Source organism: Eschrichtius robustus, chromosome 7 (genome assembly GCF_028021215.1).
Source record: "Eschrichtius robustus isolate mEscRob2 chromosome 7, mEscRob2.pri, whole genome shotgun sequence".
NCBI lineage: Eukaryota > Metazoa > Chordata > Mammalia > Artiodactyla > Eschrichtiidae > Eschrichtius > Eschrichtius robustus.
In genome coordinates, this window is record NC_090830.1 from 45,666,783 (window position 1) to 45,810,961 (window position 144,179).

Consider the following 144,179-nt stretch of genomic DNA (forward strand, 5'->3'; position numbering starts at 1 on the left):
TGAACCTGGAGATTTGGGACCCATGGGATGGGTACCACGCAGTATTACTTTAAAGCGTCTGCGTTTGCTCACCGAACCTCACCAAACCCCTCAGCCCCAAGAGTGTCCACCCTTATGTCTCAATCAGCTGCGGGTCTAGATATGGTCAATCCAGGTGGCATCACAGCGCCTGAACGAATTTTGTAAGAATTTCTCTCCCTTTCACTGTCTTTGTTTCAAGGGTTTTTAAAATTAATTGAGTTTTATAATGGGGTTTAGCTGCTTTTCACTGCTGTGTTTATGCAGCTTTACACCCACTTGACTCACTTACAGAGAGATATCAATACATAGGTTTTAAGATTCTTACTAGTCAGATATACTCTTGGGCGGTGAATAGGGGGTTTTGAGTCCAGTTCCCTGAGCAAGGAGTAGGTCTTGTCTATTACGTATTGGGTTTATGGAACGGTATCTGAGCTAATTTGAAACCCTTGTTTTATGCATCACCCCACCTCACCTTTCCCGTTAGGCAGCCATAGTGTGTTTTCTAACCGTGTGACTCTGTTCTGTTTTGTAATTCAGTTCAAGGGTAGCGGGTTTTACATTCCCTCTATAGGTGATAACTTATGATAAGTGTCTTTTTCTGTGTGACTTATTGCACTTAGAATCGTCGTACCTAAATCCACTCATCATGCTGCTACTAGCCTTATGACGTTGATTTCATGGCTGAGTGATATTCCATTGTACATAAGGACCACAACTTCTTTATCCATTTTTCTCTTTCCTGGGATATTTAAGGTGTAACGAAGTGGAGGTTCTTGTCAACAGAGCAGCCCTAAACTTTGGGGTGCTTGTGTCTTGCTGATTTTTAGTTTTCCCAATTTATACGCCCATGAGTGGAAGTGCCCTATGCTCTCTAAGCTGAATTTTGTAAATGTTTCAGGACACACCGTACACTTCTCCAGAGTGGCTGTTGGCAATTTACATCCCGCCCATCAGCGTAGCAAGGCTCCCGTTTCTCCGTGGCCTGTCCTGCATTTCTGGTTTTGACACTTTACTCAGCATGGCCCTTTTGACCGATGGGAAGCGAGACTTCTTTGTAGCGCTGATTTGCCTTTCCAGGTTGCTTGGTTGGCCAAAAAGGGCGTATGCGTTTTTTCCTGAATATATTCAGGAAAAAACGCATACGCCCTTTTTGGCCAAGGGCATCATTGTCGAGGTTTTGCCGCTTTTCCTGTGCTTTAAAGGCGATTCGAATCTGCCTCCTGAAATCTGTTTCCTGCAATTCTGCCTTGCTTTCAAATCCTCTTTGTTGCCTTCCCTCAATATATTTGTAGACGAGAGTTATCATTTATAAGTCTGCAGGTTTGTGAATTGCAGTGCCCCCGAGCTCCATTTTTCAACTCGCTCTCTTGGGAGCTGGCCGCAAAAGCGCAGGATTGCTTTAGGCCCTATTCTGCTTCCGGGCGGCAGACTGAGCCTGTGGTTAATTCTTCTTCCTGATGGGAAAATAGAGTGACCTGTGCCTGTCCCAACACCTAGAGCTAGTCTCTCATTGGTTCCCCGTCTTCCCGTTCACCCTCAGTTCAAATTGCCACCTGTATGGAACAGGAGGTTAAAGGTGCTGATTCTCCAAGGAGGGAGATTGCTAGTAAAGCGGCTGGAATGGCGAACCCGAGCACAAGGAGACGAGAAATGAGGTGCGTTTTAGAAACCTTTCCCAATCACTCGGTGGACCGTCTTCTGGGTTTCTCATGCATGTTTTCGATGTAGGAAGATGCCCTTGAACCTGGAGATTTGGGACCCATGGGATGGGTACCACGCAGTATTACTTTAAAGCGTCTGCGTTTGCTCACCGAACCTCACCAAACCCCTCAGCCCCAAGAGTGTCCACCCTTATGTCTCAATCAGCTGCGGGTCTAGATATGGTCAATCCAGGTGGCATCACAGCGCCTGAACGAATTTTGTAAGAATTTCTCTCCCTTTCACTGTCTTTGTTTCACGGGTTTTTAAAATTAATTGAGTTTTATAATGGGGTTTAGCTGCTTTTCACTGCTGTGTTTATGCAGCTTTACACCCACTTGACTCACTTACAGAGAGATATCAATACATAGGTTTTAAGATTCTTACTAGTCAGATATAATCTTGGGCGGTGAATAGGGGGTGTTGAGTCCAGTTCCCTGAGCAAGGAGTAGGTCTTGTCTATTACGTATTGGGTTTATGGAACGGTATCTGAGCTAATTTGAAACCCTTTTTTTATGCATCACCCCACCTCACCTTTCCCGTTAGGCAGCCATAGTGTGTTTTCTAACCGTGTGAATCTGTTCTGTTTTGTAATTCAGTTCAAGGGTAGCGGTTTTTACATTCCCTCTATAGGTGATAACTTATGATAAGTGTCTTTTTCTGTGTGACTTATTGCACTTAGAATCGTCGTACCTAAATCCACTCATCATGCTGCTACTAGCCTTATGACGTTGATTTCATGGCTGAGTGATATTCCATTGTACATAAGGACCACAACTTCTTTATCCATTTTTCTCTTTCCTGGGATATTTAAGGTGTAACGAAGTGGAGGTTCTTGTCAACAGAGCAGCCCTAAACTTTGGGGTGCTTGTGTCTTGCTGATTTTTAGTTTTCCCAATTTATACGCCCATGAGTGGAAGTGCCCTATGCTCTCTAAGCTGAGTTTTGTAAATGTTTCAGGACACACCGTACACTTCTCCAGAGTGGCTGTTGGCAATTTACATCCCGCCCATCAGCGTAGCAAGGCTCCCGTTTCTCCGTGGCCTGTCCTGCATTTCTGGTTTTGACACTTTACTCAGCATGGCCCTTTTGACCGATGGGAAGCGAGACTTCTTTGTAGCGCTGATTTGCCTTTCCAGGTTGCTTGGTTGGCCAAAAAGGGCGTATGCGTTTTTTCCTGAATATATTCAGGAAAAAACGCATACGCCCTTTTTGGCCAAGGGCATCATTGTCGAGGTTTTGCCGCTTTTCCTGTGCTTTAAAGGCGATTCGAATCTGCCACCTGAAATCTGTTTCCTGCAATTCTGCCTTGCTTTCAAATCCTCTTTGTTGCCTTCCCTCAATATATTTGTAGACGAGAGTTATCATTTATAAGTCTGCAGGTTTGTGAATTGCAGTGCCCCCGAGCTCCATTTTTCAACTCGCTCTCTTGGGAGCTGGCCGCAAAAGCGCAGGATTGCTTTAGGCCCTATTCTGCTTCCGGGCGGCAGACTGAGCCTGTGGTTAATTCTTCTTCCTGATGGGAAAATAGAGTGACCTGTGCCTGTCCCAACACCTAGAGCTAGTCTCTCATTGGTTCCCCGTCTTCCCGTTCACCCTCAGTTCAAATTGCCACCTGTATGGAACAGGAGGTTAAAGGTGCTGATTCTCCAAGGAGGGAGATTGCTAGTAAAGCGGCTGGAATGGCGAACCCGAGCACAAGGAGACGAGAAATGAGGTGCGTTTTAGAAACCTTTCCCTATCACTCGGTGGACCGTCTTCTGGGTTTCTCATGCATGTTTTCGATGTAGGAAGATGCCCTTGAACCTGGAGATTTGGGACCCATGGGATGGGTACCACGCAGTATTACTTTAAAGCGTCTGCGTTTGCTCACCGAACCTCACCAAACCCCTCAGCCCCAAGAGTGTCCACCCTTATGTCTCAATCAGCTGCGGGTCTAGATATGGTCAATCCAGGTGGCATCACAGCGCCTGAACGAATTTTGTAAGAATTTCTCTCCCTTTCACTGTCTTTGTTTCACGGGTTTTTAAAATTAATTGAGTTTTATAATGGGGTTTAGCTGCTTTTCACTGCTGTGTTTATGCAGCTTTACACCCACTTGACTCACTTACAGAGAGATATCAATACATAGGTTTTAAGATTCTTACTAGTCAGATATAATCTTGGGCGGTGAATAGGGGGTGTTGAGTCCAGTTCCCTGAGGAAGGAGTAGGTCTTGTCTATTACGTATTGGGTTTATGGAACGGTATCTGAGCTAATTTGAAACCCTTGTTTTATGCATCACCCCACCTCACCTTTCCCGTTAGGCAGCCATAGTGTGTTTTCTAACCGTGTGAATCTGTTCTGTTTTGTAATTCAGTTCAAGGGCAGCGGTTTTTACATTCCCTCTATAGGTGATATCTTATGATAAGTGTCTTTTTCTGTGTGACTTATTTGACTTAGAATCGTCGTACCTAAATCCACTCATCATGCTGCTACTAGCCTTAGGACGTTGATTTCATGGCTGAGTGATATTCCATTGTACATAAGGACCACAACTTCTTTATTCATTTTTCTCTTTCCTGGGATATTTAAGGTGTAACGAAGTGGAGGTTCTTGTCAACAGAGCAGCCCTAAACTTTGGGGTGCTTGTGTCTTGCTGATTTTTAGTTTTCCCAATTTATACGCCCATGAGTGGAAGTGCCCTATGCTCTCTAAGCTGAGTTTTGTAAATGTTTCAGGACACACCGTACACTTCTCCAGAGTGGCTGTTGGCAATTTACATCCCGCCCATCTGCGTAGCAAGGCTCCCGTTTCTCCGTGGCCTGTCCTGCATTTCTGGTTTTGACACTTTACTCAGCATGGCCCTTTTGACCGATGGGAAGCGAGACTTCTTTGTAGCGCTGATTTGCCTTTCCAGGTTGCTTGGTTGGCCAAAAAGGGCGTATGCGTTTTTTCCTGAATATATTCAGGAAAAAACGCATACGCCCTTTTTGGCCAAGGGCATCATTGTCGAGGTTTTGCCGCTTTTCCTGTGCTTTAAAGGCGATTCGAATCTGCCTCCTGAAACCTGTTTCCTGCAATTCTGCCTTGCTTTCAAATCCTCTTTGTTGCCTTCCCTCAATATATTTGTAGACGAGAGTTATCATTTATAAGTCTGCAGGTTTGTGAATTGCAGTGCCCCCGAGCTCCATTTTTCAACTCGCTCTCTTGGGAGCTGGCCGCAAAAGCGCAGGATTGCTTTAGGCCCTATTCTGCTTCCGGGCGGCAGACTGAGCCTGTGGTTAATTCTTCTTCCTGATGGGAAAATAGAGTGACCTGTGCCTGTCCCAACACCTAGAGCTAGTCTCTCATTGGTTCCCCGTCTTCCCGTTCACCCTCAGTTCAAATTGCCACCTGTATGGAACAGGAGGTTAAAGGTGCTGATTCTCCAAGGAGGGAGATTGCTAGTAAAGCGGCTGGAATGGCGAACCCGAGCACAAGGAGACGAGAAATGAGGTGCGTTTTAGAAACCTTTCCCAATCACTCGGTGGACCGTCTTCTGGGTTTCTCATGCATGTTTTCGATGTAGGAAGATGCCCTTGAACCTGGAGATTTGGGACCCATGGGATGGGTACCACGCAGTATTACTTTAAAGCGTCTGCGTTTGCTCACCGAACCTCACCAAACCCCTCAGCCCCAAGAGTGTCCACCCTTATGTCTCAATCAGCTGCGGGTCTAGATATGGTCAATCCAGGTGGCATCACAGCGCCTGAACGAATTTTGTAAGAATTTCTCTCCCTTTCACTGTCTTTGTTTCACGGGTTTTTAAAATTAATTGAGTTTTATAATGGGGTTTAGCTGCTTTTCACTGCTGTGTTTATGCAGCTTTACACCCACTTGACTCTCTTACAGAGAGATATCAATACATAAGTTTTAAGATTCTTACTAGTCAGATATATTCTTGGGCGGTGAATAGGGGGTGTTGAGTCCAGTTCCCTGAGCAAGGAGTAGGTCTTGTCTATTACATATTGGGTTTATGGAACGGTATCTGAGCTAATTTGAAACCCTTGTTTTATGCATCACCCCACCTCACCTTTCCCGTTAGGCAGCCATAGTGTGTTTTCTAACCGTGTGACTCTGTTCTGTTTTGTAATTCAGTTCAAGGGCAGCGGTTTTTACATTCCCTCTATAGGTGATATCTTATGATAAGTGCCTTTTTCTGTGTGACTTATCTGACTTAGAATAGTCGTACCTAAATCCACTCATCATGCTGCTACTAGCCTTATGACGTTGATTTCATGGCTGAGTGATATTCCATTGTACATAAGGACCACAACTTCTTTATCCATTTTTCTCTTTCCTGGGATATTTAAGGTGTAACGAAGTGGAGGTTCTTGTCAACAGAGCAGCCCTAAAATTTGGGGTGCTTGTGTCTTGCTGATTTTTAGTTTTCCCAATTTATACGCCCATGAGTGAAAGTGCCCTATGCTCTCTAAGCTGAGTTTTGTAAATGTTTCAGGACACACCGTACACTTCTCCAGAGTGGCTGTTGGCAATTTACATCCCGCCCATCAGCGTAGCAAGGCTCCCGTTTCTCCGTGGCCTGTCCTGCATTTCTGGTTTTGACACTTTACTCAGCATGGCCCTTTTGACCGATGGGAAGCGAGACTTCTTTGTAGCGCTGATTTGCCTTTCCAGGTTGCTTGGTTGGCCAAAAAGGGCGTATGCGTTTTTTCCTGAATATATTCAGGAAAAAACGCATACGCCCTTTTTGGCCAAGGGCATCATTGTCGAGGTTTTGCCGCTTTTCCTGTGCTTTAAAGGCGATTCGAATCTGCCTCCTGAAATCTGTTTCCTGCAATTCTGCCTTGCTTTCAAATCCTCTTTGTTGCCTTCCCTCAATATATTTGTAGACGAGAGTTATCATTTATAAGTCTGCAGGTTTGTGAATTGCAGTGCCCCCGAGCTCCATTTTTCAACTCGCTCTCTTGGGAGCTGGCCGCAAAAGCGCAGGATTGCTTTAGGCCCTATTCTGCTTCCGGGCGGCAGACTGAGCCTGTGGTTAATTCTTCTTCCTGATGGGAAAATAGAGAGACCTGTGCCTGTCCCAACACCTAGAGCTAGTCTCTCATTGGTTCCCCGTCTTCCCGTTCACCCTCAGTTCAAATTGCCACCTGTATGGAACAGGAGGTTAAAGGTGCTGATTCTCCAAGGAGGGAGATTGCTAGTAAAGCGGCTGGAATGGCGAACCCGAGCACAAGGAGACGAGAAATGAGGTGCGTTTTAGAAACCTTTCCCAATCACTCGGTGGACCGTCTTCTGGGTTTCTCATGCATGTTTTCGATGTAGGAAGATGCCCTTGAACCTGGAGATTTGGGACCCATGGGATGGGTACCACGCAGTATTACTTTAAAGCGTCTGCGTTTGCTCACCGAACCTCACCAAACCCCTCAGCCCCAAGAGTGTCCACCCTTATGACTCAATCAGCTGCGGGTCTAGATATGGTCAATCCAGGTGGCATCACAGCGCCTGAACGAATTTTGTAAGAATTTCTCTCCCTTTCACTGTCTTTGTTTCAAGGGTTTTTAAAATTAATTGAGTTTTATAATGGGGTTTAGCTGCTTTTCACTGCTGTGTTTATGCAGCTTTACACCCACTTGACTCACTTACAGAGAGATATCAATACATAGGTTTTAAGATTCTTACTAGTCAGATATAATCTTGGGCGGTGAATAGGGGGTGTTGAGTCCAGTTCCCTGAGCAAGGAGTAGGTCTTGTCTATTACGTATTGGGTTTATGGAACGGTATCTGAGCTAATTTGAAACCCTTGTTTTATGCATCACCCCACCTCACCTTTCCCGTTAGGCAGCCATAGTGTGTTTTCTAACCGTGTGAATCTGTTCTGTTTTGTAATTCAGTTCAAGGGTAGCGGTTTTTACATTCCCTCTATAGGTGATAACTTATGATAAGTGTCTTTTTCTGTGTGACTTATTGCACTTAGAATCGTCGTACCTAAATCCACTCATCATGCTGCTACTAGCCTTATGACGTTGATTTCATGGCTGAGTGATATTCCATTGTACATAAGGACCACAACTTCTTTATCCATTTTTCTCTTTCCTGGGATATTTAAGGTGTAACGAAGTGGAGGTTCTTGTCAACAGAGCAGCCCTAAACTTTGGGGTGCTTGTGTCTTGCTGATTTTTAGTTTTCCCAATTTATACGCCCATGAGTGGAAGTGCCCTATGCTCTCTAAGCTGAGTTTTGTAAATGTTTCAGGACACACCGTACACTTCTCCAGAGTGGCTGTTGGCAATTTACATCCCGCCCATCAGCGTAGCAAGGCTCCCGTTTCTCCGTGGCCTGTCCTGCATTTCTGGTTTTGACACTTTACTCAGCATGGCCCTTTTGACCGATGGGAAGCGAGACTTCTTTGTAGCGCTGATTTGCCTTTCCAGGTTGCTTGGTTGGCCAAAAAGGGCGTATGCGTTTTTTCCTGAATATATTCAGGAAAAAACGCATACGCCCTTTTTGGCCAAGGGCATCATTGTCGAGGTGTTGCCGCTTTTCCTGTGCTTTAAAGGCGATTCGAATCTGCCTCCTGAAACCTGTTTCCTGCAATTCTGCCTTGCTTTCAAATCCTCTTTGTTGCCTTCCCTCAATATATTTGTAGACGAGAGTTATCATTTATAAGTCTGCAGGTTTGTGAATTGCAGTGCCCCCGAGCTCCATTTTTCAACTCGCTCTCTTGGGAGCTGGCCGCAAAAGCGCAGGATTGCTTTAGGCCCTATTCTGCTTCCGGGCGGCAGACTGAGCCTGTGGTTAATTCTTCTTCCTGATGGGAAAATAGAGAGACCTGTGCCTGTCCCAACACCTAGAGCTAGTCTCTCATTGGTTCCCCGTCTTCCCGTTCACCCTCAGTTCAAATTGCCACCTGTATGGAACAGGAGGTTAAAGGTGCTGATTCTCCAAGGAGGGAGATTGCTAGTAAAGCGGCTGGAATGGCGAACCCGAGCACAAGGAGACGAGAAATGAGGTGCGTTTTAGAAACCTTTCCCAATCACTCGGTGGACCGTCTTCTGGGTTTCTCATGCATGTTTTCGATGTAGGAAGATGCCCTTGAACCTGGAGATTTGGGACCCATGGGATGGGTACCACGCAGTATTACTTTAAAGCGTCTGCGTTTGCTCACCGAACCTCACCAAACCCCTCAGCCCCAAGAGTGTCCACCCTTATGACTCAATCAGCTGCGGGTCTAGATATGGTCAATCCAGGTGGCATCACAGCGCCTGAACGAATTTTGTTAGAATTTCTCTCCCTTTCACTGTCTTTGTTTCAAGGGTTTTTAAAATTAATTGAGTTTTATAATGGGGTTTAGCTGCTTTTCACTGCTGTGTTTATGCAGCTTTACACCCACTTGACTCACTTACAGAGAGATATCAATACATAGGTTTTAAGATTCTTACTAGTCAGATATAATCTTGGGTGGTGAATAGGGGGTGTTGAGTCCAGTTCCCTGAGCAAGGAGTAGGTCTTGTCTATTACGTATTGGGTTTATGGAACGGTATCTGAGCTAATTTGAAACCCTTGTTTTATGCATCACCCCAACTCACCTTTCCCGTTAGGCAGCCATAGTGTGTTTTCTAACCGTGTGAATCTGTTCTGTTTTGTAATTCAGTTCAAGGGTAGCGGTTTTTACATTCCCTCTATAGGTGATAACTTATGATAAGTGTCTTTTTCTGTGTGACTTATTGCACTTAGAATCGTCGTACCTAAATCCACTCATCATGCTGCTACTAGCCTTATGACGTTGATTTCATGGCTGAGTGATATTCCATTGTACATAAGGACCACAACTTCTTTATCCATTTTTCTCTTTCCTGGGATATTTAAGGTGTAACGAAGTGGAGGTTCTTGTCAACAGAGCAGCCCTAAACTTTGGGGTGCTTGTGTCTTGCTGATTTTTAGTTTTCCCAATTTATACGCCCATGAGTGGAAGTGCCCTATGCTCTCTAAGCTGAGTTTTGTAAATGTTTCAGGACACACCGTACACTTCTCCAGAGTGGCTGTTGGCAATTTACATCCCGCCCATCAGCGTAGCAAGGCTCCCGTTTCTCCGTGGCCTGTCCTGCATTTCTGGTTTTGACACTTTACTCAGCATGGCCCTTTTGACCGATGGGAAGCGAGACTTCTTTGTAGCGCTGATTTGCCTTTCCAGGTTGCTTGGTTGGCCAAAAAGGGCGTATGCGTTTTTTCCTGAATATATTCAGGAAAAAACGCATACGCCCTTTTTGGCCAAGGGCATCATTGTCGAGGTTTTGCCGCTTTTCCTGTGCTTTAAAGGCGATTCGAATCTGCCTCCTGAAATCTGTTTCCTGCAATTCTGCCTTGCTTTCAAATCCTCTTTGTTGCCTTCCCTCAATATATTTGTAGACGAGAGTTATCATTTATAAGTCTGCAGGTTTGTGAATTGCAGTGCCCCCGAGCTCCATTTTTCAACTCGCTCTCTTGGGAGCTGGCCGCAAAAGCGCAGGATTGCTTTAGGCCCTATTCTGCTTCCGGGCGGCAGACTGAGCCTGTGGTTAATTCTTCTTCCTGATGGGAAAATAGAGTGACCTGTGCCTGTCCCAACACCTAGAGCTAGTCTCTCATTGGTTCCCCGTCTTCCCGTTCACCCTCAGTTCAAATTGCCACCTGTATGGAACAGGAGGTTAAAGGTGCTGATTCTCCAAGGAGGGAGATTGCTAGTAAAGCGGCTGGAATGGCGAACCCGAGCACAAGGAGACGAGAAATGAGGTGCGTTTTAGAAACCTTTCCCAATCACTCGGTGGACCGTCTTCTGGGTTTCTCATGCATGTTTTCGATGTAGGAAGATGCCCTTGAACCTGGAGATTTGGGACCCATGGGATGGGTACCACGCAGTATTACTTTAAAGCGTCTGCGTTTGCTCACCGAACCTCACCAAACCCCTCAGCCCCAAGAGTGTCCACCCTTATGTCTCAATCAGCTGCGGGTCTAGATATGGTCAATCCAGGTGGCATCACAGCGCCTGAACGAATTTTGTAAGAATTTCTCTCCCTTTCACTGTCTTTGTTTCAAGGGTTTTTAAAATTAATTGAGTTTTATAATGGGGTTTAGCTGCTTTTCACTGCTGTGTTTATGCAGCTTTACACCCACTTGACTCACTTACAGAGAGATATCAATACATAGGTTTTAAGATTCTTACTAGTCAGATATAATCTTGGGCGGTGAATAGGGGGTGTTGAGTCCAGTTCCCTGAGCAAGGAGTAGGTCTTGTCTATTACGTATTGGGTTTATGGAACGGTATCTGAGCTAATTTGAAACCCTTGTTTTATGCATCACCCCAACTCACCTTTCCCGTTAGGCAGCCATAGTGTGTTTTCTAACCGTGTGAATCTGTTCTGTTTTGTAATTCAGTTCAAGGGTAGCGGTTTTTACATTCCCTCTATAGGTGATAACTTATGATAAGTGTCTTTTTCTGTGTGACTTATTGCACTTAGAATCGTCGTACCTAAATCCACTCATCATGCTGCTACTAGCCTTATGACGTTGATTTCATGGCTGAGTGATATTCCATTGTACATAAGGACCACAACTTCTTTATCCATTTTTCTCTTTCCTGGGATATTTAAGGTGTAACGAAGTGGAGGTTCTTGTCAACAGAGCAGCCCTAAACTTTGGGGTGCTTGTGTCTTGCTGATTTTTAGTTTTCCCAATTTATACGCCCATGAGTGGAAGTGCCCTATGCTCTCTAAGCTGAGTTTTGTAAATGTTTCAGGACACACCGTACACTTCTCCAGAGTGGCTGTTGGCAATTTACATCCCGCCCATCAGCGTAGCAAGGCTCCCGTTTCTCCGTGGCCTGTCCTGCATTTCTGGTTTTGACACTTTACACAGCATGGCCCTTTTGACCGATGGGAAGCGAGACTTCTTTGTAGCGCTGATTTGCCTTTCCAGGTTGCTTGGTTGGCCAAAAAGGGCGTATGCGTTTTTTCCTGAATATATTCAGGAAAAAACGCATACGCCCTTTTTGGCCAAGGGCATCATTGTCGAGGTTTTGCCGCTTTTCCTGTGCTTTAAAGGCGATTCGAATCTGCCTCCTGAAATCTGTTTCCTGCAATTCTGCCTTGCTTTCAAATCCTCTTTGTTGCCTTCCCTCAATATATTTGTAGACGAGAGTTATCATTTATAAGTCTGCAGGTTTGTGAATTGCAGTGCCCCCGAGCTCCATTTTTCAACTCGCTCTCTTGGGAGCTGGCCGCAAAAGCGCAGGATTGCTTTAGGCCCTATTCTGCTTCCGGGCGGCAGACTGAGCCTGTGGTTAATTCTTCTTCCTGATGGGAAAATAGAGTGACCTGTGCCTGTCCCAACACCTAGAGCTAGTCTCTCATTGGTTCCCCGTCTTCCCGTTCACCCTCAGTTCAAATTGCCACCTGTATGGAACAGGAGGTTAAAGGTGCTGATTCTCCAAGGAGGGAGATTGCTAGTAAAGCGGCTGGAATGGCGAACCCGAGCACAAGGAGACGAGAAATGAGGTGCGTTTTAGAAACCTTTCCCAATCACTCGGTGGACCGTCTTCTGGGTTTCTCATGCATGTTTTCGATGTAGGAAGATGCCCTTGAACCTGGAGATTTGGGACCCATGGGATGGGTACCACGCAGTATTACTTTAAAGCGTCTGCGTTTGCTCACCGAACCTCACCAAACCCCTCAGCCCCAAGAGTGTCCACCCTTATGTCTCAATCAGCTGCGGGTCTAGATATGGTCAATCCAGGTGGCATCACAGCGCCTGAACGAATTTTGTAAGAATTTCTCTCCCTTTCACTGTCTTTGTTTCAAGGGTTTTTAAAATTAATTGAGTTTTATAATGGGGTTTAGCTGCTTTTCACTGCTGTGTTTATGCAGCTTTACACCCACTTGACTCACTTACAGAGAGATATCAATACATAGGTTTTAAGATTCTTACTAGTCAGATATACTCTTGGGCGGTGAATAGGGGGTGTTGAGTCCAGTTCCCTGAGCAAGGAGTAGGTCTTGTCTATTACGTATTGGGTTTATGGAACGGTATCTGAGCTAATTTGAAACCCTTGTTTTATGCATCACCCCACCTCACCTTTCCCGTTAGGCAGCCATAGTGTGTTTTCTAACCGTGTGAATCTGTTCTGTTTTGTAATTCAGTTCAAGGGTAGCGGTTTTTACATTCCCTCTATAGGTGATAACTTATGATAAGTGTCTTTTTCTGTGTGACTTATTTGACTTAGAATCGTCGTACCTAAATCCACTCATCATGCTGCTACTAGCCTTATGACGTTGATTTCATGGCTGAGTGATATTCCATTGTACATAAGGACCACAACTTCTTTATCCATTTTTCTCTTTCCTGGGATATTTAAGGTGTAACGAAGTGGAGGTTCTTGTCAACAGAGCAGCCCTAAACTTTGGGGTGCTTGTGTCTTGCTGATTTTTAGTTTTCCCAATTTATACGCCCATGAGTGGAAGTGCCCTATGCTCTCTAAGCTGAGTTTTGTAAATGTTTCAGGACACACCGTACACTTCTCCAGAGTGGCTGTTGGCAATTTACATCCCGCCCATCAGCGTAGCAAGGCTCCCGTTTCTCCGTGGCCTGTCCTGCATTTCTGGTTTTGACACTTTACTCAGCATGGCCCTTTTGACCGATGGGAAGCGAGACTTCTTTGTAGCGCTGATTTGCCTTTCCAGGTTGCTTGGTTGGCCAAAAAGGGCGTATGCGTTTTTTCCTGAATATATTCAGGAAAAAACGCATACGCCCTTTTTGGCCAAGGGCATCATTGTCGAGGTTTTGCCGCTTTTCCTGTGCTTTAAAGGCGATTCGAATCTGCCTCCTGAAATCTGTTTCCTGCAATTCTGCCTTGCTTTCAAATCCTCTTTGTTGCCTTCCCTCAATATATTTGTAGACGAGAGTTATCATTTATAAGTCTGCAGGTTTGTGAATTGCAGTGCCCCCGAGCTCCATTTTTCAACTCGCTCTCTTGGGAGCTGGCCGCAAAAGCGCAGGATTGCTTTAGGCCCTATTCTGCTTCCGGGCGGCAGACTGAGCCTGTGGTTAATTCTTCTTCCTGATGGGAAAATAGAGTGACCTGTGCCTGTCCCAACACCTAGAGCTAGTCTCTCATTGGTTCCCCGTCTTCCCGTTCACCCTCAGTTCAAATTGCCACCTGTATGGAACAGGAGGTTAAAGGTGCTGATTCTCCAAGGAGGGAGATTGCTAGTAAAGCGGCTGGAATGGCGAACCCGAGCACAAGGAGACGAGAAATGAGGTGCGTTTTAGAAACCTTTCCCAATCACTCGGTGGACCGTCTTCTGGGTTTCTCATGCATGTTTTCGATGTAGGAAGATGCCCTTGAACCTGGAGATTTGGGACCCATGGGATGGGTACCACGCAGTATTACTTTAAAGCGTCTGCGTTTGCTCACCGAACCTCACCAAACCCCTCAGCCCCAAGAGTGTCCACCCTTATGTCTCAATCAGCTGCGGGTCTAGATATGGTCAATCCAGGTGGCATCACAGCGCCTGAACGAATTTTGTAAGAATTTCTCTCCCTTTCACTGTCTTTGTTTCACGGGTTTTTAAAATTAATTGAGTTTTATAATGGGGTTTAGCTGCTTTTCACTGCTGTGTTTATGCAGCTTTACACCCACTTGACTCACTTACAGAGAGATATCAATACATAGGTTTTAAGATTCTTACTAGTCAGATATAATCTTGGGCGGTGAATAGGGGGTGTTGAGTCCAGTTCCCTGAGCAAGGAGTAGGTCTTGTCTATTACGTATTGGGTTTATGGAACGGTATCTGAGCTAATTTGAAACCCTTGTTTTATGCATCACCCCACCTCACCTTTCCCGTTAGGCAGCCATAGTGTGTTTTCTAACCGTGTGAATCTGTTCTGTTTTGTAATTCAGTTCAAGGGTAGCGGTTTTTACATTCCCTCTATAGGTGATAACTTATGATAAGTGTCTTTTTCTGTGTGACTTATTGCACTTAGAATCGTCGTACCTAAATCCACTCATCATGCTGCTACTAGCCTTATGACGTTGATTTCATGGCTGAGTGATATTCCATTGTACATAAGGACCACAACTTCTTTATCCATTTTTCTCTTTCCTGGGATATTTAAGGTGTAACGAAGTGGAGGTTCTTGTCAACAGAGCAGCCCTAAACTTTGGGGTGCTTGTGTCTTGCTGATTTTTAGTTTTCCCAATTTATACGCCCATGAGTGGAAGTGCCCTATGCTCTCTAAGCTGAGTTTTGTAAATGTTTCAGGACACACCGTACACTTCTCCAGAGTGGCTGTTGGCAATTTACATCCCGCCCATCAGCGTAGCAAGGCTCCCGTTTCTCCGTGGCCTGTCCTGCATTTCTGGTTTTGACACTTTACTCAGCATGGCCCTTTTGACCGATGGGAAGCGAGACTTCTTTGTAGCGCTGATTTGCCTTTCCAGGTTGCTTGGTTGGCCAAAAAGGGCGTATGCGTTTTTTCCTGAATATATTCAGGAAAAAACGCATACGCCCTTTTTGGCCAAGGGCATCATTGTCGAGGTTTTGCCGCTTTTCCTGTGCTTTAAAGGCGATTCGAATCTGCCTCCTGAAATCTGTTTCCTGCAATTCTGCCTTGCTTTCAAATCCTCTTTGTTGCCTTCCCTCAATATATTTGTAGACGAGAGTTATCATTTATAAGTCTGCAGGTTTGTGAATTGCAGTGCCCCCGAGCTCCATTTTTCAACTCGCTCTCTTGGGAGCTGGCCGCAAAAGCGCAGGATTGCTTTAGGCCCTATTCTGCTTCCGGGCGGCAGACTGAGCCTGTGGTTAATTCTTCTTCCTGATGGGAAAATAGAGTGACCTGTGCCTGTCCCAACACCTAGAGCTAGTCTCTCATTGGTTCCCCGTCTTCCCGTTCACCCTCAGTTCAAATTGCCACCTGTATGGAACAGGAGGTTAAAGGTGCTGATTCTCCAAGGAGGGAGATTGCTAGTAAAGCGGCTGGAATGGCGAACCCGAGCACAAGGAGACGAGAAATGAGGTGCGTTTTAGAAACCTTTCCCAATCACTCGGTGGACCGTCTTCTGGGTTTCTCATGCATGTTTTCGATGTAGGAAGATGCCCTTGAACCTGGAGATTTGGGACCCATGGGATGGGTACCACGCAGTATTACTTTAAAGCGTCTGCGTTTGCTCACCGAACCTCACCAAACCCCTCAGCCCCAAGAGTGTCCACCCTTATGTCTCAATCAGCTGCGGGTCTAGATATGGTCAATCCAGGTGGCATCACAGCGCCTGAACGAATTTTGTAAGAATTTCTCTCCCTTTCACTGTCTTTGTTTCACGGGTTTTTAAAATTAATTGAGTTTTATAATGGGGTTTAGCTGCTTTTCACTGCTGTGTTTATGCAGCTTTACACCCACTTGACTCACTTACAGAGAGATATCAATACATAGGTTTTAAGATTCTTACTAGTCAGATATAATCTTGGGCGGTGAATAGGGGGTGTTGAGTCCAGTTCCCTGAGCAAGGAGTAGGTCTTGTCTATTACGTATTGGGTTTATGGAACGGTATCTGAGCTAATTTGAAACCCTTGTTTTATGCATCACCCCACCTCACCTTTCCCGTTAGGCAGCCATAGTGTGTTTTCTAACCGTGTGAATCTGTTCTGTTTTGTAATTCAGTTCAAGGGCAGCGGTTTTTACATTCCCTCTATAGGTGATATCTTATGATAAGTGTCTTTTTCTGTGTGACTTATTTGACTTAGAATCGTCGTACCTAAATCCACTCATCATGCTGCTACTAGCCTTAGGACGTTGATTTCATGGCTGAGTGATATTCCATTGTACATAAGGACCACAACTTCTTTATTCATTTTTATCTTTCCTGGGATATTTAAGGTGTAACGAAGTGGAGGTTCTTGTCAACAGAGCAGCCCTAATCTTTGGGGTGCTTCTGTCTTGCTGATTTTTAGTTTTCCCAATTTATACGCCCATGAGTGGAAGTGCCCTATGCTCTCTAAGCTGAGTTTTGTAAATGTTTCAGGACACACCGTACACTTCTCCAGAGTGGCTGTTGGCAATTTACATCCCGCCCATCAGCGTAGCAAGGCTCCCGTTTCTCCGTGGCCTGTCCTGCATTTCTGGTTTTGACACTTTACTCAGCATGGCCCTTTTGACCGATGGGAAGCGAGACTTCTTTGTAGCGCTGATTTGCCTTTCCAGGTTGCTTGGTTGGCCAAAAAGGGCGTATGCGTTTTTTCCTGAATATATTCAGGAAAAAACGCATAAGCCCTTTTTGGCCAAGGGCATCATTGTCGAGGTTTTGCCGCTTTTCCTGTGCTTTAAAGGCGATTCGAATCTGCCTCCTGAAATCTGTTTCCTGCAATTCTGCCTTGCTTTCAAATCCTCTTTGTTGCCTTCCCTCAATATATTTGTAGACGAGAGTTATCATTTATAAGTCTGCAGGTTTGTGAATTGCAGTGCCCCCGAGCTCCATTTTTCAACTCGCTCTCTTGGGAGCTGGCCGCAAAAGCGCAGGATTGCTTTAGGCCCTATTCTGCTTCCGGGCGGCAGACTGAGCCTGTGGTTAATTCTTCTTCCTGATGGGAAAATAGAGTGACCTGTGCCTGTCCCAACACCTAGAGCTAGTCTCTCATTGGTTCCCCGTCTTCCCGTTCACCCTCAGTTCAAATTGCCACCTGTATGGAACAGGAGGTTAAAGGTGCTGATTCTCCAAGGAGGGAGATTGCTAGTAAAGCGGCTGGAATGGCGAACCCGAGCACAAGGAGACGAGAAATGAGGTGCGTTTTAGAAACCTTTCCCAATCACTCGGTGGACCGTCTTCTGGGTTTCTCATGCATGTTTTCGATGTAGGAAGATGCCCTTGAACCTGGAGATTTGGGACCCATGGGATGGGTACCACGCAGTATTACTTTAAAGCGTCTGCGTTTGCTCACCGAACCTCACCAAACCCCTCAGCCCCAAGAGTGTCCACCCTTATGTCTCAATCAGCTGCGGGTCTAGATATGGTCAATCCAGGTGGCATCACAGCGCCTGAACGAATTTTGTAAGAATTTCTCTCCCTTTCACTGTCTTTGTTTCACGGGTTTTTAAAATTAATTGAGTTTTATAATGGGGTTCAGCTGCTTTTCACTGCTGTGTTTATGCAGCTTTACACCCACTTGACTCACTTACAGAGAGATATCAATACATAGGTTTTAAGATTCTTACTAGTCAGATATAATCTTGGGCGGTGAATAGGGGGTGTTGAGTCCAGTTCCCTGAGCAAGGAGTAGGTCTTGTCTATTACGTATTGGGTTTATGGAACGGTATCTGAGCTAATTTAAAACCCTTGTTTTATGCATCACCCCACCTCACCTTTCCCGTTAGCCAGCCATAGTGTGTTTTCTAACCGTGTGAATCTGTTCTGTTTTGTAATTCAGTTCAAGGGCAGCGGTTTTTACATTCCCTCTATAGGTGATATCTTATGATAAGTGTCTTTTTCTGTGTGACTTATTTGAGTTAGAATCGTCGTACCTAAATCCACTCATCATGCTGCTACTAGCCTTATGACGTTGATTTCATGGCTGAGTGATATTCCATTGTACATAAGGACCACAACTTCTTTATCCATTTTTCTCTTTCCTGGGATATTTAAGGTGTAACGAAGTGGAGGTTCTTGTCAACAGAGCAGCCCTAAACTTTGGGGTGCTTGTGTCTTGCTGATTTTTAGTTTTCCCAATTTATACGCCCATGAGTGGAAGTGCCCTATGCTCTCTAAGCTGAGTTTTGTAAATGTTTCAGGACACACCGTACACTTCTCCAGAGTGGCTGTTGGCAATTTACATCCCGCCCATCAGCGTAGCAAGGCTCCCGTTTCTCCGTGGCCTGTCCTGCATTTCTGGTTTTGACACTTTACTCAGCATGGCCCTTTTGACCGATGGGAAGCGAGACTTCTTTGTAGCGCTGATTTGCCTTTCCAGGTTGCTTGGTTGGCCAAAAAGGGCGTATGCGTTTTTTCCTGAATATATTCAGGAAAAAACGCATACGCCCTTTTTGGCCAAGGGCATCATTGTCGAGGTTTTGCCGCTTTTCCTGTGCTTTAAAGGCGATTCCAATCTGCCTCCTGAAACCTGTTTCCTGCAATTCTGCCTTGCTTTCAAATCCTCTTTGTTGCCTTCCCTCAATATATTTGTAGACGAGAGTTATCATTTATAAGTCTGCAGGTTTGTGAATTGCAGTGCCCCCGAGCTCCATTTTTCAACTCGCTCTCTTGGGAGCTGGCCGCAAAAGCGCAGGATTGCTTTAGGCCCTATTCTGCTTCCGGGCGGCAGACTGAGCCTGTGGTTAATTCTTCTTCCTGATGGGAAAATAGAGTGACCTGTGCCTGTCCCAACACCTAGAGCTAGTCTCTCATTGGTTCCCCGTCTTCCCGTTCACCCTCAGTTCAAATTGCCACCTGTATGGAACAGGAGGTTAAAGGTGCTGATTCTCCAAGGAGGGAGATTGCTAGTAAAGCGGCTGGAATGGCGAACCCGAGCACAAGGAGACGAGAAATGAGGTGCGTTTTAGAAACCTTTCCCAATCACTCGGTGGACCGTCTTCTGGGTTTCTCATGCATGTTTTCGATGTAGGAAGATGCCCTTGAACCTGGAGATTTGGGACCCATGGGATGGGTACCACGCAGTATTACTTTAAAGCGTCTGCGTTTGCTCACCGAACCTCACCAAACCCCTCAGCCCCAAGAGTGTCCACCCTTATGTCTCAATCAGCTGCGGGTCTAGATATGGTCAATCCAGGTGGCATCACAGCGCCTGAACGAATTTTGTAAGAATTTCTCTCCCTTTCACTGTCTTTGTTTCACGGGTTTTTAAAATTAATTGAGTTTTATAATGGGGTTTAGCTGCTTTTCACTGCTGTGTTTATGCAGCTTTACACCCACTTGACTCACTTACAGAGAGATATCAATACATAAGTTTTAAGATTCTTACTAGTCAGATATATTCTTGGGCGGTGAATAGGGGGTGTTGAGTCCAGTTCCCTGAGCAAGGAGTAGGTCTTGTCTATTACATATTGGGTTTATGGAACGGTATCTGAGCTAATTTGAAACCCTTGTTTTATGCATCACCCCACCTCACCTTTCCCGTTAGGCAGCCATAGTGTGTTTTCTAACCGTGTGACTCTGTTCTGTTTTGTAATTCAGTTCAAGGGCAGCGGTTTTTACATTCCCTCTATAGGTGATATCTTATGATAAGTGCCTTTTTCTGTGTGACTTATCTGACTTAGAATAGTCGTACCTAAATCCACTCATCATGCTGCTACTAGCCTTATGACGTTGATTTCATGGCTGAGTGATATTCCATTGTACATAAGGACCACAACTTCTTTATCCATTTTTCTCTTTCCTGGGATATTTAAGGTGTAACGAAGTGGAGGTTCTTGTCAACAGAGCAGCCCTAAACTTTGGGGTGCTTGTGTCTTGCTGATTTTTAGTTTTCCCAATTTATACGCCCATGAGTGGAAGTGCCCTATGCTCTCTAAGCTGAGTTTTGTAAATGTTTCAGGACACACCGTACACTTCTCCAGAGTGGCTGTTGGCAATTTACATCCCGCCCATCAGCGTAGCAAGGCTCCCGTTTCTCCGTGGCCTGTCCTGCATTTCTGGTTTTGACACTTTACTCAGCATGGCCCTTTTGACCGATGGGAAGCGAGACTTCTTTGTAGCGCTGATTTGCCTTTCCAGGTTGCTTGGTTGGCCAAAAAGGGCGTATGCGTTTTTTCCTGAATATATTCAGGAAAAAACGCATACGCCCTTTTTGGCCAAGGGCATCATTGTCGAGGTTTTGCCGCTTTTCCTGTGCTTTAAAGGCGATTCGAATCTGCCTCCTGAAATCTGTTTCCTGCAATTCTGCCTTGCTTTCAAATCCTCTTTGTTGCCTTCCCTCAATATATTTGTAGACGAGAGTTATCATTTATAAGTCTGCAGGTTTGTGAATTGCAGTGCCCCCGAGCTCCATTTTTCAACTCGCTCTCTTGGGAGCTGGCCGCAAAAGCGCAGGATTGCTTTAGGCCCTATTCTGCTTCCGGGCGGCAGACTGAGCCTGTGGTTAATTCTTCTTCCTGATGGGAAAATAGAGTGACCTGTGCCTGTCCCAACACCTAGAGCTAGTCTCTCATTGGTTCCCCGTCTTCCCGTTCACCCTCAGTTCAAATTGCCACCTGTATGGAACAGGAGGTTAAAGGTGCTGATTCTCCAAGGAGGGAGATTGCTAGTAAAGCGGCTGGAATGGCGAACCCGAGCACAAGGAGACGAGAAATGAGGTGCGTTTTAGAAACCTTTCCCAATCACTCGGTGGACCGTCTTCTGGGTTTCTCATGCATGTTTTCGATGTAGGAAGATGCCCTTGAACCTGGAGATTTGGGACCCATGGGATGGGTACCACGCAGTATTACTTTAAAGCGTCTGCGTTTGCTCACCGAACCTCACCAAACCCCTCAGCCCCAAGAGTGTCCACCCTTATGTCTCAATCAGCTGCGGGTCTAGATATGGTCAATCCAGGTGGCATCACAGCGCCTGAACGAATTTTGTAAGAATTTCTCTCCCTTTCACTGTCTTTGTTTCACGGGTTTTTAAAATTAATTGAGTTTTATAATGGGGTTTAGCTGCTTTTCACTGCTGTGTTTATGCAGCTTTACACCCACTTGACTCACTTACAGAGAGATATCAATACATAGGTTTTAAGATTCTTACTAGTCAGATATAATCTTGGGCGGTGAATAGGGGGTGTTGAGTCCAGTTCCCTGAGCAAGGAGTAGGTCTTGTCTATTACGTATTGGGTTTATGGAACGGTATCTGAGCTAATTTGAAACCCTTGTTTTATGCATCACCCCACCTCACCTTTCCCGTTAGGCAGCCATAGTGTGTTTTCTAACCGTGTGAATCTGTTCTGTTTTGTAATTCAGTTCAAGGGCAGCGGTTTTTACATTCCCTCTATAGGTGATATCTTATGATAAGTGTCTTTTTCTGTGTGACTTATTTGAGTTAGAATCGTCGTACCTAAATCCACTCATCATGCTGCTACTAGCCTTATGACGTTGATTTCATGGCTGAGTGATATTCCATTGTACATAAGGACCACAACTTCTTTATCCATTTTTCTCTTTCCTGGGATATTTAAGGTGTAACGAAGTGGAGGTTCTTGTCAACAGAGCAGCCCTAAACTTTGGGGTGCTTGTGTCTTGCTGATTTTTAGTTTTCCCAATTTATACGCCCATGAGTGGAAGTGCCCTATGCTCTCTAAGCTGAGTTTTGTAAATGTTTCAGGACACACCGTACACTTCTCCAGAGTGGCTGTTGGCAATTTACATCCCGCCCATCAGCGTAGCAAGGCTCCCGTTTCTCCGTGGCCTGTCCTGCATTTCTGGTTTTGACACTTTACTCAGCATGGCCCTTTTGACCGATGGGAAGCGAGACTTCTTTGTAGCGCTGATTTGCCTTTCCAGGTTGCTTGGTTGGCCAAAAAGGGCGTATGCGTTTTTTCCTGAATATATTCAGGAAAAAACGCATACGCCCTTTTTGGCCAAGGGCATCATTGTCGAGGTTTTGCCGCTTTTCCTGTGCTTTAAAGGCGATTCCAATCTGCCTCCTGAAACCTGTTTCCTGCAATTCTGCCTTGCTTTCAAATCCTCTTTGTTGCCTTCCCTCAATATATTTGTAGACGAGAGTTATCATTTATAAGTCTGCAGGTTTGTGAATTGCAGTGCCCCCGAGCTCCATTTTTCAACTCGCTCTCTTGGGAGCTGGCCGCAAAAGCGCAGGATTGCTTTAGGCCCTATTCTGCTTCCGGGCGGCAGACTGAGCCTGTGGTTAATTCTTCTTCCTGATGGGAAAATAGAGTGACCTGTGCCTGTCCCAACACCTAGAGCTAGTCTCTCATTGGTTCCCCGTCTTCCCGTTCACCCTCAGTTCAAATTGCCACCTGTATGGAACAGGAGGTTAAAGGTGCTGATTCTCCAAGGAGGGAGATTGCTAGTAAAGCGGCTGGAATGGCGAACCCGAGCACAAGGAGACGAGAAATGAGGTGCGTTTTAGAAACCTTTCCCAATCACTCGGTGGACCGTCTTCTGGGTTTCTCATGCATGTTTTCGATGTAGGAAGATGCCCTTGAACCTGGAGATTTGGGACCCATGGGATGGGTACCACGCAGTATTACTTTAAAGCGTCTGCGTTTGCTCACCGAACCTCACCAAACCCCTCAGCCCCAAGACTGTCCACCCTTATGTCTCAATCAGCTGCGGGTCTAGATATGGTCAATCCAGGTGGCATCACAGCGCCTGAACGAATTTTGTAAGAATTTCTCTCCCTTTCACTGTCTTTGTTTCACGGGTTTTTAAAATTAATTGAGTTTTATAATGGGGTTTAGCTGCTTTTCACTGCTGTGTTTATGCAGCTTTACACCCACTTGACTCACTTACAGAGAGATATCAATACATAGGTTTTAAGATTCTTAATAGTCAGATATAATCTTGGGCGGTGAATAGGGGGTGTTGAGTCCAGTTCCCTGAGCAAGGAGTAGGTCTTGTCTATTACGTATTGGGTTTATGGAACGGTATCTGAGCTAATTTAAAACCCTTGTTTTATGCATCACCCCACCTCACCTTTCCCGTTAGCCAGCCATAGTGTGTTTTCTAACCGTGTGAATCTGTTCTGTTTTGTAATTCAGTTCAAGGGCAGCGGTTTTTACATTCCCTCTATAGGTGATATCTTATGATAAGTGTCTTTTTCTGTGTGACTTATTTGAGTTAGAATCGTCGTACCTAAATCCACTCATCATGCTGCTACTAGCCTTATGACGTTGATTTCATGGCTGAGTGATATTCCATTGTACATAAGGACCACAACTTCTTTATCCATTTTTCTCTTTCCTGGGATATTTAAGGTGTAACGAAGTGGAGGTTCTTGTCAACAGAGCAGCCCTAAACTTTGGGGTGCTTGTGTCTTGCTGATTTTTAGTTTTCCCAATTTATACGCCCATGAGTGGAAGTGCCCTATGCTCTCTAAGCTGAGTTTTGTAAATGTTTCAGGACACACCGTACACTTCTCCAGAGTGGCTGTTGGCAATTTACATCCCGCCCATCAGCGTAGCAAGGCTCCCGTTTCTCCGTGGCCTGTCCTGCATTTCTGGTTTTGACACTTTACTCAGCATGGCCCTTTTGACCGATGGGAAGCGAGACTTCTTTGTAGCGCTGATTTGCCTTTCCAGGTTGCTTGGTTGGCCAAAAAGGGCGTATGCGTTTTTTCCTGAATATATTCAGGAAAAAACGCATACGCCCTTTTTGGCCAAGGGCATCATTGTCGAGGTTTTGCCGCTTTTCCTGTGCTTTAAAGGCGATTCCAATCTGCCTCCTGAAACCTGTTTCCTGCAATTCTGCCTTGCTTTCAAATCCTCTTTGTTGCCTTCCCTCAATATATTTGTAGACGAGAGTTATCATTTATAAGTCTGCAGGTTTGTGAATTGCAGTGCCCCCGAGCTCCATTTTTCAACTCGCTCTCTTGGGAGCTGGCCGCAAAAGCGCAGGATTGCTTTAGGCCCTATTCTGCTTCCGGGCGGCAGACTGAGCCTGTGGTTAATTCTTCTTCCTGATGGGAAAATAGAGTGACCTGTGCCTGTCCCAACACCTAGAGCTAGTCTCTCATTGGTTCCCCGTCTTCCCGTTCACCCTCAGTTCAAATTGCCACCTGTATGGAACAGGAGGTTAAAGGTGCTGATTCTCCAAGGAGGGAGATTGCTAGTAAAGCGGCTGGAATGGCGAACCCGAGCACAAGGAGACGAGAAATGAGGTGCGTTTTAGAAACCTTTCCCAATCACTCGGTGGACCGTCTTCTGGGTTTCTCATGCATGTTTTCGATGTAGGAAGATGCCCTTGAACCTGGAGATTTGGGACCCATGGGATGGGTACCACGCAGTATTACTTTAAAGCGTCTGCGTTTGCTCACCGAACCTCACCAAACCCCTCAGCCCCAAGAGTGTCCACCCTTATGTCTCAATCAGCTGCGGGTCTAGATATGGTCAATCCAGGTGGCATCACAGCGCCTGAACGAATTTTGTAAGAATTTCTCTCCCTTTCACTGTCTTTGTTTCACGGGTTTTTAAAATTAATTGAGTTTTATAATGGGGTTTAGCTGCTTTTCACTGCTGTGTTTATGCAGCTTTACACCCACTTGACTCACTTACAGAGAGATATCAATACATAAGTTTTAAGATTCTTACTAGTCAGATATATTCTTGGGCGGTGAATAGGGGGTGTTGAGTCCAGTTCCCTGAGCAAGGAGTAGGTCTTGTCTATTACATATTGGGTTTATGGAACGGTATCTGAGCTAATTTGAAACCCTTGTTTTATGCATCACCCCACCTCACCTTTCCCGTTAGGCAGCCATAGTGTGTTTTCTAACCGTGTGACTCTGTTCTGTTTTGTAATTCAGTTCAAGGGCAGCGGTTTTTACATTCCCTCTATAGGTGATATCTTATGATAAGTGCCTTTTTCTGTGTGACTTATCTGACTTAGAATAGTCGTACCTAAATCCACTCATCATGCTGCTACTAGCCTTATGACGTTGATTTCATGGCTGAGTGATATTCCATTGTACATAAGGACCACAACTTCTTTATCCATTTTTCTCTTTCCTGGGATATTTAAGGTGTAACGAAGTGGAGGTTCTTGTCAACAGAGCAGCCCTAAACTTTGGGGTGCTTGTGTCTTGCTGATTTTTAGTTTTCCCAATTTATACGCCCATGAGTGGAAGTGCCCTATGCTCTCTAAGCTGAGTTTTGTAAATGTTTCAGGACACACCGTACACTTCTCCAGAGTGGCTGTTGGCAATTTACATCCCGCCCATCAGCGTAGCAAGGCTCCCGTTTCTCCGTGGCCTGTCCTGCATTTCTGGTTTTGACACTTTACTCAGCATGGCCCTTTTGACCGATGGGAAGCGAGACTTCTTTGTAGCGCTGATTTGCCTTTCCAGGTTGCTTGGTTGGCCAAAAAGGGCGTATGCGTTTTTTCCTGAATATATTCAGGAAAAAACGCATACGCCCTTTTTGGCCAAGGGCATCATTGTCGAGGTTTTGCCGCTTTTCCTGTGCTTTAAAGGCGATTCGAATCTGCCTCCTGAAATCTGTTTCCTGCAATTCTGCCTTGCTTTCAAATCCTCTTTGTTGCCTTCCCTCAATATATTTGTAGACGAGAGTTATCATTTATAAGTCTGCAGGTTTGTGAATTGCAGTGCCCCCGAGCTCCATTTTTCAACTCGCTCTCTTGGGAGCTGGCCGCAAAAGCGCAGGATTGCTTTAGGCCCTATTCTGCTTCCGGGCGGCAGACTGAGCCTGTGGTTAATTCTTCTTCCTGATGGGAAAATAGAGTGACCTGTGCCTGTCCCAACACCTAGAGCTAGTCTCTCATTGGTTCCCCGTCTTCCCGTTCACCCTCAGTTCAAATTGCCACCTGTATGGAACAGGAGGTTAAAGGTGCTGATTCTCCAAGGAGGGAGATTGCTAGTAAAGCGGCTGGAATGGCGAACCCGAGCACAAGGAGACGAGAAATGAGGTGCGTTTTAGAAACCTTTCCCAATCACTCGGTGGACCGTCTTCTGGGTTTCTCATGCATGTTTTCGATGTAGGAAGATGCCCTTGAACCTGGAGATTTGGGACCCATGGGATGGGTACCACGCAGTATTACTTTAAAGCGTCTGCGTTTGCTCACCGAACCTCACCAAACCCCTCAGCCCCAAGAGTGTCCACCCTTATGTCTCAATCAGCTGCGGGTCTAGATATGGTCAATCCAGGTGGCATCACAGCGCCTGAACGAATTTTGTAAGAATTTCTCTCCCTTTCACTGTCTTTGTTTCACGGGTTTTTAAAATTAATTGAGTTTTATAATGGGGTTTAGCTGCTTTTCACTGCTGTGTTTATGCAGCTTTACACCCACTTGACTCACTTACAGAGAGATATCAATACATAGGTTTTAAGATTCTTACTAGTCAGATATAATCTTGGGCGGTGAATAGGGGGTGTTGAGTCCAGTTCCCTGAGCAAGGAGTAGGTCTTGTCTATTACGTATTGGGTTTATGGAACGGTATCTGAGCTAATTTGAAACCCTTGTTTTATGCATCACCCCACCTCACCTTTCCCGTTAGGCAGCCATAGTGTGTTTTCTAACCGTGTGAATCTGTTCTGTTTTGTAATTCAGTTCAAGGGCAGCGGTTTTTACATTCCCTCTATAGGTGATATCTTATGATAAGTGTCTTTTTCTGTGTGACTTATTTGAGTTAGAATCGTCGTACCTAAATCCACTCATCATGCTGCTACTAGCCTTATGACGTTGATTTCATGGCTGAGTGATATTCCATTGTACATAAGGACCACAACTTCTTTATCCATTTTTCTCTTTCCTGGGATATTTAAGGTGTAACGAAGTGGAGGTTCTTGTCAACAGAGCAGCCCTAAACTTTGGGGTGCTTGTGTCTTGCTGATTTTTAGTTTTCCCAATTTATACGCCCATGAGTGGAAGTGCCCTATGCTCTCTAAGCTGAGTTTTGTAAATGTTTCAGGACACACCGTACACTTCTCCAGAGTGGCTGTTGGCAATTTACATCCCGCCCATCAGCGTAGCAAGGCTCCCGTTTCTCCGTGGCCTGTCCTGCATTTCTGGTTTTGACACTTTACTCAGCATGGCCCTTTTGACCGATGGGAAGCGAGACTTCTTTGTAGCGCTGATTTGCCTTTCCAGGTTGCTTGGTTGGCCAAAAAGGGCGTATGCGTTTTTTCCTGAATATATTCAGGAAAAAACGCATACGCCCTTTTTGGCCAAGGGCATCATTGTCGAGGTTTTGCCGCTTTTCCTGTGCTTTAAAGGCGATTCCAATCTGCCTCCTGAAACCTGTTTCCTGCAATTCTGCCTTGCTTTCAAATCCTCTTTGTTGCCTTCCCTCAATATATTTGTAGACGAGAGTTATCATTTATAAGTCTGCAGGTTTGTGAATTGCAGTGCCCCCGAGCTCCATTTTTCAACTCGCTCTCTTGGGAGCTGGCCGCAAAAGCGCAGGATTGCTTTAGGCCCTATTCTGCTTCCGGGCGGCAGACTGAGCCTGTGGTTAATTCTTCTTCCTGATGGGAAAATAGAGTGACCTGTGCCTGTCCCAACACCTAGAGCTAGTCTCTCATTGGTTCCCCGTCTTCCCGTTCACCCTCAGTTCAAATTGCCACCTGTATGGAACAGGAGGTTAAAGGTGCTGATTCTCCAAGGAGGGAGATTGCTAGTAAAGCGGCTGGAATGGCGAACCCGAGCACAAGGAGACGAGAAATGAGGTGCGTTTTAGAAACCTTTCCCAATCACTCGGTGGACCGTCTTCTGGGTTTCTCATGCATGTTTTCGATGTAGGAAGATGCCCTTGAACCTGGAGATTTGGGACCCATGGGATGGGTACCACGCAGTATTACTTTAAAGCGTCTGCGTTTGCTCACCGAACCTCACCAAACCCCTCAGCCCCAAGAGTGTCCACCCTTATGTCTCAATCAGCTGCGGGTCTAGATATGGTCAATCCAGGTGGCATCACAGCGCCTGAACGAATTTTGTAAGAATTTCTCTCCCTTTCACTGTCTTTGTTTCACGGGTTTTTAAAATTAATTGAGTTTTATAATGGGGTTTAGCTGCTTTTCACTGCTGTGTTTATGCAGCTTTACACCCACTTGACTCACTTACAGAGAGATATCAATACATAAGTTTTAAGATTCTTACTAGTCAGATATATTCTTGGGCGGTGAATAGGGGGTGTTGAGTCCAGTTCCCTGAGCAAGGAGTAGGTCTTGTCTATTACATATTGGGTTTATGGAACGGTATCTGAGCTAATTTGAAACCCTTGTTTTATGCATCACCCCACCTCACCTTTCCCGTTAGGCAGCCATAGTGTGTTTTCTAACCGTGTGACTCTGTTCTGTTTTGTAATTCAGTTCAAGGGCAGCGGTTTTTACATTCCCTCTATAGGTGATATCTTATGATAAGTGCCTTTTTCTGTGTGACTTATCTGACTTAGAATAGTCGTACCTAAATCCACTCATCATGCTGCTACTAGCCTTATGACGTTGATTTCATGGCTGAGTGATATTCCATTGTACATAAGGACCACAACTTCTTTATCCATTTTTCTCTTTCCTGGGATATTTAAGGTGTAACGAAGTGGAGGTTCTTGTCAACAGAGCAGCCCTAAACTTTGGGGTGCTTGTGTCTTGCTGATTTTTAGTTTTCCCAATTTATACGCCCATGAGTGGAAGTGCCCTATGCTCTCTAAGCTGAGTTTTGTAAATGTTTCAGGACACACCGTACACTTCTCCAGAGTGGCTGTTGGCAATTTACATCCCGCCCATCAGCGTAGCAAGGCTCCCGTTTCTCCGTGGCCTGTCCTGCATTTCTGGTTTTGACACTTTACTCAGCATGGCCCTTTTGACCGATGGGAAGCGAGACTTCTTTGTAGCGCTGATTTGCCTTTCCAGGTTGCTTGGTTGGCCAAAAAGGGCGTATGCGTTTTTTCCTGAATATATTCAGGAAAAAACGCATACGCCCTTTTTGGCCAAGGGCATCATTGTCGAGGTTTTGCCGCTTTTCCTGTGCTTTAAAGGCGATTCGAATCTGCCTCCTGAAATCTGTTTCCTGCAATTCTGCCTTGCTTTCAAATCCTCTTTGTTGCCTTCCCTCAATATATTTGTAGACGAGAGTTATCATTTATAAGTCTGCAGGTTTGTGAATTGCAGTGCCCCCGAGCTCCATTTTTCAACTCGCTCTCTTGGGAGCTGGCCGCAAAAGCGCAGGATTGCTTTAGGCCCTATTCTGCTTCCGGGCGGCAGACTGAGCCTGTGGTTAATTCTTCTTCCTGATGGGAAAATAGAGAGACCTGTGCCTGTCCCAACACCTAGAGCTAGTCTCTCATTGGTTCCCCGTCTTCCCGTTCACCCTCAGTTCAAATTGCCACCTGTATGGAACAGGAGGTTAAAGGTGCTGATTCTCCAAGGAGGGAGATTGCTAGTAAAGCGGCTGGAATGGCGAACCCGAGCACAAGGAGACGAGAAATGAGGTGCGTTTTAGAAACCTTTCCCAATCACTCGGTGGACCGTCTTCTGGGTTTCTCATGCATGTTTTCGATGTAGGAAGATGCCCTTGAACCTGGAGATTTGGGACCCATGGGATGGGTACCACGCAGTATTACTTTAAAGCGTCTGCGTTTGCTCACCGAACCTCACCAAACCCCTCAGCCCCAAGAGTGTCCACCCTTATGACTCAATCAGCTGCGGGTCTAGATATGGTCAATCCAGGTGGCATCACAGCGCCTGAACGAATTTTGTAAAAATTTCTCTCCCTTTCACTGTCTTTGTTTCACGGGTTTTTAAAATTAATTGAGTTTTATAATGGGGTTTAGCTGCTTTTCACTGCTGTGTTTATGGAGCTTTACACCCACTTGACTCACTTACAGAGAGATATCAATACATAGGTTTTAAGATTCTTACTAGTCAGATATAATCTTGGGCGGTGAATAGGGGGTGTTGAGTCCAGTTCCCTGAGCAAGGAGTAGGTCTTGTCTATTACGTATTGGGTTTATGGAACGGTATCTGAGCTAATTTGAAACCCTTGTTTTATGCATCACCCCACCTCACCTTTCCCGTTAGGCAGCCATAGTGTGTTTTCTAACCGTGTGAATCTGTTCTGTTTTGTAATTCAGTTCAAGGGCAGCGGTTTTTACATTCCCTCTATAGGTGATATCTTATGATAAGTGTCTTTTTCTGTGTGACTTATTTGACTTAGAATCGTCGTACCTAAATCCACTCATCATGCTGCTACTAGCCTTAGGACGTTGATTTCATGGCTGAGTGATATTCCATTGTACATAAGGACCACAACTTCTTTATTCATTTTTCTCTTTCCTGGGATATTTAAGGTGTAACGAAGTGGAGGTTCTTGTCAACAGAGCAGCCCTAAACTTTGGGGTGCTTGTGTCTTGCTGATTTTTAGTTTTCCCAATTTATACGCCCATGAGTGGAAGTGCCCTATGCTCTCTAAGCTGAGTTTTGTAAATGTTTCAGGACACACCGTACACTTCTCCAGAGTGGTTGTTGGCAATTTACATCCCGCCCATCAGCGTAGCAAGGCTCCCGTTTCTCCGTGGCCTGTCCTGCATTTCTGGTTTTGACACTTTACTCAGCATGGCCCTTTTGACCGATGGGAAGCGAGACTTCTTTGTAGCGCTGATTTGCCTTTCCAGGTTGCTTGGTTGGCCAAAAAGGGCGTATGCGTTTTTTCCTGAATATATTCAGGAAAAAACGCATACGCCCTTTTTGGCCAAGGGCATCATTGTCGAGGTTTTGCCGCTTTTCCTGTGCTTTAAAGGCGATTCGAATCTGCCTCCTGAAATCTGTTTCCTGCAATTCTGCCTTGCTTTCAAATCCTCTTTGTTGCCTTCCCTCAATATATTTGTAGACGAGAGTTATCATTTATAAGTCTGCAGGTTTGTGAATTGCAGTGCCCCTGAGCTCCATTTTTCAACTCGCTCTCTTGGGAGCTGGCCGCAAAAGCGCAGGATTGCTTTAGGCCCTATTCTGCTTCCGGGCGGCAGACTGATCCTGTGGTTAATTCTTCTTCCTGATGGGAAAATAGAGTGACCTGTGCCTGTCCCAACACCTAGAGCTAGTCTCTCATTGGTTCCCCGTCTTCCCGTTCACCCTCAGTTCAAATTGCCACCTGTATGGAACAGGAGGTTAAAGGTGCTGATTCTCCAAGGAGGGAGATTGCTAGTAAAGCGGCTGGAATGGCGAACCCGAGCACAAGGAGACGAGAAATGAGGTGCGTTTTAGAAACCTTTCCCAATCACTCGGTGGACCGTCTTCTGGGTTTCTCATGCATGTTTTCGATGTAGGAAGATGCCCTTGAACCTGGAGATTTGGGACCCATGGGATGGGTACCACGCAGTATTACTTTAAAGCGTCTGCGTTTGCTCACCGAACCTCACCAAACCCCTCAGCCCCAAGAGTGTCCACCCTTATGTCTCAATCAGCTGCGGGTCTAGATATGGTCAATCCAGGTGGCATCACAGCGCCTGAACGAATTTTGTAAGAATTTCTCTCCCTTTCACTGTCTTTGTTTCACGGGTTTTTAAAATTAATTGAGTTTTATAATGGGGTTTAGCTGCTTTTCACTGCTGTGTTTATGCAGCTTTACACCCACTTGACTCACTTACAGAGAGATATCAATACATAGGTTTTAAGATTCTTACTAGTCAGATATACTCTTGGGCGGTGAATAGGGGGTGTTGAGTCCAGTTCCCTGAGCAAGGAGTAGGTCTTGTCTATTACGTATTGGGTTTATGGAACGGTATCTGAGCTAATTTGAAACCCTTGTTTTATGCATCACCCCACCTCACCTTTCCCGTTAGGCAGCCATAGTGTGTTTTCTAACCGTGTGACTCTGTTCTGTTTTGTAATTCAGTTCAAGGGTAGCGGGTTTTACATTCCCTCTATAGGTGATAACTTATGATAAGTGTCTTTTTCTGTGTGACTTATTGCACTTAGAATCGTCGTACCTAAATCCACTCATCATGCTGCTACTAGCCTTATGACGTTGATTTCATGGCTGAGTGATATTCCATTGTACATAAGGACCACAACTTCTTTATCCATTTTTCTCTTTCCTGGGATATTTAAGGTGTAACGAAGTGGAGGTTCTTGTCAACAGAGCAGCCCTAAACTTTGGGGTGCTTGTGTCTTGCTGATTTTTAGTTTTCCCAATTTATACGCCCATGAGTGGAAGTGCCCTATGCTCTCTAAGCTGAGTTTTGTAAATGTTTCAGGACACACCGTACACTTCTCCAGAGTGGCTGTTGGCAATTTACATCCCGCCCATCAGCGTAGCAAGGCTCCCGTTTCTCCGTGGCCTGTCCTGCATTTCTGGTTTTGACACTTTACTCAGCATGGCCCTTTTGACCGATGGGAAGCGAGACTTCTTTGTAGCGCTGATTTGCCTTTCCAGGTTGCTTGGTTGGCCAAAAAGGGCGTATGCGTTTTTTCCTGAATATATTCAGGAAAAAACGCATACGCCCTTTTTGGCCAAGGGCATCATTGTCGAGGTTTTGCCGCTTTTCCTGTGCTTTAAAGGCGATTCGAATCTGCCTCCTGAAATCTGTTTCCTGCAATTCTGCCTTGCTTTCAAATCCTCTTTGTTGCCTTCCCTCAATATATTTGTAGACGAGAGTTATCATTTATAAGTCTGCAGGTTTGTGAATTGCAGTGCCCCCGAGCTCCATTTTTCAACTCGCTCTCTTGGGAGCTGGCCGCAAAAGCGCAGGATTGCTTTAGGCCCTATTCTGCTTCCGGGCGGCAGACTGAGCCTGTGGTTAATTCTTCTTCCTGATGGGAAAATAGAGTGACCTGTGCCTGTCCCAACACCTAGAGCTAGTCTCTCATTGGTTCCCCGTCTTCCCGTTCACCCTCAGTTCAAATTGCCACCTGTATGGAACAGGAGGTTAAAGGTGCTGATTCTCCAAGGAGGGAGATTGCTAGTAAAGCGGCTGGAATGGCGAACCCGAGCACAAGGAGACGAGAAATGAGGTGCGTTTTAGAAACCTTTCCCAATCACTCGGTGGACCGTCTTCTGGGTTTCTCATGCATGTTTTCGATGTAGGAAGATGCCCTTGAACCTGGAGATTTGGGACCCATGGGATGGGTACCACGCAGTATTACTTTAAAGCGTCTGCGTTTGCTCACCGAACCTCACCAAACCCCTCAGCCCCAAGAGTGTCCACCCTTATGTCTCAATCAGCTGCGGGTCTAGATATGGTCAATCCAGGTGGCATCACAGCGCCTGAACGAATTTTGTAAGAATTTCTCTCCCTTTCACTGTCTTTGTTTCACGGGTTTTTAAAATTAATTGAGTTTTATAATGGGGTTTAGCTGCTTTTCACTGCTGTGTTTATGCAGCTTTACACCCACTTGACTCACTTACAGAGAGATATCAATACATAGGTTTTAAGATTCTTACTAGTCAGATATAATCTTGGGCGGTGAATAGGGGGTGTTGAGTCCAGTTCCCTGAGCAAGGAGTAGGTCTTGTCTATTACGTATTGGGTTTATGGAACGGTATCTGAGCTAATTTGAAACCCTTTTTTTATGCATCACCCCACCTCACCTTTCCCGTTAGCCAGTCATAGTGTGTTTTCTAACCGTGTGAATCTGTTCTGTTTTGTAATTCAGTTCAAGGGTAGCGGTTTTTACATTCCCTCTATAGGTGATAACTTATGATAAGTGTCTTTTTCTGTGTGACTTATTGCACTTAGAATCGTCGTACCTAAATCCACTCATCATGCTGCTACTAGCCTTATGACGTTGATTTCATGGCTGAGTGATATTCCATTGTACATAAGGACCACAACTTCTTTATCCATTTTTCTCTTTCCTGGGATATTTAAGGTGTAACGAAGTGGAGGTTCTTGTCAACAGAGCAGCCCTAAACTTTGGGGTGCTTGTGTCTTGCTGATTTTTAGTTTTCCCAATTTATACGCCCATGAGTGGAAGTGCCCTATGCTCTCTAAGCTGAGTTTTGTAAATGTTTCAGGACACACCGTACACTTCTCCAGAGTGGCTGTTGGCAATTTACATCCCGCCCATCAGCGTAGCAAGGCTCCCGTTTCTCCGTGGCCTGTCCTGCATTTCTGGTTTTGACACTTTACTCAGCATGGCCCTTTTGACCGATGGGAAGCGAGACTTCTTTGTAGCGCTGATTTGCCTTTCCAGGTTGCTTGGTTGGCCAAAAAGGGCGTATGCGTTTTTTCCTGAATATATTCAGGAAAAAACGCATACGCCCTTTTTGGCCAAGGGCATCATTGTCGAGGTTTTGCCGCTTTTCCTGTGCTTTAAAGGCGATTCGAATCTGCCTCCTGAAATCTGTTTCCTGCAATTCTGCCTTGCTTTCAAATCCTCTTTGTTGCCTTCCCTCAATATATTTGTAGACGAGAGTTATCATTTATAAGTCTGCAGGTTTGTGAATTGCAGTGCCCCCGAGCTCCATTTTTCAACTCGCTCTCTTGGGAGCTGGCCGCAAAAGCGCAGGATTGCTTTAGGCCCTATTCTGCTTCCGGGCGGCAGACTGAGCCTGTGGTTAATTCTTCTTCCTGATGGGAAAATAGAGTGACCTGTGCCTGTCCCAACACCTAGAGCTAGTCTCTCATTGGTTCCCCGTCTTCCCGTTCACCCTCAGTTCAAATTGCCACCTGTATGGAACAGGAGGTTAAAGGTGCTGATTCTCCAAGGAGGGAGATTGCTAGTAAAGCGGCTGGAATGGCGAACCCGAGCACAAGGAGACGAGAAATGAGGTGCGTTTTAGAAACCTTTCCCAATCACTCGGTGGACCGTCTTCTGGGTTTCTCATGCATGTTTTCGATGTAGGAAGATGCCCTTGAACCTGGAGATTTGGGACCCATGGGATGGGTACCACGCAGTATTACTTTAAAGCGTCTGCGTTTGCTCACCGAACCTCACCAAACCCCTCAGCCCCAAGAGTGTCCACCCTTATGTCTCAATCAGCTGCGGGTCTAGATATGGTCAATCCAGGTGGCATCACAGCGCCTGAACGAATTTTGTAAGAATTTCTCTCCCTTTCACTGTCTTTGTTTCACGGGTTTTTAAAATTAATTGAGTTTTATAATGGGGTTTAGCTGCTTTTCACTGCTGTGTTTATGCAGCTTTACACCCACTTGACTCACTTACAGAGAGATATCAATACATAGGTTTTAAGATTCTTACTAGTCAGATATAATCTTGGGCGGTGAATAGGGGGTGTTGAGTCCAGTTCCCTGAGCAAGGAGTAGGTCTTGTCTATTACGTATTGGGTTTATGGAACGGTATCTGAGCTAATTTGAAACCCTTGTTTTATGCATCACCCCACCTCACCTTTCCCGTTAGGCAGCCATAGTGTGTTTTCTAACCGTGTGAATCTGTTCTGTTTTGTAATTCAGTTCAAGGGCAGCGGTTTTTACATTCCCTCTATAGGTGATATCTTATGATAAGTGTCTTTTTCTGTGTGACTTATTTGACTTAGAATCGTCGTACCTAAATCCACTCATCATGCTGCTACTAGCCTTAGGACGTTGATTTCATGGCTGAGTGATATTCCATTGTACATAAGGACCACAACTTCTTTATTCATTTTTCTCTTTCCTGGGATATTTAAGGTGTAACGAAGTGGAGGTTCTTGTCAACAGAGCAGCCCTAAACTTTGGGGTGCTTGTGTCTTGCTGATTTTTAGTTTTCCCAATTTATACGCCCATGAGTGGAAGTGCCCTATGCTCTCTAAGCTGAGTTTTGTAAATGTTTCAGGACACACCGTACACTTCTCCAGAGTGGCTGTTGGCAATTTACATCCCGCCCATCAGCGTAGCAAGGCTCCCGTTTCTCCGTGGCCTGTCCTGCATTTCTGGTTTTGACACTTTACTCAGCATGGCCCTTTTGACCGATGGGAAGCGAGACTTCTTTGTAGCGCTGATTTGCCTTTCCAGGTTGCTTGGTGGGCCAAAAAGGGCGTATGCGTTTTTTCCTGAATATATTCAGGAAAAAACGCATACGCCCTTTTTGGCCAAGGGCATCATTGTCGAGGTTTTGCCGCTTTTCCTGTGCTTTAAAGGCGATTCGAATCTGCCTCCTGAAACCTGTTTCCTGCAATTCTGCCTTGCTTTCAAATCCTCTTTGTTGCCTTCCCTCAATATATTTGTAGACGAGAGTTATCATTTATAAGTCTGCAGGTTTGTGAATTGCAGTGCCCCCGAGCTCCATTTTTCAACTCGCTCTCTTGGGAGCTGGCCGCAAAAGCGCAGGATTGCTTTAGGCCCTATTCTGCTTCCGGGCGGCAGACTGAGCCTGTGGTTAATTCTTCTTCCTGATGGGAAAATAGAGTGACCTGTGCCTGTCCCAACACCTAGAGCTAGTCTCTCATTGGTTCCCCGTCTTCCCGTTCACCCTCAGTTCAAATTGCCACCTGTATGGAACAGGAGGTTAAAGGTGCTGATTCTCCAAGGAGGAAGATTGCTAGTAAAGCGGCTGGAATGGCGAACCCGAGCACAAGGAGACGAGAAATGAGGTGCGTTTTAGAAACCTTTCCCAATCACTCGGTGGACCGTCTTCTGGGTTTCTCATGCATGTTTTCGATGTAGGAAGATGCCCTTGAACCTGGAGATTTGGGACCCATGGGATGGGTACCACGCAGTATTACTTTAAAGCGTCTGCGTTTGCTCACCGAACCTCACCAAACCCCTCAGCCCCAAGAGTGTCCACCCTTAAGTCTCAATCAGCTGCGGGTCTAGATATGGTCAATCCAGGTGGCATCACAGCGCCTGAACGAATTTTGTAAGAATTTCTCTCCCTTTCACTGTCTTTGTTTCACGGGTTTTTAAAATTAATTGAGTTTTATAATGGGGTTTAGCTGCTTTTCACTGCTGTGTTTATGCAGCTTTACACCCACTTGACTCACTTACAGAGAGATATCAATACATAGGTTTTAAGATTCTTACTAGTCAGATATATTCTTGGGCGGTGAATAGGGGGTGTTGAGTCCAGTTCCCTGAGCAAGGAGTAGGTCTTGTCTATTACATATTGGGTTTATGGAACGGTATCTGAGCTAATTTGAAACCCTTGTTTTATGCATCACCCCACCTCACCTTTCCCGTTAGGCAGCCATAGTGTGTTTTCTAACCGTGTGAATCTGTTCTGTTTTGTAATTCAGTTCAAGGGCAGCGGTTTTTACATTCCCTCTATAGGTGATATCTTATGATAAGTGTCTTTTTCTGTGTGACTTATTTGAGTTAGAATCGTCGTACCTAAATCCACTCATCATGCTGCTACTAGCCTTATGACGTTGATTTCATGGCTGAGTGATATTCCATTGTACATAAGGACCACAACTTCTTTATCCATTTTTCTCTTTCCTGGGATATTTAAGGTGTAACGAAGTGGAGGTTCTTGTCAACAGAGCAGCCCTAATCTTTGGGGTGCTTCTGTCTTGCTGATTTTTAGTTTTCCCAATTTATACGCCCATGAGTGGAAGTGCCCTATGCTCTCTAAGCTGAGTTTTGTAAATGTTTCAGGACACACCGTACACTTCTCCAGAGTGGCTGTTGGCAATTTACATCCCGCCCATCAGCGTAGCAAGGCTCCCGTTTCTCCGTGGCCTGTCCTGCATTTCTGGTTTTGACACTTTACTCAGCATGGCCCTTTTGACCGATGGGAAGCGAGACTTCTTTGTAGTGCTGATTTGCCTTTCCAGGTTGCTTGGTTGGCCAAAAAGGGCGTATGCGTTTTTTCCTGAATATATTCAGGAAAAAACGCATACGCCCTTTTTGGCCAAGGGCATCATTGTCGAGGTTTTGCCGCTTTTCCTGTGCTTTAAAGGCGATTCGAATCTGCCTCCTGAAATCTGTTTCCTGCAATTCTGCCTTGCTTTCAAATCCTCTTTGTTGCCTTCCCTCAATATATTTGTAGACGAGAGTTATCATTTATAAGTCTGCAGGTTTGTGAATTGCAGTGCCCCCGAGCTCCATTTTTCAACTCGCTCTCTTGGGAGCTGGCCGCAAAAGCGCAGGATTGCTTTAGGCCCTATTCTGCTTCCGGGCGGCAGACTGAGCCTGTGGTTAATTCTTCTTCCTGATGGGAAAATAGAGTGACCTGTGCCTGTCCCAACACCTAGAGCTAGTCTCTCATTGGTTCCCCGTCTTCCCGTTCACCCTCAGTTCAAATTGCCACCTGTATGGAACAGGAGGTTAAAGGTGCTGATTCTCCAAGGAGGGAGATTGCTAGTAAAGCGGCTGGAATGGCGAACCCGAGCACAAGGAGACGAGAAATGAGGTGCGTTTTAGAAACCTTTCCCAATCACTCGGTGGACCGTCTTCTGGGTTTCTCATGCATGTTTTCGATGTAGGAAGATGCCCTTGAACCTGGAGATTTGGGACCCATGGGATGGGTACCACGCAGTATTACTTTAAAGCGTCTGCGTTTGCTCACCGAACCTCACCAAACCCCTCAGCCCCAAGAGTGTCCACCCTTATGTCTCAATCAGCTGCGGGTCTAGATATGGTCAATCCAGGTGGCATCACAGCGCCTGAACGAATTTTGTAAGAATTTCTCTCCCTTTCACTGTCTTTGTTTCAAGGGTTTTTAAAATTAATTGAGTTTTATAATGGGGTTTAGCTGCTTTTCACTGCTGTGTTTATGCAGCTTTACACCCACTTGACTCACTTACAGAGAGATATCAATACATAGGTTTTAAGATTCTTACTAGTCAGATATACTCTTGGGCGGTGAATAGGGGGTGTTGAGTCCAGTTCCCTGAGCAAGGAGTAGGTCTTGTCTATTACGTATTGGGTTTATGGAACGGTATCTGAGCTAATTTGAAACCCTTGTTTTATGCATCACCCCACCTCACCTTTCCCGTTAGGCAGCCATAGTGTGTTTTCTAACCGTGTGAATCTGTTCTGTTTTGTAATTCAGTTCAAGGGTAGCGGTTTTTACATTCCCTCTATAGGTGATAACTTATGATAAGTGTCTTTTTCTGTGTGACTTATTGCACTTAGAATCGTCGTACCTAAATCCACTCATCATGCTGCTACTAGCCTTATGACGTTGATTTCATGGCTGAGTGATATTCCATTGTACATAAGGACCACAACTTCTTTATCCATTTTTCTCTTTCCTGGGATATTTAAGGTGTAACGAAGTGGAGGTTCTTGTCAACAGAGCAGCCCTAAACTTTGGGGTGCTTGTGTCTTGCTGATTTTTAGTTTTCCCAATTTATACGCCCATGAGTGGAAGTGCCCTATGCTCTCTAAGCTGAGTTTTGTAAATGTTTCAGGACACACCGTACACTTCTCCAGAGTGGCTGTTGGCAATTTACATCCCGCCCATCAGCGTAGCAAGGCTCCCGTTTCTCCGTGGCCTGTCCTGCATTTCTGGTTTTGACACTTTACTCAGCATGGCCCTTTTGACCGATGGGAAGCGAGACTTCTTTGTAGCGCTGATTTGCCTTTCCAGGTTGCTTGGTTGGCCAAAAAGGGCGTATGCGTTTTTTCCTGAATATATTCAGGAAAAAACGCATACGCCCTTTTTGGCCAAGGGCATCATTGTCGAGGTTTTGCCGCTTTTCCTGTGCTTTAAAGGCGATTCGAATCTGCCTCCTGAAATCTGTTTCCTGCAATTCTGCCTTGCTTTCAAATCCTCTTTGTTGCCTTCCCTCAATATATTTGTAGACGAGAGTTATCATTTATAAGTCTGCAGGTTTGTGAATTGCAGTGCCCCCGAGCTCCATTTTTCAACTCGCTCTCTTGGGAGCTGGCCGCAAAAGCGCAGGATTGCTTTAGGCCCTATTCTGCTTCCGGGCGGCAGACTGAGCCTGTGGTTAATTCTTCTTCCTGATGGGAAAATAGAGTGACCTGTGCCTGTCCCAACACCTAGAGCTAGTCTCTCATTGGTTCCCCGTCTTCCCGTTCACCCTCAGTTCAAATTGCCACCTGTATGGAACAGGAGGTTAAAGGTGCTGATTCTCCAAGGAGGGAGATTGCTAGTAAAGCGGCTGGAATGGCGAACCCGAGCACAAGGAGACGAGAAATGAGGTGCGTTTTAGAAACCTTTCCCAATCACTCGGTGGACCGTCTTCTGGGTTTCTCATGCATGTTTTCGATGTAGGAAGATGCCCTTGAACCTGGAGATTTGGGACCCATGGGATGGGTACCACGCAGTATTACTTTAAAGCGTCTGCGTTTGCTCACCGAACCTCACCAAACCCCTCAGCCCCAAGAGTGTCCACCCTTATGTCTCAATCAGCTGCGGGTCTAGATATGGTCAATCCAGGTGGCATCACAGCGCCTGAACGAATTTTGTAAGAATTTCTCTCCCTTTCACTGTCTTTGTTTCACGGGTTTTTAAAATTAATTGAGTTTTATAATGGGGTTTAGCTGCTTTTCACTGCTGTGTTTATGCAGCTTTACACCCACTTGACTCACTTACAGAGAGATATCAATACATAGGTTTTAAGATTCTTACTAGTCAGATATAATCTTGGGCGGTGAATAGGGGGTGTTGAGTCCAGTTCCCTGAGCAAGGAGTAGGTCTTGTCTATTACGTATTGGGTTTATGGAACGGTATCTGAGCTAATTTGAAACCCTTGTTTTATGCATCACCCCACCTCACCTTTCCCGTTAGGCAGCCATAGTGTGTTTTCTAACCGTGTGAATCTGTTCTGTTTTGTAATTCAGTTCAAGGGTAGCGGTTTTTACATTCCCTCTATAGGTGATAACTTATGATAAGTGTCTTTTTCTGTGTGACTTATTGCACTTAGAATCGTCGTACCTAAATCCACTCATCATGCTGCTACTAGCCTTATGACGTTGATTTCATGGCTGAGTGATATTCCATTGTACATAAGGACCACAACTTCTTTATCCATTTTTCTCTTTCCTGGGATATTTAAGGTGTAAGGAAGTGGAGGTTCTTGTCAACAGAGCAGCCCTAAACTTTGGGGTGCTTGTGTCTTGCTGATTTTTAGTTTTCCCAATTTATACGCCCATGAGTGGAAGTGCCCTATGCTCTCTAAGCTGAGTTTTGTAAATGTTTCAGGACACACCGTACACTTCTCCAGAGTGGCTGTTGGCAATTTACATCCCGCCCATCAGCGTAGCAAGGCTCCCGTTTCTCCGTGGCCTGTCCTGCATTTCTGGTTTTGACACTTTACTCAGCATGGCCCTTTTGACCGATGGGAAGCGAGACTTCTTTGTAGCGCTGATTTGCCTTTCCAGGTTGCTTGGTTGGCCAAAAAGGGCGTATGCGTTTTTTCCTGAATATATTCAGGAAAAAACGCATACGCCCTTTTTGGCCAAGGGCATCATTGTCGAGGTTTTGCCGCTTTTCCTGTGCTTTAAAGGCGATTCGAATCTGCCTCCTGAAATCTGTTTCCTGCAATTCTGCCTTGCTTTCAAATCCTCTTTGTTGCCTTCCCTCAATATATTTGTAGACGAGAGTTATCATTTATAAGTCTGCAGGTTTGTGAATTGCAGTGCCCCCGAGCTCCATTTTTCAACTCGCTCTCTTGGGAGCTGGCCGCAAAAGCGCAGGATTGCTTTAGGCCCTATTCTGCTTCCGGGCGGCAGACTGAGCCTGTGGTTAATTCTTCTTCCTGATGGGAAAATAGAGTGACCTGTGCCTGTCCCAACACCTAGAGCTAGTCTCTCATTGGTTCCCCGTCTTCCCGTTCACCCTCAGTTCAAATTGCCACCTGTATGGAACAGGAGGTTAAAGGTGCTGATTCTCCAAGGAGGGAGATTGCTAGTAAAGCGGCTGGAATGGCGAACCCGAGCACAAGGAGACGAGAAATGAGGTGCGTTTTAGAAACCTTTCCCAATCACTCGGTGGACCGTCTTCTGGGTTTCTCATGCATGTTTTCGATGTAGGAAGATGCCCTTGAACCTGGAGATTTGGGACCCATGGGATGGGTACCACGCAGTATTACTTTAAAGCGTCTGCGTTTGCTCACCGAACCTCACCAAACCCCTCAGCCCCAAGAGTGTCCACCCTTATGTCTCAATCAGCTGCGGGTCTAGATATGGTCAATCCAGGTGGCATCACAGCGCCTGAACGAATTTTGTAAGAATTTCTCTCCCTTTCACTGTCTTTGTTTCACGGGTTTTTAAAATTAATTGAGTTTTATAATGGGGTTTAGCTGCTTTTCACTGCTGTGTTTATGCAGCTTTACACCCACTTGACTCACTTACAGAGAGATATCAATACATAAGTTTTAAGATTCTTACTAGTCAGATATATTCTTGGGCGGTGAATAGGGGGTGTTGAGTCCAGTTCCCTGAGCAAGGAGTAGGTCTTGTCTATTACATATTGGGTTTATGGAACGGTATCTGAGCTAATTTGAAACCCTTGTTTTATGCATCACCCCACCTCACCTTTCCCGTTAGGCAGCCATAGTGTGTTTTCTAACCGTGTGACTCTGTTCTGTTTTGTAATTCAGTTCAAGGGCAGCGGTTTTTACATTCCCTCTATAGGTGATATCTTATGATAAGTGCCTTTTTCTGTGTGACTTATCTGACTTAGAATAGTCGTACCTAAATCCACTCATCATGCTGCTACTAGCCTTATGACGTTGATTTCATGGCTGAGTGATATTCCATTGTACATAAGGACCACAACTTCTTTATCCATTTTTCTCTTTCCTGGGATATTTAAGGTGTAACGAAGTGGAGGTTCTTGTCAACAGAGCAGCCCTAAACTTTGGGGTGCTTGTGTCTTGCTGATTTTTAGTTTTCCCAATTTATACGCCCATGAGTGAAAGTGCCCTATGCTCTCTAAGCTGAGTTTTGTAAATGTTTCAGGACACACCGTACACTTCTCCAGAGTGGCTGTTGGCAATTTACATCCCGCCCATCAGCGTAGCAAGGCTCCCGTTTCTCCGTGGCCTGTCCTGCATTTCTGGTTTTGACACTTTACTCAGCATGGCCCTTTTGACCGATGGGAAGCGAGACTTCTTTGTAGCGCTGATTTGCCTTTCCAGGTTGCTTGGTTGGCCAAAAAGGGCGTATGCGTTTTTTCCTGAATATATTCAGGAAAAAACGCATACGCCCTTTTTGGCCAAGGGCATCATTGTCGAGGTTTTGCCGCTTTTCCTGTGCTTTAAAGGCGATTCGAATCTGCCTCCTGAAATCTGTTTCCTGCAATTCTGCCTTGCTTTCAAATCCTCTTTGTTGCCTTCCCTCAATATATTTGTAGACGAGAGTTATCATTTATAAGTCTGCAGGTTTGTGAATTGCAGTGCCCCCGAGCTCCATTTTTCAACTCGCTCTCTTGGGAGCTGGCCGCAAAAGCGCAGGATTGCTTTAGGCCCTATTCTGCTTCCGGGCGGCAGACTGAGCCTGTGGTTAATTCTTCTTCCTGATGGGAAAATAGAGTGACCTGTGCCTGTCCCAACACCTAGAGCTAGTCTCTCATTGGTTCCCCGTCTTCCCGTTCACCCTCAGTTCAAATTGCCACCTGTATGGAACAGGAGGTTAAAGGTGCTGATTCTCCAAGGAGGGAGATTGCTAGTAAAGCGGCTGGAATGGCGAACCCGAGCACAAGGAGACGAGAAATGAGGTGCGTTTTAGAAACCTTTCCCAATCACTCGGTGGACCGTCTTCTGGGTTTCTCATGCATGTTTTCGATGTAGGAAGATGCCCTTGAACCTGGAGATTTGGGACCCATGGGATGGGTACCACGCAGTATTACTTTAAAGCGTCTGCGTTTGCTCACCGAACCTCACCAAACCCCTCAGCCCCAAGAGTGTCCACCCTTATGTCTCAATCAGCTGCGGGTCTAGATATGGTCAATCCAGGTGGCATCACAGCGCCTGAACGAATTTTGTAAGAATTTATCTCCCTTTCACTGTCTTTGTTTCACGGGTTTTTAAAATTAATTGAGTTTTATAATGGGGTTTAGCTGCTTTTCACTGCTGTGTTTATGCAGCTTTACACCCACTTGACTCACTTACAGAGAGATATCAATACATAAGTTTTAAGATTCTTACTAGTCAGATATATTCTTGGGCGGTGAATAGGGGGTGTTGAGTCCAGTTCCCTGAGCAAGGAGTAGGTCTTGTCTATTACATATTGGGTTTATGGAACGGTATCTGAGCTAATTTGAAACCCTTGTTTTATGCATCACCCCAACTCACCTTTCCCGTTAGGCAGCCATAGTGTGTTTTCTAACCGTGTGACTCTGTTCTGTTTTGTAATTCAGTTCAAGGGCAGCGGTTTTTACATTCCCTCTATAGGTGATATCTTATGATAAGTGCCTTTTTCTGTGTGACTTATCTGACTTAGAATCGTCGTACCTAAATCCACTCATCATGCTGCTACTAGCCTTATGACGTTGATTTCATGGCTGAGTGATATTCCATTGTACATAAGGACCACAACTTCTTTATCCATTTTTCTCTTTCCTGGGATATTTAAGGTGTAACGAAGTGGAGGTTCTTGTCAACAGAGCAGCCCTAAACTTTGGGGTGCTTGTGTCTTGCTGATTTTTAGTTTTCCCAATTTATACGCCCATGAGTGAAAGTGCCCTATGCTCTCTAAGCTGAGTTTTGTAAATGTTTCAGGACACACCGTACACTTCTCCAGAGTGGCTGTTGGCAATTTACATCCCGCCCATCAGCGTAGCAAGGCTCCCGTTTCTCCGTGGCCTGTCCTGCATTTCTGGTTTTGACACTTTACTCAGCATGGCCCTTTTGACCGATGGGAAGCGAGACTTCTTTGTAGCGCTGATTTGCCTTTCCAGGTTGCTTGGTTGGCCAAAAAGGGCGTATGCGTTTTTTCCTGAATATATTCAGGAAAAAACGCATACGCCCTTTTTGGCCAAGGGCATCATTGTCGAGGTTTTGCCGCTTTTCCTGTGCTTTAAAGGCGATTCGAATCTGCCTCCTGAAATCTGTTTCCTGCAATTCTGCCTTGCTTTCAAATCCTCTTTGTTGCCTTCCCTCAATATATTTGTAGACGAGAGTTATCATTTATAAGTCTGCAGGTTTGTGAATTGCAGTGCCCCCGAGCTCCATTTTTCAACTCGCTCTCTTGGGAGCTGGCCGCAAAAGCGCAGGATTGCTTTAGGCCCTATTCTGCTTCCGGGCGGCAGACTGAGCCTGTGGTTAATTCTTCTTCCTGATGGGAAAATAGAGTGACCTGTGCCTGTCCCAACACCTAGAGCTAGTCTCTCATTGGTTCCCCGTCTTCCCGTTCACCCTCAGTTCAAATTGCCACCTGTATGGAACAGGAGGTTAAAGGTGCTGATTCTCCAAGGAGGGAGATTGCTAGTAAAGCGGCTGGAATGGCGAACCCGAGCACAAGGAGACGAGAAATGAGGTGCGTTTTAGAAACCTTTCCCAATCACTCGGTGGACCGTCTTCTGGGTTTCTCATGCATGTTTTCGATGTAGGAAGATGCCCTTGAACCTGGAGATTTGGGACCCATGGGATGGGTACCACGCAGTATTACTTTAAAGCGTCTGCGTTTGCTCACCGAACCTCACCAAACCCCTCAGCCCCAAGAGTGTCCACCCTTATGTCTCAATCAGCTGCGGGTCTAGATATGGTCAATCCAGGTGGCATCACAGCGCCTGAACGAATTTTGTAAGAATTTCTCTCCCTTTCACTGTCTTTGTTTCACGGGTTTTTAAAATTAATTGAGTTTTATAATGGGGTTTAGCTGCTTTTCACTGCTGTGTTTATGCAGCTTTACACCCACTTGACTCACTTACAGAGAGATATCAATACATAGGTTTTAAGATTCTTACTAGTCAGATATAATCTTGGGCGGTGAATAGGGGGTGTTGAGTCCAGTTCCCTGAGCAAGGAGTAGGTCTTGTCTATTACGTATTGGGTTTATGGAACGGTATCTGAGCTAATTTGAAACCCTTGTTTTATGCATCACCCCACCTCACCTTTCCCGTTAGGCAGCCATAGTGTGTTTTCTAACCGTGTGAATCTGTTCTGTTTTGTAATTCAGTTCAAGGGTAGCGGTTTTTACATTCCCTCTATAGGTGATAACTTATGATAAGTGTCTTTTTCTGTGTGACTTATTGCACTTAGAATCGTCGTACCTAAATCCACTCATCATGCTGCTACTAGCCTTATGACGTTGATTTCATGGCTGAGTGATATTCCGTTGTACATAAGGACCACAACTTCTTTATCCATTTTTCTCTTTCCTGGGATATTTAAGGTGTAAGGAAGTGGAGGTTCTTGTCAACAGAGCAGCCCTAAACTTTGGGGTGCTTGTGTCTTGCTGATTTTTAGTTTTCCCAATTTATACGCCCATGAGTGGAAGTGCCCTATGCTCTCTAAGCTGAGTTTTGTAAATGTTTCAGGACACACCGTACACTTCTCCAGAGTGGCTGTTGGCAATTTACATCCCGCCCATCAGCGTAGCAAGGCTCCCGTTTCTCCGTGGCCTGTCCTGCATTTCTGGTTTTGACACTTTACTCAGCATGGCCCTTTTGACCGATGGGAAGCGAGACTTCTTTGTAGCGCTGATTTGCCTTTCCAGGTTGCTTGGTTGGCCAAAAAGGGCGTATGCGTTTTTTCCTGAATATATTCAGGAAAAAACGCATACGCCCTTTTTGGCCAAGGGCATCATTGTCGAGGTTTTGCCGCTTTTCCTGTGCTTTAAAGGCGATTCGAATCTGCCTCCTGAAATCTGTTTCCTGCAATTCTGCCTTGCTTTCAAATCCTCTTTGTTGCCTTCCCTCAATATATTTGTAGACGAGAGTTATCATTTATAAGTCTGCAGGTTTGTGAATTGCAGTGCCCCCGAGCTCCATTTTTCAACTCGCTCTCTTGGGAGCTGGCCGCAAAAGCGCAGGATTGCTTTAGGCCCTATTCTGCTTCCGGGCGGCAGACTGAGCCTGTGGTTAATTCTTCTTCCTGATGGGAAAATAGAGTGACCTGTGCCTGTCCCAACACCTAGAGCTAGTCTCTCATTGGTTCCCTGTCTTCCAGTTCACCCTCAGTTCAAATTGCCACCTGTATGGAACAGGAGGTTAAAGGTGCTGATTCTCCAAGGAGGGAGATTGCTAGTAAAGCGGCTGGAATGGCGAACCCGAGCACAAGGAGACGAGAAATGAGGTGCGTTTTAGAAACCTTTCCCAATCACTCGGTGGACCGTCTTCTGGGTTTCTCATGCATGTTTTCGATGTAGGAAGATGCCCTTGAACCTGGAGATTTGGGACCCATGGGATGGGTACCACGCAGTATTACTTTAAAGCGTCTGCGTTTGCTCACCGAACCTCACCAAACCCCTCAGCCCCAAGAGTGTCCACCCTTATGTCTCAATCAGCTGCGGGTCTAGATATGGTCAATCCAGGTGGCATCACAGCGCCTGAACGAATTTTGTAAGAATTTCTCTCCCTTTCACTGTCTTTGTTTCACGGGTTTTTAAAATTAATTGAGTTTTATAATGGGGTTTAGCTGCTTTTCACTGCTGTGTTTATGCAGCTTTACACCCACTTGACTCACTTACAGAGAGATATCAATACATAAGTTTTAAGATTCTTACTAGTCAGATATATTCTTGGGCGGTGAATAGGGGGTGTTGAGTCCAGTTCCCTGAGCAAGGAGTAGGTCTTGTCTATTACATATTGGGTTTATGGAACGGTATCTGAGCTAATTTGAAACCCTTGTTTTATGCATCACCCCACCTCACCTTTCCCGTTAGGCAGCCATAGTGTGTTTTCTAACCGTGTGACTCTGTTCTGTTTTGTAATTCAGTTCAAGGGCAGCGGTTTTTACATTCCCTCTATAGGTGATATCTTATGATAAGTGCCTTTTTCTGTGTGATTTATCTGACTTAGAATAGTCGTACCTAAATCCACTCATCATGCTGCTACTAGCCTTATGACGTTGATTTCATGGCTGAGTGATATTCCATTGTACATAAGGACCACAACTTCTTTATCCATTTTTCTCTTTCCTGGGATATTTAAGGTGTAACGAAGTGGAGGTTCTTGTCAACAGAGCAGCCCTAATCTTTGGGGTGCTTGTGTCTTGCTGATTTTTAGTTTTCCCAATTTATACGCCCATGAGTGAAAGTGCCCTATGCTCTCTAAGCTGAGTTTTGTAAATGTTTCAGGACACACCGTACACTTCTCCAGAGTGGCTGTTGGCAATTTACATCCCGCCCATCAGCGTAGCAAGGCTCCCGTTTCTCCGTGGCCTGTCCTGCATTTCTGGTTTTGACACTTTACTCAGCATGGCCCTTTTGACCGATGGGAAGCGAGACTTCTTTGTAGCGCTGATTTGCCTTTCCAGGTTGCTTGGTTGGCCAAAAAGGGCGTATGCGTTTTTTCCTGAATATATTCAGGAAAAAACGCATACGCCCTTTTTGGCCAAGGGCATCATTGTCGAGGTTTTGCCGCTTTTCCTGTGCTTTAAAGGCGATTCGAATCTGCCTCCTGAAATCTGTTTCCTGCAATTCTGCCTTGCTTTCAAATCCTCTTTGTTGCCTTCCCTCAATATATTTGTAGACGAGAGTTATCATTTATAAGTCTGCAGGTTTGTGAATTGCAGTGCCCCCGAGCTCCATTTTTCAACTCGCTCTCTTGGGAGCTGGCCGCAAAAGCGCAGGATTGCTTTAGGCCCTATTCTGCTTCCGGGCGGCAGACTGAGCCTGTGGTTAATTCTTCTTCCTGATGGGAAAATAGAGTGACCTGTGCCTGTCCCAACACCTAGAGCTAGTCTCTCATTGGTTCCCCGTCTTCCCGTTCACCCTCAGTTCAAATTGCCACCTGTATGGAACAGGAGGTTAAAGGTGCTGATTCTCCAAGGAGGGAGATTGCTAGTAAAGCGGCTGGAATGGCGAACCCGAGCACAAGGAGACGAGAAATGAGGTGCGTTTTAGAAACCTTTCCCAATCACTCGGTGGACCGTCTTCTGGGTTTCTCATGCATGTTTTCGATGTAGGAAGATGCCCTTGAACCTGGAGATTTGGGACCCATGGGATGGGTACCACGCAGTATTACTTTAAAGCGTCTGCGTTTGCTCACCGAACCTCACCAAACCCCTCAGCCCCAAGAGTGTCCACCCTTATGTCTCAATCAGCTGCGGGTCTAGATATGGTCAATCCAGGTGGCATCACAGCGCCTGAACGAATTTTGTAAGAATTTATCTCCCTTTCACTGTCTTTGTTTCACGGGTTTTTAAAATTAATTGAGTTTTATAATGGGGTTTAGCTGCTTTTCACTGCTGTGTTTATGCAGCTTTACACCCACTTGACTCACTTACAGAGAGATATCAATACATAGGTTTTAAGATTCTTACTAGTCAGATATACTCTTGGGCGGTGAATAGGGGGTGTTGAGTCCAGTTCCCTGAGCAAGGAGTAGGTCTTGTCTATTACGTATTGGGTTTATGGAACGGTATCTGAGCTAATTTGAAACCCTTGTTTTATGCATCACCCCACCTCACCTTTCCCGTTAGGCAGCCATAGTGTGTTTTCTAACCGTGTGAATCTGTTCTGTTTTGTAATTCAGTTCAAGGGTAGCGGTTTTTACATTCCCTCTATAGGTGATAACTTATGATAAGTGTCTTTTTCTGTGTGACTTATTGCACTTAGAATCGTCGTACCTAAATCCACTCATCATGCTGCTACTAGCCTTATGACGTTGATTTCATGGCTGAGTGATATTCCATTGTACATAAGGACCACAACTTCTTTATCCATTTTTCTCTTTCCTGGGATATTTAAGGTGTAACGAAGTGGAGGTTCTTGTCAACAGAGCAGCCCTAAACTTTGGGGTGCTTGTGTCTTGCTGATTTTTAGTTTTCCCAATTTATACGCCCATGAGTGGAAGTGCCCTATGCTCTCTAAGCTGAGTTTTGTAAATGTTTCAGGACACACCGTACACTTCTCCAGAGTGGCTGTTGGCAATTTACATCCCGCCCATCAGCGTAGCAAGGCTCCCGTTTCTCCGTGGCCTGTCCTGCATTTCTGGTTTTGACACTTTACTCAGCATGGCCCTTTTGACCGATGGGAAGCGAGACTTCTTTGTAGCGCTGATTTGCCTTTCCAGGTTGCTTGGTTGGCCAAAAAGGGCGTATGCGTTTTTTCCTGAATATATTCAGGAAAAAACGCATACGCCCTTTTTGGCCAAGGGCATCATTGTCGAGGTTTTGCCGCTTTTCCTGTGCTTTAAAGGCGATTCGAATCTGCCTCCTGAAATCTGTTTCCTGCAATTCTGCCTTGCTTTCAAATCCTCTTTGTTGCCTTCCCTCAATATATTTGTAGACGAGAGTTATCATTTATAAGTCTGCAGGTTTGTGAATTGCAGTGCCCCCGAGCTCCATTTTTCAACTCGCTCTCTTGGGAGCTGGCCGCAAAAGCGCAGGATTGCTTTAGGCCCTATTCTGCTTCCGGGCGGCAGACTGAGCCTGTGGTTAATTCTTCTTCCTGATGGGAAAATAGAGTGACCTGTGCCTGTCCCAACACCTAGAGCTAGTCTCTCATTGGTTCCCCGTCTTCCCGTTCACCCTCAGTTCAAATTGCCACCTGTATGGAACAGGAGGTTAAAGGTGCTGATTCTCCAAGGAGGGAGATTGCTAGTAAAGCGGCTGGAATGGCGAACCCGAGCACAAGGAGACGAGAAATGAGGTGCGTTTTAGAAACCTTTCCCAATCACTCGGTGGACCGTCTTCTGGGTTTCTCATGCATGTTTTCGATGTAGGAAGATGCCCTTGAACCTGGAGATTTGGGACCCATGGGATGGGTACCACGCAGTATTACTTTAAAGCGTCTGCGTTTGCTCACCGAACCTCACCAAACCCCTCAGCCCCAAGAGTGTCCACCCTTATGTCTCAATCAGCTGCGGGTCTAGATATGGTCAATCCAGGTGGCATCACAGCGCCTGAACGAATTTTGTAAGAATTTCTCTCCCTTTCACTGTCTTTGTTTCAAGGGTTTTTAAAATTAATTGAGTTTTATAATGGGGTTTAGCTGCTTTTCACTGCTGTGTTTATGCAGCTTTACACCCACTTGACTCACTTACAGAGAGATATCAATACATAGGTTTTAAGATTCTTACTAGTCAGATATACTCTTGGGCGGTGAATAGGGGGTGTTGAGTCCAGTTCCCTGAGCAAGGAGTAGGTCTTGTCTATTACGTATTGGGTTTATGGAACGGTATCTGAGCTAATTTGAAACCCTTGTTTTATGCATCACCCCACCTCACCTTTCCCGTTAGGCAGCCATAGTGTGTTTTCTAACCGTGTGAATCTGTTCTGTTTTGTAATTCAGTTCAAGGGTAGCGGTTTTTACATTCCCTCTATAGGTGATAACTTATGATAAGTGTCTTTTTCTGTGTGACTTATTGCACTTAGAATCGTCGTAACTAAATCCACTCCTCATGCTGCTACTAGCCTTATGACGTTGATTTCATGGCTGAGTGATATTCCATTGTACATAAGGACCACAACTTCTTTATCCATTTTTCTCTTTCCTGGGATATTTAAGGTGTAACGAAGTGGAGGTTCTTGTCAACAGAGCAGCCCTAAACTTTGGGGTGCTTGTGTCTTGCTGATTTTTAGTTTTCCCAATTTATACGCCCATGAGTGGAAGTGCCCTATGCTCTCTAAGCTGAATTTTGTAAATGTTTCAGGACACACCGTACACTTCTCCAGAGTGGCTGTTGGCAATTTACATCCCGCCCATCAGCGTAGCAAGGCTCCCGTTTCTCCGTGGCCTGTCCTGCATTTCTGGTTTTGACACTTTACTCAGCATGGCCCTTTTGACCGATGGGAAGCGAGACTTCTTTGTAGCGCTGATTTGCCTTTCCAGGTTGCTTGGTTGGCCAAAAAGGGCGTATGCGTTTTTTCCTGAATATATTCAGGAAAAAACGCATACGCCCTTTTTGGCCAAGGGCATCATTGTCGAGGTTTTGCTGCTTTTCCTGTGCTTTAAAGGCGATTCGAATCTGCCTCCTGAAATCTGTTTCCTGCAATTCTGCCTTGCTTTCAAATCCTCTTTGTTGCCTTCCCTCAATATATTTGTAGACGAGAGTTATCATTTATAAGTCTGCAGGTTTGTGAATTGCAGTGCCCCCGAGCTCCATTTTTCAACTCGCTCTCTTGGGAGCTGGCCGCAAAAGCGCAGGATTGCTTTAGGCCCTATTCTGCTTCCGGGCGGCAGACTGAGCCTGTGGTTAATTCTTCTTCCTGATGGGAAAATAGAGTGACCTGTGCCTGTCCCAACACCTAGAGCTAGTCTCTCATTGGTTCCCCGTCTTCCCGTTCACCCTCAGTTCAAATTGCCACCTGTATGGAACAGGAGGTTAAAGGTGCTGATTCTCCAAGGAGGGAGATTGCTAGTAAAGCGGCTGGAATGGCGAACCCGAGCACAAGGAGACGAGAAATGAGGTGCGTTTTAGAAACCTTTCCCAATCACTCGGTGGACCGTCTTCTGGGTTTCTCATGCATGTTTTCGATGTAGGAAGATGCCCTTGAACCTGGAGATTTGGGACCCATGGGATGGGTACCACGCAGTATTACTTTGAAGCGTCTGCGTTTGCTCACCGAACCTCACCAAACCCCTCAGCCCCAAGAGTGTCCACCCTTATGTCTCAATCAGCTGCGGGTCTAGATATGGTCAATCCAGGTGGTATCACAGCGCCTGAACGAATTTTGTAAGAATTTATCTCCCTTTCACTGTCTTTGTTTCACGGGTTTTTAAAATTAATTGAGTTTTATAATGGGGTTTAGCTGCTTTTCACTGCTGTGTTTATGCAGCTTTACACCCACTTGACTCACTTACAGAGAGATATCAATACATAGGTTTTAAGATTCTTACTAGTCAGATATAATCTTGGGCGGTGAATAGGGGGTGTTGAGTCCAGTTCCCTGAGCAAGGAGTAGGTCTTCTCTATTACGTATTGTGTTTATGGAACGGTATCTGAGCTAATTTGAAACCCTTGTTTTATGCATCACCCCACCTCACCTTTCCCGTTAGGCAGCCATAGTGTGTTTTCTAACCGTGTGAATCTGTTCTGTTTTGTAATTCAGTTCAAGGGTAGCGGTTTTTACATTCCTCTATAGGTGATAACTTATGATAAGTGTCTTTTTCTGTGTGACTTATTGCACTTAGAATCGTCGTACCTAAATCCACTCATCATGCTGCTACTAGCCTTATGACGTTGATTTCATGGCTGAGTGATATTCCATTGTACATAAGGACCACAACTTCTTTATCCATTTTTCTCTTTCCTGGGATATTTAAGGTGTAAGGAAGTGGAGGTTCTTGTCAACAGAGCAGCCCTAAACTTTGGGGTGCTTGTGTCTTGCTGATTTTTAGTTTTCCCAATTTATACGCCCATGAGTGGAAGTGCCCTATGCTCTCTAAGCTGAGTTTTGTAAATGTTTCAGGACACACCGTACACTTCTCCAGAGTGGCTGTTGGCAATTTACATCCCGCCCATCAGCGTAGCAAGGCTCCCGTTTCTCCGTGGCCTGTCCTGCATTTCTGGTTTTGACACTTTACTCAGCATGGCCCTTTTGACCGATGGGAAGCGAGACTTCTTTGTAGCGCTGATTTGCCTTTCCAGGTTGCTTGGTTGGCCAAAAAGGGCGTATGCGTTTTTTCCTGAATATATTCAGGAAAAAACGCATACGCCCTTTTTGGCCAAGGGCATCATTGTCGAGGTTTTGCCGCTTTTCCTGTGCTTTAAAGGCGATTCGAATCTGCCTCCTGAAATCTGTTTCCTGCAATTCTGCCTTGCTTTCAAATCCTCTTTGTTGCCTTCCCTCAATATATTTGTAGACGAGAGTTATCATTTATAAGTCTGCAGGTTTGTGAATTGCAGTGCCCCCGAGCTCCATTTTTCAACTCGCTCTCTTGGGAGCTGGCCGCAAAAGCGCAGGATTGCTTTAGGCCCTATTCTGCTTCCGGGCGGCAGACTGAGCCTGTGGTTAATTCTTCTTCCTGATGGGAAAATAGAGTGACCTGTGCCTGTCCCAACACCTAGAGCTAGTCTCTCATTGGTTCCCCGTCTTCCCGTTCACCCTCAGTTCAAATTGCCACCTGTATGGAACAGGAGGTTAAAGGTGCTGATTCTCCAAGGAGGGAGATTGCTAGTAAAGCGGCTGGAATGGCGAACCCGAGCACAAGGAGACGAGAAATGAGGTGCGTTTTAGAAACCTTTCCCAATCACTCGGTGGACCGTCTTCTGGGTTTCTCATGCATGTTTTCGATGTAGGAAGATGCCCTTGAACCTGGAGATTTGGGACCCATGGGATGGGTACCACGCAGTATTACTTTAAAGCGTCTGCGTTTGCTCACCGAACCTCACCAAACCCCTCAGCCCCAAGAGTGTCCACCCTTATGTCTCAATCAGTTGCGGGTCTAGATATGGTCAATCCAGGTGGCATCACAGCGCCTGAACGAATTTTGTAAGAATTTCTCTCCCTTTCACTGTCTTTGTTTCACGGGTTTTTAAAATTAATTGAGTTTTATAATGGGGTTTAGCTGCTTTTCACTGCTGTGTTTATGCAGCTTTACACCCACTTGACTCACTTACAGAGAGATATCAATACATAGGTTTTAAGATTCTTACTAGTCAGATATAATCTTGGGCGGTGAATAGGGGGTGTTGAGTCCAGTTCCCTGAGCAAGGAGTAGGTCTTGTCTATTACGTATTGGGTTTATGGAACGGTATCTGAGCTAATTTGAAACCCTTGTTTTATGCATCACCCCACCTCACCTTTCCCGTTAGGCAGCCATAGTGTGTTTTCTAACCGTGTGAATCTGTTCTGTTTTGTAATTCAGTTCAAGGGTAGCGGTTTTTACATTCCCTCTATAGGTGATAACTTATGATAAGTGTCTTTTTCTGTGTGACTTATTGCACTTAGAATCGTCGTACCTAAATCCACTCATCATGCTGCTACTAGCCTTATGACGTTGATTTCATGGCTGAGTGATATTCCATTGTACATAAGGACCACAACTTCTTTATCCATTTTTCTCTTTCCTGGGATATTTAAGGTGTAACGAAGTGGAGGTTCTTGTCAACAGAGCAGCCCTAAACTTTGGGGTGCTTGTGTCTTGCTGATTTTTAGTTTTCCCAATTTATACGCCCATGAGTGGAAGTGCCCTATGCTCTCTAAGCTGAGTTTTGTAAATGTTTCAGGACACACCGTACACTTCTCCAGAGTGGCTGTTGGCAATTTACATCCCGCCCATCAGCGTAGCAAGGCTCCCGTTTCTCCGTGGCCTGTCCTGCATTTCTGGTTTTGACACTTTACTCAGCATGGCCCTTTTGACCGATGGGAAGCGAGACTTCTTTGTAGCGCTGATTTGCCTTTCCAGGTTGCTTGGTTGGCCAAAAAGGGCGTATGCGTTTTTTCCTGAATATATTCAGGAAAAAACGCATACGCCCTTTTTGGCCAAGGGCATCATTGTCGAGGTTTTGCCGCTTTTCCTGTGCTTTAAAGGCGATTCGAATCTGCCTCCTGAAATCTGTTTCCTGCAATTCTGCCTTGCTTTCAAATCCTCTTTGTTGCCTTCCCTCAATATATTTGTAGACGAGAGTTATCATTTATAAGTCTGCAGGTTTGTGAATTGCAGTGCCCCCGAGCTCCATTTTTCAACTCGCTCTCTTGGGAGCTGGCCGCAAAAGCGCAGGATTGCTTTAGGCCCTATTCTGCTTCCGGGCGGCAGACTGAGCCTGTGGTTAATTCTTCTTCCTGATGGGAAAATAGAGTGACCTGTGCCTGTCCCAACACCTAGAGCTAGTCTCTCATTGGTTCCCCGTCTTCCCGTTCACCCTCAGTTCAAATTGCCACCTGTATGGAACAGGAGGTTAAAGGTGCTGATTCTCCAAGGAGGGAGATTGCTAGTAAAGCGGCTGGAATGGCGAACCCGAGCACAAGGAGACGAGAAATGAGGTGCGTTTTAGAAACCTTTCCCAATCACTCGGTGGACCGTCTTCTGGGTTTCTCATGCATGTTTTCGATGTAGGAAGATGCCCTTGAACCTGGAGATTTGGGACCCATGGGATGGGTACCACGCAGTATTACTTTAAAGCGTCTGCGTTTGCTCACCGAACCTCACCAAACCCCTCAGCCCCAAGAGTGTCCACCCTTATGTCTCAATCAGCTGCGGGTCTAGATATGGTCAATCCAGGTGGCATCACAGCGCCTGAACGAATTTTGTAAGAATTTCTCTCCCTTTCACTGTCTTTGTTTCACGGGTTTTTAAAATTAATTGAGTTTTATAATGGGGTTTAGCTGCTTTTCACTGCTGTGTTTATGCAGCTTTACACCCACTTGACTCACTTACAGAGAGATATCAATACATAGGTTTTAAGATTCTTAATAGTCAGATATAATCTTGGGCGGTGAATAGGGGGTGTTGAGTCCAGTTCCCTGAGCAAGGAGTAGGTCTTGTCTATTACATATTGGGTTTATGGAACGGTATCTGAGCTAATTTGAAACCCTTGTTTTATGCATCACCCCACCTCACCTTTCCCGTTAGGCAGCCATAGTGTGTTTTCTAACCGTGTGACTCTGTTCTGTTTTGTAATTCAGTTCAAGGGTAGCGGTTTTTACATTCCCTCTATAGGTGATAACTTATGATAAGTGTCTTTTTCTGTGTGACTTATTGCACTTAGAATCGTCGTACCTAAATCCACTCATCATGCTGCTACTAGCCTTATGACGTTGATTTCATGGCTGAGTGATATTCCATTGTACATAAGGACCACAACTTCTTTATCCATTTTTCTCTTTCCTGGGATATTTAAGGTGTAACGAAGTGGAGGTTCTTGTCAACAGAGCAGCCCTAAACTTTGGGGTGCTTGTGTCTTGCTGATTTTTAGTTTTCCCAATTTATACGCCCATGAGTGGAAGTGCCCTATGCTCTCTAAGCTGAGTTTTGTAAATGTTTCAGGACACACCGTACACTTCTCCAGAGTGGCTGTTGGCAATTTACATCCCGCCCATCAGCGTAGCAAGGCTCCCGTTTCTCCGTGGCCTGTCCTGCATTTCTGGTTTTGACACTTTATTCAGCATGGCCCTTTTGACCGATGGGAAGCGAGACTTCTTTGTAGCGCTGATTTGCCTTTCCAGGTTGCTTGGTTGGCCAAAAAGGGCGTATGCGTTTTTTCCTGAATATATTCAGGAAAAAACGCATACGCCCTTTTTGGCCAAGGGCATCATTGTCGAGGTTTTGCTACTTTCCCTGTGCTTTAAAGGCGATTCGAATATTCCTCCTGAAATCTGTTTCCTGCAATTCTGCCTTGCTTTCAAATCCTCTTTGTTGCCTTCCCTCAATATATTTGTAGACGAGAGTTATCATTTATAAGTCTGCAGGTTTGTGAATTGCAGTGCCCCTGAGCTCCATTTTTCAACTCGCTCTCTTGGGAGCTGGCCGCAAAAGCGCAGGATTGCTTTAGGCCCTATTCTGCTTCCGGGCGGCAGACTGAGCCTGTGGTTAATTCTTCTTCCTGATGGGAAAATAGAGTGACCTGTGCCTGTCCCAACACCTAGAGCTAGTCTCTCATTGGTTCCCTGTCTTCCCGTTCACCCTCAGTTCAAATTGCCACCTGTATGGAACAGGAGGTTAAAGGTGCTGATTCTCCAAGGAGGGAGATTGCTAGTAAAGCGGCTGGAATGGCGAACCCGAGCACAAGGAGACGAGAAATGAGGTGCGTTTTAGAAACCTTTCCCAATCACACGGTGGACCGTCTTCTGGGTTTCTCATGCATGTTTTCGATGTAGGAAGATGCCCTTGAACCTGAAGATTTGGGACCCATGGGACGGGTACCATGCAGTATTACTTTAAAGCGTCTGCGTTTGCTCACCGAACCTCACCAAACCCCTCAGCCCCAAGAGTGTCCACCCTTATGTCTCAATCAGTTGCGGGTCTAGATATGGTCAATCCAGGTGGCATCACAGCGCCTGAACGAATTTTGTAAGAATTTATCTCCCTTTCACTGTCTTTGTTTCACGGGTTTTTAAAATTAATTGAGTTTTATAATGGGGTTTAGCTGCTTTTCACTGCTGTGTTTATGCAGCTTTACACCCACTTGACTCACTTACAGAGAGATATCAATACATAGGTTTTAAGATTCTTACTAGTCAGATATAATCTTGGGCGGTGAATAGGGGGTGTTGAGTCCAGTTCCCTGAGCAAGGAGTAGGTCTTGTCTATTACGTATTGGGTTTATGGAACGGTATCTGAGCTAATTTGAAACCCTTGTTTTATGCATCACCCCACCTCACCTTTCCCGTTAGCCAGCCATAGTGTGTTTTCTAACCGTGTGAATCTGTTCTGTTTTGTAATTCAGTTCAAGGGTAGCGGTTTTTACATTCCCTCTATAGGTGATAACTTATGATAAGTGTCTTTTTCTGTGTGACTTATTGCACTTAGAATCGTCGTACCTAAATCCACTCATCATGCTGCTACTAGCCTTATGACGTTGATTTCATGGCTGAGTGATATTCCATTGTACATAAGGACCACAACTTCTTTATCCATTTTTCTCTTTCCTGGGATATTTAAGGTGTAACGAAGTGGAGGTTCTTGTCAACAGAGCAGCCCTAAACTTTGGGGTGCTTGTGTCTTGCTGATTTTTAGTTTTCCCAATTTATACGCCCATGAGTGGAAGTGCCCTATGCTCTCTAAGCTGAGTTTTGTAAATGTTTCAGGACACACCGTACACTTCTCCAGAGTGGCTGTTGGCAATTTACATCCCGCCCATCAGCGTAGCAAGGCTCCCGTTTCTCCGTGGCCTGTCCTGCATTTCTGGTTTTGACACTTTACTCAGCATGGCCCTTTTGACCGATGGGAAGCGAGACTTCTTTGTAGCGCTGATTTGCCTTTCCAGGTTGCTTGGTTGGCCAAAAAGGGCGTATGCGTTTTTTCCTGAATATATTCAGGAAAAAACGCATACGCCCTTTTTGGCCAAGGGCATCATTGTCGAGGTTTTGCCGCTTTTCCTGTGCTTTAAAGGCGATTCGAATCTGCCTCCTGAAATCTGTTTCCTGCAATTCTGCCTTGCTTTCAAATCCTCTTTGTTGCCTTCCCTCAATATATTTGTAGACGAGAGTTATCATTTATAAGTCTGCAGGTTTGTGAATTGCAGTGCCCCCGAGCTCCATTTTTCAACTCGCTCTCTTGGGAGCTGGCCGCAAAAGCGCAGGATTGCTTTAGGCCCTATTCTGCTTCCGGGCGGCAGACTGAGCCTGTGGTTAATTCTTCTTCCTGATGGGAAAATAGAGTGACCTGTGCCTGTCCCAACACCTAGAGCTAGTCTCTCATTGGTTCCCTGTCTTCCCGTTCACCCTCAGTTCAAATTGCCACCTGTATGGAACAGGAGGTTAAAGGTGCTGATTCTCCAAGGAGGGAGATTGCTAGTAAAGCGGCTGGAATGGCGAACCCGAGCACAAGGAGACGAGAAATGAGGTGCGTTTTAGAAACCTTTCCCAATCACACGGTGGACCGTCTTCTGGGTTTCTCATGCATGTTTTCGATGTAGGAAGATGCCCTTGAACCTGAAGATTTGGGACCCATGGGACGGGTACCATGCAGTATTACTTTAAAGCGTCTGCGTTTGCTCACCGAACCTCACCAAACCCCTCAGCCCCAAGAGTGTCCACCCTTATGTCTCAATCAGTTGCGGGTCTAGATATGGTCAATCCAGGTGGCATCACAGCGCCTGAACGAATTTTGTAAGAATTTATCTCCCTTTCACTGTCTTTGTTTCACGGGTTTTTAAAATTAATTGAGTTTTATAATGGGGTTTAGCTGCTTTTCACTGCTGTGTTTATGCAGCTTTACACCCACTTGACTCACTTACAGAGAGATATCAATACATAGGTTTTAAGATTCTTACTAGTCAGATATAATCTTGGGCGGTGAATAGGGGGTGTTGAGTCCAGTTCCCTGAGCAAGGAGTAGGTCTTGTCTATTACGTATTGGGTTTATGGAACGGTATCTGAGCTAATTTGAAACCCTTGTTTTATGCATCACGCCACCTCACCTTTCCCGTTAAGCAGCCATAGTGTGTTTTCTAACCGTGTGAATCTGTTCTGTTTTGTAATTCAGTTCAAGGGTAGCGGTTTTTACATTCCCTCTATAGGTGATAACTTATGATAAGTGTCTTTTTCTGTGTGACTTATTGCACTTAGAATCGTCGTACCTAAATCCACTCATCATGCTGCTACTAGCCTTATGACGTTGATTTCATGGCTGAGTGATATTCCATTGTACATAAGGACCACAACTTCTTTATCCATTTTTCTCTTTCCTGGGATATTTAAGGTGTAACGAAGTGGAGGTTCTTGTCAACAGAGCAACCCTAAACTTTGGGGTGCTTGTGTCTTGCTGATTTTTAGTTTTCCCAATTTATACGCCCATGAGTGGAAGTGCCCTATGCTCTCTAAGCTGAGTTTTGTAAATGTTTCAGGACACACCGTACACTTCTCCAGAGTGGCTGTTGGCAATTTACATCCCGCCCATCAGCGTAGCAAGGCTCCCGTTTCTCCGTGGCCTGTCCTGCATTTCTGGTTTTGACACTTTATTCAGCATGGCCCTTTTGACCGATGGGAAGCGAGACTTCTTTGTAGCGCTGATTTGCATTTCCAGGTTGCTTGGTTGGCCAAAAAGGGCGTATGCGTTTTTTCCTGAATATATTCAGGAAAAAACGCATACGCCCTTTTTGGCCAAGGGCATCATTGTCGAGGTTTTGCTACTTTCCCTGTGCTTTAAAGGCGATTCGAATATTCCTCCTGAAATCTGTTTCCTGCAATTCTGCCTTGCTTTCAAATCCTCTTTGTTGCCTTCCCTCAATATATTTGTAGACGAGAGTTATCATTTATAAGTCTGCAGGTTTGTGAATTGCAGTGCCCCTGAGCTCCATTTTTCAACTCGCTCTCTTGGGAGCTGGCCGCAAAAGCGCAGGATTGCTTTAGGCCCTATTCTGCTTCCGGGCGGCAGACTGAGCCTGTGGTTAATTCTTCTTCCTGATGGGAAAATAGAGTGACCTGTGCCTGTCCCAACACCTAGAGCTAGTCTCTCATTGGTTCCCTGTCTTCCCGTTCACCCTCAGTTCAAATTGCCACCTGTATGGAACAGGAGGTTAAAGGTGCTGATTCTCCAAGGAGGGAGATTGCTAGTAAAGCGGCTGGAATGGCGAACCCGAGCACAAGGAGACGAGAAATGAGGTGCGTTTTAGAAACCTTTCCCAATCACACGGTGGACCGTCTTCTGGGTTTCTCATGCATGTTTTCGATGTAGGAAGATGCCCTTGAACCTGGAGATTTGGGACCCATGGGACGGGTACCATGCAGTATTACTTTAAAGCGTCTGCGTTTGCTCACCGAACCTCACCAAACCCCTCAGCCCCAAGAGTGTCCACCCTTATGTCTCAATCAGTTGCGGGTCTAGATATGGTCAATCCAGGTGGCATCACAGCGCCTGAACGAATTTTGTAAGAATTTCTCTCCCTTTCACTGTCTTTGTTTCACGGGTTTTTAAAATTAATTGAGTTTTATAATGGGGTTTAGCTGCTTTTCACTGCTGTGTTTATGCAGCTTTACACCCACTTGACTCACTTACAGAGAGATATCAATACATAGGTTTTAAGATTCTTACTAGTCAGATATAATCTTGGGCGGTGAATAGGGGGTGTTGAGTCCAGTTCCCTGAGCAAGGAGTAGGTCTTGTCTATTACGTATTGGGTTTATGGAACGGTATCTGAGCTAATTTGAAACCCTTGTTTTATGCATCACCCCACCTCACCTTTCCCGTTAGGCAGCCATAGTGTGTTTTCTAACCGTGTGAATCTGTTCTGTTTTGTAATTCAGTTCAAGGGTAGCGGTTTTTACATTCCCTCTATAGGTGATAACTTATGATAAGTGTCTTTTTCTGTGTGACTTATTGCACTTAGAATCGTCGTACCTAAATCCACTCATCATGCTGCTACTAGCCTTATGACGTTGATTTCATGGCTGAGTGATATTCCATTGTACATAAGGACCACAACTTCTTTATCCATTTTTCTCTTTCCTGGGATATTTAAGGTGTAACGAAGTGGAGGTTCTTGTCAACAGAGCAGCCCTAAACTTTGGGGTGCTTGTGTCTTGCTGATTTTTAGTTTTCCCAATTTATACGCCCATGAGTGGAAGTGCCCTATGCTCTCTAAGCTGAGTTTTGTAAATGTTTCAGGACACACCGTACACTTCTCCAGAGTGGCTGTTGGCAATTTACATCCCGCCCATCAGCGTAGCAAGGCTCCCGTTTCTCCGTGGCCTGTCCTGCATTTCTGGTTTTGACACTTTACTCAGCATGGCCCTTTTGACCGATGGGAAGCGAGACTTCTTTGTAGCGCTGATTTGCCTTTCCAGGTTGCTTGGTTGGCCAAAAAGGGCGTATGCGTTTTTTCCTGAATATATTCAGGAAAAAACGCATACGCCCTTTTTGGCCAAGGGCATCATTGTCGAGGTTTTGTCGCTTTTCCTGTGCTTTAAAGGCGATTCGAATCTGCCTCCTGAAATCTGTTTCCTGCAATTCTGCCTTGCTTTCAAATCCTCTTTGTTGCCTTCCCTCAATATATTTGTAGACGAGAGTTATCATTTATAAGTCTGCAGGTTTGTGAATTGCAGTGCCCCCGAGCTCCATTTTTCAACTCGCTCTCTTGGGAGCTGGCCGCAAAAGCGCAGGATTGCTTTAGGCCCTATTCTGCTTCCGGGCGGCAGACTGAGCCTGTGGTTAATTCTTCTTCCTGATGGGAAAATAGAGTGACCTGTGCCTGTCCCAACACCTAGAGCTAGTCTCTCATTGGTTCCCCGTCTTCCCGTTCACCCTCAGTTCAAATTGCCACCTGTATGGAACAGGAGGTTAAAGGTGCTGATTCTCCAAGGAGGGAGATTGCTAGTAAAGCGGCTGGAATGGCGAACCCGAGCACAAGGAGACGAGAAATGAGGTGCGTTTTAGAAACCTTTCCCAATCACTCGGTGGACCGTCTTCTGGGTTTCTCATGCATGTTTTCGATGTAGGAAGATGCCCTTGAACCTGGAGATTTGGGACCCATGGGATGGGTACCACGCAGTATTACTTTAAAGCGTCTGCGTTTGCTCACCGAACCTCACCAAACCCCTCAGCCCCAAGAGTGTCCACCCTTATGTCTCAATCAGCTGCGGGTCTAGATATGGTCAATCCAGGTGGCATCACAGCGCCTGAACGAATTTTGTAAGAATTTCTCTCCCTTTCACTGTCTTTGTTTCACGGGTTTTTAAAATTAATTGAGTTTTATAATGGGGTTTAGCTGCTTTTCACTGCTGTGTTTATGCAGCTTTACACCCACTTGACTCACTTACAGAGAGATATCAATACATAGGTTTTAAGATTCTTTCTAGTCAGATATAATCTTGGGCGGTGAATAGGGGGTGTTGAGTCCAGTTCCCTGAGCAAGGAGTAGGTCTTGTCTATTACGTATTGGGTTTATGGAACGGTATCTGAGCTAATTTGAAACCCTTGTTTTATGCATCACCCCACCTCACCTTTCCCGTTAGGCAGCCATAGTGTGTTTTCTAACCGTGTGAATCTGTTCTGTTTTGTAATTCAGTTCAAGGGTAGCGGTTTTTACATTCCCTCTATAGGTGATAACTTATGATAAGTGTCTTTTTCTGTGTGACTTATTGCACTTAGAATCGTCGTACCTAAATCCACTCATCATGCTGCTACTAGCCTTATGACGTTGATTTCATGGCTGAGTGATATTCCATTGTACATAAGGACCACAACTTCTTTATCCATTTTTCTCTTTCCTGGGATATTTAAGGTGTAACGAAGTGGAGGTTCTTGTCAACAGAGCAGCCCTAAACTTTGGGGTGCTTGTGTCTTGCTGATTTTTAGTTTTCCCAATTTATACGCCCATGAGTGGAAGTGCCCTATGCTCTCTAAGCTGAGTTTTGTAAATGTTTCAGGACACACCGTACACTTCTCCAGAGTGGCTGTTGGCAATTTACATCCCGCCCATCAGCGTAGCAAGGCTCCCGTTTCTCCGTGGCCTGTCCTGCATTTCTGGTTTTGACACTTTATTCAGCATGGCCCTTTTGACCGATGGGAAGCGAGACTTCTTTGTAGCGCTGATTTGCCTTTCCAGGTTGCTTGGTTGGCCAAAAAGGGCGTATGCGTTTTTTCCTGAATATATTCAGGAAAAAACGCATACGCCCTTTTTGGCCAAGGGCATCATTGTCGAGGTTTTGCCGCTTTTCCTGTGCTTTAAAGGCGATTCGAATATTCCTCCTGAAATCTGTTTCCTGCAATTCTGCCTTGCTTTCAAATCCTCTTTGTTGCCTTCCCTCAATATATTTGTAGACGAGAGTTATCATTTATAAGTCTGCAGGTTTGTGAATTGCAGTGCCCCCGAGCTCCATTTTTCAACTCGTTCTCTTGGGAGCTGGCCGCAAAAGCGCAGGATTGCTTTAGGCCCTATTCTGCTTCCGGGCGGCAGACTGAGCCTGTGGTTAATTCTTCTTCCTGATGGGAAAATAGAGTGACCTGTGCCTGTCCCAACACCTAGAGCTAGTCTCTCATTGGTTCCCCGTCTTCCCGTTCACCCTCAGTTCAAATTGCCACCTGTATGGAACAGGAGGTTAAAGGTGCTGATTCTCCAAGGAGGGAGATTGCTAGTAAAGCGGCTGGAATGGCGAACCCGAGCACAAGGAGACGAGAAATGAGGTGCGTTTTAGAAACCTTTCCCAATCACTCGGTGGACCGTCTTCTGGGTTTCTCATGCATGTTTTCGATGTAGGAAGATGCCCTTGAACCTGGAGATTTGGGACCCATGGGATGGGTACCACGCAGTATTACTTTAAAGCGTCTGCGTTTGCTCACCGAACCTCACCAAACCCCTCAGCCCCAAGAGTGTCCACCCTTATGTCTCAATCAGCTGCGGGTCTAGATATGGTCAATCCAGGTGGCATCACAGCGCCTGAACGAATTTTGTAAGAATTTATCTCCCTTTCACTGTCTTTGTTTCACGGGTTTTTAAAATTAATTGAGTTTTATAATGGGGTTTAGCTGCTTTTCACTGCTGTGTTTATGCAGCTTTACACCCACTTGATTCACTTACAGAGAGATATCAATACATAGGTTTTAAGATTCTTACTAGTCAGATATAATCTTGGGCGGTGAATAGGGGGTGTTGAGTCCAGTTCCCTGAGCAAGGAGTAGGTCTTGTCTATTACGTATTGGGTTTATGGAACGGTATCTGAGCTAATTTGAAACCCTTGTTTTATGCATCACCCCACCTCACCTTTCCCGTTAGGCAGCCATAGTGTGTTTTCTAACCGTGTGAATCTGTTCTGTTTTGTAATTCAGTTCAAGGGTAGCGGTTTTTACATTCCCTCTATAGGTGATAACTTATGATAAGTGTCTTTTTCTGTGTGACTTATTGCACTTAGAATCGTCGTACCTAAATCCACTCATCATGCTGCTACTAGCCTTATGACGTTGATTTCATGGCTGAGTGATATTCCATTGTACATAAGGACCACAACTTCTTTATCCATTTTTCTCTTTCCTGGGATATTTAAGGTGTAACGAAGTGGAGGTTCTTGTCAACAGAGCAGCCCTAAACTTTGGGGTGCTTGTGTCTTGCTGATTTTTAGTTTTCCCAATTTATACGCCCATGAGTGGAAGTGCCCTATGCTCTCTAAGCTGAGTTTTGTAAATGTTTCAGGACACACCGTACACTTCTCCAGAGTGGCTGTTGGCAATTTACATCCCGCCCATCAGCGTAGCAAGGCTCCCGTTTCTCCGTGGCCTGTCCTGCATTTCTGGTTTTGACACTTTATTCAGCATGGCCCTTTTGACCGATGGGAAGCGAGACTTCTTTGTAGCGCTGATTTGCCTTTCCAGGTTGCTTGGTTGGCCAAAAAGGGCGTATGCGTTTTTTCCTGAATATATTCAGGAAAAAACGCATACGCCCTTTTTGGCCAAGGGCATCATTGTCGAGGTTTTGCCACTTTTCCTGTGCTTTAAAGGCGATTCGAATATTCCTCCTGAAATCTGTTTCCTGCAATTCTGCCTTGCTTTCAAATCCTCTTTGTTGCCTTCCCTCAATATATTTGTAGACGAGAGTTATCATTTATAAGTCTGCAGGTTTGTGAATTGCAGTGCCCCTGAGCTCCATTTTTCAACTCGCTCTCTTGGGAGCTGGCCGCAAAAGCGCAGGATTGCTTTAGGCCCTATTCTGCTTCCGGGCGGCAGACTGAGCCTGTGGTTAATTCTTCTTCCTGATGGGAACATAGAGTGACCTGTGCCTGTCCCAACACCTAGAGCTAGTCTCTCATTGGTTCCCTGTCTTCCCGTTCACCCTCAGTTCAAATTGCCACCTGTATGGTACAGGAGGTTAAAGGTGCTGATTCTCCAAGGAGGGAGATTGCTAGTAAAGCGGCTGGAATGGCGAACCCGAGCACAAGGAGACGAGAAATGAGGTGCGTTTTAGAAACCTTTCCCAATCACACGGTGGACCGTCTTCTGGGTTTCTCATGCATGTTTTCGATGTAGGAAGATGCCCTTGAACCTGGAGATTTGGGACCCATGGGACGGGTACCATGCAGTATTACTTTAAAGCGTCTGCGTTTGCTCACCGAACCTCACCAAACCCCTCAGCCCCAAGAGTGTCCACCCTTATGTCTCAATCAGTTGCGGGTCTAGATATGGTCAATCCAGGTGGCATCACAGCGCCTGAACGAATTTTGTAAGAATTTCTCTCCCTTTCACTGTCTTTGTTTCACGGGTTTTTAAAATTAATTGAGTTTTATAATGGGGTTTAGCTGCTTTTCACTGCTGTGTTTATGCAGCTTTACACCCACTTGACTCACTTACAGAGAGATATCAATACATAGGTTTTAAGATTCTTACTAGTCAGATATAATCTTGGGCGGTGAATAGGGGGTGTTGAGTCCAGTTCCCTGAGCAAGGAGTAGGTCTTGTCTATTACGTATTGGGTTTATGGAACGGTATCTGAGCTAATTTGAAACCCTTGTTTTATGCATCACCCCACCTCACCTTTCCCGTTAGGCAGCCATAGTGTGTTTTCTAACCGTGTGAATCTGTTCTGTTTTGTAATTCAGTTCAAGGGTAGCGGTTTTTACATTCCCTCTATAGGTGATAACTTATGATAAGTGTCTTTTTCTGTGTGACTTATTGCACTTAGAATCGTCGTACCTAAATCCACTCATCATGCTGCTACTAGCCTTATGACGTTGATTTCATGGCTGAGTGATATTCCATTGTACATAAGGACCACAACTTCTTTATCCATTTTTCTCTTTCCTGGGATATTTAAGGTGTAACGAAGTGGAGGTTCTTGTCAACAGAGCAGCCCTAAACTTTGGGGTGCTTGTGTCTTGCTGATTTTTAGTTTTCCCAATTTATACGCCCATGAGTGGAAGTGCCCTATGCTCTCTAAGCTGAGTTTTGTAAATGTTTCAGGACACACCGTACACTTCTCCAGAGTGGCTGTTGGCAATTTACATCCCGCCCATCAGCGTAGCAAGGCTCCCGTTTCTCCGTGGCCTGTCCTGCATTTCTGGTTTTGACACTTTACTCAGCATGGCCCTTTTGACCGATGGGAAGCGAGACTTCTTTGTAGCGCTGATTTGCCTTTCCAGGTTGCTTGGTTGGCCAAAAAGGGCGTATGCGTTTTTTCCTGAATATATTCAGGAAAAAACGCATACGCCCTTTTTGGCCAAGGGCATCATTGTCGAGGTTTTGTCGCTTTTCCTGTGCTTTAAAGGCGATTCGAATCTGCCTCCTGAAATCTGTTTCCTGCAATTCTGCCTTGCTTTCAAATCCTCTTTGTTGCCTTCCCTCAATATATTTGTAGACGAGAGTTATCATTTATAAGTCTGCAGGTTTGTGAATTGCAGTGCCCCCGAGCTCCATTTTTCAACTCGCTCTCTTGGGAGCTGGCCGCAAAAGCGCAGGATTGCTTTAGGCCCTATTCTGCTTCCGGGCGGCAGACTGAGCCTGTGGTTAATTCTTCTTCCTGATGGGAAAATAGAGTGACCTGTGCCTGTCCCAACACCTAGAGCTAGTCTCTCATTGGTTCCCCGTCTTCCCGTTCACCCTCAGTTCAAATTGCCACCTGTATGGAACAGGAGGTTAAAGGTGCTGATTCTCCAAGGAGGGAGATTGCTAGTAAAGCGGCTGGAATGGCGAACCCGAGCACAAGGAGACGAGAAATGAGGTGCGTTTTAGAAACCTTTCCCAATCACTCGGTGGACCGTCTTCTGGGTTTCTCATGCATGTTTTCGATGTAGGAAGATGCCCTTGAACCTGGAGATTTGGGACCCATGGGATGGGTACCACGCAGTATTACTTTAAAGCGTCTGCGTTTGCTCACCGAACCTCACCAAACCCCTCAGCCCCAAGAGTGTCCACCCTTATGTCTCAATCAGCTGCGGGTCTAGATATGGTCAATCCAGGTGGCATCACAGCGCCTGAACGAATTTTGTAAGAATTTCTCTCCCTTTCACTGTCTTTGTTTCACGGGTTTTTAAAATTAATTGAGTTTTATAATGGGGTTTAGCTGCTTTTCACTGCTGTGTTTATGCAGCTTTACACCCACTTGACTCACTTACAGAGAGATATCAATACATAGGTTTTAAGATTCTTACTAGTCAGATATAATCTTGGGCGGTGAATAGGGGGTGTTGAGTCCAGTTCCCTGAGCAAGGAGTAGGTCTTGTCTATTACGTATTGGGTTTATGGAACGGTATCTGAGCTAATTTGAAACCCTTGTTTTATGCATCACCCCACCTCACCTTTCCCGTTAGGCAGCCATAGTGTGTTTTCTAACCGTGTGAATCTGTTCTGTTTTGTAATTCAGTTCAAGGGTAGCGGTTTTTACATTCCCTCTATAGGTGATAACTTATGATAAGTGTCTTTTTCTGTGTGACTTATTGCACTTAGAATCGTCGTACCTAAATCCACTCATCATGCTGCTACTAGCCTTATGACGTTGATTTCATGGCTGAGTGATATTCCATTGTACATAAGGACCACAACTTCTTTATCCATTTTTCTCTTTCCTGGGATATTTAAGGTGTAACGAAGTGGAGGTTCTTGTCAACAGAGCAGCCCTAAACTTTGGGGTGCTTGTGTCTTGCTGATTTTTAGTTTTCCCAATTTATACGCCCATGAGTGGAAGTGCCCTATGCTCTCTAAGCTGAGTTTTGTAAATGTTTCAGGACACACCGTACACTTCTCCAGAGTGGCTGTTGGCAATTTACATCCCGCCCATCAGCGTAGCAAGGCTCCCGTTTCTCCGTGGCCTGTCCTGCATTTCTGGTTTTGACACTTTATTCAGCATGGCCCTTTTGACCGATGGGAAGCGAGACTTCTTTGTAGCGCTGATTTGCCTTTCCAGGTTGCTTGGTTGGCCAAAAAGGGCGTATGCGTTTTTTCCTGAATATATTCAGGAAAAAACGCATACGCCCTTTTTGGCCAAGGGCATCATTGTCGAGGTTTTGCCGCTTTTCCTGTGCTTTAAAGGCGATTCGAATATTCCTCCTGAAATCTGTTTCCTGCAATTCTGCCTTGCTTTCAAATCCTCTTTGTTGCCTTCCCTCAATATATTTGTAGACGAGAGTTATCATTTATAAGTCTGCAGGTTTGTGAATTGCAGTGGCCCTGAGCTCCATTTTTCAACTCGCTCTCTTGGGAGCTGGCCGCAAAAGCGCAGGATTGCTTTAGGCCCTATTCTGCTTCCGGGCGGCAGACTGAGCCTGTGGTTAATTCTTCTTCCTGATGGGAAAATAGAGTGACCTGTGCCTGTCCCAACACCTAGAGCTAGTCTCTCATTGGTTCCCTGTCTTCCCGTTCACCCTCAGTTCAAATTGCCACCTGTATGGAACAGGAGGTTAAAGGTGCTGATTCTCCAAGGAGGGAGATTGCTAGTAAAGCGGCTGGAATGGCGAACCCGAGCACAAGGAGACGAGAAATGAGGTGCGTTTTAGAAACCTTTCCCAATCACACGGTGGACCGTCTTCTGGGTTTCTCATGCATGTTTTCGATGTAGGAAGATGCCCTTGAACCTGGAGATTTGGGACCCATGGGACGGGTACCATGCAGTATTACTTTAAAGCGTCTGCGTTTGCTCACCGAACCTCACCAAACCCCTCAGCCCCAAGAGTGTCCACCCTTATGTCTCAATCAGTTGCGGGTCTAGATATGGTCAATCCAGGTGGCATCACAGCGCCTGAACGAATTTTGTAAGAATTTCTCTCCCTTTCACTGTCTTTGTTTCACGGGTTTTTAAAATTAATTGAGTTTTATAATGGGGTTTAGCTGCTTTTCACTGCTGTGTTTATGCAGCTTTACACCCACTTGACTCACTTACAGAGAGATATCAATACATAGGTTTTAAGATTCTTACTAGTCAGATATAATCTTGGGCGGTGAATAGGGGGTGTTGAGTCCAGTTCCCTGAGCAAGGAGTAGGTCTTGTCTATTACGTATTGGGTTTATGGAACGGTATCTGAGCTAATTTGAAACCCTTGTTTTATGCATCACCCCACCTCACCTTTCCCGTTAGGCAGCCATAGTGTGTTTTCTAACCGTGTGAATCTGTTCTGTTTTGTAATTCAGTTCAAGGGTAGCGGTTTTTACATTCCCTCTATAGGTGATAACTTATGATAAGTGTCTTTTTCTGTGTGACTTATTGCACTTAGAATCGTCGTACCTAAATCCACTCATCATGCTGCTACTAGCCTTATGACGTTGATTTCATGGCTGAGTGATATTCCATTGTACATAAGGACCACAACTTCTTTATCCATTTTTCTCTTTCCTGGGATATTTAAGGTGTAACGAAGTGGAGGTTCTTGTCAACAGAGCAGCCCTAAACTTTGGGGTGCTTGCGTCTTGCTGATTTTTAGTTTTCCCAATTTATACGCCCATGAGTGGAAGTGCCCTATGCTCTCTAAGCTGAGTTTTGTAAATGTTTCAGGACACACCGTACACTTCTCCAGAGTGGCTGTTGGCAATTTACATCCCGCCCATCAGCGTAGCAAGGCTCCCGTTTCTCCGTGGCCTGTCCTGCATTTCTGGTTTTGACACTTTACTCAGCATGGCCCTTTTGACCGATGGGAAGCGAGACTTCTTTGTAGCGCTGATTTGCCTTTCCAGGTTGCTTGGTTGGCCAAAAAGGGCGTATGCGTTTTTTCCTGAATATATTCAGGAAAAAACGCATACGCCCTTTTTGGCCAAGGGCATCATTGTCGAGGTTTTGCCGCTTTTCCTGTGCTTTAAAGGCGATTCGAATCTGCCTCCTGAAATCTGTTTCCTGCAATTCTGCCTTGCTTTCAAATCCTCTTTGTTGCCTTCCCTCAATATATTTGTAGACGAGAGTTATCATTTATAAGTCTGCAGGTTTGTGAATTGCAGTGCCCCCGAGCTCCATTTTTCAACTCGCTCTCTTGGGAGCTGGCCGCAAAAGCGCAGGATTGCTTTAGGCCCTATTCTGCTTCCGGGCGGCAGACTGAGCCTGTGGTTAATTCTTCTTCCTGATGGGAAAATAGAGTGACCTGTGCCTGTCCCAACACCTAGAGCTAGTCTCTCATTGGTTCCCCGTCTTCCCGTTCACCCTCAGTTCAAATTGCCACCTGTATGGAACAGGAGGTTAAAGGTGCTGATTCTCCAAGGAGGGAGATTGCTAGTAAAGCGGCTGGAATGGCGAACCCGAGCACAAGGAGACGAGAAATGAGGTGCGTTTTAGAAACCTTTCCCAATCACTCGGTGGACCGTCTTCTGGGTTTCTCATGCATGTTTTCGATGTAGGAAGATGCCCTTGAACCTGGAGATTTGGGACCCATGGGATGGGTACCACGCAGTATTACTTTAAAGCGTCTGCGTTTGCTCACCGAACCTCACCAAACCCCTCAGCCCCAAGAGTGTCCACCCTTATGTCTCAATCAGCTGCGGGTCTAGATATGGTCAATCCAGGTGGCATCACAGCGCCTGAACGAATTTTGTAAGAATTTCTCTCCCTTTCACTGTCTTTGTTTCACGGGTTTTTAAAATTAATTGAGTTTTATAATGGGGTTTAGCTGCTTTTCACTGCTGTGTTTATGCAGCTTTACACCCACTTGACTCACTTACAGAGAGATATCAATACATAGGTTTTAAGATTCTTACTAGTCAGATATAATCTTGGGCGGTGAATAGGGGGTGTTGAGTCCAGTTCCCTGAGCAAGGAGTAGGTCTTGTCTATTACGTATTGGGTTTATGGAACGGTATCTGAGCTAATTTGAAACCCTTGTTTTATGCATCACCCCACCTCACCTTTCCCGTTAGGCAGCCATAGTGTGTTTTCTAACCGTGTGAATCTGTTCTGTTTTGTAATTCAGTTCAAGGGTAGCGGTTTTTACATTCCCTCTATAGGTGATAACTTATGATAAGTGTCTTTTTCTGTGTGACTTATTGCACTTAGAATCGTCGTACCTAAATCCACTCATCATGCTGCTACTAGCCTTATGACGTTGATTTCATGGCTGAGTGATATTCCATTGTACATAAGGACCACAACTTCTTTATCCATTTTTCTCTTTCCTGGGATATTTAAGGTGTAACGAAGTGGAGGTTCTTGTCAACAGAGCAGCCCTAAACTTTGGGGTGCTTGTGTCTTGCTGATTTTTAGTTTTCCCAATTTATACGCCCATGAGTGGAAGTGCCCTATGCTCTCTAAGCTGAGTTTTGTAAATGTTTCAGGACACACCGTACACTTCTCCAGAGTGGCTGTTGGCAATTTACATCCCGCCCATCAGCGTAGCAAGGCTCCCGTTTCTCCGTGGCCTGTCCTGCATTTCTGGTTTTGACACTTTACTCAGCATGGCCCTTTTGACCGATGGGAAGCGAGACTTCTTTGTAGCGCTGATTTGCCTTTCCAGGTTGCTTGGTTGGCCAAAAAGGGCGTATGCGTTTTTTCCTGAATATATTCAGGAAAAAACGCATACGCCCTTTTTGGCCAAGGGCATCATTGTCGAGGTTTTGCCGCTTTTCCTGTGCTTTAAAGGCGATTCGAATCTGCCTCCTGAAATCTGTTTCCTGCAATTCTGCCTTGCTTTCAAATCCTCTTTGTTGCCTTCCCTCAATATATTTGTAGACGAGAGTTATCATTTATAAGTCTGCAGGTTTGTGAATTGCAGTGCCCCCGAGCTCCATTTTTCAACTCGTTCTCTTGGGAGCTGGCCGCAAAAGCGCAGGATTGCTTTAGGCCCTATTCTGCTTCCGGGCGGCAGACTGAGCCTGTGGTTAATTCTTCTTCCTGATGGGAAAATAGAGTGACCTGTGCCTGTCCCAACACCTAGAGCTAGTCTCTCATTGGTTCCCCGTCTTCCCGTTCACCCTCAGTTCAAATTGCCACCTGTATGGAACAGGAGGTTAAAGGTGCTGATTCTCCAAGGAGGGAGATTGCTAGTAAAGCGGCTGGAATGGCGAACCCGAGCACAAGGAGACGAGAAATGAGGTGCGTTTTAGAAACCTTTCCCAATCACTCGGTGGACCGTCTTCTGGGTTTCTCATGCATGTTTTCGATGTAGGAAGATGCCCTTGAACCTGGAGATTTGGGACCCATGGGATGGGTACCACGCAGTATTACTTTAAAGCGTCTGCGTTTGCTCACCGAACCTCACCAAACCCCTCAGCCCCAAGAGTGTCCACCCTTATGTCTCAATCAGCTGCGGGTCTAGATATGGTCAATCCAGGTGGCATCACAGTGCCTGAACGAATTTTGTAAGAATTTATCTCCCTTTCACTGTCTTTGTTTCACGGGCTTTTAAAATTAATTGAGTTTTATAATGGGGTTTAGCTGCTTTTCACTGCTGTGTTTATGCAGCTTTACACCCACTTGATTCACTTACAGAGAGATATCAATACATAGGTTTTAAGATTCTTACTAGTCAGATATAATCTTGGGCGGTGAATAGGGGGTGTTGAGTCCAGTTCCCTGAGCAAGGAGTAGGTCTTGTCTATTACGTATTGGGTTTATGGAACGGTATCTGAGCTAATTTGAAACCCTTGTTTTATGCATCACCCCACCTCACCTTTCCCGTTAGGCAGCCATAGTGTGTTTTCTAACCGTGTGAATCTGTTCTGTTTTGTAATTCAGTTCAAGGGTAGCGGTTTTTACATTCCCTCTATAGGTGATAACTTATGATAAGTGTCTTTTTCTGTGTGACTTATTGCACTTAGAATCGTCGTACCTAAATCCACTCATCATGCTGCTACTAGCCTTATGACGTTGATTTCATGGCTGAGTGATATTCCATTGTACATAAGGACCACAACTTCTTTATCCATTTTTCTCTTTCCTGGGATATTTAAGGTGTAACGAAGTGGAGGTTCTTGTCAACAGAGCAGCCCTAAACTTTGGGGTGCTTGTGTCTTGCTGATTTTTAGTTTTCCCAATTTATACGCCCATGAGTGGAAGTGCCCTATGCTCTCTAAGCTGAGTTTTGTAAATGTTTCAGGACACACCGTACACTTCTCCAGAGTGGCTGTTGGCAATTTACATCCCGCCCATCAGCGTAGCAAGGCTCCCGTTTCTCCGTGGCCTGTCCTGCATTTCTGGTTTTGACACTTTATTCAGCATGGCCCTTTTGACCGATGGGAAGCGAGACTTCTTTGTATCGCTGATTTGCCTTTCCAGGTTGCTTGGTTGGCCAAAAAGGGCGTATGCGTTTTTTCCTGAATATATTCAGGAAAAAACGCATACGCCCTTTTTGGCCAAGGGCATCATTGTCGAGGTTTTGCCACTTTTCCTGTGCTTTAAAGGCGATTCGAATATTCCTCCTGAAATCTGTTTCCTGCAATTCTGCCTTGCTTTCAAATCCTCTTTGTTGCCTTCCCTCAATATATTTGTAGACGAGAGTTATCATTTATAAGTCTGCAGGTTTGTGAATTGCAGTGCCCCTGAGCTCCATTTTTCAACTCGCTCTCTTGGGAGCTGGCCGCAAAAGCGCAGGATTGCTTTAGGCCCTATTCTGCTTCCGGGCGGCAGACTGAGCCTGTGGTTAATTCTTCTTCCTGATGGGAACATAGAGTGACCTGTGCCTGTCCCAACACCTAGAGCTAGTCTCTCATTGGTTCCCTGTCTTCCCGTTCACCCTCAGTTCAAATTGCCACCTGTATGGTACAGGAGGTTAAAGGTGCTGATTCTCCAAGGAGGGAGATTGCTAGTAAAGCGGCTGGAATGGCGAACCCGAGCACAAGGAGACGAGAAATGAGGTGCGTTTTAGAAACCTTTCCCAATCACACGGTGGACCGTCTTCTGGGTTTCTCATGCATGTTTTCGATGTAGGAAGATGCCCTTGAACCTGGAGATTTGGGACCCATGGGACGGGTACCATGCAGTATTACTTTAAAGCGTCTGCGTTTGCTCACCGAACCTCACCAAACCCCTCAGCCCCAAGAGTGTCCACCCTTATGTCTCAATCAGTTGCGGGTCTAGATATGGTCAATCCAGGTGGCATCACAGCGCCTGAACGAATTTTGTAAGAATTTCTCTCCCTTTCACTGTCTTTGTTTCACGGGTTTTTAAAATTAATTGAGTTTTATAATGGGGTTTAGCTGCTTTTCACTGCTGTGTTTATGCAGCTTTACACCCACTTGACTCACTTACAGAGAGATATCAATACATAGGTTTTAAGATTCTTACTAGTCAGATATAATCTTGGGCGGTGAATAGGGGGTGTTGAGTCCAGTTCCCTGAGCAAGGAGTAGGTCTTGTCTATTACGTATTGGGTTTATGGAACGGTATCTGAGCTAATTTGAAACCCTTGTTTTATGCATCACCCCACCTCACCTTTCCCGTTAGGCAGCCATAGTGTGTTTTCTAACCGTGTGAATCTGTTCTGTTTTGTAATTCAGTTCAAGGGTAGCGGTTTTTACATTCCCTCTATAGGTGATAACTTATGATAAGTGTCTTTTTCTGTGTGACTTATTGCACTTAGAATCGTCGTACCTAAATCCACTCATCATGCTGCTACTAGCCTTATGACGTTGATTTCATGGCTGAGTGATATTCCATTGTACATAAGGACCACAACTTCTTTATCCATTTTTCTCTTTCCTGGGATATTTAAGGTGTAACGAAGTGGAGGTTCTTGTCAACAGAGCAGCCCTAAACTTTGGGGTGCTTGTGTCTTGCTGATTTTTAGTTTTCCCAATTTATACGCCCATGAGTGGAAGTGCCCTATGCTCTCTAAGCTGAGTTTTGTAAATGTTTCAGGACACACCGTACACTTCTCCAGAGTGGCTGTTGGCAATTTACATCCCGCCCATCAGCGTAGCAAGGCTCCCGTTTCTCCGTGGCCTGTCCTGCATTTCTGGTTTTGACACTTTACTCAGCATGGCCCTTTTGACCGATGGGAAGCGAGACTTCTTTGTAGCGCTGATTTGCCTTTCCAGGTTGCTTGGTTGGCCAAAAAGGGCGTATGCGTTTTTTCCTGAATATATTCAGGAAAAAACGCATACGCCCTTTTTGGCCAAGGGCATCATTGTCGAGGTTTTGCCGCTTTTCCTGTGCTTTAAAGGCGATTCGAATCTGCCTCCTGAAATCTGTTTCCTGCAATTCTGCCTTGCTTTCAAATCCTCTTTGTTGCCTTCCCTCAATATATTTGTAGACGAGAGTTATCATTTATAAGTCTGCAGGTTTGTGAATTGCAGTGCCCCCGAGCTCCATTTTTCAACTCGCTCTCTTGGGAGCTGGCCGCAAAAGCGCAGGATTGCTTTAGGCCCTATTCTGCTTCCGGGCGGCAGACTGAGCCTGTGGTTAATTCTTCTTCCTGATGGGAAAATAGAGTGACCTGTGCCTGTCCCAACACCTAGAGCTAGTCTCTCATTGGTTCCCCGTCTTCCCGTTCACCCTCAGTTCAAATTGCCACCTGTATGGAACAGGAGGTTAAAGGTGCTGATTCTCCAAGGAGGGAGATTGCTAGTAAAGCGGCTGGAATGGCGAACCCGAGCACAAGGAGACGAGAAATGAGGTGCGTTTTAGAAACCTTTCCCAATCACTCGGTGGACCGTCTTCTGGGTTTCTCATGCATGTTTTCGATGTAGGAAGATGCCCTTGAACCTGGAGATTTGGGACCCATGGGATGGGTACCACGCAGTATTACTTTAAAGCGTCTGCGTTTGCTCACCGAACCTCACCAAACCCCTCAGCCCCAAGAGTGTCCACCCTTATGTCTCAATCAGCTGCGGGTCTAGATATGGTCAATCCAGGTGGCATCACAGCGCCTGAACGAATTTTGTAAGAATTTCTCTCCCTTTCACTGTCTTTGTTTCACGGGTTTTTAAAATGAATTGAGTTTTATAATGGGGTTTAGCTGCTTTTCACTGCTGTGTTTATGCAGCTTTACACCCACTTGACTCACTTACAGAGAGATATCAATACATAAGTTTTAAGATTCTTACTAGTCAGATATATTCTTGGGCGGTGAATAGGGGGTGTTGAGTCCAGTTCCCTGAGCAAGGAGTAGGTCTTGTCTATTACATATTGGGTTTATGGAACGGTATCTGAGCTAATTTGAAACCCTTGTTTTATGCATCACCCCACCTCACCTTTCCCGTTAGGCAGCCATAGTGTGTTTTCTAACCGTGTGACTCTGTTCTGTTTTGTAATTCAGTTCAAGGGCAGCGGTTTTTACATTCCCTCTATAGGTGATATCTTATGATAAGTGCCTTTTTCTGTGTGACTTATCTGACTTAGAATAGTCGTACCTAAATCCACTCATCATGCTGCTACTAGCCTTATGACGTTGATTTCATGGCTGAGTGATATTCCATTGTACATAAGGACCACAACTTCTTTATCCATTTTTCTCTTTCCTGGGATATTTAAGGTGTAACGAAGTGGAGGTTCTTGTCAACAGAGCAGCCCTAAACTTTGGGGTGCTTGTGTCTTGCTGATTTTTAGTTTTCCCAATTTATACGCCCATGAGTGAAAGTGCCCTATGCTCTCTAAGCTGAGTTTTGTAAATGTTTCAGGACACACCGTACACTTCTCCAGAGTGGCTGTTGGCAATTTACATCCCGCCCATCAGCGTAGCAAGGCTCCCATTTCTCCGTGGCCTGTCCTGCATTTCTGGTTTTGACACTTTACTCAGCATGGCCCTTTTGACCGATGGGAAGCGAGACTTCTTTGTAGCGCTGATTTGCCTTTCCAGGTTGCTTGGTTGGCCAAAAAGGGCGTATGCGTTTTTTCCTGAATATATTCAGGAAAAAACGCATACGCCCTTTTTGGCCAAGGGCATCATTGTCGAGGTTTTGCCGCTTTTCCTGTGCTTTAAAGGCGATTCGAATCTGCCTCCTGAAATCTGTTTCCTGCAATTCTGCCTTGCTTTCAAATCCTCTTTGTTGCCTTCCCTCAATATATTTGTAGACGAGAGTTATCATTTATAAGTCTGCAGGTTTGTGAATTGCAGTGCCCCCGAGCTCCATTTTTCAACTCGCTCTCTTGGGAGCTGGCCGCAAAAGCGCAGGATTGCTTTAGGCCCTATTCTGCTTCCGGGCGGCAGACTGAGCCTGTGGTTAATTCTTCTTCCTGATGGGAAAATAGAGTGACCTGTGCCTGTCCCAACACCTAGAGCTAGTCTCTCATTGGTTCCCCGTCTTCCCGTTCACCCTCAGTTCAAATTGCCACCTGTATGGAACAGGAGGTTAAAGGTGCTGATTCTCCAAGGAGGGAGATTGCTAGTAAAGCGGCTGGAATGGCGAACCCGAGCACAAGGAGACGAGAAATGAGGTGCGTTTTAGAAACCTTTCCCAATCACTCGGTGGACCGTCTTCTGGGTTTCTCATGCATGTTTTCGATGTAGGAAGATGCCCTTGAACCTGGAGATTTGGGACCCATGGGATGGGTACCACGCAGTATTACTTTAAAGCGTCTGCGTTTGCTCACCGAACCTCACCAAACCCCTCAGCCCCAAGAGTGTCCACCCTTATGTCTCAATCAGCTGCGGGTCTAGATATGGTCAATCCAGGTGGCATCACAGCGCCTGAACGAATTTTGTAAGAATTTATCTCCCTTTCACTGTCTTTGTTTCACGGGTTTTTAAAATTAATTGAGTTTTATAATGGGGTTTAGCTGCTTTTCACTGCTGTGTTTATGCAGCTTTACACCCACTTGACTCACTTACAGAGAGATATCAATACATAGGTTTTAAGATTCTTATTAGTCAGATATAATCTTGGGCGGTGAATAGGGGGTGTTGAGTCCAGTTCCCTGAGCAAGGAGTAGGTCTTGTCTATTACGTATTGGGTTTATGGAACGGTATCTGAGCTAATTTGAAACACTTGTTTTATGCATCACCCCACCTCACCTTTCCCGTTAGGCAGCCATAGTGTGTTTTCTAACCGTGTGAATCTGTTCTGTTTTGTAATTCAGTTCAAGGGTAGCGGTTTTTACATTCCCTCTATAGGTGATAACTTATGATAAGTGTCTTTTTCTGTGTGACTTATTGCACTTAGAATCGTCGTACCTAAATCCACTCATCATGCTGCTACTAGCCTTATGACGTTGATTTCATGGCTGAGTGATATTCCATTGTACATAAGGACCACAACTTCTTTATCCATTTTTCTCTTTCCTGGGATATTTAAGGTGTAACGAAGTGGAGGTTCTTGTCAACAGAGCAGCCCTAAACTTTGGGGTGCTTGTGTCTTGCTGATTTTTAGTTTTCCCAATTTATACGCCCATGAGTGGAAGTGCCCTATGCTCTCTAAGCTGAGTTTTGTAAATGTTTCAGGACACACCGTACACTTCTCCAGAGTGGCTGTTGGCAATTTACATCCCGCCCATCAGCGTAGCAAGGCTCCCGTTTCTCCGTGGCCTGTCCTGCATTTCTGGTTTTGACACTTTACTCAGCATGGCCCTTTTGACCGATGGGAAGCGAGACTTCTTTGTAGCGCTGATTTGCCTTTCCAGGTTGCTTGGTTGGCCAAAAAGGGCGTATGCGTTTTTTCCTGAATATATTCAGGAAAAAACGCATACGCCCTTTTTGGCCAAGGGCATCATTGTCGAGGTTTTGCCGCTTTTCCTGTGCTTTAAAGGCGATTCGAATCTGCCTCCTGAAATCTGTTTCCTGCAATTCTGCCTTGCTTTCAAATCCTCTTTGTTGCCTTCCCTCAATATATTTGTAGACGAGAGTTATCATTTATAAGTCTGCAGGTTTGTGAATTGCAGTGCCCCCGAGCTCCATTTTTCAACTCGCTCTCTTGGGAGCTGGCCGCAAAAGCGCAGGATTGCTTTAGGCCCTATTCTGCTTCCGGGCGGCAGACTGAGCCTGTGGTTAATTCTTCTTCCTGATGGGAAAATAGAGTGACCTGTGCCTGTCCCAACACCTAGAGCTAGTCTCTCATTGGTTCCCCGTCTTCCCGTTCACCCTCAGTTCAAATTGCCACCTGTATGGAACAGGAGGTTAAAGGTGCTGATTCTCCAAGGAGGGAGATTGCTAGTAAAGCGGCTGGAATGGCGAACCCGAGCACAAGGAGACGAGAAATGAGGTGCGTTTTAGAAACCTTTCCCAATCACTCGGTGGACCGTCTTCTGGGTTTCTCATGCATGTTTTCGATGTAGGAAGATGCCCTTGAACCTGGAGATTTGGGACCCTTGGGACGGGTACCATGCAGTATTACTTTAAAGCGTCTGCGTTTGCTCACCGAACCTCACCAAACCCCTCAGCCCCAAGAGTGTCCACCCTTATGTCTCAATCAGTTGCGGGTCTAGATATGGTCAATCCAGGTGGCATCACAGCGCCTGAACGAATTTTGTAAGAATTTCTCTCCCTTTCACTGTCTTTGTTTCACGGGTTTTTAAAATTAATTGAGTTTTATAATGGGGTTTAGCTGCTTTTCACTGCTGTGTTTATGCAGCTTTACACCCACTTGACTCACTTACAGAGAGATATCAATACATAGGTTTTAAGATTCTTACTAGTCAGATATAATCTTGGGCGGTGAATAGGGGGTGTTGAGTCCAGTTCCCTGAGCAAGGAGTAGGTCTTGTCTATTACGTATTGGGTTTATGGAACGGTATCTGAGCTAATTTGAAACCCTTGTTTTATGCATCACCCCACCTCACCTTTCCCGTTAGGCAGCCATAGTGTGTTTTCTAACCGTGTGAATCTGTTCTGTTTTGTAATTCAGTTCAAGGGTAGCGGTTTTTACATTCCCTCTATAGGTGATAACTTATGATAAGTGTCTTTTTCTGTGTGACTTATTGCACTTAGAATCGTCGTACCTAAATCCACTCATCATGCTGCTACTAGCCTTATGACGTTGATTTCATGGCTGAGTGATATTCCATTGTACATAAGGACCACAACTTCTTTATCCATTTTTCTCTTTCCTGGGATATTTAAGGTGTAACGAAGTGGAGGTTCTTGTCAACAGAGCAGCCCTAAACTTTGGGGTGCTTGTGTCTTGCTGATTTTTAGTTTTCCCAATTTATACGCCCATGAGTGGAAGTGCCCTATGCTCTCTAAGCTGAGTTTTGTAAATGTTTCAGGACACACCGTACACTTCTCCAGAGTGGCTGTTGGCAATTTACATCCCGCCCATCAGCGTAGCAAGGCTCCCGTTTCTCCGTGGCCTGTCCTGCATTTCTGGTTTTGACACTTTACTCAGCATGGCCCTTTTGACCGATGGGAAGCGAGACTTCTTTGTAGCGCTGATTTGCCTTTCCAGGTTGCTTGGTTGGCCAAAAAGGGCGTATGCGTTTTTTCCTGAATATATTCAGGAAAAAACGCATACGCCCTTTTTGGCCAAGGGCATCATTGTCGAGGTTTTGCCGCTTTTCCTGTGCTTTAAAGGCGATTCGAATCTGCCTCCTGAAATCTGTTTCCTGCAATTCTGCCTTGCTTTCAAATCCTCTTTGTTGCCTTCCCTCAATATATTTGTAGACGAGAGTTATCATTTATAAGTCTGCAGGTTTGTGAATTGCAGTGCCCCCGAGCTCCATTTTTCAACTCGCTCTCTTGGGAGCTGGCCGCAAAAGCGCAGGATTGCTTTAGGCCCTATTCTGCTTCCGGGCGGCAGACTGAGCCTGTGGTTAATTCTTCTTCCTGATGGGAAAATAGAGTGACCTGTGCCTGTCCCAACACCTAGAGCTAGTCTCTCATTGGTTCCCCGTCTTCCCGTTCACCCTCAGTTCAAATTGCCACCTGTATGGAACAGGAGGTTAAAGGTGCTGATTCTCCAAGGAGGGAGATTGCTAGTAAAGCGGCTGGAATGGCGAACCCGAGCACAAGGAGACGAGAAATGAGGTGCGTTTTAGAAACCTTTCCCAATCACTCGGTGGACCGTCTTCTGGGTTTCTCATGCATGTTTTCGATGTAGGAAGATGCCCTTGAACCTGGAGATTTGGGACCCATGGGATGGGTACCACGCAGTATTACTTTAAAGCGTCTGCGTTTGCTCACCGAACCTCACCAAACCCCTCAGCCCCAAGAGTGTCCACCCTTATGTCTCAATCAGCTGCGGGTCTAGATATGGTCAATCCAGGTGGCATCACAGCGCCTGAACGAATTTTGTAAGAATTTATCTCCCTTTCACTGTCTTTGTTTCACGGGTTTTTAAAATTAATTGAGTTTTATAATGGGGTTTAGCTGCTTTTCACTGCTGTGTTTATGCAGCTTTACACCCACTTGACTCACTTACAGAGAGATATCAATACATAGGTTTTAAGATTCTTACTAGTCAGATATAATCTTGGGCGGTGAATAGGGGGTGTTGAGTCCAGTTCCCTGAGCAAGGAGTAGGTCTTGTCTATTACGTATTGGGTTTATGGAACGGTATCTGAGCTAATTTGAAACCCTTGTTTTATGCATCACCCCACCTCACCTTTCCCGTTAGGCAGCCATAGTGTGTTTTCTAACCGTGTGAATCTGTTCTGTTTTGTAATTCAGTTCAAGGGTAGCGGTTTTTACATTCCCTCTATAGGTGATAACTTATGATAAGTGTCTTTTTCTGTGTGACTTATTGCACTTAGAATCGTCGTACCTAAATCCACTCATCATGCTGCTACTAGCCTTATGACGTTGATTTCATGGCTGAGTGATATTCCATTGTACATAAGGACCACAACTTCTTTATCCATTTTTCTCTTTCCTGGGATATTTAAGGTGTAACGAAGTGGAGGTTCTTGTCAACAGAGCAGCCCTAAACTCTGGGGTGCTTGTGTCTTGCTGATTTTTAGTTTTCCCAATTTATACGCCCATGAGTGGAAGTGCCCTATGCTCTCTAAGCTGAGTTTTGTAAATGTTTCAGGACACACCGTACACTTCTCCAGAGTGGCTGTTGGCAATTTACATCCCGCCCATCAGCGTAGCAAGGCTCCCGTTTCTCCGTGGCCTGTCCTGCATTTCTGGTTTTGACACTTTATTCAGCATGGCCCTTTTGACCGATGGGAAGCGAGACTTCTTTGTAGCGCTGATTTGCCTTTCCAGGTTGCTTGGTTGGCCAAAAAGGGCGTATGCGTTTTTTCCTGAATATATTCAGGAAAAAACGCATACGCCCTTTTTGGCCAAGGGCATCATTGTCGAGGTTTTGCCACTTTTCCTGTGCTTTAAAGGCGATTCGAATATTCCTCCTGAAATCTGTTTCCTGCAATTCTGCCTTGCTTTCAAATCCTCTTTGTTGCCTTCCCTCAATATATTTGTAGACGAGAGTTATCATTTATAAGTCTGCAGGTTTGTGAATTGCAGTGCCCCTGAGGTCCATTTTTCAACTCGCTCTCTTGGGAGCTGGCCGCAAAAGCGCAGGATTGCTTTAGGCCCTATTCTGCTTCCGGGCGGCAGACTGAGCCTGTGGTTAATTCTTCTTCCTGATGGGAAAATAGAGTGACCTGTGCCTGTCCCAACACCTAGAGCTAGTCTCTCATTGGTTCCCTGTCTTCCCGTTCACCCTCAGTTCAAATTGCCACCTGTATGGAACAGGAGGTTAAAGGTGCTGATTCTCCAAGGAGGGAGATTGCTAGTAAAGCGGCTGGAATGGCGAACCCGAGCACAAGGAGACGAGAAATGAGGTGCGTTTTAGAAACCTTTCCCAATCACACGGTGGACCGTCTTCTGGGTTTCTCATGCATGTTTTCGATGTAGGAAGATGCCCTTGAACCTGGAGATTTGGGACCCATGGGACGGGTACCATGCAGTATTACTTTAAAGCGTCTGCATTTGCTCACCGAACCTCACCAAACCCCTCAGCCCCAAGAGTGTCCACCCTTATGTCTCAATCAGTTGCGGGTCTAGATATGGTCAATCCAGGTGGCATCACAGCGCCTGAACGAATTTTGTAAGAATTTCTCTCCCTTTCGCTGTCTTTGTTTCACGGGTTTTTAAAATTAATTGAGTTTTATAATGGGGTTTAGCTGCTTTTCACTGCTGTGTTTATGCAGCTTTACACCCACTTGACTCACTTACAGAGAGATATCAATACATAGGTTTTAAGATTCTTACTTGTAAGATATACTCTTGGGCGGTGAATAGGGGGTGTTGAGTCCAGTTCCCTGAGCAAGGAGTAGGTCTTGTCTATTACGTATTGGGTTTATGGAACGGTATCTGAGCTAATTTGAAACCCTTGTTTTATGCATCACCCCACCTCACCTTTCCGGTTAGGCAGCCATAGTGTGTTTTCTAACCGTGTGAATCTGTTCTGTTTTGTAATTCAGTTCAAGGGTAGCGGTTTTTACATTCCCTCTATAGGTGATAACTTATGATAAGTGTCTTTTTCTGTGTGACTTATTGCACTTAGAATCGTCGTACCTAAATCCACTCATCATGCTGCTACTAGCCTTATGACGTTGATTTCATGGCTGAGTGATATTCCATTGTACATAAGGACCACAACTTCTTTATCCATTTTTCTCTTTCCTGGGATATTTAAGGTGTAACGAAGTGGAGGTTCTTGTCAACAGAGCAGCCCTAAACTTTGGGGTGCTTGTGTCTTGCTGATTTTTAGTTTTCCCAATTTATACGCCCATGAGTGGAAGTGCCCTATGCTCTCTAAGCTGAGTTTTGTAAATGTTTCAGGACACACCGTACACTTCTCCAGAGTGGCTGTTGGCAATTTACATCCCGCCCATCAGCGTAGCAAGGCTCCCGTTTCTCCGTGGCCTGTCCTGCATTTCTGGTTTTGACACTTTACTCAGCATGGCCCTTTTGACCGATGGGAAGCGAGACTTCTTTGTAGCGCTGATTTGCCTTTCCAGGTTGCTTGGTTGGCCAAAAAGGGCGTATGCGTTTTTTCCTGAATATATTCAGGAAAAAACGCATACGCCCTTTTTGGCCAAGGGCATCATTGTCGAGGTTTTGCCGCTTTTCCTGTGCTTTAAAGGCGATTCGAATCTGCCTCCTGAAATCTGTTTCCTGCAATTCTGCCTTGCTTTCAAATCCTCTTTGTTGCCTTCCCTCAATATATTTGTAGACGAGAGTTATCATTTATAAGTCTGCAGGTTTGTGAATTGCAGTGCCCCCGAGCTCCATTTTTCAACTCGCTCTCTTGGGAGCTGGCCGCAAAAGCGCAGGATTGCTTTAGGCCCTATTCTGCTTCCGGGCGGCAGACTGAGCCTGTGGTTAATTCTTCTTCCTGATGGGAAAATAGAGTGACCTGTGCCTGTCCCAACACCTAGAGCTAGTCTCTCATTGGTTCCCCGTCTTCCCGTTCACCCTCAGTTCAAATTGCCACCTGTATGGAACAGGAGGTTAAAGGTGCTGATTCTCCAAGGAGGGAGATTGCTAGTAAAGCGGCTGGAATGGCGAACCCGAGCACAAGGAGACGAGAAATGAGGTGCGTTTTAGAAACCTTTCCCAATCACTCGGTGGACCGTCTTCTGGGTTTCTCATGCATGTTTTCGATGTAGGAAGATGCCCTTGAACCTGGAGATTTGGGACCCATGGGATGGGTACCACGCAGTATTACTTTAAAGCGTCTGCGTTTGCTCACCGAACCTCACCAAACCCCTCAGCCCCAAGAGTGTCCACCCTTATGTCTCAATCAGCTGCGGGTCTAGATATGGTCAATCCAGGTGGCATCACAGCGCCTGAACGAATTTTGTAAGAATTTCTCTCCCTTTCACTGTCTTTGTTTCACGGGTTTTTAAAATTAATTGAGTTTTATAATGGGGTTTAGCTGCTTTTCACTGCTGTGTTTATGCAGCTTTACACCCACTTGACTCACTTACAGAGAGATATCAATACATAGGTTTTAAGATTCTTACTAGTCAGATATATTCTTGGGCGGTGAATAGGGGGTGTTGAGTCCAGTTCCCTGAGCAAGGAGTAGGTCTTGTCTATTACATATTGGGTTTATGGAACGGTATCTGAGCTAATTTGAAACCCTTGTTTTATGCATCACCCCACCTCACCTTTCCCGTTAGGCAGCCATAGTGTGTTTTCTAACCGTGTGACTCTGTTCTGTTTTGTAATTCAGTTCAAGGGCAGCGGTTTTTACATTCCCTCTATAGGTGATATCTTATGATAAGTGCCTTTTTCTGTGTGACTTATCTGACTTAGAATAGTCGTACCTAAATCCACTCATCATGCTGCTACTAGCCTTATGACGTTGATTTCATGGCTGAGTGATATTCCATTGTACATAAGGACCACAACTTCTTTATCCATTTTTCTCTTTCCTGGGATATTTAAGGTGTAACGAAGTGGAGGTTCTTGTCAACAGAGCAGCCCTAATCTTTGGGGTGCTTCTGTCTTGCTGATTTTTAGTTTTCCCAATTTATACGCCCATGAGTGGAAGTGCCCTATGCTCTCTAAGCTGAGTTTTGTAAATGTTTCAGGACACACCGTACACTTCTCCAGAGTGGCTGTTGGCAATTTACATCCCGCCCATCAGCGTAGCAAGGCTCCCGTTTCTCCGTGGCCTGTCCTGCATTTCTGGTTTTGACACTTTATTCAGCATGGCCCTTTTGACCGATGGGAAGCGAGACTTCTTTGTAGCGCTGATTTGCCTTTCCAGGTTGCTTGGTTGGCCAAAAAGGGCGTATGCGTTTTTTCCTGAATATATTCAGGAAAAAACGCATACGCCCTTTTTGGCCAAGGGCATCATTGTCGAGGTTTTGCCACTTTTCCTGTGCTTTAAAGGCGATTCGAATATTCCTCCTGAAATCTGTTTCCTGCAATTCTGCCTTGCTTTCAAATCCTCTTTGTTGCCTTCCCTCAATATATTTGTAGACGAGAGTTATCATTTATAAGTCTGCAGGTTTGTGAATTGCAGTGCCCCTGAGGTCCATTTTTCAACTCGCTCTCTTGGGAGCTGGCCGCAAAAGCGCAGGATTGCTTTAGGCCCTATTCTGCTTCCGGGCGGCAGACTGAGCCTGTGGTTAATTCTTCTTCCTGATGGGAAAATAGAGTGACCTGTGCCTGTCCCAACACCTAGAGCTAGTCTCTCATTGGTTCCCTGTCTTCCCGTTCACCCTCAGTTCAAATTGCCACCTGTATGGAACAGGAGGTTAAAGGTGCTGATTCTCCAAGGAGGGAGATTGCTAGTAAAGCGGCTGGAATGGCGAACCCGAGCACAAGGAGACGAGAAATGAGGTGCGTTTTAGAAACCTTTCCCAATCACACGGTGGACCGTCTTCTGGGTTTCTCATGCATGTTTTCGATGTAGGAAGATGCCCTTGAACCTGGAGATTTGGGACCCATGGGACGGGTACCATGCAGTATTACTTTAAAGCGTCTGCGTTTGCTCACCGAACCTCACCAAACCCCTCAGCCCCAAGAGTGTCCACCCTTATGTCTCAATCAGTTGCGGGTCTAGATATGGTCAATCCAGGTGGCATCACAGCGCCTGAACGAATTTTGTAAGAATTTCTCTCCCTTTCACTGTCTTTGTTTCACGGGTTTTTAAAATTAATTGAGTTTTATAATGGGGTTTAGCTGCTTTTCACTGCTGTGTTTATGCAGCTTTACACCCACTTGACTCACTTACAGAGAGATATCAATACATAGGTTTTAAGATTCTTACTAGTCAGATATAATCTTGGGCGGTGAATAGGGGGTGTTGAGTCCAGTTCCCTGAGCAAGGAGTAGGTCTTGTCTATTACGTATTGGGTTTATGGAACGGTATCTGAGCTAATTTGAAACCCTTGTTTTATGCATCACCCCACCTCACCTTTCCCGTTAGGCAGCCATAGTGTGTTTTCTAACCGTGTGAATCTGTTCTGTTTTGTAATTCAGTTCAAGGGTAGCGGTTTTTACATTCCCTCTATAGGTGATAACTTATGATAAGTGTCTTTTTCTGTGTGACTTATTGCACTTAGAATCGTCGTACCTAAATCCACTCATCATGCTGCTACTAGCCTTATGACGTTGATTTCATGGCTGAGTGATATTCCATTGTACATAAGGACCACAACTTCTTTATCCATTTTTCTCTTTCCTGGGATATTTAAGGTGTAACGAAGTGGAGGTTCTTGTCAACAGAGCAGCCCTAAACTTTGGGGTGCTTGTGTCTTGCTGATTTTTAGTTTTCCCAATTTATACGCCCATGAGTGGAAGTGCCCTATGCTCTCTAAGCTGAGTTTTGTAAATGTTTCAGGACACACCGTACACTTCTCCAGAGTGGCTGTTGGCAATTTACATCCCGCCCATCAGCGTAGCAAGGCTCCCGTTTCTCCGTGGCCTGTCCTGCATTTCTGGTTTTGACACTTTACTCAGCATGGCCCTTTTGACCGATGGGAAGCGAGACTTCTTTGTAGCGCTGATTTGCCTTTCCAGGTTGCTTGGTTGGCCAAAAAGGGCGTATGCGTTTTTTCCTGAATATATTCAGGAAAAAACGCATACGCCCTTTTTGGCCAAGGGCATCATTGTCGAGGTTTTGCCGCTTTTCCTGTGCTTTAAAGGCGATTCGAATCTGCCTCCTGAAATCTGTTTCCTGCAATTCTGCCTTGCTTTCAAATCCTCTTTGTTGCCTTCCCTCAATATATTTGTAGACGAGAGTTATCATTTATAAGTCTGCAGGTTTGTGAATTGCAGTGCCCCCGAGCTCCATTTTTCAACTCGCTCTCTTGGGAGCTGGCCGCAAAAGCGCAGGATTGCTTTAGGCCCTATTCTGCTTCCGGGCGGCAGACTGAGCCTGTGGTTAATTCTTCTTCCTGATGGGAAAATAGAGTGACCTGTGCCTGTCCCAACACCTAGAGCTAGTCTCTCATTGGTTCCCCGTCTTCCCGTTCACCCTCAGTTCAAATTGCCACCTGTATGGAACAGGAGGTTAAAGGTGCTGATTCTCCAAGGAGGGAGATTGCTAGTAAAGCGGCTGGAATGGCGAACCCGAGCACAAGGAGACGAGAAATGAGGTGCGTTTTAGAAACCTTTCCCAATCACTCGGTGGACCGTCTTCTGGGTTTCTCATGCATGTTTTCGATGTAGGAAGATGCCCTTGAACCTGGAGATTTGGGACCCATGGGATGGGTACCACGCAGTATTACTTTAAAGCGTCTGCGTTTGCTCACCGAACCTCACCAAACCCCTCAGCCCCAAGAGTGTCCACCCTTATGTCTCAATCAGCTGCGGGTCTAGATATGGTCAATCCAGGTGGCATCACAGCGCCTGAACGAATTTTGTAAGAATTTCTCTCCCTTTCACTGTCTTTGTTTCACGGGTTTTTAAAATTAATTGAGTTTTATAATGGGGTTTAGCTGCTTTTCACTGCTGTGTTTATGCAGCTTTACACCCACTTGACTCACTTACAGAGAGATATCAATACATAGGTTTTAAGATTCTTACTAGTCAGATATATTCTTGGGCGGTGAATAGGGGGTGTTGAGTCCAGTTCCCTGAGCAAGGAGTAGGTCTTGTCTATTACATATTGGGTTTATGGAACGGTATCTGAGCTAATTTGAAACCCTTGTTTTATGCATCACCCCACCTCACCTTTCCCGTTAGGCAGCCATAGTGTGTTTTCTAACCGTGTGACTCTGTTCTGTTTTGTAATTCAGTTCAAGGGCAGCGGTTTTTACATTCCCTCTATAGGTGATATCTTATGATAAGTGCCTTTTTCTGTGTGACTTATCTGACTTAGAATAGTCGTACCTAAATCCACTCATCATGCTGCTACTAGCCTTATGACGTTGATTTCATGGCTGAGTGATATTCCATTGTACATAAGGACCACAACTTCTTTATCCATTTTTCTCTTTCCTGGGATATTTAAGGTGTAACGAAGTGGAGGTTCTTGTCAACAGAGCAGCCCTAATCTTTGGGGTGCTTCTGTCTTGCTGATTTTTAGTTTTCCCAATTTATACGCCCATGAGTGGAAGTGCCCTATGCTCTCTAAGCTGAGTTTTGTAAATGTTTCAGGACACACCGTACACTTCTCCAGAGTGGCTGTTGGCAATTTACATCCCGCCCATCAGCGTAGCAAGGCTCCCGTTTCTCCGTGGCCTGTCCTGCATTTCTGGTTTTGACACTTTATTCAGCATGGCCCTTTTGACCGATGGGAAGCGAGACTTCTTTGTAGCGCTGATTTGCCTTTCCAGGTTGCTTGGTTGGCCAAAAAGGGCGTATGCGTTTTTTCCTGAATATATTCAGGAAAAAACGCATACGCCCTTTTTGGCCAAGGGCATCATTGTCGAGGTTTTGCCACTTTTCCTGTGCTTTAAAGGCGATTCGAATATTCCTCCTGAAATCTGTTTCCTGCAATTCTGCCTTGCTTTCAAATCCTCTTTGTTGCCTTCCCTCAATATATTTGTAGACGAGAGTTATCATTTATAAGTCTGCAGGTTTGTGAATTGCAGTGCCCCTGAGGTCCATTTTTCAACTCGCTCTCTTGGGAGCTGGCCGCAAAAGCGCAGGATTGCTTTAGGCCCTATTCTGCTTCCGGGCGGCAGACTGAGCCTGTGGTTAATTCTTCTTCCTGATGGGAAAATAGAGTGACCTGTGCCTGTCCCAACACCTAGAGCTAGTCTCTCATTGGTTCCCTGTCTTCCCGTTCACCCTCAGTTCAAATTGCCACCTGTATGGAACAGGAGGTTAAAGGTGCTGATTCTCCAAGGAGGGAGATTGCTAGTAAAGCGGCTGGAATGGCGAACCCGAGCACAAGGAGACGAGAAATGAGGTGCGTTTTAGAAACCTTTCCCAATCACACGGTGGACCGTCTTCTGGGTTTCTCATGCATGTTTTCGATGTAGGAAGATGCCCTTGAACCTGGAGATTTGGGACCCATGGGACGGGTACCATGCAGTATTACTTTAAAGCGTCTGCGTTTGCTCACCGAACCTCACCAAACCCCTCAGCCCCAAGAGTGTCCACCCTTATGTCTCAATCAGTTGCGGGTCTAGATATGGTCAATCCAGGTGGCATCACAGCGCCTGAACGAATTTTGTAAGAATTTCTCTCCCTTTCACTGTCTTTGTTTCACGGGTTTTTAAAATTAATTGAGTTTTATAATGGGGTTTAGCTGCTTTTCACTGCTGTGTTTATGCAGCTTTACACCCACTTGACTCACTTACAGAGAGATATCAATACATAGGTTTTAAGATTCTTACTAGTCAGATATAATCTTGGGCGGTGAATAGGGGGTGTTGAGTCCAGTTCCCTGAGCAAGGAGTAGGTCTTGTCTATTACGTATTGGGTTTATGGAACGGTATCTGAGCTAATTTGAAACCCTTGTTTTATGCATCACCCCACCTCACCTTTCCCGTTAGGCAGCCATAGTGTGTTTTCTAACCGTGTGAATCTGTTCTGTTTTGTAATTCAGTTCAAGGGTAGCGGTTTTTACATTCCCTCTATAGGTGATAACTTATGATAAGTGTCTTTTTCTGTGTGACTTATTGCACTTAGAATCGTCGTACCTAAATCCACTCATCATGCTGCTACTAGCCTTATGACGTTGATTTCATGGCTGAGTGATATTCCATTGTACATAAGGACCACAACTTCTTTATCCATTTTTCTCTTTCCTGGGATATTTAAGGTGTAACGAAGTGGAGGTTCTTGTCAACAGAGCAGCCCTAAACTTTGGGGTGCTTGTGTCTTGCTGATTTTTAGTTTTCCCAATTTATACGCCCATGAGTGGAAGTGCCCTATGCTCTCTAAGCTGAGTTTTGTAAATGTTTCAGGACACACCGTACACTTCTCCAGAGTGGCTGTTGGCAATTTACATCCCGCCCATCAGCGTAGCAAGGCTCCCGTTTCTCCGTGGCCTGTCCTGCATTTCTGGTTTTGACACTTTACTCAGCATGGCCCTTTTGACCGATGGGAAGCGAGACTTCTTTGTAGCGCTGATTTGCCTTTCCAGGTTGCTTGGTTGGCCAAAAAGGGCGTATGCGTTTTTTCCTGAATATATTCAGGAAAAAACGCATACGCCCTTTTTGGCCAAGGGCATCATTGTCGAGGTTTTGCCGCTTTTCCTGTGCTTTAAAGGCGATTCGAATCTGCCTCCTGAAATCTGTTTCCTGCAATTCTGCCTTGCTTTCAAATCCTCTTTGTTGCCTTCCCTCAATATATTTGTAGACGAGAGTTATCATTTATAAGTCTGCAGGTTTGTGAATTGCAGTGCCCCCGAGCTCCATTTTTCAACTCGCTCTCTTGGGAGCTGGCCGCAAAAGCGCAGGATTGCTTTAGGCCCTATTCTGCTTCCGGGCGGCAGACTGAGCCTGTGGTTAATTCTTCTTCCTGATGGGAAAATAGAGTGACCTGTGCCTGTCCCAACACCTAGAGCTAGTCTCTCATTGGTTCCCCGTCTTCCCGTTCACCCTCAGTTCAAATTGCCACCTGTATGGAACAGGAGGTTAAAGGTGCTGATTCTCCAAGGAGGGAGATTGCTAGTAAAGCGGCTGGAATGGCGAACCCGAGCACAAGGAGACGAGAAATGAGGTGCGTTTTAGAAACCTTTCCCAATCACTCGGTGGACCGTCTTCTGGGTTTCTCATGCATGTTTTCGATGTAGGAAGATGCCCTTGAACCTGGAGATTTGGGACCCATGGGATGGGTACCACGCAGTATTACTTTAAAGCGTCTGCGTTTGCTCACCGAACCTCACCAAACCCCTCAGCCCCAAGAGTGTCCACCCTTATGTCTCAATCAGCTGCGGGTCTAGATATGGTCAATCCAGGTGGCATCACAGCGCCTGAACGAATTTTGTAAGAATTTATCTCCCTTTCACTGTCTTTGTTTCACGGGTTTTTAAAATTAATTGAGTTTTATAATGGGGTTTAGCTGCTTTTCACTGCTGTGTTTATGCAGCTTTACACCCACTTGACTCACTTACAGAGAGATATCAATACATAGGTTTTAAGATTCTTATTAGTCAGATATAATCTTGGGCGGTGAATAGGGGGTGTTGAGTCCAGTTCCCTGAGCAAGGAGTAGGTCTTGTCTATTACGTATTGGGTTTATGGAACGGTATCTGAGCTAATTTGAAACACTTGTTTTATGCATCACCCCACCTCACCTTTCCCGTTAGGCAGCCATAGTGTGTTTTCTAACCGTGTGAATCTGTTCTGTTTTGTAATTCAGTTCAAGGGTAGCGGTTTTTACATTCCCTCTATAGGTGATAACTTATGATAAGTGTCTTTTTCTGTGTGACTTATTGCACTTAGAATCGTCGTACCTAAATCCACTCATCATGCTGCTACTAGCCTTATGACGTTGATTTCATGGCTGAGTGATATTCCATTGTACATAAGGACCACAACTTCTTTATCCATTTTTCTCTTTCCTGGGATATTTAAGGTGTAACGAAGTGGAGGTTCTTGTCAACAGAGCAGCCCTAAACTTTGGGGTGCTTGTGTCTTGCTGATTTTTAGTTTTCCCAATTTATACGCCCATGAGTGGAAGTGCCCTATGCTCTCTAAGCTGAGTTTTGTAAATGTTTCAGGACACACCGTACACTTCTCCAGAGTGGCTGTTGGCAATTTACATCCCGCCCATCAGCGTAGCAAGGCTCCCGTTTCTCCGTGGCCTGTCCTGCATTTCTGGTTTTGACACTTTACTCAGCATGGCCCTTTTGACCGATGGGAAGCGAGACTTCTTTGTAGCGCTGATTTGCCTTTCCAGGTTGCTTGGTTGGCCAAAAAGGGCGTATGCGTTTTTTCCTGAATATATTCAGGAAAAAACGCATACGCCCTTTTTGGCCAAGGGCATCATTGTCGAGGTTTTGCCGCTTTTCCTGTGCTTTAAAGGCGATTCGAATCTGCCTCCTGAAATCTGTTTCCTGCAATTCTGCCTTGCTTTCAAATCCTCTTTGTTGCCTTCCCTCAATATATTTGTAGACGAGAGTTATCATTTATAAGTCTGCAGGTTTGTGAATTGCAGTGCCCCCGAGCTCCATTTTTCAACTCGCTCTCTTGGGAGCTGGCCGCAAAAGCGCAGGATTGCTTTAGGCCCTATTCTGCTTCCGGGCGGCAGACTGAGCCTGTGGTTAATTCTTCTTCCTGATGGGAAAATAGAGTGACCTGTGCCTGTCCCAACACCTAGAGCTAGTCTCTCATTGGTTCCCCGTCTTCCCGTTCACCCTCAGTTCAAATTGCCACCTGTATGGAACAGGAGGTTAAAGGTGCTGATTCTCCAAGGAGGGAGATTGCTAGTAAAGCGGCTGGAATGGCGAACCCGAGCACAAGGAGACGAGAAATGAGGTGCGTTTTAGAAACCTTTCCCAATCACTCGGTGGACCGTCTTCTGGGTTTCTCATGCATGTTTTCGATGTAGGAAGATGCCCTTGAACCTGGAGATTTGGGACCCATGGGACGGGTACCATGCAGTATTACTTTAAAGCGTCTGCGTTTGCTCACCGAACCTCACCAAACCCCTCAGCCCCAAGAGTGTCCACCCTTATGTCTCAATCAGTTGCGGGTCTAGATATGGTCAATCCAGGTGGCATCACAGCGCCTGAACGAATTTTGTAAGAATTTCTCTCCCTTTCACTGTCTTTGTTTCACGGGTTTTTAAAATTAATTGAGTTTTATAATGGGGTTTAGCTGCTTTTCACTGCTGTGTTTATGCAGCTTTACACCCACTTGACTCACTTACAGAGAGATATCAATACATAGGTTTTAAGATTCTTACTAGTCAGATATAATCTTGGGCGGTGAATAGGGGGTGTTGAGTCCAGTTCCCTGAGCAAGGAGTAGGTCTTGTCTATTACGTATTGGGTTTATGGAACGGTATCTGAGCTAATTTGAAACCCTTGTTTTATGCATCACCCCACCTCACCTTTCCCGTTAGGCAGCCATAGTGTGTTTTCTAACCGTGTGAATCTGTTCTGTTTTGTAATTCAGTTCAAGGGTAGCGGTTTTTACATTCCCTCTATAGGTGATAACTTATGATAAGTGTCTTTTTCTGTGTGACTTATTGCACTTAGAATCGTCGTACCTAAATCCACTCATCATGCTGCTACTAGCCTTATGACGTTGATTTCATGGCTGAGTGATATTCCATTGTACATAAGGACCACAACTTCTTTATCCATTTTTCTCTTTCCTGGGATATTTAAGGTGTAACGAAGTGGAGGTTCTTGTCAACAGAGCAGCCCTAAACTTTGGGGTGCTTGTGTCTTGCTGATTTTTAGTTTTCCCAATTTATACGCCCATGAGTGGAAGTGCCCTATGCTCTCTAAGCTGAGTTTTGTAAATGTTTCAGGACACACCGTACACTTCTCCAGAGTGGCTGTTGGCAATTTACATCCCGCCCATCAGCGTAGCAAGGCTCCCGTTTCTCCGTGGCCTGTCCTGCATTTCTGGTTTTGACACTTTACTCAGCATGGCCCTTTTGACCGATGGGAAGCGAGACTTCTTTGTAGCGCTGATTTGCCTTTCCAGGTTGCTTGGTTGGCCAAAAAGGGCGTATGCGTTTTTTCCTGAATATATTCAGGAAAAAACGCATACGCCCTTTTTGGCCAAGGGCATCATTGTCGAGGTTTTGCCGCTTTTCCTGTGCTTTAAAGGCGATTCGAATCTGCCTCCTGAAATCTGTTTCCTGCAATTCTGCCTTGCTTTCAAATCCTCTTTGTTGCCTTCCCTCAATATATTTGTAGACGAGAGTTATCATTTATAAGTCTGCAGGTTTGTGAATTGCAGTGCCCCCGAGCTCCATTTTTCAACTCGCTCTCTTGGGAGCTGGCCGCAAAAGCGCAGGATTGCTTTAGGCCCTATTCTGCTTCCGGGCGGCAGACTGAGCCTGTGGTTAATTCTTCTTCCTGATGGGAAAATAGAGTGACCTGTGCCTGTCCCAACACCTAGAGCTAGTCTCTCATTGGTTCCCCGTCTTCCCGTTCACCCTCAGTTCAAATTGCCACCTGTATGGAACAGGAGGTTAAAGGTGCTGATTCTCCAAGGAGGGAGATTGCTAGTAAAGCGGCTGGAATGGCGAACCCGAGCACAAGGAGACGAGAAATGAGGTGCGTTTTAGAAACATTTCCCAATCACTCGGTGGACCGTCTTCTGGGTTTCTCATGCATGTTTTCGATGTAGGAAGATGCCCTTGAACCTGGAGATTTGGGACCCATGGGATGGGTACCACGCAGTATTACTTTAAAGCGTCTGCGTTTGCTCACCGAACCTCACCAAACCCCTCAGCCCCAAGAGTGTCCACCCTTATGTCTCAATCAGCTGCGGGTCTAGATATGGTCAATCCAGGTGGCATCACAGCGCCTGAACGAATTTTGTAAGAATTTATCTCCCTTTCACTGTCTTTGTTTCACGGGTTTTTAAAATTAATTGAGTTTTATAATGGGGTTTAGCTGCTTTTCACTGCTGTGTTTATGCAGCTTTACACCCACTTGACTCACTTACAGAGAGATATCAATACATAGGTTTTAAGATTCTTACTACTCAGATATAATCTTGGGCGGTGAATAGGGGGTGTTGAGTCCAGTTCCCTGAGCAAGGAGTAGGTCTTGTCTATTACGTATTGGGTTTATGGAACGGTATCTGAGCTAATTTGAAACCCTTGTTTTATGCATCACCCCACCTCACCTTTCCCGTTAGGCAGCCATAGTGTGTTTTCTAACCGTGTGAATCTGTTCTGTTTTGTAATTCAGTTCAAGGGTAGCGGTTTTTACATTCCCTCTATAGGTGATAACTTATGATAAGTGTCTTTTTCTGTGTGACTTATTGCACTTAGAATCGTCGTACCTAAATCCACTCATCATGCTGCTACTAGCCTTATGACGTTGATTTCATGGCTGAGTGATATTCCATTGTACATAAGGACCACAACTTCTTTATCCATTTTTCTCTTTCCTGGGATATTTAAGGTGTAACGAAGTGGAGGTTCTTGTCAACAGAGCAGCCCTAAACTCTGGGGTGCTTGTGTCTTGCTGATTTTTAGTTTTCCCAATTTATACGCCCATGAGTGGAAGTGCCCTATGCTCTCTAAGCTGAGTTTTGTAAATGTTTCAGGACACACCGTACACTTCTCCAGAGTGGCTGTTGGCAATTTACATCCCGCCCATCAGCGTAGCAAGGCTCCCGTTTCTCCGTGGCCTGTCCTGCATTTCTGGTTTTGACACTTTATTCAGCATGGCCCTTTTGACCGATGGGAAGCGAGACTTCTTTGTAGCGCTGATTTGCCTTTCCAGGTTGCTTGGTTGGCCAAAAAGGGCGTATGCGTTTTTTCCTGAATATATTCAGGAAAAAACGCATACGCCCTTTTTGGCCAAGGGCATCATTGTCGAGGTTTTGCCACTTTTCCTGTGCTTTAAAGGCGATTCGAATATTCCTCCTGAAATCTGTTTCCTGCAATTCTGCCTTGCTTTCAAATCCTCTTTGTTGCCTTCCCTCAATATATTTGTAGACGAGAGTTATCATTTATAAGTCTGCAGGTTTGTGAATTGCAGTGCCCCTGAGGTCCATTTTTCAACTCGCTCTCTTGGGAGCTGGCCGCAAAAGCGCAGGATTGCTTTAGGCCCTATTCTGCTTCCGGGCGGCAGACTGAGCCTGTGGTTAATTCTTCTTCCTGATGGGAAAATAGAGTGACCTGTGCCTGTCCCAACACCTAGAGCTAGTCTCTCATTGGTTCCCTGTCTTCCCGTTCACCCTCAGTTCAAATTGCCACCTGTATGGAACAGGAGGTTAAAGGTGCTGATTCTCCAAGGAGGGAGATTGCTAGTAAAGCGGCTGGAATGGCGAACCCGAGCACAAGGAGACGAGAAATGAGGTGCGTTTTAGAAACCTTTCCCAATCACACGGTGGACCGTCTTCTGGGTTTCTCATGCATGTTTTCGATGTAGGAAGATGCCCTTGAACCTGGAGATTTGGGACCCATGGGACGGGTACCATGCAGTATTACTTTAAAGCGTCTGCATTTGCTCACCGAACCTCACCAAACCCCTCAGCCCCAAGAGTGTCCACCCTTATGTCTCAATCAGTTGCGGGTCTAGATATGGTCAATCCAGGTGGCATCACAGCGCCTGAACGAATTTTGTAAGAATTTCTCTCCCTTTCGCTGTCTTTGTTTCACGGGTTTTTAAAATTAATTGAGTTTTATAATGGGGTTTAGCTGCTTTTCACTGCTGTGTTTATGCAGCTTTACACCCACTTGACTCACTTACAGAGAGATATCAATACATAGGTTTTAAGATTCTTACTTGTAAGATATACTCTTGGGCGGTGAATAGGGGGTGTTGAGTCCAGTTCCCTGAGCAAGGAGTAGGTCTTGTCTATTACGTATTGGGTTTATGGAACGGTATCTGAGCTAATTTGAAACCCTTGTTTTATGCATCACCCCACCTCACCTTTCCGGTTAGGCAGCCATAGTGTGTTTTCTAACCGTGTGAATCTGTTCTGTTTTGTAATTCAGTTCAAGGGTAGCGGTTTTTACATTCCCTCTATAGGTGATAACTTATGATAAGTGTCTTTTTCTGTGTGACTTATTGCACTTAGAATCGTCGTACCTAAATCCACTCATCATGCTGCTACTAGCCTTATGACGTTGATTTCATGGCTGAGTGATATTCCATTGTACATAAGGACCACAACTTCTTTATCCATTTTTCTCTTTCCTGGGATATTTAAGGTGTAACGAAGTGGAGGTTCTTGTCAACAGAGCAGCCCTAAACTTTGGGGTGCTTGTGTCTTGCTGATTTTTAGTTTTCCCAATTTATACGCCCATGAGTGGAAGTGCCCTATGCTCTCTAAGCTGAGTTTTGTAAATGTTTCAGGACACACCGTACACTTCTCCAGAGTGGCTGTTGGCAATTTACATCCCGCCCATCAGCGTAGCAAGGCTCCCGTTTCTCCGTGGCCTGTCCTGCATTTCTGGTTTTGACACTTTACTCAGCATGGCCCTTTTGACCGATGGGAAGCGAGACTTCTTTGTAGCGCTGATTTGCCTTTCCAGGTTGCTTGGTTGGCCAAAAAGGGCGTATGCGTTTTTTCCTGAATATATTCAGGAAAAAACGCATACGCCCTTTTTGGCCAAGGGCATCATTGTCGAGGTTTTGCCGCTTTTCCTGTGCTTTAAAGGCGATTCGAATCTGCCTCCTGAAATCTGTTTCCTGCAATTCTGCCTTGCTTTCAAATCCTCTTTGTTGCCTTCCCTCAATATATTTGTAGACGAGAGTTATCATTTATAAGTCTGCAGGTTTGTGAATTGCAGTGCCCCCGAGCTCCATTTTTCAACTCGCTCTCTTGGGAGCTGGCCGCAAAAGCGCAGGATTGCTTTAGGCCCTATTCTGCTTCCGGGCGGCAGACTGAGCCTGTGGTTAATTCTTCTTCCTGATGGGAAAATAGAGTGACCTGTGCCTGTCCCAACACCTAGAGCTAGTCTCTCATTGGTTCCCCGTCTTCCCGTTCACCCTCAGTTCAAATTGCCACCTGTATGGAACAGGAGGTTAAAGGTGCTGATTCTCCAAGGAGGGAGATTGCTAGTAAAGCGGCTGGAATGGCGAACCCGAGCACAAGGAGACGAGAAATGAGGTGCGTTTCAGAAACCTTTCCCAATCACTCGGTGGACCGTCTTCTGGGTTTCTCATGCATGTTTTCGATGTAGGAAGATGCCCTTGAACCTGGAGATTTGGGACCCATGGGATGGGTACCACGCAGTATTACTTTAAAGCGTCTGCGTTTGCTCACCGAACCTCACCAAACCCCTCAGCCCCAAGAGTGTCCACCCTTATGTCTCAATCAGCTGCGGGTCTAGATATGGTCAATCCAGGTGGCATCACAGCGCCTGAACGAATTTTGTAAGAATTTCTCTCCCTTTCACTGTCTTTGTTTCACGGGTTTTTAAAATTAATTGAGTTTTATAATGGGGTTTAGCTGCTTTTCACTGCTGTGTTTATGCAGCTTTACACCCACTTGACTCACTTACAGAGAGATATCAATACATAGGTTTTAAGATTCTTACTAGTCAGATATATTCTTGGGCGGTGAATAGGGGGTGTTGAGTCCAGTTCCCTGAGCAAGGAGTAGGTCTTGTCTATTACATATTGGGTTTATGGAACGGTATCTGAGCTAATTTGAAACCCTTGTTTTATGCATCACCCCACCTCACCTTTCCCGTTAGGCAGCCATAGTGTGTTTTCTAACCGTGTGACTCTGTTCTGTTTTGTAATTCAGTTCAAGGGCAGCGGTTTTTACATTCCCTCTATAGGTGATATCTTATGATAAGTGCCTTTTTCTGTGTGACTTATCTGACTTAGAATAGTCGTACCTAAATCCACTCATCATGCTGCTACTAGCCTTATGACGTTGATTTCATGGCTGAGTGATATTCCATTGTACATAAGGACCACAACTTCTTTATCCATTTTTCTCTTTCCTGGGATATTTAAGGTGTAACGAAGTGGAGGTTCTTGTCAACAGAGCAGCCCTAATCTTTGGGGTGCTTCTGTCTTGCTGATTTTTAGTTTTCCCAATTTATACGCCCATGAGTGGAAGTGCCCTATGCTCTCTAAGCTGAGTTTTGTAAATGTTTCAGGACACACCGTACACTTCTCCAGAGTGGCTGTTGGCAATTTACATCCCGCCCATCAGCGTAGCAAGGCTCCCGTTTCTCCGTGGCCTGTCCTGCATTTCTGGTTTTGACACTTTATTCAGCATGGCCCTTTTGACCGATGGGAAGCGAGACTTCTTTGTAGCGCTGATTTGCCTTTCCAGGTTGCTTGGTTGGCCAAAAAGGGCGTATGCGTTTTTTCCTGAATATATTCAGGAAAAAACGCATACGCCCTTTTTGGCCAAGGGCATCATTGTCGAGGTTTTGCCACTTTTCCTGTGCTTTAAAGGCGATTCGAATATTCCTCCTGAAATCTGTTTCCTGCAATTCTGCCTTGCTTTCAAATCCTCTTTGTTGCCTTCCCTCAATATATTTGTAGACGAGAGTTATCATTTATAAGTCTGCAGGTTTGTGAATTGCAGTGCCCCTGAGGTCCATTTTTCAACTCGCTCTCTTGGGAGCTGGCCGCAAAAGCGCAGGATTGCTTTAGGCCCTATTCTGCTTCCGGGCGGCAGACTGAGCCTGTGGTTAATTCTTCTTCCTGATGGGAAAATAGAGTGACCTGTGCCTGTCCCAACACCTAGAGCTAGTCTCTCATTGGTTCCCTGTCTTCCCGTTCACCCTCAGTTCAAATTGCCACCTGTATGGAACAGGAGGTTAAAGGTGCTGATTCTCCAAGGAGGGAGATTGCTAGTAAAGCGGCTGGAATGGCGAACCCGAGCACAAGGAGACGAGAAATGAGGTGCGTTTTAGAAACCTTTCCCAATCACACGGTGGACCGTCTTCTGGGTTTCTCATGCATGTTTTCGATGTAGGAAGATGCCCTTGAACCTGGAGATTTGGGACCCATGGGACGGGTACCATGCAGTATTACTTTAAAGCGTCTGCGTTTGCTCACCGAACCTCACCAAACCCCTCAGCCCCAAGAGTGTCCACCCTTATGTCTCAATCAGTTGCGGGTCTAGATATGGTCAATCCAGGTGGCATCACAGCGCCTGAACGAATTTTGTAAGAATTTCTCTCCCTTTCACTGTCTTTGTTTCACGGGTTTTTAAAATTAATTGAGTTTTATAATGGGGTTTAGCTGCTTTTCACTGCTGTGTTTATGCAGCTTTACACCCACTTGACTCACTTACAGAGAGATATCAATACATAGGTTTTAAGATTCTTACTAGTCAGATATAATCTTGGGCGGTGAATAGGGGGTGTTGAGTCCAGTTCCCTGAGCAAGGAGTAGGTCTTGTCTATTACGTATTGGGTTTATGGAACGGTATCTGAGCTAATTTGAAACCCTTGTTTTATGCATCACCCCACCTCACCTTTCCCGTTAGGCAGCCATAGTGTGTTTTCTAACCGTGTGAATCTGTTCTGTTTTGTAATTCAGTTCAAGGGTAGCGGTTTTTACATTCCCTCTATAGGTGATAACTTATGATAAGTGTCTTTTTCTGTGTGACTTATTGCACTTAGAATCGTCGTACCTAAATCCACTCATCATGCTGCTACTAGCCTTATGACGTTGATTTCATGGCTGAGTGATATTCCATTGTACATAAGGACCACAACTTCTTTATCCATTTTTCTCTTTCCTGGGATATTTAAGGTGTAACGAAGTGGAGGTTCTTGTCAACAGAGCAGCCCTAAACTTTGGGGTGCTTGTGTCTTGCTGATTTTTAGTTTTCCCAATTTATACGCCCATGAGTGGAAGTGCCCTATGCTCTCTAAGCTGAGTTTTGTAAATGTTTCAGGACACACCGTACACTTCTCCAGAGTGGCTGTTGGCAATTTACATCCCGCCCATCAGCGTAGCAAGGCTCCCGTTTCTCCGTGGCCTGTCCTGCATTTCTGGTTTTGACACTTTACTCAGCATGGCCCTTTTGACCGATGGGAAGCGAGACTTCTTTGTAGCGCTGATTTGCCTTTCCAGGTTGCTTGGTTGGCCAAAAAGGGCGTATGCGTTTTTTCCTGAATATATTCAGGAAAAAACGCATACGCCCTTTTTGGCCAAGGGCATCATTGTCGAGGTTTTGCCGCTTTTCCTGTGCTTTAAAGGCGATTCGAATCTGCCTCCTGAAATCTGTTTCCTGCAATTCTGCCTTGCTTTCAAATCCTCTTTGTTGCCTTCCCTCAATATATTTGTAGACGAGAGTTATCATTTATAAGTCTGCAGGTTTGTGAATTGCAGTGCCCCCGAGCTCCATTTTTCAACTCGCTCTCTTGGGAGCTGGCCGCAAAAGCGCAGGATTGCTTTAGGCCCTATTCTGCTTCCGGGCGGCAGACTGAGCCTGTGGTTAAATCTTCTTCCTGATGGGAAAATAGAGTGACCTGTGCCTGTCCCAACACCTAGAGCTAGTCTCTCATTGGTTCCCCGTCTTCCCGTTCACCCTCAGTTCAAATTGCCACCTGTATGGAACAGGAGGTTAAAGGTGCTGATTCTCCAAGGAGGGAGATTGCTAGTAAAGCGGCTGGAATGGCGAACCCGAGCACAAGGAGACGAGAAATGAGGTGCGTTTTAGAAACCTTTCCCAATCACTCGGTGGACCGTCTTCTGGGTTTCTCATGCATGTTTTCGATGTAGGAAGATGCCCTTGAACCTGGAGATTTGGGACCCATGGGATGGGTACCACGCAGTATTACTTTAAAGCGTCTGCGTTTGCTCACCGAACCTCACCAAACCCTCAGCCCCAAGAGTGTCCACCCTTATGTCTCAATCAGCTGCGGGTCTAGATATGGTCAATCCAGGTGGCATCACAGCGCCTGAACGAATTTTGTAAGAATTTCTCTCCCTTTCACTGTCTTTGTTTCACGGGTTTTTAAAATTAATTGAGTTTTATAATGGGGTTTAGCTGCTTTTCACTGCTGTGTTTATGCAGCTTTACACCCACTTGACTCACTTACAGAGAGATATCAATACATAGGTTTTAAGATTCTTACTAGTCAGATATATTCTTGGGCGGTGAATAGGGGGTGTTGAGTCCAGTTCCCTGAGCAAGGAGTAGGTCTTGTCTATTACATATTGGGTTTATGGAACGGTATCTGAGCTAATTTGAAACCCTTGTTTTATGCATCACCCCACCTCACCTTTCCCGTTAGGCAGCCATAGTGTGTTTTCTAACCGTGTGACTCTGTTCTGTTTTGTAATTCAGTTCAAGGGCAGCGGTTTTTACATTCCCTCTATAGGTGATATCTTATGATAAGTGTCTTTTTCTGTGTGACTTATTTGAGTTAGAATCGTCGTACCTAAATCCACTCATCATGCTGCTACTAGCCTTATGACGTTGATTTCATGGCTGAGTGATATTCCATTGTACATAAGGACCACAACTTCTTTATCCATTTTTCTCTTTCCTGGGATATTTAAGGTGTAACGAAGTGGAGGTTCTTGTCAACAGAGCAGCCCTAATCTTTGGGGTGCTTCTGTCTTGCTGATTTTTAGTTTTCCCAATTTATACGCCCATGAGTGGAAGTGCCCTATGCTCTCTAAGCTGAGTTTTGTAAATGTTTCAGGACACACCGTACACTTCTCCAGAGTGGTTGTTGGCAATTTACATCCCGCCCATCAGCGTAGCAAGGCTCCCGTTTCTCCGTGGCCTGTCCTGCATTTCTGGTTTTGACACTTTACTCAGCATGGCCCTTTTGACCGATGGGAAGCGAGACTTCTTTGTAGCGCTGATTTGCCTTTCCAGGTTGCTTGGTTGGCCAAAAAGGGCGTATGCGTTTTTTCCTGAATATATTCAGGAAAAAACGCATACGCCCTTTTTGGCCAAGGGCATCATTGTCGAGGTTTTGCCGCTTTTCCTGTGCTTTAAAGGCGATTCGAATCTGCCTCCTGAAATCTGTTTCCTGCAATTCTGCCTTGCTTTCAAATCCTCTTTGTTGCCTTCCCTCAATATATTTGTAGACGAGAGTTATCATTTATAAGTCTGCAGGTTTGTGAATTGCAGTGCCCCCGAGCTCCATTTTTCAAATCGCTCTCTTGGGAGCTGGCCGCAAAAGCGCAGGATTGCTTTAGGCCCTATTCTGCTTCCGGGCGGCAGACTGAGCCTGTGGTTAATTCTTCTTCCTGATGGGAAAATAGAGTGACCTGTGCCTGTCCCAACACCTAGAGCTAGTCTCTCATTGGTTCCCCGTCTTCCCGTTCACCCTCAGTTCAAATTGCCACCTGTATGGAACAGGAGGTTAAAGGTGCTGATTCTCCAAGGAGGGAGATTGCTAGTAAAGCGGCTGGAATGGCGAACCCGAGCACAAGGAGACGAGAAATGAGGTGCGTTTTAGAAACCTTTCCCGATCACTCAGTGGACCGTCTTCTGGGTTTCTCATGCATGTTTTCGATGTAGGAAGATGCCCTTGAACCTGGAGATTTGGGACCCATGGGATGGGTACCACGCAGTATTACTTTAAAGCGTCTGCGTTTGCTCACCGAACCTCACCAAACCCCTCAGCCCCAAGAGTGTCCACCCTTATGTCTCAATCAGCTGCGGGTCTAGATATGGTCAATCCAGGTGGCATCACAGCGCCTGAACGAATTTTGTAAGAATTTATCTCCCTTTCACTGTCTTTGTTTCACGGGTTTTTAAAATTAATTGAGTTTTATAATGGGGTTTAGCTGCTTTTCACTGCTGTGTTTATGCAGCTTTACACCCACTTGACTCACTTACAGAGAGATATCAATACATAGGTTTTAAGATTCTTACTAGTCAGATATAATCTTGGGCGGTGAATAGGGGGTGTTGAGTCCAGTTCCCTGAGCAAGGAGTAGGTCTTGTCTATTACGTATTGGGTTTATGGAACGGTATCTGAGCTAATTTGAAACCCTTGTTTTATGCATCACCCCACCTCACCTTTCCCGTTAGGCAGCCATAGTGTGTTTCTAACCGTGTGAATCTGTTCTGTTTTGTAATTCAGTTCAAGGGTAGCGGTTTTTACATTCCCTCTATAGGTGATAACTTATGATAAGTGTCTTTTTCTGTGTGACTTATTGCACTTAGAATCGTCGTACCTAAATCCACTCATCATGCTGCTACTAGCCTTATGACGTTGATTTCATGGCTGAGTGATATTCCATTGTACATAAGGACCACAACTTCTTTATCCATTTTTCTCTTTCCTGGGATATTTAAGGTGTAACGAAGTGGAGGTTCTTGTCAACAGAGCAGCCCTAAACTTTGGGGTGCTTGTGTCTTGCTGATTTTTAGTTTTCCCAATTTATACGCCCATGAGTGGAAGTGCCCTATGCTCTCTAAGCTGAGTTTTGTAAATGTTTCAGGACACACCGTACACTTCTCCAGAGTGGCTGTTGGCAATTTACATCCCGCCCATCAGCGTAGCAAGGCTCCCGTTTCTCCGTGGCCTGTCCTGCATTTCTGGTTTTGACACTTTATTCAGCATGGCCCTTTTGACCGATGGGAAGCGAGACTTCTTTGTAGCGCTGATTTGCCTTTCCAGGTTGCTTGGTTGGCCAAAAAGGGCGTATGCGTTTTTTCCTGAATATATTCAGGAAAAAACGCATACGCCCTTTTTGGCCAAGGGCATCATTGTCGAGGTTTTGCCACTTTTCCTGTGCTTTAAAGGCGATTCGAATATTCCTCCTGAAATCTGTTTCCTGCAATTCTGCCTTGCTTTCAAATCCTCTTTGTTGCCTTCCCTCAATATATTTGTAGACGAGAGTTATCATTTATAAGTCTGCAGGTTTGTGAATTGCAGTGCCCCCGAGCTCCATTTTTCAACTCGCTCTCTTGGGAGCTGGCCGCAAAAGCGCAGGATTGCTTTAGGCCCTATTCTGCTTCCGGGCGGCAGACTGAGCCTGTGGTTAATTCTTCTTCCTGATGGGAAAATAGAGTGACCTGTGCCTGTCCCAACACCTAGAGCTAGTCTCTCATTGGTTCCCTGTCTTCCCGTTCACCCTCAGTTCAAATTGCCACCTGTATGGAACAGGAGGTTAAAGGTGCTGATTCTCCAAGGAGGGAGATTGCTAGTAAAGCGGCTGGAATGGCGAACCCGAGCACAAGGAGACGAGAAATGAGGTGCGTTTTAGAAACCTTTCCCAATCACACGGTGGACCGTCTTCTGGGTTTCTCATGCATGTTTTCGATGTAGGAAGATGCCCTTGAACCTGGAGATTTGGGACCCATGGGACGGGTACCATGCAGTATTACTTTAAAGCGTCTGCGTTTGCTCACCGAACCTCACCAAACCCCTCAGCCCCAAGAGTGTCCCCCCTTATGTCTCAATCAGTTGCGGGTCTAGATATGGTCAATCCAGGTGGCATCACAGCGCCTGAACGAATTTTGTAAGAATTTCTCTCCCTTTCACTGTCTTTGTTTCACGGGTTTTTAAAATTAATTGAGTTTTATAATGGGGTTTAGCTGCTTTTCACTGCTGTGTTTATGCAGCTTTACACCCACTTGACTCACTTACAGAGAGATATCAATACATAGGTTTTAAGATTCTTACTAGTCAGATATAATCTTGGGCGGTGAATAGGGGGTGTTGAGTCCAGTTCCCTGAGCAAGGAGTAGGTCTTGTCTATTACGTATTGGGTTTATGGAACGGTATCTGAGCTAATTTGAAACCCTTGTTTTATGCATCACCCCACCTCACCTTTCCCGTTAGGCAGCCATAGTGTGTTTTCTAACCGTGTGAATCTGTTCTGTTTTGTAATTCAGTTCAAGGGTAGCGGTTTTTACATTCCCTCTATAGGTGATAACTTATGATAAGTGTCTTTTTCTGTGTGACTTATTGCACTTAGAATCGTCGTACCTAAATCCACTCATCATGCTGCTAGTAGCCTTATGACGTTGATTTCATGGCTGAGTGATATTCCATTGTACATAAGGACCACAACTTCTTTATCCATTTTTCTCTTTCCTGGGATATTTAAGGTGTAACGAAGTGGAGGTTCTTGTCAACAGAGCAGCCCTAAACTTTGGGGTGCTTGTGTCTTGCTGATTTTTAGTTTTCCCAATTTATACGCCCATGAGTGGAAGTGCCCTATGCTCTCTAAGCTGAGTTTTGTAAATGTTTCAGGACACACCGTACACTTCTCCAGAGTGGCTGTTGGCAATTTACATCCCGCCCATCAGCGTAGCAAGGCTCCCGTTTCTCCGTGGCCTGTCCTGCATTTCTGGTTTTGACACTTTACTCAGCATGGCCCTTTTGACCGATGGGAAGCGAGACTTCTTTGTAGCGCTGATTTGCCTTTCCAGGTTGCTTGGTTGGCCAAAAAGGGCGTATGCGTTTTTTCCTGAATATATTCAGGAAAAAACGCATACGCCCTTTTTGGCCAAGGGCATCATTGTCGAGGTTTTGCCGCTTTTCCTGTGCTTTAAAGGCGATTCGAATCTGCCTCCTGAAATCTGTTTCCTGCAATTCTGCCTTGCTTTCAAATCCTCTTTGTTGCCTTCCCTCAATATATTTGTAGACGAGAGTTATCATTTATAAGTCTGCAGGTTTGTGAATTGCAGTGCCCCCGAGCTCCATTTTTCAACTCGCTCTCTTGGGAGCTGGCCGCAAAAGCGCAGGATTGCTTTAGGCCCTATTCTGCTTCCGGGCGGCAGACTGAGCCTGTGGTTAATTCTTCTTCCTGATGGGAAAATAGAGTGACCTGTGCCTGTCCCAACACCTAGAGCTAGTCTCTCATTGGTTCCCCGTCTTCCCGTTCACCCTCAGTTCAAATTGCCACCTGTATGGAACAGGAGGTTAAAGGTGCTGATTCTCCAAGGAGGGAGATTGCTAGTAAAGCGGCTGGAATGGCGAACCCGAGCACAAGGAGACGAGAAATGAGGTGCGTTTTAGAAACCTTTCCCAATCACTCGGTGGACCGTCTTCTGGGTTTCTCATGCATGTTTTCGATGTAGGAAGATGCCCTTGAACCTGGAGATTTGGGACCCATGGGATGGGTACCACGCAGTATTACTTTAAAGCGTCTGCGTTTGCTCACCGAACCTCACCAAACCCCTCAGCCCCAAGAGTGTCCACCCTTATGTCTCAATCAGCTGCGGGTCTAGATATGGTCAATCCAGGTGGCATCACAGCGCCTGAACGAATTTTGTAAGAATTTCTCTCCCTTTCACTGTCTTTGTTTCACGGGTTTTTAAAATTAATTGAGTTTTATAATGGGGTTTAGCTGCTTTTCACTGCTGTGTTTATGCAGCTTTACACCCACTTGACTCACTTACAGAGAGATATCAATACATAGGTTTTAAGATTCTTACTAGTCAGATATAATCTTGGGCGGTGAATAGGGGGTGTTGAGTCCAGTTCCCTGAGCAAGGAGTAGGTCTTGTCTATTACGTATTGGGTTTATGGAACGGTATCTGAGCTAATTTGAAACCCTTGTTTTATGCATCACCCCACCTCACCTTTCCCGTTAGGCAGCCATAGTGTGTTTTCTAACCGTGTGAATCTGTTCTGTTTTGTAATTCAGTTCAAGGGTAGCGGTTTTTACATTCCCTCTATAGGTGATAACTTATGATAAGTGTCTTTTTCTGTGTGACTTATTGCACTTAGAATCGTCGTACCTAAATCCACTCATCATGCTGCTACTAGCCTTATGACGTTGATTTCATGGCTGAGTGATATTCCATTGTACATAAGGACCACAACTTCTTTATCCATTTTTCTCTTTCCTGGGATATTTAAGGTGTAACGAAGTGGAGGTTCTTGTCAACAGAGCAGCCCTAAACTTTGGGGTGCTTGTGTCTTGCTGATTTTTAGTTTTCCCAATTTATACGCCCATGAGTGGAAGTGCCCTATGCTCTCTAAGCTGAGTTTTGTAAATGTTTCAGGACACACCGTACACTTCTCCAGAGTGGCTGTTGGCAATTTACATCCCGCCCATCAGCGTAGCAAGGCTCCCGTTTCTCCGTGGCCTGTCCTGCATTTCTGGTTTTGACACTTTATTCAGCATGGCCCTTTTGACCGATGGGAAGCGAGACTTCTTTGTAGCGCTGATTTGCCTTTCCAGGTTGCTTGGTTGGCCAAAAAGGGCGTATGCGTTTTTTCCTGAATATATTCAGGAAAAAACGCATACGCCCTTTTTGGCCAAGGGCATCATTGTCGAGGTTTTGCCACTTTTCCTGTGCTTTAAAGGCGATTCGAATATTCCTCCTGAAATCTGTTTCCTGCAATTCTGCCTTGCTTTCAAATCCTCTTTGTTGCCTTCCCTCAATATATTTGTAGACGAGAGTTATCATTTATAAGTCTGCAGGTTTGTGAATTGCAGTGCCCCCGAGCTCCATTTTTCAACTCGCTCTCTTGGGAGCTGGCCGCAAAAGCGCAGGATTGCTTTAGGCCCTATTCTGCTTCCGGGCGGCAGACTGAGCCTGTGGTTAATTCTTCTTCCTGATGGGAAAATAGAGTGACCTGTGCCTGTCCCAACACCTAGAGCTAGTCTCTCATTGGTTCCCTGTCTTCCCGTTCACCCTCAGTTCAAATTGCCACCTGTATGGAACAGGAGGTTAAAGGTGCTGATTCTCCAAGGAGGGAGATTGCTAGTAAAGCGGCTGGAATGGCGAACCCGAGCACAAGGAGACGAGAAATGAGGTGCGTTTTAGAAACCTTTCCCAATCACACGGTGGACCGTCTTCTGGGTTTCTCATGCATGTTTTCGATGTAGGAAGATGCCCTTGAACCTGGAGATTTGGGACCCATGGGACGGGTACCATGCAGTATTACTTTAAAGCGTCTGCGTTTGCTCACCGAACCTCACCAAACCCCTCAGCCCCAAGAGTGTCCCCCCTTATGTCTCAATCAGTTGCGGGTCTAGATATGGTCAATCCAGGTGGCATCACAGCGCCTGAACGAATTTTGTAAGAATTTCTCTCCCTTTCACTGTCTTTGTTTCACGGGTTTTTAAAATTAATTGAGTTTTATAATGGGGTTTAGCTGCTTTTCACTGCTGTGTTTATGCAGCTTTACACCCACTTGACTCACTTACAGAGAGATATCAATACATAGGTTTTAAGATTCTTACTAGTCAGATATAATCTTGGGCGGTGAATAGGGGGTGTTGAGTCCAGTTCCCTGAGCAAGGAGTAGGTCTTGTCTATTACGTATTGGGTTTATGGAACGGTATCTGAGCTAATTTGAAACCCTTGTTTTATGCATCACCCCACCTCACCTTTCCCGTTAGGCAGCCATAGTGTGTTTTCTAACCGTGTGAATCTGTTCTGTTTTGTAATTCAGTTCAAGGGTAGCGGTTTTTACATTCCCTCTATAGGTGATAACTTATGATAAGTGTCTTTTTCTGTGTGACTTATTGCACTTAGAATCGTCGTACCTAAATCCACTCATCATGCTGCTACTAGCCTTATGACGTTGATTTCATGGCTGAGTGATATTCCATTGTACATAAGGACCACAACTTCTTTATCCATTTTTCTCTTTCCTGGGATATTTAAGGTGTAACGAAGTGGAGGTTCTTGTCAACAGAGCAGCCCTAAACTTTGGGGTGCTTGTGTCTTGCTGATTTTTAGTTTTCCCAATTTATACGCCCATGAGTGGAAGTGCCCTATGCTCTCTAAGCTGAGTTTTGTAAATGTTTCAGGACACACCGTACACTTCTCCAGAGTGGCTGTTGGCAATTTACATCCCGCCCATCAGCGTAGCAAGGCTCCCGTTTCTCCGTGGCCTGTCCTGCATTTCTGGTTTTGACACTTTACTCAGCATGGCCCTTTTGACCGATGGGAAGCGAGACTTCTTTGTAGCGCTGATTTGCCTTTCCAGGTTGCTTGGTTGGCCAAAAAGGGCGTATGCGTTTTTTCCTGAATATATTCAGGAAAAAACGCATACGCCCTTTTTGGCCAAGGGCATCATTGTCGAGGTTTTGCCGCTTTTCCTGTGCTTTAAAGGCGATTCGAATCTGCCTCCTGAAATCTGTTTCCTGCAATTCTGCCTTGCTTTCAAATCCTCTTTGTTGCCTTCCCTCAATATATTTGTAGACGAGAGTTATCATTTATAAGTCTGCAGGTTTGTGAATTGCAGTGCCCCCGAGCTCCATTTTTCAACTCGCTCTCTTGGGAGCTGGCCGCAAAAGCGCAGGATTGCTTTAGGCCCTATTCTGCTTCCGGGCGGCAGACTGAGCCTGTGGTTAATTCTTCTTCCTGATGGGAAAATAGAGTGACCTGTGCCTGTCCCAACACCTAGAGCTAGTCTCTCATTGGTTCCCCGTCTTCCCGTTCACCCTCAGTTCAAATTGCCACCTGTATGGAACAGGAGGTTAAAGGTGCTGATTCTCCAAGGAGGGAGATTGCTAGTAAAGCGGCTGGAATGGCGAACCCGAGCACAAGGAGACGAGAAATGAGGTGCGTTTTAGAAACCTTTCCCAATCACTCGGTGGACCGTCTTCTGGGTTTCTCATGCATGTTTTCGATGTAGGAAGATGCCCTTGAACCTGGAGATTTGGGACCCATGGGATGGGTACCACGCAGTATTACTTTAAAGCGTCTGCGTTTGCTCACCGAACCTCACCAAACCCCTCAGCCCCAAGAGTGTCCACCCTTATGTCTCAATCAGCTGCGGGTCTAGATATGGTCAATCCAGGTGGCATCACAGCGCCTGAACGAATTTTGTAAGAATTTCTCTCCCTTTCACTGTCTTTGTTTCACGGGTTTTTAAAATTAATTGAGTTTTATAATGGGGTTTAGCTGCTTTTCACTGCTGTGTTTATGCAGCTTTACACCCACTTGACTCACTTACAGAGAGATATCAATACATAGGTTTTAAGATTCTTACTAGTCAGATATATTCTTGGGCGGTGAATAGGGGGTGTTGAGTCCAGTTCCCTGAGCAAGGAGTAGGTCTTGTCTATTACATATTGGGTTTATGGAACGGTATCTGAGCTAATTTGAAACCCTTGTTTTATGCATCACCCCACCTCACCTTTCCCGTTAGGCAGCCATAGTGTGTTTTCTAACCGTGTGACTCTGTTCTGTTTTGTAATTCAGTTCAAGGGCAGCGGTTTTTACATTCCCTCTATAGGTGATATCTTATGATAAGTGCCTTTTTCTGTGTGACTTATCTGACTTAGAATAGTCGTACCTAAATCCACTCATCATGCTGCTACTAGCCTTATGACGTTGATTTCATGGCTGAGTGATATTCCATTGTACATAAGGACCACAACTTCTTTATCCATTTTTCTCTTTCCTGGGATATTTAAGGTGTAACGAAGTGGAGGTTCTTGTCAACAGAGCAGCCCTAATCTTTGGGGTGCTTCTGTCTTGCTGATTTTTAGTTTTCCCAATTTATACGCCCATGAGTGGAAGTGCCCTATGCTCTCTAAGCTGAGTTTTGTAAATGTTTCAGGACACACCGTACACTTCTCCAGAGTGGCTGTTGGCAATTTACATCCCGCCCATCAGCGTAGCAAGGCTCCCGTTTCTCCGTGGCCTGTCCTGCATTTCTGGTTTTGACACTTTATTCAGCATGGCCCTTTTGACCGATGGGAAGCGAGACTTCTTTGTAGCGCTGATTTGCCTTTCCAGGTTGCTTGGTTGGCCAAAAAGGGCGTATGCGTTTTTTCCTGAATATATTCAGGAAAAAACGCATACGCCCTTTTTGGCCAAGGGCATCATTGTCGAGGTTTTGCCACTTTTCCTGTGCTTTAAAGGCGATTCGAATATTCCTCCTGAAATCTGTTTCCTGCAATTCTGCCTTGCTTTCAAATCCTCTTTGTTGCCTTCCCTCAATATATTTGTAGACGAGAGTTATCATTTATAAGTCTGCAGGTTTGTGAATTGCAGTGCCCCTGAGGTCCATTTTTCAACTCGCTCTCTTGGGAGCTGGCCGCAAAAGCGCAGGATTGCTTTAGGCCCTATTCTGCTTCCGGGCGGCAGACTGAGCCTGTGGTTAATTCTTCTTCCTGATGGGAAAATAGAGTGACCTGTGCCTGTCCCAACACCTAGAGCTAGTCTCTCATTGGTTCCCTGTCTTCCCGTTCACCCTCAGTTCAAATTGCCACCTGTATGGAACAGGAGGTTAAAGGTGCTGATTCTCCAAGGAGGGAGATTGCTAGTAAAGCGGCTGGAATGGCGAACCCGAGCACAAGGAGACGAGAAATGAGGTGCGTTTTAGAAACCTTTCCCAATCACACGGTGGACCGTCTTCTGGGTTTCTCATGCATGTTTTCGATGTAGGAAGATGCCCTTGAACCTGGAGATTTGGGACCCATGGGACGGGTACCATGCAGTATTACTTTAAAGCGTCTGCGTTTGCTCACCGAACCTCACCAAACCCCTCAGCCCCAAGAGTGTCCACCCTTATGTCTCAATCAGTTGCGGGTCTAGATATGGTCAATCCAGGTGGCATCACAGCGCCTGAACGAATTTTGTAAGAATTTCTCTCCCTTTCACTGTCTTTGTTTCACGGGTTTTTAAAATTAATTGAGTTTTATAATGGGGTTTAGCTGCTTTTCACTGCTGTGTTTATGCAGCTTTACACCCACTTGACTCACTTACAGAGAGATATCAATACATAGGTTTTAAGATTCTTACTAGTCAGATATAATCTTGGGCGGTGAATAGGGGGTGTTGAGTCCAGTTCCCTGAGCAAGGAGTAGGTCTTGTCTATTACGTATTGGGTTTATGGAACGGTATCTGAGCTAATTTGAAACCCTTGTTTTATGCATCACCCCACCTCACCTTTCCCGTTAGGCAGCCATAGTGTGTTTTCTAACCGTGTGAATCTGTTCTGTTTTGTAATTCAGTTCAAGGGTAGCGGTTTTTACATTCCCTCTATAGGTGATAACTTATGATAAGTGTCTTTTTCTGTGTGACTTATTGCACTTAGAATCGTCGTACCTAAATCCACTCATCATGCTGCTACTAGCCTTATGACGTTGATTTCATGGCTGAGTGATATTCCATTGTACATAAGGACCACAACTTCTTTATCCATTTTTCTCTTTCCTGGGATATTTAAGGTGTAACGAAGTGGAGGTTCTTGTCAACAGAGCAGCCCTAAACTTTGGGGTGCTTGTGTCTTGCTGATTTTTAGTTTTCCCAATTTATACGCCCATGAGTGGAAGTGCCCTATGCTCTCTAAGCTGAGTTTTGTAAATGTTTCAGGACACACCGTACACTTCTCCAGAGTGGCTGTTGGCAATTTACATCCCGCCCATCAGCGTAGCAAGGCTCCCGTTTCTCCGTGGCCTGTCCTGCATTTCTGGTTTTGACACTTTACTCAGCATGGCCCTTTTGACCGATGGGAAGCGAGACTTCTTTGTAGCGCTGATTTGCCTTTCCAGGTTGCTTGGTTGGCCAAAAAGGGCGTATGCGTTTTTTCCTGAATATATTCAGGAAAAAACGCATACGCCCTTTTTGGCCAAGGGCATCATTGTCGAGGTTTTGCCGCTTTTCCTGTGCTTTAAAGGCGATTCGAATCTGCCTCCTGAAATCTGTTTCCTGCAATTCTGCCTTGCTTTCAAATCCTCTTTGTTGCCTTCCCTCAATATATTTGTAGACGAGAGTTATCATTTATAAGTCTGCAGGTTTGTGAATTGCAGTGCCCCCGAGCTCCATTTTTCAACTCGCTCTCTTGGGAGCTGGCCGCAAAAGCGCAGGATTGCTTTAGGCCCTATTCTGCTTCCGGGCGGCAGACTGAGCCTGTGGTTAAATCTTCTTCCTGATGGGAAAATAGAGTGACCTGTGCCTGTCCCAACACCTAGAGCTAGTCTCTCATTGGTTCCCCGTCTTCCCGTTCACCCTCAGTTCAAATTGCCACCTGTATGGAACAGGAGGTTAAAGGTGCTGATTCTCCAAGGAGGGAGATTGCTAGTAAAGCGGCTGGAATGGCGAACCCGAGCACAAGGAGACGAGAAATGAGGTGCGTTTTAGAAACCTTTCCCAATCACTCGGTGGACCGTCTTCTGGGTTTCTCATGCATGTTTTCGATGTAGGAAGATGCCCTTGAACCTGGAGATTTGGGACCCATGGGATGGGTACCACGCAGTATTACTTTAAAGCGTCTGCGTTTGCTCACCGAACCTCACCAAACCCTCAGCCCCAAGAGTGTCCACCCTTATGTCTCAATCAGCTGCGGGTCTAGATATGGTCAATCCAGGTGGCATCACAGCGCCTGAACGAATTTTGTAAGAATTTCTCTCCCTTTCACTGTCTTTGTTTCACGGGTTTTTAAAATTAATTGAGTTTTATAATGGGGTTTAGCTGCTTTTCACTGCTGTGTTTATGCAGCTTTACACCCACTTGACTCACTTACAGAGAGATATCAATACATAGGTTTTAAGATTCTTACTAGTCAGATATATTCTTGGGCGGTGAATAGGGGGTGTTGAGTCCAGTTCCCTGAGCAAGGAGTAGGTCTTGTCTATTACATATTGGGTTTATGGAACGGTATCTGAGCTAATTTGAAACCCTTGTTTTATGCATCACCCCACCTCACCTTTCCCGTTAGGCAGCCATAGTGTGTTTTCTAACCGTGTGACTCTGTTCTGTTTTGTAATTCAGTTCAAGGGCAGCGGTTTTTACATTCCCTCTATAGGTGATATCTTATGATAAGTGTCTTTTTCTGTGTGACTTATTTGAGTTAGAATCGTCGTACCTAAATCCACTCATCATGCTGCTACTAGCCTTATGACGTTGATTTCATGGCTGAGTGATATTCCATTGTACATAAGGACCACAACTTCTTTATCCATTTTTCTCTTTCCTGGGATATTTAAGGTGTAACGAAGTGGAGGTTCTTGTCAACAGAGCAGCCCTAATCTTTGGGGTGCTTCTGTCTTGCTGATTTTTAGTTTTCCCAATTTATACGCCCATGAGTGGAAGTGCCCTATGCTCTCTAAGCTGAGTTTTGTAAATGTTTCAGGACACACCGTACACTTCTCCAGAGTGGTTGTTGGCAATTTACATCCCGCCCATCAGCGTAGCAAGGCTCCCGTTTCTCCGTGGCCTGTCCTGCATTTCTGGTTTTGACACTTTACTCAGCATGGCCCTTTTGACCGATGGGAAGCGAGACTTCTTTGTAGCGCTGATTTGCCTTTCCAGGTTGCTTGGTTGGCCAAAAAGGGCGTATGCGTTTTTTCCTGAATATATTCAGGAAAAAACGCATACGCCCTTTTTGGCCAAGGGCATCATTGTCGAGGTTTTGCCGCTTTTCCTGTGCTTTAAAGGCGATTCGAATCTGCCTCCTGAAATCTGTTTCCTGCAATTCTGCCTTGCTTTCAAATCCTCTTTGTTGCCTTCCCTCAATATATTTGTAGACGAGAGTTATCATTTATAAGTCTGCAGGTTTGTGAATTGCAGTGCCCCCGAGCTCCATTTTTCAAATCGCTCTCTTGGGAGCTGGCCGCAAAAGCGCAGGATTGCTTTAGGCCCTATTCTGCTTCCGGGCGGCAGACTGAGCCTGTGGTTAATTCTTCTTCCTGATGGGAAAATAGAGTGACCTGTGCCTGTCCCAACACCTAGAGCTAGTCTCTCATTGGTTCCCCGTCTTCCCGTTCACCCTCAGTTCAAATTGCCACCTGTATGGAACAGGAGGTTAAAGGTGCTGATTCTCCAAGGAGGGAGATTGCTAGTAAAGCGGCTGGAATGGCGAACCCGAGCACAAGGAGACGAGAAATGAGGTGCGTTTTAGAAACCTTTCCCGATCACTCAGTGGACCGTCTTCTGGGTTTCTCATGCATGTTTTCGATGTAGGAAGATGCCCTTGAACCTGGAGATTTGGGACCCATGGGATGGGTACCACGCAGTATTACTTTAAAGCGTCTGCGTTTGCTCACCGAACCTCACCAAACCCCTCAGCCCCAAGAGTGTCCACCCTTATGTCTCAATCAGCTGCGGGTCTAGATATGGTCAATCCAGGTGGCATCACAGCGCCTGAACGAATTTTGTAAGAATTTATCTCCCTTTCACTGTCTTTGTTTCACGGGTTTTTAAAATTAATTGAGTTTTATAATGGGGTTTAGCTGCTTTTCACTGCTGTGTTTATGCAGCTTTACACCCACTTGACTCACTTACAGAGAGATATCAATACATAGGTTTTAAGATTCTTACTAGTCAGATATAATCTTGGGCTGTGAATAGGGGGTGTTGAGTCCAGTTCCCTGAGCAAGGAGTAGGTCTTGTCTATTACGTATTGGGTTTATGGAACGGTATCTGAGCTAATTTGAAACCCTTGTTTTATGCATCACCCCACCTCACCTTTCCCGTTAGGCAGCCATAGTGTGTTTCTAACCGTGTGAATCTGTTCTGTTTTGTAATTCAGTTCAAGGGTAGCGGTTTTTACATTCCCTCTATAGGTGATAACTTATGATAAGTGTCTTTTTCTGTGTGACTTATTGCACTTAGAATCGTCGTACCTAAATCCACTCATCATGCTGCTACTAGCCTTATGACGTTGATTTCATGGCTGAGTGATATTCCATTGTACATAAGGACCACAACTTCTTTATCCATTTTTCTCTTTCCTGGGATATTTAAGGTGTAACGAAGTGGAGGTTCTTGTCAACAGAGCAGCCCTAAACTTTGGGGTGCTTGTGTCTTGCTGATTTTTAGTTTTCCCAATTTATACGCCCATGAGTGGAAGTGCCCTATGCTCTCTAAGCTGAGTTTTGTAAATGTTTCAGGACACACCGTACACTTCTCCAGAGTGGCTGTTGGCAATTTACATCCCGCCCATCAGCGTAGCAAGGCTCCCGTTTCTCCGTGGCCTGTCCTGCATTTCTGGTTTTGACACTTTACTCAGCATGGCCCTTTTGACCGATGGGAAGCGAGACTTCTTTGTAGCGCTGATTTGCCTTTCCAGGTTGCTTGGTTGGCCAAAAAGGGCGTATGCGTTTTTTCCTGAATATATTCAGGAAAAAACGCATACGCCCTTTTTGGCCAAGGGCATCATTGTCGAGGTTTTGCCGCTTTTCCTGTGCTTTAAAGGCGATTCGAATCTGCCTCCTGAAATCTGTTTCCTGCAATTCTGCCTTGCTTTCAAATCCTCTTTGTTGCCTTCCCTCAATATATTTGTAGACGAGAGTTATCATTTATAAGTCTGCAGGTTTGTGAATTGCAGTGCCCCCGAGCTCCATTTTTCAACTCGCTCTCTTGGGAGCTGGCCGCAAAAGCGCAGGATTGCTTTAGGCCCTATTCTGCTTCCGGGCGGCAGACTGAGCCTGTGGTTAATTCTTCTTCCTGATGGGAAAATAGAGTGACCTGTGCCTGTCCCAACACCTAGAGCTAGTCTCTCATTGGTTCCCCGTCTTCCCGTTCACCCTCAGTTCAAATTGCCACCTGTATGGAACAGGAGGTTAAAGGTGCTGATTCTCCAAGGAGGGAGATTGCTAGTAAAGCGGCTGGAATGGCGAACCCGAGCACAAGGAGACGAGAAATGAGGTGCGTTTTAGAAACCTTTCCCAATCACTCGGTGGACCGTCTTCTGGGTTTCTCATGCATGTTTTCGATGTAGGAAGATGCCCTTGAACCTGGAGATTTGGGACCCATGGGATGGGTACCACGCAGTATTACTTTAAAGCGTCTGCGTTTGCTCACCGAACCTCACCAAACCCCTCAGCCCCAAGAGTGTCCACCCTTATGTCTCAATCAGCTGCGGGTCTAGATATGGTCAATCCAGGTGGCATCACAGCGCCTGAACGAATTTTGTAAGAATTTCTCTCCCTTTCACTGTCTTTGTTTCACGGGTTTTTAAAATTAATTGAGTTTTATAATGGGGTTTAGCTGCTTTTCACTGCTGTGTTTATGCAGCTTTACACCCACTTGACTCACTTACAGAGAGATATCAATACATAGGTTTTAAGATTCTTACTAGTCAGATATAATCTTGGGCGGTGAATAGGGGGTGTTGAGTCCAGTTCCCTGAGCAAGGAGTAGGTCTTGTCTATTACGTATTGGGTTTATGGAACGGTATCTGAGCTAATTTGAAACCCTTGTTTTATGCATCACCCCACCTCACCTTTCCCGTTAGGCAGCCATAGTGTGTTTTCTAACCGTGTGAATCTGTTCTGTTTTGTAATTCAGTTCAAGGGTAGCGGTTTTTACATTCCCTCTATAGGTGATAACTTATGATAAGTGTCTTTTTCTGTGTGACTTATTGCACTTAGAATCGTCGTACCTAAATCCACTCATCATGCTGCTACTAGCCTTATGACGTTGATTTCATGGCTGAGTGATATTCCATTGTACATAAGGACCACAACTTCTTTATCCATTTTTCTCTTTCCTGGGATATTTAAGGTGTAACGAAGTGGAGGTTCTTGTCAACAGAGCAGCCCTAAACTTTGGGGTGCTTGTGTCTTGCTGATTTTTAGTTTTCCCAATTTATACGCCCATGAGTGGAAGTGCCCTATGCTCTCTAAGCTGAGTTTTGTAAATGTTTCAGGACACACCGTACACTTCTCCAGAGTGGCTGTTGGCAATTTACATCCCGCCCATCAGCGTAGCAAGGCTCCCGTTTCTCCGTGGCCTGTCCTGCATTTCTGGTTTTGACACTTTATTCAGCATGGCCCTTTTGACCGATGGGAAGCGAGACTTCTTTGTAGCGCTGATTTGCCTTTCCAGGTTGCTTGGTTGGCCAAAAAGGGCGTATGCGTTTTTTCCTGAATATATTCAGGAAAAAACGCATACGCCCTTTTTGGCCAAGGGCATCATTGTCGAGGTTTTGCCACTTTTCCTGTGCTTTAAAGGCGATTCGAATATTCCTCCTGAAATCTGTTTCCTGCAATTCTGCCTTGCTTTCAAATCCTCTTTGTTGCCTTCCCTCAATATATTTGTAGACGAGAGTTATCATTTATAAGTCTGCAGGTTTGTGAATTGCAGTGCCCCCGAGCTCCATTTTTCAACTCGCTCTCTTGGGAGCTGGCCGCAAAAGCGCAGGATTGCTTTAGGCCCTATTCTGCTTCCGGGCGGCAGACTGAGCCTGTGGTTAATTCTTCTTCCTGATGGGAAAATAGAGTGACCTGTGCCTGTCCCAACACCTAGAGCTAGTCTCTCATTGGTTCCCTGTCTTCCCGTTCACCCTCAGTTCAAATTGCCACCTGTATGGAACAGGAGGTTAAAGGTGCTGATTCTCCAAGGAGGGAGATTGCTAGTAAAGCGGCTGGAATGGCGAACCCGAGCACAAGGAGACGAGAAATGAGGTGCGTTTTAGAAACCTTTCCCAATCACACGGTGGACCGTCTTCTGGGTTTCTCATGCATGTTTTCGATGTAGGAAGATGCCCTTGAACCTGGAGATTTGGGACCCATGGGACGGGTACCATGCAGTATTACTTTAAAGCGTCTGCGTTTGCTCACCGAACCTCACCAAACCCCTCAGCCCCAAGAGTGTCCCCCCTTATGTCTCAATCAGTTGCGGGTCTAGATATGGTCAATCCAGGTGGCATCACAGCGCCTGAACGAATTTTGTAAGAATTTCTCTCCCTTTCACTGTCTTTGTTTCACGGGTTTTTAAAATTAATTGAGTTTTATAATGGGGTTTAGCTGCTTTTCACTGCTGTGTTTATGCAGCTTTACACCCACTTGACTCACTTACAGAGAGATATCAATACATAGGTTTTAAGATTCTTACTAGTCAGATATAATCTTGGGCGGTGAATAGGGGGTGTTGAGTCCAGTTCCCTGAGCAAGGAGTAGGTCTTGTCTATTACGTATTGGGTTTATGGAACGGTATCTGAGCTAATTTGAAACCCTTGTTTTATGCATCACCCCACCTCACCTTTCCCGTTAGGCAGCCATAGTGTGTTTTCTAACCGTGTGAATCTGTTCTGTTTTGTAATTCAGTTCAAGGGTAGCGGTTTTTACATTCCCTCTATAGGTGATAACTTATGATAAGTGTCTTTTTCTGTGTGACTTATTGCACTTAGAATCGTCGTACCTAAATCCACTCATCATGCTGCTACTAGCCTTATGACGTTGATTTCATGGCTGAGTGATATTCCATTGTACATAAGGACCACAACTTCTTTATCCATTTTTCTCTTTCCTGGGATATTTAAGGTGTAACGAAGTGGAGGTTCTTGTCAACAGAGCAGCCCTAAACTTTGGGGTGCTTGTGTCTTGCTGATTTTTAGTTTTCCCAATTTATACGCCCATGAGTGGAAGTGCCCTATGCTCTCTAAGCTGAGTTTTGTAAATGTTTCAGGACACACCGTACACTTCTCCAGAGTGGCTGTTGGCAATTTACATCCCGCCCATCAGCGTAGCAAGGCTCCCGTTTCTCCGTGGCCTGTCCTGCATTTCTGGTTTTGACACTTTACTCAGCATGGCCCTTTTGACCGATGGGAAGCGAGACTTCTTTGTAGCGCTGATTTGCCTTTCCAGGTTGCTTGGTTGGCCAAAAAGGGCGTATGCGTTTTTTCCTGAATATATTCAGGAAAAAACGCATACGCCCTTTTTGGCCAAGGGCATCATTGTCGAGGTTTTGCCGCTTTTCCTGTGCTTTAAAGGCGATTCGAATCTGCCTCCTGAAATCTGTTTCCTGCAATTCTGCCTTGCTTTCAAATCCTCTTTGTTGCCTTCCCTCAATATATTTGTAGACGAGAGTTATCATTTATAAGTCTGCAGGTTTGTGAATTGCAGTGCCCCCGAGCTCCATTTTTCAACTCGCTCTCTTGGGAGCTGGCCGCAAAAGCGCAGGATTGCTTTAGGCCCTATTCTGCTTCCGGGCGGCAGACTGAGCCTGTGGTTAATTCTTCTTCCTGATGGGAAAATAGAGTGACCTGTGCCTGTCCCAACACCTAGAGCTAGTCTCTCATTGGTTCCCCGTCTTCCCGTTCACCCTCAGTTCAAATTGCCACCTGTATGGAACAGGAGGTTAAAGGTGCTGATTCTCCAAGGAGGGAGATTGCTAGTAAAGCGGCTGGAATGGCGAACCCGAGCACAAGGAGACGAGAAATGAGGTGCGTTTTAGAAACCTTTCCCAATCACTCGGTGGACCGTCTTCTGGGTTTCTCATGCATGTTTTCGATGTAGGAAGATGCCCTTGAACCTGGAGATTTGGGACCCATGGGATGGGTACCACGCAGTATTACTTTAAAGCGTCTGCGTTTGCTCACCGAACCTCACCAAACCCCTCAGCCCCAAGAGTGTCCACCCTTATGTCTCAATCAGCTGCGGGTCTAGATATGGTCAATCCAGGTGGCATCACAGCGCCTGAACGAATTTTGTAAGAATTTCTCTCCCTTTCACTGTCTTTGTTTCACGGGTTTTTAAAATTAATTGAGTTTTATAATGGGGTTTAGCTGCTTTTCACTGCTGTGTTTATGCAGCTTTACACCCACTTGACTCACTTACAGAGAGATATCAATACATAGGTTTTAAGATTCTTACTAGTCAGATATATTCTTGGGCGGTGAATAGGGGGTGTTGAGTCCAGTTCCCTGAGCAAGGAGTAGGTCTTGTCTATTACATATTGGGTTTATGGAACGGTATCTGAGCTAATTTGAAACCCTTGTTTTATGCATCACCCCACCTCACCTTTCCCGTTAGGCAGCCATAGTGTGTTTTCTAACCGTGTGACTCTGTTCTGTTTTGTAATTCAGTTCAAGGGCAGCGGTTTTTACATTCCCTCTATAGGTGATATCATATGATAAGTGTCTTTTTCTGTGTGACTTATTTGAGTTAGAATCGTCGTACCTAAATCCACTCATCATGCTGCTACTAGCCTTATGACGTTGATTTCATGGCTGAGTGATATTCCATTGTACATAAGGACCACAACTTCTTTATCCATTTTTCTCTTTCCTGGGATATTTAAGGTGTAACGAAGTGGAGGTTCTTGTCAACAGAGCAGCCCTAATCTTTGGGGTGCTTCTGTCTTGCTGATTTTTAGTTTTCCCAATTTATACGCCCATGAGTGGAAGTGCCCTATGCTCTCTAAGCTGAGTTTTGTAAATGTTTCAGGACACACCGTACACTTCTCCAGAGTGGTTGTTGGCAATTTACATCCCGCCCATCAGCGTAGCAAGGCTCCCGTTTCTCCGTGGCCTGTCCTGCATTTCTGGTTTTGACACTTTACTCAGCATGGCCCTTTTGACCGATGGGAAGCGAGACTTCTTTGTAGCGCTGATTTGCCTTTCCAGGTTGCTTGGTTGGCCAAAAAGGGCGTATGCGTTTTTTCCTGAATATATTCAGGAAAAAACGCATACGCCCTTTTTGGCCAAGGGCATCATTGTCGAGGTTTTGCCGCTTTTCCTGTGCTTTAAAGGCGATTCGAATCTGCCTCCTGAAATCTGTTTCCTGCAATTCTGCCTTGCTTTCAAATCCTCTTTGTTGCCTTCCCTCAATATATTTGTAGACGAGAGTTATCATTTATAAGTCTGCAGGTTTGTGAATTGCAGTGCCCCCGAGCTCCATTTTTCAAATCGCTCTCTTGGGAGCTGGCCGCAAAAGCGCAGGATTGCTTTAGGCCCTATTCTGCTTCCGGGCGGCAGACTGAGCCTGTGGTTAATTCTTCTTCCTGATGGGAAAATAGAGTGACCTGTGCCTGTCCCAACACCTAGAGCTAGTCTCTCATTGGTTCCCCGTCTTCCCGTTCACCCTCAGTTCAAATTGCCACCTGTATGGAACAGGAGGTTAAAGGTGCTGATTCTCCAAGGAGGGAGATTGCTAGTAAAGCGGCTGGAATGGCGAACCCGAGCACAAGGAGACGAGAAATGAGGTGCGTTTTAGAAACCTTTCCCGATCACTCGGTGGACCGTCTTCTGGGTTTCTCATGCATGTTTTCGATGTAGGAAGATGCCCTTGAACCTGGAGATTTGGGACCCATGGGATGGGTACCACGCAGTATTACTTTAAAGCGTCTGCGTTTGCTCACCGAACCTCACCAAACCCCTCAGCCCCAAGAGTGTCCACCCTTATGTCTCAATCAGCTGCGGGTCTAGATATGGTCAATCCAGGTGGCATCACAGCGCCTGAACGAATTTTGTAAGAATTTATCTCCCTTTCACTGTCTTTGTTTCACGGGTTTTTAAAATTAATTGAGTTTTATAATGGGGTTTAGCTGCTTTTCACTGCTGTGTTTATGCAGCTTTACACCCACTTGACTCACTTACAGAGAGATATCAATACATAGGTTTTAAGATTCTTACTAGTCAGATATAATCTTGGGCGGTGAATAGGGGGTGTTGAGTCCAGTTCCCTGAGCAAGGAGTAGGTCTTGTCTATTACGTATTGGGTTTATGGAACGGTATCTGAGCTAATTTGAAACCCTTGTTTTATGCATCACCCCACCTCACCTTTCCCGTTAGGCAGCCATAGTGTGTTTTCTAACCGTGTGAATCTGTTCTGTTTTGTAAATCAGTTCAAGGGTAGCGGTTTTTACATTCCCTCTATAGGTGATAACTTATGATAAGTGTCTTTTTCTGTGTGACTTATTGCACTTAGAATCGTCGTACCTAAATCCACTCATCATGCTGCTACTAGCCTTATGACGTTGATTTCATGGCTGAGTGATATTCCATTGTACATAAGGACCACAACTTCTTTATCCATTTTTCTCTTTCCTGGGATATTTAAGGTGTAACGAAGTGGAGGTTCTTGTCAACAGAGCAGCCCTAAACTTTGGGGTGCTTGTGTCTTGCTGATTTTTAGTTTTCCCAATTTATACGCCCATGAGTGGAAGTTCCCTATGCTCTCTAAGCTGAGTTTTGTAAATGTTTCAGGACACACCGTACACTTCTCCAGAGTGGCTGTTGGCAATTTACATCCCGCCCATCAGCGTAGCAAGGCTCCCGTTTCTCCGTGGCCTGTCCTGCATTTCTGGTTTTGACACTTTATTCAGCATGGCCCTTTTGACCGATGGGAAGCGAGACTTCTTTGTAGCGCTGATTTGCCTTTCCAGGTTGCTTGGTTGGCCAAAAAGGGCGTATGCGTTTTTTCCTGAATATATTCAGGAAAAAACGCATACGCCCTTTTTGGCCAAGGGCATCATTGTCGAGGTTTTGCCACTTTTCCTGTGCTTTAAAGGCGATTCGAATATTCCTCCTGAAATCTGTTTCCTGCAATTCTGCCTTGCTTTCAAATCCTCTTTGTTGCCTTCCCTCAATATATTTGTAGACGAGAGTTATCATTTATAAGTCTGCAGGTTTGTGAATTGCAGTGCCCCCGAGCTCCATTTTTCAACTCGCTCTCTTGGGAGCTGGCCGCAAAAGCGCAGGATTGCTTTAGGCCCTATTCTGCTTCCGGGCGGCAGACTGAGCCTGTGGTTAATTCTTCTTCCTGATGGGAAAATAGAGTGACCTGTGCCTGTCCCAACACCTAGAGCTAGTCTCTCATTGGTTCCCTGTCTTCCCGTTCACCCTCAGTTCAAATTGCCACCTGTATGGAACAGGAGGTTAAAGGTGCTGATTCTCCAAGGAGGGAGATTGCTAGTAAAGCGGCTGGAATGGCGAACCCGAGCACAAGGAGACGAGAAATGAGGTGCGTTTTAGAAACCTTTCCCAATCACACGGTGGACCGTCTTCTGGGTTTCTCATGCATGTTTTCGATGTAGGAAGATGCCCTTGAACCTGGAGATTTGGGACCCATGGGACGGGTACCATGCAGTATTACTTTAAATCGTCTGCGTTTGCTCACCGAACCTCACCAAACCCCTCAGCCCCAAGAGTGTCCCCCCTTATGTCTCAATCAGTTGCGGGTCTAGATATGGTCAATCCAGGTGGCATCACAGCGCCTGAACGAATTTTGTAAGAATTTCTCTCCCTTTCACTGTCTTTGTTTCACGGGTTTTTAAAATTAATTGAGTTTTATAATGGGGTTTAGCTGCTTTTCACTGCTGTGTTTATGCAGCTTTACACCCACTTGACTCACTTACAGAGAGATATCAATACATAGGTTTTAAGATTCTTACTAGTCAGATATAATCTTGGGCGGTGAATAGGGGGTGTTGAGTCCAGTTCCCTGAGCAAGGAGTAGGTCTTGTCTATTACGTATTGGGTTTATGGAACGGTATCTGAGCTAATTTGAAACCCTTGTTTTATGCATCACCCCACCTCACCTTTCCCGTTAGGCAGCCATAGTGTGTTTTCTAACCGTGTGAATCTGTTCTGTTTTGTAATTCAGTTCAAGGGTAGCGGTTTTTACATTCCCTCTATAGGTGATAACTTATGATAAGTGTCTTTTTCTGTGTGACTTATTGCACTTAGAATCGTCGTACCTAAATCCACTCATCATGCTGCTAGTAGCCTTATGACGTTGATTTCATGGCTGAGTGATATTCCATTGTACATAAGGACCACAACTTCTTTATCCATTTTTCTCTTTCCTGGGATATTTAAGGTGTAACGAAGTGGAGGTTCTTGTCAACAGAGCAGCCCTAAACTTTGGGGTGCTTGTGTCTTGCTGATTTTTAGTTTTCCCAATTTATACGCCCATGAGTGGAAGTGCCCTATGCTCTCTAAGCTGAGTTTTGTAAATGTTTCAGGACACACCGTACACTTCTCCAGAGTGGCTGTTGGCAATTTACATCCCGCCCATCAGCGTAGCAAGGCTCCCGTTTCTCCGTGGCCTGTCCTGCATTTCTGGTTTTGACACTTTACTCAGCATGGCCCTTTTGACCGATGGGAAGCGAGACTTCTTTGTAGCGCTGATTTGCCTTTCCAGGTTGCTTGGTTGGCCAAAAAGGGCGTATGCGTTTTTTCCTGAATATATTCAGGAAAAAACGCATACGCCCTTTTTGGCCAAGGGCATCATTGTCGAGGTTTTGCCGCTTTTCCTGTGCTTTAAAGGCGATTCGAATCTGCCTCCTGAAATCTGTTTCCTGCAATTCTGCCTTGCTTTCAAATCCTCTTTGTTGCCTTCCCTCAATATATTTGTAGACGAGAGTTATCATTTATAAGTCTGCAGGTTTGTGAATTGCAGTGCCCCCGAGCTCCATTTTTCAACTCGCTCTCTTGGGAGCTGGCCGCAAAAGCGCAGGATTGCTTTAGGCCCTATTCTGCTTCCGGGCGGCAGACTGAGCCTGTGGTTAATTCTTCTTCCTGATGGGAAAATAGAGTGACCTGTGCCTGTCCCAACACCTAGAGCTAGTCTCTCATTGGTTCCCCGTCTTCCCGTTCACCCTCAGTTCAAATTGCCACCTGTATGGAACAGGAGGTTAAAGGTGCTGATTCTCCAAGGAGGGAGATTGCTAGTAAAGCGGCTGGAATGGCGAACCCGAGCACAAGGAGACGAGAAATGAGGTGCGTTTTAGAAACCTTTCCCAATCACTCGGTGGACCGTCTTCTGGGTTTCTCATGCATGTTTTCGATGTAGGAAGATGCCCTTGAACCTGGAGATTTGGGACCCATGGGATGGGTACCATGCAGTATTACTTTAAAGCGTCTGCGTTTGCTCACCGAACCTCACCAAACCCCTCAGCCCCAAGAGTGTCCACCCTTATGTCTCAATCAGCTGCGGGTCTAGATATGGTCAATCCAGGTGGCATCACAGCGCCTGAACGAATTTTGTAAGAATTTCTCTCCCTTTCACTGTCTTTGTTTCACGGGTTTTTAAAATTAATTGAGTTTTATAATGGGGTTTAGCTGCTTTTCACTGCTGTGTTTATGCAGCTTTACACCCACTTGACTCACTTACAGAGAGATATCAATACATAGGTTTTAAGATTCTTACTAGTCAGATATAATCTTGGGCGGTGAATAGGGGGTGTTGAGTCCAGTTCCCTGAGCAAGGAGTAGGTCTTGTCTATTACGTATTGGGTTTATGGAACGGTATCTGAGCTAATTTGAAACCCTTGTTTTATGCATCACCCCACCTCACCTTTCCCGTTAGGCAGCCATAGTGTGTTTTCTAACCGTGTGAATCTGTTCTGTTTTGTAATTCAGTTCAAGGGTAGCGGTTTTTACATTCCCTCTATAGGTGATAACTTATGATAAGTGTCTTTTTCTGTGTGACTTATTGCACTTAGAATCGTCGTACCTAAATCCACTCATCATGCTGCTACTAGCCTTATGACGTTGATTTCATGGCTGAGTGATATTCCATTGTACATAAGGACCACAACTTCTTTATCCATTTTTCTCTTTCCTGGGATATTTAAGGTGTAACGAAGTGGAGGTTCTTGTCAACAGAGCAGCCCTAAACTTTGGGGTGCTTGTGTCTTGCTGATTTTTAGTTTTCCCAATTTATACGCCCATGAGTGGAAGTGCCCTATGCTCTCTAAGCTGAGTTTTGTAAATGTTTCAGGACACACCGTACACTTCTCCAGAGTGGCTGTTGGCAATTTACATCCCGCCCATCAGCGTAGCAAGGCTCCCGTTTCTCCGTGGCCTGTCCTGCATTTCTGGTTTTGACACTTTACTCAGCATGGCCCTTTTGACCGATGGGAAGCGAGACTTCTTTGTAGCGCTGATTTGCCTTTCCAGGTTGCTTGGTTGGCCAAAAAGGGCGTATGCGTTTTTTCCTGAATATATTCAGGAAAAAACGCATACGCCCTTTTTGGCCAAGGGCATCATTGTCGAGGTTTTGCCGCTTTTCCTGTGCTTTAAAGGCGATTCGAATCTGCCTCCTGAAATCTGTTTCCTGCAATTCTGCCTTGCTTTCAAATCCTCTTTGTTGCCTTCCCTCAATATATTTGTAGACGAGAGTTATCATTTATAAGTCTGCAGGTTTGTGAATTGCAGTGCCCCCGAGCTCCATTTTTCAACTCGCTCTCTTGGGAGCTGGCCGCAAAAGCGCAGGATTGCTTTAGGCCCTATTCTGCTTCCGGGCGGCAGACTGAGCCTGTGGTTAATTCTTCTTCCTGATGGGAAAATAGAGTGACCTGTGCCTGTCCCAACACCTAGAGCTAGTCTCTCATTGGTTCCCCGTCTTCCCGTTCACCCTCAGTTCAAATTGCCACCTGTATGGAACAGGAGGTTAAAGGTGCTGATTCTCCAAGGAGGGAGATTGCTAGTAAAGCGGCTGGAATGACGAACCCGAGCACAAGGAGACGAGAAATGAGGTGCGTTTTAGAAACCTTTCCCAATCACTCGGTGGACCGTCTTCTGGGTTTCTCATGCATGTTTTCGATGTAGGAAGATGCCCTTGAACCTGGAGATTTGGGACCCATGGGATGGGTACCACGCAGTATTACTTTAAAGCGTCTGCGTTTGCTCACCGAACCTCACCAAACCCCTCAGCCCCAAGAGTGTCCACCCTTATGTCTCAATCAGCTGCGGGTCTAGATATGGTCAATCCAGGTGGCATCACAGCGCCTGAACGAATTTTGTAAGAATTTCTCTCCCTTTCACTGTCTTTGTTTCACGGGTTTTTAAAATTAATTGAGTTTTATAATGGGGTTTAGCTGCTTTTCACTGCTGTGTTTATGCAGCTTTACACCCACTTGACTCACTTACAGAGAGATATCAATACATAGGTTTTAAGATTCTTACTAGTCAGATATAATCTTGGGCGGTGAATAGGGGGTGTTGAGTCCAGTTCCCTGAGCAAGGAGTAGGTCTTGTCTATTACGTATTGGGTTTATGGAACGGTATCTGAGCTAATTTGAAACCCTTGTTTTATGCATCACCCCACCTCACCTTTCCCGTTAGGCAGCCATAGTGTGTTTTCTAACCGTGTGAATCTGTTCTGTTTTGTAATTCAGTTCAAGGGTAGCGGTTTTTACATTCCCTCTATAGGTGATAACTTATGATAAGTGTCTTTTTCTGTGTGACTTATTGCACTTAGAATCGTCGTACCTAAATCCACTCATCATGCTGCTACTAGCCTTATGACGTTGATTTCATGGCTGAGTGATATTCCATTGTACATAAGGACCACAACTTCTTTATCCATTTTTCTCTTTCCTGGGATATTTAAGGTGTAACGAAGTGGAGGTTCTTGTCAACAGAGCAGCCCTAAACTTTGGGGTGCTTGTGTCTTGCTGATTTTTAGTTTTCCCAATTTATACGCCCATGAGTGGAAGTGCCCTATGCTCTCTAAGCTGAGTTTTGTAAATGTTTCAGGACACACCGTACACTTCTCCAGAGTGGCTGTTGGCAATTTACATCCCGCCCATCAGCGTAGCAAGGCTCCCGTTTCTCCGTGGCCTGTCCTGCATTTCTGGTTTTGACACTTTACTCAGCATGGCCCTTTTGACCGATGGGAAGCGAGACTTCTTTGTAGCGCTGATTTGCCTTTCCAGGTTGCTTGGTTGGCCAAAAAGGGCGTATGCGTTTTTTCCTGAATATATTCAGGAAAAAACGCATACGCCCTTTTTGGCCAAGGGCATCATTGTCGAGGTTTTGCCGCTTTTCCTGTGCTTTAAAGGCGATTCGAATCTGCCTCCTGAAATCTGTTTCCTGCAATTCTGCCTTGCTTTCAAATCCTCTTTGTTGCCTTCCCTCAATATATTTGTAGACGAGAGTTATCATTTATAAGTCTGCAGGTTTGTGAATTGCAGTGCCCCCGAGCTCCATTTTTCAACTCGCTCTCTTGGGAGCTGGCCGCAAAAGCGCAGGATTGCTTTAGGCCCTATTCTGCTTCCGGGCGGCAGACTGAGCCTGTGGTTAATTCTTCTTCCTGATGGGAAAATAGAGTGACCTGTGCCTGTCCCAACACCTAGAGCTAGTCTCTCATTGGTTCCCCGTCTTCCCGTTCACCCTCAGTTCAAATTGCCACCTGTATGGAACAGGAGGTTAAAGGTGCTGATTCTCCAAGGAGGGAGATTGCTAGTAAAGCGGCTGGAATGGCGAACCCGAGCACAAGGAGACGAGAAATGAGGTGCGTTTTAGAAACCTTTCCCAATCACTCGGTGGACCGTCTTCTGGGTTTCTCATGCATGTTTTCGATGTAGGAAGATGCCCTTGAACCTGGAGATTTGGGACCCATGGGATGGGTACCACGCAGTATTACTTTAAAGCGTCTGCGTTTGCTCACCGAACCTCACCAAACCCCTCAGCCCCAAGAGTGTCCACCCTTATGTCTCAATCAGCTGCGGGTCTAGATATGGTCAATCCAGGTGGCATCACAGCGCCTGAACGAATTTTGTAAGAATTTCTCTCCCTTTCACTGTCTTTGTTTCACGGGTTTTTAAAATTAATTGAGTTTTATAATGGGGTTTAGCTGCTTTTCACTGCTGTGTTTATGCAGCTTTACACCCACTTGACTCACTTACAGAGAGATATCAATACATAGGTTTTAAGATTCTTACTAGTCAGATATATTCTTGGGCGGTGAATAGGGGGTGTTGAGTCCAGTTCCCTGAGCAAGGAGTAGGTCTTGTCTATTACATATTGGGTTTATGGAACGGTATCTGAGCTAATTTGAAACCCTTGTTTTATGCATCACCCCACCTCACCTTTCCCGTTAGGCAGCCATAGTGTGTTTTCTAACCGTGTGACTCTGTTCTGTTTTGTAATTCAGTTCAAGGGCAGCGGTTTTTACATTCCCTCTATAGGTGATATCTTATGATAAGTGTCTTTTTCTGTGTGACTTATTTGAGTTAGAATCGTCGTACCTAAATCCACTCATCATGCTGCTACTAGCCTTATGACGTTGATTTCATGGCTGAGTGATATTCCATTGTACATAAGGACCACAACTTCTTTATCCATTTTTCTCTTTCCTGGGATATTTAAGGTGTAACGAAGTGGAGGTTCTTGTCAACAGAGCAGCCCTAATCTTTGGGGTGCTTCTGTCTTGCTGATTTTTAGTTTTCCCAATTTATACGCCCATGAGTGGAAGTGCCCTATGCTCTCTAAGCTGAGTTTTGTAAATGTTTCAGGACACACCGTACACTTCTCCAGAGTGGTTGTTGGCAATTTACATCCCGCCCATCAGCGTAGCAAGGCTCCCGTTTCTCCGTGGCCTGTCCTGCATTTCTGGTTTTGACACTTTACTCAGCATGGCCCTTTTGACCGATGGGAAGCGAGACTTCTTTGTAGCGCTGATTTGCCTTTCCAGGTTGCTTGGTTGGCCAAAAAGGGCGTATGCGTTTTTTCCTGAATATATTCAGGAAAAAACGCATACGCCCTTTTTGGCCAAGGGCATCATTGTCGAGGTTTTGCCGCTTTTCCTGTGCTTTAAAGGCGATTCGAATCTGCCTCCTGAAATCTGTTTCCTGCAATTCTGCCTTGCTTTCAAATCCTCTTTGTTGCCTTCCCTCAATATATTTGTAGACGACGGTTATCATTTATAAGTCTGCAGGTTTGTGAATTGCAGTGCCCCCGAGCTCCATTTTTCAACTCGCTCTCTTGGGAGCTGGCCGCAAAAGCGCAGGATTGCTTTAGGCCCTATTCTGCTTCCGGGCGGCAGACTGAGCCTGTGGTTAATTCTTCTTCCTGATGGGAAAATAGAGTGACCTGTGCCTGTCCCAACACCTAGAGCTAGTCTCTCATTGGTTCCCCGTCTTCCCGTTCACCCTCAGTTCAAATTGCCACCTGTATGGAACAGGAGGTTAAAGGTGCTGATTCTCCAAGGAGGGAGATTGCTAGTAAAGCGGCTGGAATGGCGAACCCGAGCACAAGGAGACGAGAAATGAGGTGCGTTTTAGAAACCTTTCCCGATCACTCGGTGGACCATCTTCTGGGTTTCTCATGCATGTTTTCGATGTAGGAAGATGCCCTTGAACCTGGAGATTTGGGACCCATGGGATGGGTACCACGCAGTATTACTTTAAAGCGTCTGCGTTTGCTCACCCAACCTCACCAAACCCCTCAGCCCCAAGAGTGTCCACCCTTATGTCTCAATCAGCTGCGGGTCTAGATATGGTCAATCCAGGTGGCATCACATCCCCTGAACGAATTTTTTAAGAATTTCTCTCTCTTTCACTGTCTTTGTTTCACGGGTTTTTAAAATTAATTGAGTTTTATAATGGGGTTTAGCTGCTTTTCACTGCTGTGTTTATGCAGCTTTACACCCACTTGACTCACTTACAGAGAGATATCAATACATAAGTTTTAAGATTCTTACTAGTCAGATATATTCTTGGGCGGTGAATAGGGGGTGTTGAGTCCAGTTCCCTGAGCAAGGAGTAGGTCTTGTCTATTACATATTGGGTTTATGGAACGGTATCTGAGCTAATTTGAAACCCTTGTTTTATGCATCACCCCACCTCACCTTTCCCGTTAGGCAGCCATAGTGTGTTTTCTAACCGTGTGACTCTGTTCTGTTTTGTAATTCAGTTCAAGGGCAGCGGTTTTTACATTCCCTCTATAGGTGATATCTTATGATAAGTGCCTTTTTCTGTGTGACTTATCTGACTTAGAATAGTCGTACCTAAATCCACTCATCATGCTGCTACTAGCCTTATGACGTTGATTTCATGGCTGAGTGATATTCCATTGTACATAAGGACCACAACTTCTTTATCCATTTTTCTCTTTCCTGGGATATTTATGGTGTAACGAAGTGGAGGTTCTTGTCAACAGAGCAGCCCTAAACTTTGGGGTGCTTGTGTCTTGCTGATTTTTAGTTTTCCCAATTTATACGCCCATGAGTGAAAGTGCCCTATGCTCTCTAAGCTGAGTTTTGTAAATGTTTCAGGACACACCGTACACTTCTCCAGAGTGGCTGTTGGCAATTTACATCCCGCCCATCAGCGTAGCAAGGCTCCCGTTTCTCCGTGGCCTGTCCTGCATTTCTGGTTTTGACACTTTACTCAGCATGGCCCTTTTGACCGATGGGAAGCGAGACTTCTTTGTAGCGCTGATTTGCCTTTCCAGGTTGCTTGGTTGGCCAAAAAGGGCGTATGCGTTTTTTCCTGAATATATTCAGGAAAAAACGCATACGCCTTTTTTGGCCAAGGGCATCATTGTCGAGGTTTTGCCGCTTTTCCTGTGCTTTAAAGGCGATTCGAATCTGCCTCCTGAAATCTGTTTCCTGCAATTCTGCCTTGCTTTCAAATCCTCTTTGTTGCCTTCCCTCAATATATTTGTAGACGAGAGTTATCATTTATAAGTCTGCAGGTTTGTGAATTGCAGTGCCCCCGAGCTCCATTTTTCAACTCGCTCTCTTGGGAGCTGGCCGCAAAAGCGCAGGATTGCTTTAGGCCCTATTCTGCTTCCGGGCGGCAGACTGAGCCTGTGGTTAATTCTTCTTCCTGATGGGAAAATAGAGTGACCTGTGCCTGTCCCAACACCTAGAGCTAGTCTCTCATTGGTTCCCCGTCTTCCCGTTCACCCTCAGTTCAAATTGCCACCTGTATGGAACAGGAGGTTAAAGGTGCTGATTCTCCAAGGAGGGAGATTGCTAGTAAAGCGGCTGGAATGGCGAACCCGAGCACAAGGAGACGAGAAATGAGGTGCGTTTTAGAAACCTTTCCCAATCACTCGGTGGACCGTCTTCTGGGTTTCTCATGCATGTTTTCGATGTAGGAAGATGCCCTTGAACCTGGAGATTTGGGACCCATGGGATGGGTACCACGCAGTATTACTTTAAAGCGTCTGCGTTTGCTCACCGAACCTCACCAAACCCCTCAGCCCCAAGAGTGTCCACCCTTATGTCTCAATCAGCTGCAGGTCTAGATATGGTCAATCCAGGTGGCATCACAGCCCCTGAAAGAATTTTGTAAGAATTTCTCTCTCTTTCACTGGCTTTGTTTCACGTGTTTTTAAAATTAATTGAGTTTTATAATGTGGTTTAGCTGCTTTTCACTGCTGTGTTTATGCAGCTTTACACCCACTTGACTCACTTACAGAGAGATATGAATACATAGGTTTTAAGATTCTTACTAGTCAGATATATTCTTGGGCGGTGAATAGGGGGTGTTGAGTCCAGTTCCCTGAGCAAGGAGTAGGTCTTGTCTATTACATATTGGGTTTATGGAACGGTATCTGAGCTAATTTGAAACCCTTGTTTTATGCATCACCCCACCTCACCTTTCCCGTTAGGCAGCCGTAGTGTGTTTTCTAACCGTGTGACTCTGTTCTGTTTTGTAATTCAGTTCAAGGGTAGCGGTTTTTACATTCCCTCTATAAGTGATATCTTATGATAAGTGTCTTTTTCTGTGTGACTTATTTCACTTAGAATCGTCGTACCTAAATCCACTCATCATGCTGCTAGTAGCCTTATGACGTTGATTTCATGGCTGAGTGATATTCCATTGTACATAAGGACCACAACTTCTTTATCCATTTTTCTCTTTCCTGGGATATTTAAGGTGTAACGAAGTGGAGGTTCTTGTCAACAGAGCAGCCCTAAACTTTGGGTTGCTTGTGTCTTGCTGATTTTTAGTTTTCCCAATTTATACGCCCATGAGTGGAAGTGCCCTTTGCTCTCTAAGCTGAGTTTTGTAAATGTTTCAGGACACACCGTACACTTCTCCAGAGTGGCTGTTGGCAATTTACATCCCGCCCATCAGTGTAGCAAGGCTCCCGTTTCTCCGTGGCCTGTCCTGCACTTCTGGTTTTGACACTTTATTCAGCATGGCCCTTTTGACCGATGGGAAGCGAGACTTCTTTGTAGCGCTGATTTGCCTTTCCAGGTTGCTTGGTTGGCCAAAAAGGGCGTATGCGTTTTTTCCTGAATATATTCAGGAAAAAACGCATACGCCCTTTTTGGCCAAGGGCATCATTGTCGAGGTTTTGCCGCTTTTCCTGTGCTTTAAAGGCGATTCGAATCTGCCTCCTGAAATCTGTTTCCTGCAATTCTGCCTTGCTTTCAAATCCTCTTTGTTGCCTTCCCTCAATATATTTGTAGACGAGAGTTATCATTTATAAGTCTGCAGGTTTGTGAATTGCAGTGCCCCCGAGCTCCATTTTTCAACTCGCTCTCTTGGGAGCTGGCCGCAAAAGCGCAGGATTGCTTTAGGCCCTATTCTGCTTCCGGGCGGCAGACTGAGCATGTGGTTAATTCTTCTTCCTGATGGGAAAATAGAGTGACCTGTGCCTGTCCCAACACCTAGAGCTAGTCTCTCATTGGTTCCCCGTCTTCCCGTTCACCCTCAGTTCAAATTGCCACCTGTATGGAACAGGAGGTTAAAGGTGCTGATTCTCCAAGGAGGGAGATTGCTAGTAAAGCGGCTGGAATGGCGAACCCGAGCACAAGGAGACGAGAAATGAGGTGCGTTTTAGAAACCTTTCCCAATCACTCGGTGGACCGTCTTCTGGGTTTCTCATGCATGTTTTCGATGTAGGAAGATGCCCTTGAACCTGGAGATTTGGGACCCATGGGATGGGTACCACGCAGTATTACTTTAAAGCGTCTGTGTTTGCTCACCGAACCTCACCAAACCCCTCAGCCCCAAGAGTGTCCACCCTTATGTCTCAATCAGCTGCGGGTCTAGATATGGTCAATCCAGGTGGCATCACAGCGCCTGAACGAATTTTCTAAGAATTTCTCTCCCTTTCACTGTCTTTGTTTCACGGGTTTTTAAAATTAATTGAGTTTTATAATGGGGTTTAGCTGCTTTTCACTGCTGTGTTTATGCAGCTTTACACCCACTTGACTCACTTACAGAGAGATATCAATACATAGGTTTTAAGATTCTTACTAGTCAGATATACTCTTGGGCGGTGAATAGGGGGTGTTGAGTCCAGTTCCCTGAGCAAGGAGTAGGTCTTGTCTATTATGTATTGGGTTTATGGAACGGTATCTGAGCTAATTTGAAACCCTTGTTTTATGCATCACCCCACCTCACCTTTCCCGTTAGGCAGCCATAGTGTGTTTTCTAACCGTGTGAATCTGTTCTGTTTTGTAATTCAGTTCAAGTGTAGCGGTTTTTACATTCCCTCTATAGGTGATAACTTATGATAAGTGTCTTTTTCTGTGTGACTTATTGCACTTAGAATCGTCGCACCTAAATCCACTCATCATGCTGCTACTAGCCTTATGACGTTGATTTCATGGCTGAGTGATATTCCATTGTACATAAGGACCACAACTTCTTTATCCATTTTTCTCTTTCCTGGGATATTTAAGGTGTAACGAAGTGGAGGTTCTTGTCAACAGAGCAGCCCTAAACTTTGGGGTGCTTGTGTCTTGCTGATTTTTAGTTTTCCCAATTTATACGCCCATGAGTGGAAGTGCCCTATGCTCTCTAAGCTGAGTTTTGTAAATGTTTCAGGACACACCGTACAATTCTCCAGAGTGGCTGTTGGCAATTTACATCACGTCCATCAGCGTAGCAAGGCTCCTGTTTCTCCGTGGCCTGTCCTGCATTTCTGGTTTTGACACTTTACTCAGCATGGCCCTTTTGAGCGATGGGAAGCTAGACTTCTTTGTAGCGCTGATTTGCCTTTCCAGGTTGCTTGGTTGGCCAAAAAGGGCGTATGCGTTTTTTCCTGAATATATTCAGGAAAAAACGCATACGCCCTTTTTGGCCAAGGGCATCATTGTCGAGGTTTTGCCGCTTTTCCTGTGCTTTAAAGGCGATTCGAATCTGCCTCCTGAAATCTGTTTCCGGCAATTCTGCCTTGCTTTCAAATCCTCTTTGTTGCCTTCCCTCAATATATTTGTAGACGAGAGTTATCATTTATAAGTCTGCAGGTTTGTGAATTGCAGTGCCCCTGAGCTCCATTTTTCAACTCGCTCTCTTGGGAGCTGGCCGCAAAAGCGCAGGATTGCTTTAGGCCCTATTCTGCTTCCGGGCGGCAGACTGAGCCTGTGGTTAATTCTTCTTCCTGATGGGAAAATAGAGTGACCTGTGCCTGTCCCAACACCTAGAGCTAGTCTCTCATTGGTTCCCCGTCTTCCCGTTCACCCTCAGTTCAAATTGCCACCTGTATGGAACAGGAGGTTAAAGGTGCTGATTCTCCAAGGAGGGAGATTGCTAGTAAAGCGGCTGGAATGGCGAACCCGAGCACAAGGAGACGAGAAATGAGGTGCGTTTTAGAAACCTTTCCCAATCACTCGGTGGACCGTCTTCTGGGTTTCTCATGCATGTTTTCGATGTAGGAAGATGCCCTTGAACCTGGAGATTTGGGACCCATGGGATGGGTACCATGCAGTATTACTTTAAAGCGTCTGCGTTTGCTCACCGAACCTCACCAAACCCCTCAGCCCCAAGAGTGTCCACCCTTATGACTCAATCAGCTGCGGGTCTAGATATGGTCAATCCAGGTGGCATCACAGCGCCTGAACGAATTTTGTAAGAATTTCTCTCCCTTTCACTGTCTTTGTTTCACGGGTTTTTAAAATTTATTTTGTTTTATAATGGGGTTTAGCTGCTTTTCACTGCTGTGTTTATGCAGCTTTACACCCACTTGACTCACTTACAGAGAGATATCAATACATAGGTTTTAAGATTCTTACTAGTCAGATATAATCTTGGGCGGTGAATAGGGGGTGTTGAGTCCAGTTCCCTGAGCAAGGAGTAGGTCTTGTCTATTATGTATTGGGTTTATGGAACGGTATCTGATCTAATTTGAAACCCTTGTTTTATGCATCACCCCACCTCACCTTTCCCATTAGGCAGCCATAGTGTGTTTTCTAACCGTGTGAATCTGTTCTGTTTTGTAATTCAGTTCAAGGGCAGCGGTTTTTACATTCCTTCTATAGGTGATATCTTATGATAAGTGTCTTTTTCTGTGTGACTTATTTGAGTTAGAATCGTCGTACCTAAATCCACTCATCATGCTGCTACTAGCCTTATGACGTTGATTTCATGGCTGAGTGATATTCCATTGTACATAAGGACCACAACTTCTTTATCCATTTTTCTCTTTCCTGGGATATTTAAGGTGTAACGAAGTGGAGGTTCTTGTCAACAGAGCAGCCCTAAACTTTGGGGTGCTTGTGTCTTGCTGATTTTTAGTTTTCCCAATTTATACGCCCATGAGTGGAAGTGCCCTATGCTCTCTAAGCTGAGTTTTGTAAATGTTTCAGGACACACCGTACACTTCTCCAGAGTGGCTGTTGGCAATTTACATCCCGCCCATCAGCGTAGCAAGGCTCCCGTTTCTCCGTGGCCTGTCCTGCATTTCTGGTTTTGACACTTTACTCAGCATGGCCCTTTTGACCGATGGGAAGCGAGACTTCTTTGTAGCGCTGATTTGCCTTTCCAGGTTGCTTGGTTGGCCAAAAAGGGCGTATGCGTTTTTTCCTGAATATATTCAGGAAAAAACGCATACGCCCTTTTTGGCCAAGGGCATCATTGTCGAGGTTTTGCCGCTTTTCCTGTGCTTTAAAGGCGATTCGAATCTGCCTCCTGAAATCTGTTTCCTGCAATTCTGCCTTGCTTTCAAATCCTCTTTGTTGCCTTCCCTCAATATATTTGTAGACGAGAGTTATCATTTATAAGTCTGCAGGTTTGTGAATTGCAGTGCCCCCGAACTCCATTTTTCAACTCGCTCTCTTGGGAGCTGGCCGCAAAAGCGCAGGATTGCTTTAGGCCCTATTCTGCTTCCGGGCGGCAGACTGAGCCTGTGGTTAATTCTTCTTCCTGATGGGAAAATAGAGTGACCTGTGCCTGTCCCAACACCTAGAGCTAGTCTCTCATTGGTTCCCCGTCTTCCCGTTCACCCTCAGTTCAAATTGCCACCTGTATGGAACAGGAGGTTAAAGGTGCTGATTCTCCAAGGAGGGAGATTGCTAGTAAAGCGGCTGGAATGGCGAACCCGAGCACAAGGAGACGAGAAATGAGGTGCGTTTTAGAAACCTTTCCCAATCACTCGGTGGACCGTCTTCTGGGTTTCTCATGCATGTTTTCGATGTAGGAAGATGCCCTTGAACCTGGAGATTTGGGACCCATGGGATGGGTACCACGCAGTATTACTTTAAAGCGTCTGCGTTTGCTCACCGAACCTCACCAAACCCCTCAGCCCCAAGAGTGTCCACCCTTATGTCTCAATCAGCTGCGGGTCTAGATATGGTCAATCCAGGTGGCATCACAGCGCCTGAACGAATTTTGTAAGAATTTATCTCCCTTTCACTGTCTTTGTTTCACGGGTTTTTAAAATTAATTGAGTTTTATAATGGGGTTTAGCTGCTTTTCACTGCTGTGTTTATGCAGCTTTACACCCACTTGACTCACTTACAGAGAGATATCAATACATAGGTTTTAAGATTCTTACTAGTCAGATATAATCTTGGGCGGTGAATAGGGGGTGTTGAGTCCAGTTCCCTGAGCAAGGAGTAGGTCTTGTCTATTACGTATTGGGTTTATGGAACGTTATCTGAGCTAATTTGAAACCCTTGTTTTATGCATCACCCCACCTCACCTTTCCCGTTAGGCAGCCATAGTGTGTTTTCTAAGCGTGTGACTATGTTCTGTTTTGTAATTCAGTTCAAGGGCAGCGGTTTTTACATTCCCTCTATAGGTGATATCTTATGATAAGTGTCTTTTTCTGTGTGACTTATTTGAGTTAGAATCGTCGTACCTAAATCCACTCATCATGCTGCTACTAGCCTTATGACGTTGATTTCATGGCTGAGTGATATTCCATTGTACATAAGGACCACAACTTCTTTATCCATTTTTCTCTTTCCTGGGATATTTAAGGTGTAACGAAGTGGAGGTTCTTGTCAACAGAGCAGCCCTAATCTTTGGGGTGCTTGTGTCTTGCTGATTTTTAGTTTTCCCAATTTATACGCCCATGAGTGGAAGTGCCCTATGCTCTCTAAGCTGAGTTTTGTAAATGTTTCAGGACACACCGTACACTTCTCCAGAGTGGTTGTTGGCAATTTACATCTCGCCCATCAGCGTAGCAAGGCTCCCGTTTCTCCGTGGCCTGTCCTGCATTTCTGGTTTTGACACTTTACTCAGCATGGCCCTTTTGACCGATGGGAAGCGAGACTTCTTTGTAGCGCTGATTTGCCTTTCCAGGTTGCTTGGTTGGCCAAAAAGGGCGTATGCGTTTTTTCCTGAATATATTCAGGAAAAAACGCATACGCCCTTTTTGGCCAAGGGCATCATTGTCGAGGTTTTGCCGCTTTTCCTGTGCTTTAAAGGCGATTCGAATCTGCCTCCTGAAATCTGTTTCCTGCAATTCTGCCTTGCTTTCAAATCCTCTTTGTTGCCTTCCCTCAATATATTTGTAGACGAGAGTTATCATTTATAAGTCTGCAGGTTTGTGAATTGCAGTGCCCCCGAGCTCCATTTTTCAACTCGCTCTCTTGGGAGCTGGCCGCAAAAGCGCAGGATTGCTTTAGGCCCTATTCTGCTTCCGGGCGGCAGACTGAGCCTGTGGTTAATTCTTCTTCCTGATGGGAAAATAGAGTGACCTGTGCCTGTCCCAACACCTAGAGCTAGTCTCTCATTGGTGCCCCGTCTTCCCGTTCACCCTCAGTTCAAATTGCCACCTGTATGGAACAGGAGGTTAAAGGTGCTGATTCTCCAAGGAGGGAGATTGCTAGTAAAGCGGCTGGAATGGCGAACCCGAGCACAAGGGGATGAGAAATGAGGTGCGTTTTAGAAACCTTTCCCAATCACTCGGTGGACCGTCTTCTGGGTTTCTCATGCATGTTTTCGATGTAGGAAGATGCCCTTGAACCTGGAGATTTGGGACCCATGGGATGGGTACCACGCAGTATTACTTTAAAGCGTCTGCGTTTGCTCACCGAACCTCACCAAACCCCTCAGCCCCAAGAGTGTCCACCCTTATGTCTCAATCAGCTGCGGGTCTAGATATGGTCAATCCAGGTGGCATCACAGCGCCTGAACGAATTTTGTAAGTATTTCTCTCCCTTTCACTGTCTTTGTTTCACGGGTTTTTAAAATTAATTGAGTTTTATAATGGGGTTTAGCTGCTTTTCACTGCTGTGTTTATGCAGCTTTACACCCACTTGACTCACTTACAGAGAGATATAAATACATAGGTTTTACGATTCTTACTAGTCAGATATACTCTTGGGCGGTGAATAGGGGGTGTTGAGTCCAGTTCCCTGAGCAAGGAGTAGGTCTTGTCTATTACGTATTGGGTTTATGGAACGGTATCTGAGCTAATTTGAAACCCTTGTTTTATGCATCACCCCACCTCACCTTTCCCGTTAGCCAGCCATAGTGTGTTTTCTAACCGTGTGAATCCGTTCTGTTTTGTAATTCAGTTCAAGGGTAGCGGTTTTTACATTCCCTCTATAGGTGATAACTTATGATAAGTGTCTTTTTCTGTGTGACTTATTGCACTTAGAATCGTCGTACCTAAATCCACTCATCATGCTGCTACTAGCCTTATGACGTTGATTTCATGGCTGAGTGATATTCCATTGTACATAAGGACCACAACTTCTTTATCCATTTTTCTCTTTCCTGGGATATTTAAGGTGTAACGAAGTGGAGGTTCTTGTCAACAGAGCAGCCCTAAACTTTGGGGTGCTTGTGTCTTGCTGATTTTTAGTTTTCCCAATTTATACGCCCATGAGTGGAAGTGCCCTATGCTCTCTAAGCTGAGTTTTGTAAATGTTTCAGGACACACCGTACACTTCTCCAGAGTGGCTGTTGGCAATTTACATCCCGCCCATCAGCGTAGCAAGGCTCCCGTTTCTCCGTGGCCTGTCCTGCATTTCTGGTTTTGACACTTTATTCAGCATGGCCCTTTTGACCGATGGGAAGCGAGACTTCTTTGTAGCGCTGATTTGCCTTTCCAGGTTGCTTGGTTGGCCAAAAAGGGCGTATGCGTTTTTTCCTGAATATATTCAGGAAAAAACGCATACGCCCTTTTTGGCCAAGGGCATCATTGTCGAGGTTTTGCCGCTTTTCCTGTGCTTTAAAGGCGATTCGAATCTGCCTCCTGAAATCTGTTTCCTGCAATTCTGCCTTGCTTTCAAATCCTCTTTGTTGCCTTCGCTCAATATATTTGTAGACGAGAGTTATCATTTATAAGTCTGCAGGTTTGTGAATTGCAGTGCCCCCGAGCTCCATTTTTCAACTCGCTCTCTTGGGAGCTGGCCGCAAAAGCGCAGGATTGCTTTAGGCCCTATTCTGCTTCCGGGCGGCAGACTGAGCCTGTGGTTAATTCTTCTTCCTGATGGGAAAATAGAGTGACCTGTGCCTGTCCCAACACCTAGAGCTAGTCTCTCATTGGTTCCCCGTCTTCCCGTTCACCCTCAGTTCAAATTGCCACCTGTATGGAACAGGAGGTTAAAGGTGCTGGTTCTCCAAGGAGGGAGATTG